General features: G+C 45.8%; 13 protein-coding genes across 22 annotated transcripts; 4 read left to right on the top strand and 9 right to left on the bottom strand.

The window, feature by feature from the left end:
* Positions 1 to 28,942: 28,942 nt before the first annotated feature.
* LOC128306888 (platelet-activating factor acetylhydrolase IB subunit beta homolog) lies at positions 28,943 to 31,914 on the bottom strand. The gene is made up of 3 exons (XM_053044526.1): positions 31,530 to 31,914; positions 31,005 to 31,334; positions 28,943 to 30,217 (listed from the first exon to the last, which is right to left on the bottom strand). The coding sequence occupies exons 1-3, from the start codon at positions 31,593 to 31,595 to the stop codon at positions 29,936 to 29,938; spliced, it is 678 nt and encodes a 225-aa protein (XP_052900486.1). The 5' UTR covers positions 31,596 to 31,914; the 3' UTR covers positions 28,943 to 29,935.
* A 634-nt stretch (positions 31,915 to 32,548) lies between these two features.
* LOC128306958 (tRNA methyltransferase 10 homolog A) lies at positions 32,549 to 34,253 on the top strand. 2 transcript variants are annotated; one of them, XM_053044638.1, is made up of 2 exons: positions 32,549 to 32,737; positions 32,798 to 34,253. In XM_053044638.1, the coding sequence occupies exon 2, from the start codon at positions 33,061 to 33,063 to the stop codon at positions 34,066 to 34,068; it is 1,008 nt and encodes a 335-aa protein (XP_052900598.1). In that variant the 5' UTR covers positions 32,549 to 32,737; positions 32,798 to 33,060; the 3' UTR covers positions 34,069 to 34,253. The 2 variants fall into 2 exon arrangements, with proteins under 2 accessions (XP_052900598.1, XP_052900599.1); XM_053044639.1 differs by having other exon boundaries at positions 32,556 to 32,683.
* A 936-nt stretch (positions 34,254 to 35,189) lies between these two features.
* LOC128306946 (uncharacterized) lies at positions 35,190 to 37,475 on the bottom strand. Its single transcript, XM_053044624.1, has 3 exons — positions 37,346 to 37,475; positions 35,596 to 37,262; positions 35,190 to 35,523 (listed from the first exon to the last, which is right to left on the bottom strand). The coding sequence occupies exons 2-3, from the start codon at positions 37,196 to 37,198 to the stop codon at positions 35,402 to 35,404; spliced, it is 1,725 nt and encodes a 574-aa protein (XP_052900584.1). The 5' UTR covers positions 37,199 to 37,262; positions 37,346 to 37,475; the 3' UTR covers positions 35,190 to 35,401.
* A 442-nt stretch (positions 37,476 to 37,917) lies between these two features.
* LOC128306662 (lysine--tRNA ligase) lies at positions 37,918 to 40,426 on the top strand. Of its 2 annotated transcripts, none has more exons than XM_053044240.1 (2): positions 37,918 to 38,214; positions 38,622 to 40,426. In XM_053044240.1, the coding sequence occupies exons 1-2, from the start codon at positions 38,174 to 38,176 to the stop codon at positions 40,342 to 40,344; spliced, it is 1,764 nt and encodes a 587-aa protein (XP_052900200.1). In that variant the 5' UTR covers positions 37,918 to 38,173; the 3' UTR covers positions 40,345 to 40,426. The 2 variants fall into 2 exon arrangements, with proteins under 2 accessions (XP_052900200.1, XP_052900199.1); XM_053044239.1 differs by lacking the exon at positions 37,918 to 38,214 and adding an exon at positions 38,348 to 38,506.
* A 387-nt stretch (positions 40,427 to 40,813) lies between these two features.
* Positions 40,814 to 42,148, top strand: LOC128307014 (NADH dehydrogenase (ubiquinone) complex I, assembly factor 6 homolog). The gene is made up of 2 exons (XM_053044718.1): positions 40,814 to 41,011; positions 41,078 to 42,148. The coding sequence occupies exons 1-2, from the start codon at positions 40,911 to 40,913 to the stop codon at positions 41,886 to 41,888; spliced, it is 912 nt and encodes a 303-aa protein (XP_052900678.1). The 5' UTR covers positions 40,814 to 40,910; the 3' UTR covers positions 41,889 to 42,148.
* Positions 42,149 to 42,741: 593 nt separating this feature from the next.
* Positions 42,742 to 46,308, bottom strand: LOC128307013 (tyrosine aminotransferase). The gene is made up of 3 exons (XM_053044717.1): positions 45,482 to 46,308; positions 43,361 to 44,160; positions 42,742 to 43,267 (listed from the first exon to the last, which is right to left on the bottom strand). Exons 1-3 carry the CDS (start codon positions 45,672 to 45,674, stop codon positions 42,917 to 42,919), a joined length of 1,344 nt encoding a protein of 447 aa, XP_052900677.1. The 5' UTR covers positions 45,675 to 46,308; the 3' UTR covers positions 42,742 to 42,916.
* Positions 46,309 to 49,107: 2,799 nt separating this feature from the next.
* On the bottom strand, positions 49,108 to 65,712 carry LOC128306301 (uncharacterized protein CG5902). 6 transcript variants are annotated; one of them, XM_053043747.1, is made up of 7 exons: positions 65,610 to 65,712; positions 64,716 to 65,521; positions 53,374 to 53,690; positions 51,945 to 52,568; positions 51,762 to 51,847; positions 51,453 to 51,683; positions 49,108 to 51,230 (listed from the first exon to the last, which is right to left on the bottom strand). In XM_053043747.1, exons 4-7 carry the CDS (start codon positions 52,337 to 52,339, stop codon positions 51,034 to 51,036), a joined length of 909 nt encoding a protein of 302 aa, XP_052899707.1. In that variant the 5' UTR covers positions 52,340 to 52,568; positions 53,374 to 53,690; positions 64,716 to 65,521; positions 65,610 to 65,712; the 3' UTR covers positions 49,108 to 51,033. The 6 variants fall into 6 exon arrangements, with proteins under 6 accessions (XP_052899707.1, XP_052899710.1, XP_052899706.1 ...); XM_053043750.1 differs by lacking the exon at positions 53,374 to 53,690; XM_053043746.1 differs by lacking the exons at positions 64,716 to 65,521; positions 65,610 to 65,712 and adding an exon at positions 55,013 to 55,102.
* Positions 59,015 to 64,722, top strand: LOC128306299 (acetylcholine receptor subunit alpha-like). Its single transcript, XM_053043743.1, has 10 exons — positions 59,015 to 59,304; positions 59,382 to 59,521; positions 59,614 to 59,949; positions 60,046 to 60,161; positions 60,247 to 60,415; positions 60,529 to 60,665; positions 61,052 to 61,201; positions 61,479 to 61,607; positions 62,843 to 63,557; positions 63,926 to 64,722. Exons 1-10 carry the CDS (start codon positions 59,256 to 59,258, stop codon positions 64,124 to 64,126), a joined length of 2,142 nt encoding a protein of 713 aa, XP_052899703.1. The 5' UTR covers positions 59,015 to 59,255; the 3' UTR covers positions 64,127 to 64,722.
* Positions 65,713 to 66,740: 1,028 nt separating the features above from the next.
* On the bottom strand, positions 66,741 to 68,980 carry LOC128306300 (uncharacterized). Its single transcript, XM_053043744.1, has 6 exons — positions 68,816 to 68,980; positions 68,550 to 68,718; positions 67,987 to 68,477; positions 67,631 to 67,915; positions 67,320 to 67,387; positions 66,741 to 67,249 (listed from the first exon to the last, which is right to left on the bottom strand). Exons 2-6 carry the CDS (start codon positions 68,685 to 68,687, stop codon positions 67,179 to 67,181), a joined length of 1,053 nt encoding a protein of 350 aa, XP_052899704.1. The 5' UTR covers positions 68,688 to 68,718; positions 68,816 to 68,980; the 3' UTR covers positions 66,741 to 67,178.
* An 860-nt stretch (positions 68,981 to 69,840) lies between these two features.
* Positions 69,841 to 93,440, bottom strand: LOC128306514 (low-density lipoprotein receptor-related protein 2). Its single transcript, XM_053044046.1, has 15 exons — positions 93,281 to 93,440; positions 86,663 to 86,806; positions 86,459 to 86,590; positions 85,635 to 85,907; positions 85,309 to 85,563; positions 82,947 to 85,238; positions 76,753 to 82,613; positions 76,150 to 76,556; positions 74,563 to 76,070; positions 73,998 to 74,310; positions 72,154 to 73,922; positions 71,917 to 72,078; positions 71,574 to 71,841; positions 71,094 to 71,368; positions 69,841 to 71,012 (listed from the first exon to the last, which is right to left on the bottom strand). The coding sequence occupies exons 1-15, from the start codon at positions 93,438 to 93,440 to the stop codon at positions 70,783 to 70,785; spliced, it is 14,049 nt and encodes a 4,682-aa protein (XP_052900006.1). The 3' UTR covers positions 69,841 to 70,782.
* A 21,258-nt stretch (positions 93,441 to 114,698) lies between these two features.
* LOC128307456 (protein virilizer) lies at positions 114,699 to 127,668 on the bottom strand. Its single transcript, XM_053045309.1, has 4 exons — positions 127,496 to 127,668; positions 121,412 to 126,414; positions 120,325 to 121,187; positions 114,699 to 120,226 (listed from the first exon to the last, which is right to left on the bottom strand). Exons 1-4 carry the CDS (start codon positions 127,553 to 127,555, stop codon positions 119,580 to 119,582), a joined length of 6,573 nt encoding a protein of 2,190 aa, XP_052901269.1. The 5' UTR covers positions 127,556 to 127,668; the 3' UTR covers positions 114,699 to 119,579.
* An 887-nt stretch (positions 127,669 to 128,555) lies between these two features.
* Positions 128,556 to 132,596, bottom strand: LOC128306897 (uncharacterized). Of its 3 annotated transcripts, XM_053044542.1 has the most exons (5): positions 132,014 to 132,154; positions 131,878 to 131,925; positions 130,978 to 131,100; positions 130,285 to 130,589; positions 128,556 to 130,187 (listed from the first exon to the last, which is right to left on the bottom strand). In XM_053044542.1, coding segments are annotated over exons 1-5 (1,233 nt in total). In that variant the 5' UTR covers positions 132,016 to 132,154; the 3' UTR covers positions 128,556 to 129,432. The 3 variants fall into 3 exon arrangements, with proteins under 3 accessions (XP_052900502.1, XP_052900503.1, XP_052900504.1); XM_053044543.1 differs by lacking the exons at positions 131,878 to 131,925; positions 132,014 to 132,154 and adding an exon at positions 132,359 to 132,596; XM_053044544.1 differs by lacking the exons at positions 131,878 to 131,925; positions 132,014 to 132,154 and adding an exon at positions 132,359 to 132,370 and having other exon boundaries at positions 130,285 to 130,856.
* Positions 132,597 to 135,417: 2,821 nt separating this feature from the next.
* Positions 135,418 to 137,634, bottom strand: LOC128307121 (TATA-box-binding protein-like). The gene is made up of 3 exons (XM_053044851.1): positions 136,606 to 137,634; positions 136,200 to 136,452; positions 135,418 to 135,959 (listed from the first exon to the last, which is right to left on the bottom strand). The coding sequence occupies exons 1-3, from the start codon at positions 137,632 to 137,634 to the stop codon at positions 135,616 to 135,618; spliced, it is 1,626 nt and encodes a 541-aa protein (XP_052900811.1). The 3' UTR covers positions 135,418 to 135,615.
* Positions 137,635 to 140,676: the final 3,042 nt, after the last annotated feature.

The raw sequence follows: 140,676 nt of genomic DNA, 5'->3' as shown, positions 1-140,676 counted from the left end.
CCCGCAAGCAAATTAACATACATAATTAAGCTGCATGACGATTCCTGTATGTTGTTAATATTTGTTTAATAAAAAAAAAACACAATTTTTAGCAAATAAATAATTAAACACAATTGCAATAACATTTGATTTTTCACATGTACCACTTATAATCTCGAATGCCCTTTGATTCAACTGTTTAATTTAGACTCTGCGGCAGGTTATGCTCGACTTCTCCAATTATCCGGAATGAGTTGTTTAACTAACCGTCACTGTTTCCATTGCAAACTCCCGAGGGAAATTCAAACCAAAAGGGTTTTTTTTTCATATGATCCGGTACAACGCAACGTTTCTGAAAGGGGCAAGCATGCTTCAAGTTTCTATTGTTGCAACTGGTAATTAAAATCACACGTAATCCAAAGTAACCAAACCTTTGGCAACGTAAAGAGCCGGTACATGTCGTCTCGATGAAATTAAATTCAAACCCCCCACACCTAAATCTTCTGCCCAGGAGCTGTTTACAGCCTAGACTTCTAGTGAACTCTTTTTCAAGATTTTTTCAGACAGGCCACAGGAAGTTGTTTTAAAAAAGAAAAACTATCCTATGTAGACCATACACCAATATTACGGAGTTTCTTATTAAAGGCACTTAAAGAATAGTAGTAATAAATGGTAATTACATCGCTATTGCAAGAGGGATGAGCTAGGTGCTTATACTCTGATGTCATTAGGGTTAGCTTTGTTGTCTCGGAAGTTACCGAAGCCTCCGTGACAATGGGGATGTCAACGTCGTCCCAAACATTTATACACATATCAACAAAACAGGCGCAGTCTCAATTTTCGATACAATAATTAAATTGTTCGTATTTGCACGGCATTTATCTGCGCTAAGTTCGGTTTCACTCCACTGAAATATTCGTCCAACAGTAACGGGTACTACCGTCCAAATGCGCTTTTAGATGTTCCAAAGATCATATTACAATTTCCCCCCCACTGGGAAAAACCAAGGCGCTTCTAATTTACCTCCCACCTAGCGTAAAGTACCACACAAAGAGCAATGCGCACATCTTTCCGCGGTTTACGGTTCGTTCTAGTTAGGTCCAAAAATCCTTTCGTAACCATACCGACATAGTAACTGCTCCGAAAGAATACGGCATTGCGTTAGCAGTTTCACTCGAACTTGGTTGATTCCGTTTTGCAAATCGAGTCAATAGCGTGCAATATGCCTTTCCCGGCGGAGCTGTTCTCTTCGCGTTGTACTTCCTTAACTGGTACAGGGTTTTCCAGCTCAACAAGTAAGACTGGAACATTGAACCATAACCAAAATTTAACATTCAAACAGTTTGCGTAGTGAATCGATAATAATAAATAGTTTTGTGTTTTGAAAATAACCCACTGATTCTAACATAAGGCACGTGTTATTTGCTGATCTGGTAAACCCTGTAAGTACACCATCGACTTTCCAGCAAAAAGCAAAAGCTTTCACAAAACCACAAAACGGATAGGGGTGAAATCGGTAAAAGGTATCTCTAATATCCAACTTTCGACATCTTCATGCTAGCGTCACAACCCCCGCCCCCACCACCCCCCCCACCCCTCCCCTCCAATACGGAACCGTGTGCGATGAAAATTTGTGGGAAGTCACTGGAGAACAAAACTGCTGCAAGTTGAAAAAAATTTGTTTACCGTGGAGTGCAATTTTCTGCAACCACTTTTCGGCTGTACAATGTTATCTTATTGTTTCACGTCTACTAAAAAGTTCCGTGCTGTTGTTGCTATTAGTATTTATTTGTTCCTTCGCCAGCCTTGCCTGCAGCGTGCGAAGGGCCGGAGAAAGGGTGAATGTCTTCTGGGGGTTTGGGAAAATAGTTACATCGACAAATTAACACACCGAGCCGAAGGTATCGAACAAAGGCACAGTGACGAGGGAGCAAGGATGATGGAAAACTAAAACAAAACGTGCAGGCAGCCATTTGTTCAGCCAGTTGGTTGATGCTTAGATGTGCTAGGCTAGCAGAGTGAAGAATATGGAAACAAAATGAAAAATAAATAGTTACAACAAACAATCCGAAACAGCCGAACGTTCTCGAGACCAGCACGTTGAACGTGGAAGAGACTGGAGTATAAACCAACAACGCTAAACTTACGATAGGAAAACTTATGCCAAACTGAACCAAACACAAGGGCCACCGACTATTCCGCTTGTCCATTGCGTGTAAAAAACACTGTATAAAAGAGAACTGGAACTCTATTCTTCGCTACAGGGCTACGCAAATAGTGATGGTTAGTGCAGAATGCGGGAAATTTGTTTTTAGTTTTTAGCAGTGTTTCCTTGGCATTTCGAAGTGTCTGCAGAAATTTAATCACCGAGAAAGGAAACGGAGCAAGCAAAGAAACAGATACAGATGGAAGTGGAGAAAACAACTCGACACAATAAACATAAAACTCGGTCCGCAAATTACCTGCTAAAGGTAAAGATGAGATGCGTCTAACGAAGTTTTTCACTTCATTTTTATCACCAGTACCTCTAAGCCTCGCTTTCCCCCCCCCCCCCCCACGACAGCCAACAATGTTGCTGTTGTTGTTCATTTGTTCGAGTTGGGTTTTATTTTTGTTTGCATTCTCCACTGCCAGATTTGAATTTTCGCTTCATCAGCATGCTGGCCGGAGTCGCTCCAACCCACGTTTGTGCTCTTCCTTCTCGCCTGTTTGTGCAACACCACACAAGAAACACAGAAGTGTGGTGGGAGTAAATGGTGCGGTTCCGGGAGATTGTTTCCATTTTGTCGGCAATTAGTGAAATTGCAGCAACTACTACAACACTTGCATCTAGCTTCATCTTATTTACGCCTTGGTTTTTTTTTCTGCGCCTTAAGATATTTGCAGCATCTCCTAACTTTATATTTGTTTGAGTTACAACTTCAAACTGTTACTTGTGTTACTCGCTCCATGGACTCATTACACTAAAATGCAAGGGTCTCCTCGATGATTATTGAAGAATCAAAGTATTCAATCACCCAACATGAACAGTACCAATATTCTAATGTATCAATATTCAATATCTACATTGGAATAAGATCGACCTCCACATACTGTTGCATGCAAGAGTAATTGTTAGTATTTATGTTAGGTAATACCGGTCCATAAGTCAACAGATGAACAGCTTCACAACATCCGGGTGACGTACAGCACAACAAAAGAATGAAGTTAATTCAATTATTCAAGCCCTGTTACAAAATTGACTCCCATTTTCCGTACATGAGCACACCGAAAATGTTGTTCGTCATTCTATCATACTTCCACACAATCTACGACAGGATAACGTATCCAGCACAAGCAGACATAATCGTTTATATAGAGTACATCATTGTCAACCATCAGCTCCCTAACTCAAACTGCAACAACGCTTCCACCGACCCGCTGCCGGCGTATGACTTGGCCGACGAAAGACACTGTAGTACGGCAAGGAAACTCAACCATCGAACAGACACATTAATGGAGCCTCGATAGCCGTAAGTGCTGGTGTAGCGAACTGGCGACAAATTTTACCAATCGGACTGTACTTTACAGAACCTGCTCCCGGTTGCATGTAGAGCAGTCGGAAATGGTACATCCAGAGCAAAACCCCCACACCACACCCTGCCCTCATATCTCTAATCAAAGGGTATCTCGTCCACGTTAATTTCCCCTAACCATTACTAACCCTTAGTTTATTACTAACCCTTCGGTCACCGGGATCCTTTCCCGCCGCGCCAAAAACGCTTCCTGCCTGCGAAACCTGGTGCGCTGGTCGGTTGGCTGCGGCCCCATGTGTCGAACCCGCTCGATCTATGGTTGAAAAGCGGCAGGATATGGGAAAACTTTTCGACAGCATGGACCTGGAAAACGGTACGTGCGTACGAGAGCATCATCGTCTATCGACGACGTCACAGCCAAAAGCCAGCGTGTGGCGTGCGGCACTGGGCGGGGGATTTTATTAAGTCACCCAGGCTAAAGTTTGACGTTGCCGCCCAATGAAGTCGTTTCCAGTAGACGTGACATCGTTTCATGTTTACGTTTGCCTCATCATCAAACTTTACTCGCAACGAGTTTAGCGTGCTGCCCGGCGGCGGTAGTTACGGCTAGAAGCACACGCAAGACGGTAAAGGGTTTCAAGGCAAACTGGTAAGAAACGTGAACTAAGAACCCTCGTGAAACACCCAAAATCCTGACTGACACAAACCCGAGCCAAAGAAGCGTAGCATACAGCCCGAAACGTTGCCACTGAGCGTTGACATTGGACATCGTTCCGTACCATTCGTCGTAGCACCATAGTTTCATTGTTATTCTGTGAGTCAGTTTTTCTGATTTCATGTCATCAATGTTTTAATCAATAAATTTTTCTCGTGCCATGAAGATCCGACGGAGCGAATGCAGCATTGGTGTACATATCTGCTACGTGGGGAATAAACTTTAATTGATCTTCTAACTCCCTGTCTTTGTTTTTAAAGTGAGTCATATGTTGTCTTGTGTTTATCAACGTCTAGAATAAAGTGACAAAGGTGGACCTTTGGACAGCCTTCATGTAGAAAGGCTAAAAGCGTTTGATGATGTTGTATTGGTCTGCTGCAAAAGTCAACAAAATGGTTAGCTCTGTTGTCAGCCAATCCATTACCCTGGACCCTGGAAGTCCCTGCTGTAATCGTCGTGATAGGTGTTTTGAGTAAAGAAGAAGGTAATAGAATTAGTTGGCCCACTAGCGCCCTAGTGCGTATCTCTACGTAAATGTTGATAATGGTGCTGAACTTTAACTTCTAGATGGCCCGAAAAAACTTTTAAACTCAATACACCTGTCGCGACAATCAGAGCTAGGACTTTATAAAAAAATCAGTTCTACTACTAACATATGTCTCAATGAAGACGACGTCCAAAACTGACGAAACTGTTCTTAGCCGCGTTTCGAGAAACATACAATTTTGGACGACTTTTGCGATCGAATATCTGTGGCTCACTTTGCGTAGGTCTACATTATATTTAAAATGACAGAGTAGCCACGAATAGAAATTTGCCTCATCAACTGCCCATGTGTCTTATTTTTAGCCAAGAAAACGAAGAAACGAATGCCTAATGCCTGGCACTTCTAGCCACTTCGTCGAACCGTCGAAAACTTTTCTTACAAAAACCGGTACCACAGTTTAGTAACGGTTGTCCACCCGCTTCAAACGGTAAGGTTGTTCAACCCTTATCCAATTACTCCTGGAACCTTCTGCTTCCTTCCAAAACCAACACCGTTCAAACGCATTTCAAGAATCAAATATGAATATTTGAGGAACGGTTATTGAATTTAAAAATTCTTATGCTAATTATTTACCCAAGAAGACGGCAAACGATGAGTTCGATCCATCTGTATCAGTCGTCTGCAATGTTCCCAGCGCTTGCAGCGTTCGATGGAGCAGCGAGGGAACGACCAGAAGGGATTTAGTTTGCTCCCTATTGCCCGGTAACCCCAATATGGTAAGGTGATGAATCGTACCGGGCAAGCAAAAGTTTTCTAAGTAATTAGATTTCAGTCCCGTCAAACCGGGACCCACAAAACTTCCGCTAATTGTAAAAACGAACCGGCAAACCTTTTGCGGAAAACATTGGCGAACGATCCGGTGCGGTCCGCTCGGTGCTTGATGAGCGGCTCCGTATGGGTATTGGGCCGTGTGGACAATTCTCAACTTTTCGGTCATCTTCACCGGCACACCGTTTTCGGATAGAACAGGTTTTGCGATTACTATCTTAGACGGGTTTTGCGATGTAATGATGCATTAGAAAATAGGGGAACGGCGGTAAAGGGTGGCTTAGTTTTGCCAACTTTCTGACACGGGATGACTAATTGATTGGGTTTTGTCAGTTTTGTGAGCGAATTTTCATCCCAAAAATCTCCACTCGATAATCTTCAACCCATTCAATCTATATTTACTATAGCCGGATGATGAACCTTCACACTCACGGATTGGTTGGGAAGGTCCTCGACTTGATCGGTTGCAGAAGACGAATAATTTTGTCCATCTTTCCTGGATTCGGATCAATTTGATTAGGCTATTAATGTTAAGCTTTTCGGTCGACGTACTACAGATAAGCGCAACGGGTGCTGTTCATCAGCATCTATCGATTCAAACATGTCAATTCATTTGCAACCCACACATTATCATTCTCGGAAGTAGCGTCAGCAAATTTTACAAAATTTACGGCCCCAAAATTTGCTACAACACAAGCGGAACCTAAATATTATCGGTCAAGAGTTGCGCTTTTATTGAACAACATGATTGTAGAGGGGAATTGTAAGGAATTGACATATACAAAGAGGCTAAATTATATTTCTTCATGAAGTTGTTTGGTTTACTAACAATTATCATTTGACGATGCTAGACTATTCTATCAGTCTCACGCAGATGCAAGCAAATGAAGACAAACAAATCAAAAATCACTCGTTTAAGCTTACTGTACACTGCCACTGATGTCGCAGGGCATTCATCCCCTCCCCGGACGGACAATCATACTGCAAATGAAGGCATCTTTGATAACCCGACCGCACGGCACGTAGCTTATCTCAAGTTTTTCATTAGGGAACACGAAGGTACGAAGGAGAACAAAAAACGGAAGCTGCTGACGAGCGCCGTGCCAACCCAGGCTATTGCTATTGCTATTCGTACATTTTTCTTCCCGCACCCGTAACGTACGAGGGGAGTTAAATCGAGTCCAGCATCATTTTCGCTTTCGAGTACTCTCGAGGTGGCATTCCGTTAATTAAGTAATTCATTCTAGGACCATTCCTGCACAAACCGCGTACACTTCTCCACTAGGTACGCCCTAGTGTGGGGGGGGGGGGGGGGGTGTTATAGAGGAAGAGGGGAGAGGGCGGAGGGCTAAGAAAAGCCTTCACTTTTTCCATGCATTTAGAGAAGACTGCATTTGCCACCGCAGAATAAACGGTATATACCACTTGGAGTCTTGTTTGCGAGGTGCAAATAAAATGCTGTTTAATGTTGACTTTCAGAATTGGTTTGCCATGGACGGTGTTGGACGCTTAAAACGGCACACCATCCGGTTTGTTTAGGGTGTACATGGCTGTGCGTGTGTTCCGGTGCGGTGGTTGGAGGCGGTGTGAGCGAAACCGTATGCAAGAAACGTGCCAAAGCGAGTAGTATCCCTAATGAACCTGGCACAGGCCTACCAAGACGCAGCCACCTAATATGGAGTAACACACCATCTGCTGGCCTTTTGAATGGCAGCAGCGCTTTGCCATCAGCCAGCTATTTTGATGCTCCAGGCGGCGGGAGTAAAAAAAGGAAAGCACAGCTTTCCAGAGTAATGAGCGTATTTATCCTGTAGAACAAACAACGAATATGTGATGCTTTCTTCCATCTCGAAGCGCAGCGAACCCACTTGCAACCGCCAAAAGCTGGTTGGAATTGAAATTGTAAACGAGCTTTTGAGTTGTCTATTTTTCGGACCCGAGTTTAATAATAGCAGATGTACTTTTTTAAAGTTTCCTGAGCAACATCAATAGTGATCGTCCATTAGAATCAGTCTTTAAATGTTAACAGTGATCAAACAGCACTTAAATTAACTTTTGTAAAATAATTGGCTCAACACACCAACCACGAATTGACGAACAAGATTTCCATCAATTAACTCCCTTTTTTTCCATTATTCTCTTGATTCCTCGGGTCACATTACTACAAAATTATGACTTTACCATAAATTATAGCAATATGTCATCCAAAAAGCCACTTATGGCGAAATGCCAATAACAGTAACGCTATAATGGGTACGTTACGATACGATTTATGTTTAAGATATTCAGCTGCTATGACCTACATAACATATGTTCCTAAACTATAAATATCAGGCTTCTAGAAAATATATCTCGCAATATTACCGTACCATCATCTACAGCAGTAAAATTTCTATATTAGATAGCCATAATTTTAATGTAATAATCGGTAGCATTTACTCGAATTAGCTCACCATTCACCTTTGGAGTTCTAAAAGCAAGCAACGCTAATCCCATTTTGTTTTTATTTAAAATGTAAAGAAAGATCAGAGATCTCGCCGATTTTACTATAATGGTATGTACATTTTATACACTGACAACATAAACCGACTATTGATACAACATGATCAAGTTCCTTGGAGGTCTTAAGCAAACTCTCAGGGCTTGTCTGTGATAGCAGATTCTTATGGTATAAGTAGTCCCCAAGGTCCCAAGGAGTTCTGAAGACTTCTCAGATGGCAGAAAAGTTCTGCCAATATTGTATAAACATTAATATCTTAAGATCAACAATTTCAATATAAAACTTCACTAAATTTTGTAAACGTTTGTAAACTTTATTGACTAAAGAGCACCTAATTCAGGGTGTCCTTGGACATTCTATTGTAAAACAGCCTCAGCCTACAACCTTCTCAGTAATGACCCTGCCTTGTTCCATCGCGTCCATTTTGGACCAGTTGGGGCTTATGTCCAACCCAGTAGAACCCTTAGAACCTAATTTTTAAAACACATCCCAACCAAAAGTTCACGATATTTAAATCACTCTTAACAAGACCACACAAATCAACAAAAGATGGTCCACGGTACATTTCCGTAACGTAGTTGAAAACTCGTTCCACCCGCAACGCAGCGGAGCGGCAGATGCAAGCTGACAGATTGAAGAACAACGGCAAATGTTTTATGGTTCGTTATCTGGACGTCCCGAATGCCCGGAGACTGCACCCGCAGCCGAAAACGGTGCGTTCGCATCTTGGCCGCTCGACTTGAGGATGGGCGAAACGTGGTGCAAAGCAGAAAGCAATGACCAAATAATAGAAACAGACAACCGGCAGCGCTCGCACTCGCTCCATAGTCACTGAGGTGTAATGGGCGAAAAGCTTGCGACAGTTGACGAATTCGAAGCGATACCGTCCACTTCCATTTCCCAAAGCGCAAGACAAAGCGGTCGCCTTCCGGTGATAAATTGGACAGAATAAATTTTTCCCAACAGTTAGGATTTTCTATTATTATTTCGCCAATCTCTTCAAACACAAAAGCAATGGCGGCATCCATTTCGTCCGGATCCTTTCTGCGCGGTGCGTAGGTTTATTAGTGTGACTTCTGCTTGGTGCTGAATGGGAATTTGGGATTTTGCCCTTAACAGTATTGCGTGACTGACACCGACCGTTGACATCTTTGACGAAGAAAAAGCTGGCAGCTGATGCATTTTTAAACTGCACATGAAAGGTGCGAATGTTTTCGCTGCATCAAAGTGTGTCTTCGGGAATGGTGGATTTTTTTGTTGTTGTTAAAGCGTATCACTCACAATAATATATTCCATTGTGTAAGAGCCGTGGTTAAAGAGCTCCACGCGATGTAATACACTTTCTCCTGTGTGCTATATGAGCAATTACATTACAAGTGTGTCTCTGGGTGTGGTTTGCACACACACAACAAAGCAACGAGCGAGATGGTTTCATTGTGACACTGTGAAAGCAAATAATCCTGGTTTTTATTTTTTTTTTGGCTCCCGTACATCTCAAATACTGACAACTGCTAGCTGAGCTGGTGCTTATGCTTCCTATCGAGCAGCTCCCGCTACCTGTCTCGATCAAGGACATAGCCGAAGGCATCGTCACGGCAACAGCCGAGCCGCCGAAATGGAGCGTTAGACCACAGGAGGACGGGGTGTTCTATCAGGCAAATTAAAAAGTCATAAACATTGCTCTGGGGACTACATCTTGCGGGTGCTAACGAAGCCCATTAGCTGACACCGGTCGCTACCGGTATGCTGGCGCACAGTGCAACGAAGCGAGCACATCGCGGGCAATTGGCTCGCTACAGCGTAATCAAACGCCGTACCCCGGACGCGTCCCGAAAGCAACGCCCGGAAGCACATTTTAAATTCAAATGGATCCCGATGGTTCGGTTCGGTTGATTCGCGCTCGCCAATCCACTTCACTTGCGACTGTGTGCACGCGGAAGCGATTTGTGCACATCCGAAACACACCATACAGCACAAGGGGATGAAAAAAGGGAAACCTAGGCTAGCCGGGCCAATTTTCAAAAACCGCACGAAGATGATACGGGGGTTAGCGCACTAAAACTACCTTTACGAAGCATGAAGACACCAGATCCTCTGCTGGTTATATTTATTTTTTTCATTTCCCGCTTATTCTCACCTCTCTGCAGCACCTTTTGCAGAGTCGGGCGTACCGCAACGAATCTTGCAGTTTGCAAAACAACACCCTAAATCACCCAACACGATCATCCCAGGGCTCCCCCGTTCCGTTGCAAGCATCAAAAATATCGATTGCGGGCACTGCCATGGAGACTCGATATGTGTGTGTGTGTTTTTGTGGGTGTTTGCACATCCCTGCAGGAGTAATCGTTACACCCTTGTGGTCAGTGCACGGGAATGCTTACACGTTGGGGGCGAACCGGTTGAAATTCCGGCGCCTGGCAGTGAGTCGAAGCTGGGATGCATGTAAGCAAACTCTCAAGGCAAGTTTCATCTTGGGCTGACTGTGTAACGCTTTACTACGTTCCAGCACTAGCTAGGCCCAGACGATGCCACAAACTTGTAGCGTGACGATCAGTAAGGGCTCCATTCGGTGGTTAGATAAAAGTCAATCCCGGTTGAGAAGTTGAGAACCACACAAGAAAGGTTTCCTTGCAGCTGAAATGCTATCTCTTGCAAGCCTCGCTATTCTGGACATCCAACGTAACTCAAATTTTTTAATCATATTCCTCTAACTATGGCGCATATTTATACGCAGATTGGAATAAAAATGGAAGCCAGATTATCAAAGATAATAAAATGAATAATTGTCATTGTTGCACCCACACCTACAGCGTTGATTATTATTGGCCTTATCCGGTACGATTCATCTCCGCTTATGTCACGCAGCGTCACAAAATACCCGCCGACAGATAATCGAAAACTGCCCCAACGCCCTATCAGCGTGGCGATGAAACCGGGCCGGTAACGGCTAAAGCACGGCCCCAATTGCCACGGAAATCTATCATCTCGAAACCTAAATTCGGGTTGCGGGTGCACCGTTGCCCGATCACGGAAAGGTCAATAAAAGCCACAAAACACATACCTTCGGTCGGTGTTGATATTTTTCGGCAGCGGGTTGACAGTTAATTGAATATTAATTAACTTCATATAATTTATGTACCCGTAGGTTGCGGATGGACAAGTTGATAAATGAAACACTTTGCCTGCTGCTACATCAGCAGTGGCTGGCGACGGTCCAGGCAGGCGTATGTTGGGGGTGTACACCTTTTTTTCAATTTTCTGCACCAAATCACTCCAGCTGATGGTAAATGTGACACAATATTTGCCACGGCAAAAGTCGATTCTTCGAATCAATAATGAAATCACGGTACTAAACGGGCAATCAATATGGTGTGCAGGTGTGTAAACTCTTTTGAAAGAATCTTTCGATAGTGAAGAGAGTGAGGAGAGAGAGTGGGATGTATTATTGTTGCATAAAAATTGAGCTCAAGGAATCTTTTGAGAAGAGTCATTCACATCAATCTACAGTGAGGACTAGTGAGAATTCAAATGTGGAGCCGACTCGCAAAAGATTCAAGAAATCTCGAAGTTTAATTTCATCCTCCAATCCTCAAGGATTTCGTCAAAGATTCACGAATCCTCAAAGCTTCGTGATTCTCTATTATATATATTATTTCGGCAGCTTAAAAGATAGAGAGAGATTCCCGATTTTTTTCTTCCTGAAGAGAGATTCAGATTAATTCTTTCAATTCAAAGATTCATTCGCCTTAATGAATCAGAATCAGATTCTGCCAATACTAGTGTTCAATGTTTCTTGACACTTTAAGAGCTTGTATTTCTAACTCCATTCGACAAAATACGGTTTAGGTAAATATACAATTGTAGTTTTAAAATAATATGTTTCTCCAGTGTCCAATGCCATGCCGGGATTCACGTGAACGCGTGAAAGATGTCCCCCAACTCGGTAGACAATAGATATCAAGTGAATAAATTCTCCACACAATGCAGCCACCATGACTCCTTGCTTCGCTACGGCGAAGGAGTGGAATACAGCTTTATTTATACCGTTCAAAAAAGATCTTTGTTGCATGTTTTCGTACCATCCACCTACACAACCCACTGAATGCATTAAAGCTGACCGAGGTGAAGCGCCCCGTAACCGGTTCGGGAAGCTGACTAAAGGCGCCAAAGCACCGTTATCTTGTATTTATAGGGATTAAATATTTTATTTCCCTCTTCATAACTCTCCGCCCAGCTGGGCGCACCACACCAATCCCTCCCTACCAGCGCTCTCCACAAACACGTGCAGTGCTGCAAAACTTCGTCCCATTTCAAAGGTCCTGATCCGGGTTTTTCGCTCTCAGCAAGGCGCTGTCGTGTATGCTTGTTCCCATGCATGTATGCGTATGCATGTGTTTGTATGTTCACCCGTGCATGGAACAATCACCCTATGCAAACTCACGTTTTTGGATGACAATCGCTCGACGATGCTACGGCGGTGCCGCTTCTTTATGTATGTTCACACCCGAATCGCACGCTCGGACTAGCTGCACCCATTGGCTCACATTTGCACATATTAATTTGCATAGCGTGCTTTTTCACTCAAAAACCATAAATCGGATTATCGGAGGAGCACCAGAAAACGGTCCGTGCCGGTGTTGTATCGCTTACCCTGCTGAGCTGGAATGGTGAGAAGAAATGGCGCGGACTGAGCGAATAACAACAGCAAAAAAGGATAGTCTTTAAAGAGCACTCGACCCGAAGGCAATGCATATGCTGTAATCCCTTGGTTTTATTTAAGTTCTTGTTTTTTTTATTTGTTTCCCTTGTTGTTTGTGGTGGCACACCGCCAACAGGACCAACCGGGCGCGATCATATGTGGTCTACATTATACCTAAGGCCCTGGGAGCAGCTTCGAAAACGATAGCATTCTACGGAACCGTAGCACTTATAACCGAAACGTTGAACTTGATTTGAAGGAAGCGAAAGGAGAAAGTTAGTAAAAGCTAGTTAGTTTGATATTTGTTAACCTCAATAAATTAAATCTCATTCTCTATGGCTCAAAGTTTGAAGAATTGTTCTTTAATGAGTAAGGATTTCACTTTAAACCACCAGCAAATTCGTGTTAGCTATTCCTTTTGCAATGACTCCCATCAAGAGCAGCCAGAGCACAGTGGAAAGTGCTTCCATATTGTGCTCAGTAATGGCGAAAAGATCAGGGCTACGGATACCGTTTTCTCGCCCTCACCTTAACCGTCTCGATTGTCCAGAGTGATGTGTATACAATATGGCTTCCAAAAATCTCCCCTACCTACCCTTACACGCTACAACCAGTGTTACGTATTTTTACACTTTTTTTACAACCTTCCTATCCGCCCCGCACACCGCTTTAAAACGTCCGTTACGATAAACGTCTTCACTTTATTGTATCCTTCCGCCATGGCCCCAGGCCTCTCGCACGTCTTCACGCGTGCAGCGCACCGAGCATAATCAATTTGCGTCAGACTTTTGGGCGATAGTTTATGATGCCTCCGGATGGCATCGATTGACTGTGGCGGCCTATCGGAAAATCTTCATTTTCACCCCTTCTTCCGAAGGGGCGCGCAAAGATGGGAAAGAAATTGGTATTGAAGATCTTTCCTTCCAACGTATGGCAAATCGAGAACGGTTTGAACGACAAGCAAACCGGTATTGAAGTGTATTGTTTGCCGCAACCTCTTTCTGAAGAAAATTTGGGAATTATTAAGACGGAAAAGATGGAACGCAGATCGGGCGATACATATATATGTGAGATAGATACCGACTGCTATCAACTCAACCAAACTTGGTAAGGGATACCCAGGCTGATAAATGGCGCTAAATTACAGTATGAGGATATCTCTTATCCCCATTTCACTGTTGATGGTTCCCTAACTGAGTAGTGAAGTACTTAGTAGCCTTTCGATTGATTAGCCAGGACTAGGGCTAGGACTGGGACTATTACTTTGACTAGGACTAGGATTAGAAATTGCCTAAGCTTCTTAATAAATCCCAAAGATTATTATTGCAATAAGAGAAGAAACGCATTTAAAGTCATTTTATTAATAAAAGATAACATTATGGAGTTGGTAAGAGAAAAGTAAGTTGAGAAGCTCGTCTCATTTTACATACAAAACGCTTTCGATAGAGTGAACCATAATTGGAAATTAAAAATCAACCCAAATAAGTCTGAAGCAATATTTTTCACTCGTTGTACTAGTAATCGTAAATTACCCAATAAAAATCTTCAATTAAATGGAATAAACATACCCTGGCGCACCGAAGTCAAGTACTTAGGTATGACCATAGACAAAAGACTCACCTTCAAGCCACATATTGAAAACCTTATGATACGATGCGAAAAACTATACCGAAGCCTCTACTGTTTTTTAAATAGAAATTCAAAATTAAACCTAAAAATAAACTTCTTTTATATACTTCCCTAATCCGACCCGTAATAACCTATGGATCACCAGTTTGGAGCTCGTGTGCTAAACCTCACAAAATAACAGTGCAAAGAATCCAAAATAAATTCTTAAAAGCTTTCTTAAACCACCCACCCTGGTGCAGAACTACTCAGATACATAAAATTTGTAATATTGAAGTCCTTGAACCATTTATATTGAAATTGAACTCCAAATACATTTCAAAAACTAATAACAACCCAAAAACCACATTTTTGACATCCTCAACCCATATGTTCTTCTGATATTACTAATTCTCCAACATTTTCCCACCCTACCCACAAACTTCTATCATATCCCAAAGCCCACCTTTATCACTGTATAGATTATTAAGATTAGGTCTAGGTTTCAATCTTTTTTATTTCTCTTCTTTCTTTGTAAGCTATTGTCTTTCTAAACATAATAATTTTTTTTTCTCTTGTCCTGAGGTGGGTTTTGCAATATTTTCCCACCCGAATTCCAGTCTCCTTTAAAGGAAAACATAAAATCTGATCAGCAAAGCTTAGTAGAATATAAAATTCCAATATAATGAGGAAAGCGCTGGCGAACCCATTGTAAACTTATCAACTAATTTCAATGTATACTGATATCTCTATTCAATAAAGAAAACTACTACTACTAAAAAAAAGTGAACCATAATTTCTTATGCAAAATAATGGAATCCATAGAAATGATAGACATCATAACTACAATTAATAGAAACTTGATAGGAATAAATTAAGAAGCATTGTTTTTTATAACAAAACCAAGTGCAACCATATTCTTAAAGCTGTAGAATTAATGTTATCTGGATATCGTCATGAGTCTTCGTTCGAGTTTAAGAAAAATTAAACAATAATTATTATTTTATATTTATCGACTTTCAACGCCATGTCAACGCATGTTTTTGGCTTGCCTAAAACCCAAACTGAAGCTAACCAAACTGATCATCGGTCAGGTTCGAATCTGTTCCGGAACAGATGTATCAAAGGTAAAAAGAGACTCCCAGCGTATAGAGAATGTGCATTTCCCCCCGAAACCAAGTAGACATCCATTAAGCTATCAAGACACCCGGATGCGGAACTGCAACACCAATCATAGTGCGATGGCACTGGCACAGAGATTACGACATCCGGCAGCGTAGCAAACGTCGGATAAGAAACCATCATCACCAATCGCCACGGAACCACTGCGCAACGGTAGAACAACGTTTCGTAAAATGTTACAGGAAATAATGCACCCTTCGCCCCAATGCCCGAATACCTCGTCCCGGTCGGTGTGCGAGTGTATTTTATTTCAGATGATAATAGTCACTCGGGGGGCTTGGTGCCGCCGATTTGCTCGTATCCTGCAGCAGTGCATTCGTGCTCGGCTATGTTTAGCTGTGTTTTTTTTTTCTTCTTTATTTCACTTTCTGCCAGCACTCTCTTCCATCTCGCCAAATGTAGCGCCCGCTGATCCGCCGGAAACGGATGTGAAAGGATGCAAGAACACGCCGGGATGCTAAGTGATGGACGTCCCACGTTTAACAGAGCAAAAAGTAAACGTGCAGTAGAGGCGGCATTTCTTTTTTTTTTTGGGTTTTGCCATCTTCATCGAGATCTTCTTTAGAACTTGTCAAAAGGGACTGTCCGCAACGGAGGGTGGGGGTCAAAAAGCGGCACTTGCTTTCACCAAATGCTGGAGGAAACGAAGATCATCTGCTACTGACAGGAAATGGTGACCGTTGCTGCATCACGCTTGCGTCCCTTCTTTTTTTTTTGGCGAGGGAAGAACGACAACAACCTAGACGAAACCAACCACTTTCGAGCAGCATGCTCGGCTTTGAAGGCTACTCGGCTCGGGATGTGTTGTCTTGCTATCACACCGTACTAATATTTGTTGACATCCAAGCAACTGACGTTAATGCAGGATGCTCCGGTATGTAGTTTCTCCGTTGCCATCCATAACGCTCGGAGATGCTTTATCCGTGTTTCAAACTGCATTCTAATACTCTGAAGATTCATGAGTTCTCGAGAGCAGATCAGTCCTCTTTCAAACCCAGCTGATTTATATGTATTTTTTGTCTGTTACTATTCTATATCAGCAAGTTGAATCATGCTAGACATACTAGACATTCGTATCGCATCAGAACTCTACAAACTGGTAAAATACACCGTAAAATCAGAGCTGATGTACGATAAAAGTAGCCTTTTCTATCAATTTTCCCCAAATGTCCACTAATCGGTTACCGTAAAAAAATGGGTTTAACCTTTTAATTTACCCTTTGGCAATATTTCCATTGTCGAGAAGAAATAATTAGCACTATAATATCCAGACCTAATCATTCCACGGGGGCAGCAGCCAAACGTGTCAATCCAAAACCACGCCAGGTGCACTAACATGGTCGCCTGGCATTTTCGCCTTTGAAAATACCCAATTTTGACCATGTCGCTGCTTTTCGCGTGTGTGACTTCCGCATCCTTCCACCCACGAACGTGTTTGCTGCGGCACGGGGATACGCATCCCGACATTTTTGCTCCGCGGCCGGAAGCGCAGTTTTGCGGTGAAGTTAAGAGACGGCCGATTATCTCCACAGTCAACGCGGTTGGAAACCAAAACAAACAAACAGTAAATTTCATGCGCCTTCTGCTGTAGATAACGTAGGTAGCCTGCCAACAACGACCGAGCTGGTTCGCTGCTGGGATGCGCTTAATAATCATCACTAATTCTGCAACCATGCATCAGCACGCACTCTAATTATACGAATGCTATCGCTCTGGCCGTGTGCACAATCGTTCACAGCCGATACCGGGGCTGGCTCAACCTGCCGACTTTGTAAAGCACTGGGAGGAGTAGGCCTAATTGTGTGTGTGATGCGTTAGAGAAAGAAAATTATACCAAATCCACACGAATTTTCCTGCGACGTACGCAGTTGTCTACCTTACGAATAATTCTCCATGCATCACCGAATCCTAACAGTGATTTGAAGAAAGATTTCAATCCAGAAACGGGCTTAAATTGGGCTATCCACTACCTTGAGATCCGCACCTGATAAAGCTTCCAATGCTTAACTTGGTACAACAGTTAAGAAATTTGCCATGGGATTTAAAACAATCGACTTGGGGAGTTCTTGTAAAAGATAGACTCACTCCTTTTGTTACATTGTTTCATTGTTCATTCTTGAATTGCTGGATTTTCGAAGATCAACAAAGTATCTGGTTTGTAACAATAACATCAATAGTTCTGTACCCATTTCACGAACTCAATTATTCCAACGATTCTTGCCAGTAAACTCTTTACGGAGTTACTATGATGGAACTGGAGTTACTTTGATTGTCTGAAATCATTGTAATAATTATTTATCTGCAATTGAAATGAGCATTATGCATCAACTCCTGAGTTCCTAGTTTAAAATTCACCTAATCTTTTCCAGCAAACTAAAAAAACATGCCGCTTTTCAAACTTCTCACACAAAAGGCCCGGTTAGGACCATCATTGGATGGTTGGGCCATCACTAGTGGTTGGGCCATCACTAGTGTTTTGGGCCATCACTAGTGGTTGGGCCATCACTAGTGGTTGGGTCATCACTAGTGTTGGGGGCCATCTTTGCAAGAAATTAGGGTATATAAGGATGGGGAAAGGATCAATCATTCTCTTTTTGTGACGAACCCAGGAGGTGACAATTTATGGAGAAATAAAAATACACAACGTAGGGAAACTCTAACCAACAGGCCCAATTATTAAGTAAACCGTATATCACATTACGCACCTGACGAGTTTTTAGTCATTAAATATTTGGTAAGGTAACGTCGATCCCTATAATCTTCTTCGTTTATTCGCGTTCAATAGTTAAGCAAACTTTAAAAATCACGCGAAAGACATTTGCGAAGCGCAAAACGCCTGAGAAATAAACTTGCGATGGACTAGAAGTCCTCCGAGTGCATCGTGGGATAAGTCTCCATTCCGAAGCAACAGAGGAATAGGATAATATCCTCCCAGACGAGTAAAATCAACCGCCTTAGGGTGCGGTACGCTTGCCGATGTGGCAGTAAAACGGAAAAGATTTGACCGGAAATTAATTTAAGAATTCTGCAATCTTCTAATTGAAAAAGTTGCTACGTACTCGTCAATAGCGAGTAATTGCACCGGTGCAAATTACCACCAGATTCTGTCCCTTTATCTACTCCCCTGGACATTCTGGCATGTTGCTTTCTGTTGCCGGCGGGTGTTAACTAACCAGACGTCACGGCTCGAGCTTCCATTGGATGCACTCGGCATGTTTTTTTTTTTGCCCTACGTGCAGTGAAGCAAAACGACTATAAAAGGTACCGCGAGCATGCCTTGGACCTGACCGTCAACTGCAACTATTTGAGTGCTGCGCTTTGACACCAAATCAAATTATAAGATTCATTATTCAGTTCGTTTGTCACTGCCACTGCAAACGGCGGGCGCTTCTACTACATTCATTTCTGCATCGGCGTTCCAAGCGGACATCTTTTCAACCTGTCAATTTCAAAGCATTTTGTCTTGAGCCACAGTCACTGTTGGGCAATAATAGCAGTTACTGTTTTATCTACAGTGCAATGGGATACAGGATACGGCGATTGTCCGTTACGGCAGTAATCTCTCGGGAGGCTTTTGATGTCTTTCAGACGTCACCACTATTTTGTGCCGCGATTTCACTTTGTAACTTTAATCAACGTTAAATATGTTTTTTTAAATGTAAAATGTGGCCCATCTAGCTATTATAATAAACAATACGAGTAAGAGTCGAGAGTGCCAGTCAGAACTTTAAATCAAATCTATGTTTAAGTCTACCATACATCAGTAGTAGATATTATGAATGCAGCCCTTGTCTTGGCGTTGATAAGTGGTCGTCTTTCAGATGGCATAACTCAACTATGGAATTTTATTACCAAACCAGGAGCATTTTTCCTACTGATATGAGCAGAAATCAACAAGAAAAGTTATATGTTCTACAAATGCATTATCTCAAAGTTATACATCGAACTCTGTAGTTTGCATATTTATATCAACAATCAACAAACTTTAGTTAGCCTCCAAGCACGACGGAGCGAGTGTCGAATTTCCGTCCAACATAAACCATACGCAGGATGAAGAGGGGGCAAGAACTGGCCTTTTCACGCTCCTCCACTTTTGCAGTGAGATCTATTGAAAGCGAAAGGTTCTAGCGCATTGCAAACGCAAACGACAGTTCGCGACAGTGGAGGGGGAGAGACTACACATTGGGCCCAGACAATGGACGGTGGTCCGTAGCAGCTGCTCTCGGACCTAAATGGCAGATACTGCAAACAGGCAAGATGGATGATAATACTGAAGTTAAATTAAATTTATGCAAAATAGCATACGAGTAGATGAAATTATTATGATTACTGTTAGAACTGCCGTTGGGTTGCATGAAACGAACTGCGCAATTGGAACCGGGGCTAGTTGGAAAGAGTTGGTAGTTTTGATGTTCCCTGTCCACTTTCTCACCATTCTTCTACAGCTGCACCTACATTGGACAGAAAGAGAAATGACTTAGATTCCAGTTCATTCGCATGGCTTCTTTATCCAAGAGAAATGGGGCCAACCATAAACATCCTCTCTTCGTCCCTTTGGCAAAGGATTCTATTGAATGGCGAAGAAGTTCCCCTGGTACATGAACTATTTCTTCGGTACATCTTACAAACTATACATAACCTGCGGTCACTACACCCGATAATCCTACGAGCAGCATCCCGGGAATAAACTAACCCCGAACCATCCGATGGTGCTCGCACGAGAAAGTTTTACTTTTCCCATTGTTAAGCTGAAATTAAATTCAATCAGGTTTGTTCAATTCGCTAAACAAACCATGGAAATCATTCTATACCGGGGTCGTCATTATGGTTATAGGAAATTTCGCACTTCTGATTAGAAAAAAAAACATCCCGGAAATTTCCATATCGCAAGATAAAACACTCGTTTTGAGAGTTGAGTTGAACACTGCAAATTTCGTTAAGAATGTGAAGGAAATGCGCTAATTATTGATGGTCGTAAGATCAATCTAGAACAAAAGTCGTGCTTCAAAAGTTTTGAAGGTTTTGATTAGGATAATATAAGTTTTTAGAACTCTAATCCATTTGCAGAAAGAGATGCACAAATTCCACCATCTTCTCCAGAGAGTGTGTAGGACAAACTTCTTAAACCAACAGCGTATTTTGTCTGGGGGGGTATCAAGCAAAGGGCGGTGTGAAAGAAGAAGATGTTCTAAATGTCTAATATGAACACGCACCGTGGAAGATGTCGCAAAGCCAGACAAAGCCGCTAGGCTGTAAACGTAAACTAAAACACAAGGGAACTCAAAAGAAAGGCACAGCATCTCCAAGTCCCATGTAAAAAAAATGGCTCTTTCTTGGACCTTGATAAGGTTTTGCTCTTCCCACGACAGGTGCGTTAATATTACAGTCAATAAAATACATTTTCAGAACCGAGCAAAGCAGAACAATTCAAGCCGCCTTTATCGTTTTGTTCTTCCCATACCGAGACGTTTTCAACTGGCGTGTAAATCCACCCGTGGCGTGAGAGTAAATTAAAAATTAATTATTTACTGCTGTTAGCTTGCAACCCACAAGACATGGATAGAATCGAGTAAAAACCAACCTGAAGGAAACATACAGGTGACATCTTCCACCACAATTGCGTTGGTAAGCTGAACTTTTATTCCGCTCCCTTTTCTACAGTAGCTACAACTGTAGATCTAATTACGAACTGGACTATGGCCGGCTTTGCAGATAGAGACAATATTATTGGTACAAATGAAAATTTATTTCACCTATCGTGGTGCAGTTGACATCTTAAGGATTAACTTAGCAAATTTCTGATTATAATGTTGATGCCGCAGGAAAGAAATCAAAAGTATAGAAAAAGACTGATGGAAAATTTGTATGATCGATCAAATCTCTAATCCACCGTCTTCCCGTGACAAAGAATGTCTATCTAGTTACGCGGAGAAGGGCTTTTGGGCTTCAAAGAATATTCTATTTAAATTCAGGTCATAATATAGCCTGCAAAGAGGCTTGTTGCGAACGCGAACAAAACTCATGAATGAGCATGCTAGAATCCGAAGGGGGTTAATCATAACAATTGAGAAAACCGCGAAATCAGTCGAAATGTTAAGAACGCGAACAGAACTCATGAATGAGCATGCTAGCACCCAAAGTGAGGGCGCAAATCATAACAGTTGACATAAACGCGAGCTCGTAAGTAAACAACGTCCGGAGACCCGTTCGAAAAGCGCATAAACAATAAGAGCCCTCACCGTTGATACTGTAAACAAATACAATCGACTATACGAAAATTATCGCAAATAAGCAGACGCAATGCGACCGTCAACGGGCGTGTACACCCGACACCAATAGATTTGCCAACATAAGAAGAATAATTCGATCCTCACAATGCAAGATATGCTAAAGTAAGAACAATGATTCGATCTTTCAACATAAGATTGCTAACGTAAGGAGAATGATTATATCGTTCATCTCGTTTTCACTTTCAAATCTCGAGACACATTGTTAGTATATAAGCAGGAGACATTGCCAATAAACTTCACTTGTACTTTAAACCCTAACACGGTATCTTCAAGTCGCTGGGTTGGCAATCGAATTGAACGGAGGTCCACACTAGATACTTACTCTGATTATTCAGAACAACAGGCTAGTGTCCGACCCGAACAATTCCGAGCGCCTTCACTTCTACGGCCCTTTTAGTGAAAGTAAAGATCCACGTTAGAAACTCGCCCTGGGAATCCAGCTACGAAGCCTAACGTCTGATCCGAGCTGATCTGAAAGGTGAACGAGACTTGCGCGAGAGTCTCAGGGTAGGCCAACCTTCGCGTGGTCAACCTACGGCGGCGGACCCAGCAGTCCGAACTTTGTTCCCGCAGCAACAAATGGTGGCTCCAGAGAGGAGATTACAGTAACTCGCGCGCGCATTGTAATCTCTTTAGAACGAACTTACGTTCATGGTGTGCTGTCGCCATAAGAACAGCAAAACAGTTCTGTGTATTAAATGATTCGTGAAGACGGTTAAAACATAACAAAAGTGATTAAGCGTCGTGAATATCGAATCAAGTGCAAGTGCAGAACTTTTCAAAAGGCTACGGACTAAAGTGATGTTCTAAAACTTCTACGGACGAGAAAGTGAACAATATTAACCACGAACAATAGTGATTCAAGTTGCGCACCTCTTCCACCGCAGTCGTCCTTAATCGTCACAATCGTGAAAGATCCAGCCAGTGCATCAAGGGAAGTTAACATAAATCCGAAAGGGGTAAGTGTAACGTTCTATTTAAGCACGGCAAGGAAATCTTTGATTCGTCCAAAATGCCTTATGAATTTACCGAGAATAATAAGGGTAGTTGTCGACTCTGTGCAGCGGAAGATACCGCTGAAGAGAGTATGATCGCATGTACAGAATGCGATCGATGGTTCCATTTGACATGTGCCAAATTAACTCGGAAGCCAAAGCCAGAGGAAGCCTGGCTATGCTACAAATGCCAACGAATTAAGTATGAACTTAATCGGCAAAAGGAAGAGCTCAAGGCTCTCGCGGAAAGAGACGCAAAAAATCGGGCAGAGCTCAAGACCTTGAAAGAAGGCAAGATGAACCTTGGAGAAGGAAGTTCCACTAGGGAACAAACTCTACAGGAAATGGTATCACAATTGTTAGTGAGCCAGCAAAGGCAAATGAAAGAATTCATTACGCTAATGACGAACAACCGTGGTGAATCCACCCAAATAGGGATCTTGGTCAAAAGACAAGCCCTAATGCAGTTGCCCAGATTCGATGGCAACACGAGTCAATGGACAAACTTTAAAAAGACGTTTGAAGACACTACCCGAGAAGGGGAGTTTTCTAATATAGAAAACTTAAATCGTCTAAAGCAAGTTTTACACGGAACAGCCTACAAGACTGTTCAACAATTGATGATGGAGGCGGAAAACGTCCCGGAGATAATAAAACGTTTAGACGAAACTTTCGGGAGACCTGATATGGTTTATTTGGAGTTGTTGAATGATCTCCAAAAGTTACGAAAGGAATCAAAAAACGTGATCTCGGATATGGCTAACGCACTCGAAAACATCGTGACGAACGTAAAACTTATGGGGAGACCGACGTATTTGAACGATCACAGGTTAGTGATGGATTTAACGGCTAAGTTACCGCATCACATTCAAGTGAAAAGAGCGGAACATATGGCGGCCGCATCATCATCATTAGATGTTCAAAATCTAGAGGAATTATGTCGATGGCTCAAACCCTATGCCAAAACGTCGGAAATGATGAACACGATCGCAGTTCATACACAGAAGGGAAACAGTCTTTTCCATGATCAAAAATCAACTGCTAAGGCTGAACTACAGCCTACAAAAAAGGAAACAAATTCCTACAAGTGGTCAAACGGGGTAATGAAATGCTTAATATGCAATAAACCTCATGCTACGATCACATGCTATGCATTGATCAGGGAAGTACCTTCTGAGCGAATAAAAATTGCTCGAAACAAACGTTTGTGTCAAGGTTGTTTAAAAACAAACAATCATTCGATAAACGATTGCAGGTCCGCACAAACTTGCGGAATAAATGGATGCGAAAGTAAGCACCATAAGATGCTTCATGTAAAGGTTACACCTCCCATAGTTGAAAAAGAAGGTGTAAATAGCCATTATGAACAAAATGCATCATCAACACATTACCAGGTATTACCGGTAACATTAATAAACGAAGATAAAAAGATAGATACATATGCTTTCCTAGATCCCGGATCGTCCTTAACACTTTTGGAAGCCAAAGTCGCAAAGAAACTTGAGCTTACAGGGAAAGAAATACCTCTTCAATTACTTTGGACACAAGGTAAAATGGCCGACCACGTCAAAAGTCAAAGCGTGGAAGTAAGAATCAAGGGTGCCACAAAAAAGGGATTTGTACTAAAAGACGTAAGGACAATTAACAATCTTAAGTTGCCAATTCAATCTTTGAATTACGACAAATTGTGCGATGAATATCCTTACCTGAAGGACTTACCCATAAATGCCTATAATAACGTTCAACCGACAATCATAATTGGCATTAAACACAATCACCTTTTAATGGGAATATCCCATAGATATGGAAAATTAGGTGATCCGATCGCAATGAAAACAAGATTGGGGTGGTTGATTTATGGCAAGGCAGCCCATGATCAAGGAATTAATCATTCCATGATAATAAAAGAAGACGAAGGAAGTCTCCGTCAAATAAGGCCAAATTATTTATCAAGAGAGAATTCTGGTGCAAAACCAGTCACTCAGCTTCCTGAATCAAAGGACAAGGCACGAAACAATGATGAATCAGTTGAAAACTTCCCGAAAACACGGAAGAATGCTATCAAAGGAAAGATTAATAAATGCTGCATAAGGAAAAACGTTGATGCACCGTCCAAGAAAAGGGCAAAACGGAAGAAGACAATACCTTGCACGCGGTATTCGAAACAGCTTCAGACAAACACGACAAATGTTGATGCAACAATACACAAAGATGAATACGTATCAGGGAAGCGTACGAACAAAGCAAGGTTCAAACCAAATATATGGAATGCGCTATTAATCATACTTCTTCTATTTGCAGCTCAAGCCTTTGGAAAAACGATTAATGGGTTAATCGCATACGATTGTGCGAATGATAACATCAACATAACGAGTTACTCATTGATGAAAGTAGCATCTTGCATACCTCAAACAGAAAACATAACTACAGTCGAAACCAAGATTCAGGTATTGCAACGTAGTCCGAAAACATTAACCCACGTTCGCCAATGTAAGGTAATAATTAAACGCTCGATCAAACACTGCGGGGCTTGGTCTCACATCTCTGAATATGAACATGGTTTCGCGTATATAGTAAAGGAATTTACTCCGGATGAATGTAGGCACGCTCAAGGGGTAGGCGAAATTTCACTCTCTGATAATTATAAGATTAGGGAATTACGTCGCAATCACACCACCAGAGGGCAGGCACTGATCATCGGCAGCGTCACGGGCTCATCGTGCGAGGGAGGTGTCTACTCAACACCATCTTATACGTGGACGAAGGCGCTGGTATACTACGAGTACGAGATCAGCATGTACGACTACGTGACGACAGCGAACATCGAGGAAGACCAAGTGACACTTCGAAGTGGTATCGTGTGCCCGTACAGTGTTGGTTGGTGTTTGGACACGGAATACGGCTATCTCACCTGGGATTTAGATCACCAAAAGCTCTGTGAAAGGACCGACTTCGAGATCATCTACGAAGGCACGGTCAATAAAACGTTTAACAGCAACAAGGGCGATCGCATAAACGCCGTGTACACCTTGATAACACACGAACAGATGTTTTCAATAAGAGCGCGTGATGTAAAACAGATCTGCGGTTTCGACAGTTTCGATACAGATCACCCGAGGATCTTTATCCTTGAGTCAAACGGTTATCAATCGCCGTTTAAGCGCAAGGCGGTAAATGGGAGAAACCTGGATCTCTTTACCTATTTCAACTCCAAGATAACGTTGGTTGAAAGTTACCTCGGGCAGAAACTAAATGATGTGTACACCGCGGTAATGACAGAAATATGCAAGGTCGATAAGGCACTGATGGAAACAAAACTAACGTTAGCCCGTATCAATCCAACCGAATTTGTCTCCAATTTGATACGACGACCGGGGCACACAGCAGTAGTCGCCGCAGAAGTGCTGTACATCCTTGAATGCAAGCCAGTTTTCGTCACCTATGAGAGGAAAGATGAATGCTATCAAGAGGTACCGGTACAGTATAACAATCGGTCGATGTTCATGGCACCGGTTACAAGAATGCTGCAACTACGTGGTACCCAAATTGACTGCACACCACTGCTGCCTGCTAAATTCAATATCGGTGGTAGATGGTATACGACGGATCAAAGACTACGGGAAACAACGCCACCGCAAGAGTTAACGACGGACGTCGTGACAAGCTGGTCATACACTCCCTTGCCAAGTCTAATGGAAAGTGGCGTGTATGATTACGAGAATCTGCAGCGAATGAAGGATATGGTGTACGAACAGAGTGACAAACGAATCGCTTCATCAGTCGTACACAAGATGATATCCGGCCAGCATCCCAATCTACAAGGCTTCTCTTTCGAGCCGCTCGTCTCCGAAAACATCATTCATAACGCCTTGCATAAGTATTGGTCAAAACTACTATCATGGTCAACCTGGTTGGGCAACATAACGTCTACAGCGATCGGTATCTACATGTTAACCCGAGCTCTTAAATTCATCGTCGACACCATAATACACGGCAGAATTCTGTACGATATTTACGGCATTGGATGGCAGCTTTTGGCTTCGTTTTGGGACTCGCTAACAAATTTGCTGTCGCATCGCAACCACATGAAGAGGGCTCAGCATACACACGTTCCACCGACAACAGCTCCCGAGCTTGATCATCAGGACGTCGAAGTACGTTCACATCGTCTTCCAAACACCAAAACCAAGCAGTATCCCGACTTACGCGAAGAAATGGTTAGTCTTCAGGTTCAGCGTAATGACTTCGGATCATAAGGTTCTACAAGCATCAGCCCATTCTTCAGATCAATAATGCCGGTGGTAAACTAGTAATTTAAGAAATCAAATGAAGAGAGAGTGAAATAATTGAATGGATTAATAGTTATCGCGTTAATTTGTAAAACCTTTAGTTTTACCAGGGGAAGAATGTTGCGAACGCGAACAAAACTCATGAATGAGCATGCTAGAATCCGAAGGGGGTTAATCATAACAATTGAGAAAACCGCGAAATCAGTCGAAATGTTAAGAACGCGAACAGAACTCATGAATGAGCATGCTAGCACCCAAAGTGAGGGCGCAAATCATAACAGTTGACATAAACGCGAGCTCGTAAGTAAACAACGTCCGGAGACCCGTTCGAAAAGCGCATAAACAATAAGAGCCCTCACCGTTGATACTGTAAACAAATACAATCGACTATACGAAAATTATCGCAAATAAGCAGACGCAATGCGACCGTCAACGGGCGTGTACACCCGACACCAATAGATTTGCCAACATAAGAAGAATAATTCGATCCTCACAATGCAAGATATGCTAAAGTAAGAACAATGATTCGATCTTTCAACATAAGATTGCTAACGTAAGGAGAATGATTATATCGTTCATCTCGTTTTCACTTTCAAATCTCGAGACACATTGTTAGTATATAAGCAGGAGACATTGCCAATAAACTTCACTTGTACTTTAAACCCTAACACGGTATCTTCAAGTCGCTGGGTTGGCAATCGAATTGAACGGAGGTCCACACTAGATACTTACTCTGATTATTCAGAACAACAGGCTAGTGTCCGACCCGAACAATTCCGAGCGCCTTCACTTCTACGGCCCTTTCAGTGAAAGTAAAGATCCACGTTAGAAACTCGCCCTGGGAATCCAGCTACGAAGCCTAACGTCTGATCCGAGCTGATCTGAAAGGTGAACGAGACTTGCGCGAGAGTCTCAGGGTAGGCCAACCTTCGCGTGGTCAACCTACGGCGGCGGACCCAGCAGTCCGAACTTTGTTCCCGCAGCAACAAGGCTATTATTATTCACCAGCACGTGCTTGGTCGATTATCGATTTCACCGGTAATATTCATGCAGAAGACACTTATGAATCCATTATATCCATATGCATTATGCTCATATGCATTATGTTCGCATATCCATTATGCCTTCTTATCAATTAACAACCTGAAGTCGACGCGTTTCGCCGAATAAACCGAGAAGTTAATCAATGTCTCGGAAATAATACTGATACTAATTGCCACAAAAGCTTCAGCTGGGATATACCAAATAACCACACCACATGCACGCATTGCGCACTGTGCATTGGTCAACTAACAACACCACGCATCTGCTTCGACGTACTCTTGTTCGAAGGCTAGTTTTGTTCTCTAATTCGGACAAGCCTTTTCAAGAAAGAGCTGTTGCTATTTCATGAAAATGAAATATTGCATTTATTTTTTTCGGATGAGATATACGTTTTACGAAGCTTCAAATTCAGTAAAGTTGCTTCTTTTTATTGAGTTTGTTTTTTATAGCTTTACAATACTGCCATACTTTCCAATGCTATCTCAGCTAGCCCTTTACGATGTTCGTTTTTTCTTCAATTTCATGTCATATATACCACTTGATATTACCTCTTTCAACGATTAAGAAAAATAAATCACAAATTGTATAGTTAACGCAGCTATGATCCTTTGGAATGTACGCATGTGAAACATTCATTGAAGGTTGCATCATTTTTGTTTGTTCACATATCAATTCTTAACACAATAAAGCGAATATAACATCATTGCAAACCATGCATGCAAGCGGACACTTAAAGGAAAGTTATCTTTAAATAAGTAGTATTGAATAAAGCATACGTAAAACTGTTCAAGATGAGATCATTACATTATTCGAATGCTTGAGCGCTTTCACGCGCGCATTTCATTTTTTTTTTTTGTTTCGATGTTCGAATTCGCCTTAGAAAGAGTGTAATAGTTTAAGTATACATTAAAAGCTCCATGATGCTAATTGCAAAAGAAAATAAACATAAATAAACCATATCTTTCCCACGCTAACTATAATTAGAAATTTGCACAAAGCAATTTAAGAGAATCGCGCGAAAATGTTGTTTTACTGAGTGTAGTTTCTTGTATATCGGCTTAAAAAAATTATTAATTTGGTTTCTTTTTTTAAAGCATCATGTTTTTTTTATGTGATGCATTAATCCCTATCGTTTTCTTGATTCGAATAAATCAGTTCATAGAGCTGCCAAAAATATTTCGACGTACGGGTAAGCATTTTATACAGTATGCAAAAGTCTTTTCATCCCATAACAACAAAACGAAGGAACCACAAAAGTAGCAATAATCATAAAAGCAATTGTTATAACATAAAATAGATAATATATAACTTACAGTAAGAAAAACTCTACTATATTTCCTGTTCTACAGTACGCATAGTTACGTTCAAGTAAGAAATAATATACCAGCAGTGTTTTCCTGCGCCAGCATAATGAAATCAACCGGGTTGTGTTTTGTCGTAGCGGAAAAATAACTTCTTGTTAACTACCGATTTGGTACTCCCTCATTGACACTTTGCTTAATCTTTTTCAATTATTTCATTTTTCTTATTATTCAGTAACATCGCATCGTTGTTCTGCGAAAAAGCAGTAAATCACTAAGAAAAAAATATTTAAAAAAATCAAAGCCAAATCTTTAGATAACTCCAAATTTTAATACAAAGGAAGAACTCATTAAACCCAACCAACTAGAACCAAAACAAATACCATCTTTTAAAAACCTAAATTCATACAACAAAGCTTTCATCATTGATGCGCTATGGTAGTGGAAAGTTTTAAGGCGGGTTTGTTATGGATGCTTCCTTTTAGCCCACTCCATGGTCCATGCAACTACTCCGATGGCGTGAGATCGCGCTCCCTTTCATTTTCCGTGAGAATTTGATGTAACAGATCGCAAACCGGTTCAAACACCTTTTTGCAGCCAACGTTAGTAAGGTTCAGATAATCAAACATGTCGTGATGACTGATGGTACCGTCGCTTTGTATTAAACCATTGTCAACGGTCACAATCTGCACCTTGTTCACTCCAATCGATCGTTCGCGCAGTAATTGATTCACCTGGTCATTCTTATCCCTTAGCTCGTTCGGTTGCTGACCACGGGGCAGTAATGTCTAAAATATTTCAATATGTTCATTCAGAACGATAAATTACGTATTCAATTCAAACGTAAAACGAATATTTTTACAACAAGTTAACTAATAAATACACAGAAAAACAAATTAATAAAAAAAGAATATTCTCTTTAAATAAAATAAGGCGAAGATTACAGCGATTTCACTAGCATTCGAGATATTTTTTCACCTAAACCATCAATCGCTCCTTTTAGGAGATTGCATGCTAGTCGAATACGACTGTTCTTGAAAAACACTTAATAAACATACTTCTGACATACGCTTCAGATTAAAATATTCTTAATTTTTCCCTCAATCATCATCTTTCGTTTCTGCTGTACTTTATAGTGTGTTTGGCACTATGACCTTTGTGGAGAGTGGCAATTGAATTATAGTGGATCATTTCTGGTGGATACGAAGTGCCTTGCCATGTAAACATTCTTCGCTCCAGTGTGACACACGCCATTTGAACACAAACTAGAAACCAGTAGCTTTACTATTTTCATTGGGACCATTATCTGATTTGGGACATCAACTAATATCGTTGTTCACATTAAGACTTCTACCAAACGCCAAACAGTGCTGACTTTTTTTTTAAGTGAGGATTCTTATGAAAAATTGCTGAAATTTGTACATCTTTTATGCAAAAGTCAAAGAAAACCAAAGATCTCTCTAGGAGTTAGTATGACGAAAGATGATTGAGAATATCATAATGACGAATAAGGATTGAATACTATTTATAAAATAAACCAACGATAAATGTACCAGACTTAAGTTATCTACTTACCGGAAGTATAATATACACATCAGGCAACTTCTGGCGAATCGTCCGCACCAGCTCGAGGATGCCTTCGGTTACTTCCTCGGCTGAATCTCCGATATTGTTCGTTCCGGCATGCAGTACGATCGCTTTCGGGCGCACATTGTCTAGCTCACCGTTCTGCAGCCGCCACAAAATATTCTGCGTGCGGTCGGAGCGTATGCTAAAGTTAAGGCAGTGCATCGGTACGAAATGCTGGTTCCAATAGTCGGTAAACTGCAGCGACTCCAGTATGCAATCACCAATAAACATCACGTCCGGGTCTTTCTCCTTGCATTCGGCGACGAAACGTTTGTGCTAAAATAATAGAAAATAGCATACGGTCTATGAGCGTGTTACCTAGTCGGTGGGATGTTATCAAAGCCAAACTCCCAGAAAGCACCTTTCCCAGTAACAGGGTAAGATGCAAACACTGATGATCGGTTGATAAACGTCGTTGATGGTAGAGGTCAGTGAAGTGACCGATTCCGTCCTGGTTAGTGTGCTACTTACGATGCTCAACCACCGGTCATCACCGTCCAGGTCTTTGCAAATTGCTGGCAGCGTTGTCGCACTCATGGTGATTATGTCCTATCGTTCACTTCACTTGCACGCTCCTTTTCGAAGGATGGAACACTTTAGGATTAGCTTGACAGGGTCGGACGCCGCCAATGAGCAAACGATTCCACGGATGCAGCACGCTGGCAGATAAACAAACCGAAATTCTTAACACAAACAACTATGGTCCTATGCCGCGTCTACGATACTATGACGGGCGACTCTAGATCAACTATCGTAACTATCCGAGCCAACTTCGTTACTAATCACAGATGTCCTGCATAAATTCAGGTGCGATAACAACCAATAAGAAACAAAAGTGCAAGTGTTGTCCGTTGGCAGTAAGTTGTACTTTCTTTTTTCCTAGCTTCGCTTTTGCCTTTGCTAATTGCAAGCTTCGTTTGTGACATTACAGACTCATTATGCCTACGCACACATTTGCTCTATTCTGTCATTTCACAGCTGTCATGGCTGCCACGGATAGGGCCCAACTGTCATTGAACTGACGGAAGGAAGACATTTAAAAAATATCAACTGGATCATAATTTACCGTTTATTTGAAAGACTTTATTCTATTCTATTCTATTGAAAGAGTATTCTATTGAATTTCAAAGAGGAAATGCGAAGTCGAACAATATTTTTCGGACGTACATGCTGCTGTATACGAAACGCCGCCTTGTTGAAACGTGAGGTCTTACGAATTATAGAATTACAGAATATCTATGAAAGAAACTAAGTACTTCATGCCTGGAGATACTGTGATGCATCTGTTTCTTTGTAAACTCTTTTACTAGCAAGAGAAACCTATATTTCGGTGTTTGTTATATGTAACCAGTCTGCTACATTTTAGGATTTGTAAACCTTGGTATACGCATGATTGCCAAATTTGATTCGTGGGGGGGGGGTCGTGTTTGGCACCTGTCAAACATTTCTAAATTCCATCATATGGTATTTGTTATTGCTTGAATCTACCGGAGAAATGGTGTTATCAAGTTAATCTATGCAGATTCTCCGTTAGATTTTATTTAAGCACGTAGCCAAATAGTTTGTCGTAGCATCGCAGGAACCGTGGAATTGCCAAGGAAACAATCGTCTAAGACGGCAGAGAGGTTTGGCAACTGGAAACATTGTATCTATAGAAGCTAAAACATTGTTACAATGAAGTAAAAACACAACGTTCTAACTCATTTGAAGAAAATACTAATATTAATACCTTTTACTAGTTTTACATTTACAGATAAGAAAAATCAACCATTTAATTACGAGGAAAATTCAAAAGGCACTACAGATAAATTCTGAATACCAACCGCATCGGTGAAACAACTACCAATAGCAACGTGGCTGCAAAGAGGATATAATAAGAGAAGCTTTCGAACATATGTACGAGTTGCATGAAATATTGTTTGATAACTCCATTGAATAGATCTCTACTCAGAGTTGGCTATATTTTTCACGGTTGCAAAACAACTCTACAAGAAAGTAAGTTATGGAAGATATTTCTCATCATGATATGGAGAAAGAAGTACCAACTGCCGGTCATGACACCATACCGAAGGAAGTGGAATCCACAAACTGTTCAATAACATCAGCTTCTGCGTCCGTGTTGGACGAAGACAAAGAACTCGAGTGCCCAAAATCCGACCCGGAAGAATGTGATACAGAGGAACAAGAGGAGAAACACAATCAACTAAACGCTTCGCAGCCGCCGGTGGAACTTTCCAAGCGACAGCGGAAAAAGCTGCTCAAGCTGGAAAATTGGGAAAAGAAAAAAAAGGAAAAACGTCTCAAGGAAAAAGAAAAAATGCGAGCGAAGCGTATCGAAGCCGTCCGGCAAGGTCTGCCGGTGCGGAATGGGCCAAGTCGCAAGGAATTGAAGCGACGTAAACTTAGCTACGCCGATGCAACTATTGAGATTGCCGTAGACCTTAGCTTCGACCAGATGATGATAGACAAGGATGTGGCTAAATGTGTGAAGCAGCTGTTACGCATCTACACGCTGAATCGCCGGTCGGAGCGTCCCATTCCACTGCACTTTGTCGGGATCGAGAAGGGCGGTGCGGTTGAGCGACATCTGGCACGCAACGATGGCTACCAGCACTGGGATGTGAGGTTCAGCAGTGAACATTTTATGCATCTGTTTAAACCATCCAACCTGGTCTATTTGACGAGCGAGTCGGACAATGTTCTGGACCGGCTCGAGACGGGATGCGTGTACGTGATCGGTGGGCTGGTCGATCATAACCAGCATAAGGGCCACTGTTACCAGTTGGCACAGAAGCACGGTATTCGGCACGCCCGTTTGCCCCTGGCCGAACATCTAGTTATCAAGACGCGCACCATCCTTACGATTAATCAGGTGTTCGAGATATTGCATAATGTGCACATGGGCAAAGAATGGCAACCGACGCTGTTGAAAGTGTTGCCGGCACGGAAAGGCGTCACACCGAAACCGTTAGAAGTCGCAAATGACGATCAGAGCATGCGGACGATATAAATTACAATATTCATGTGTCCTGTGCACACTAATAGGGTAAATCTTTTACCCTGCAAGTAAAATTGTAAATTGTACTTCACGCTTGGTACATTGAAAAATGTAAATAAACTTAAAACGTGGAAATTATCTGAACATCTAACTGAAATTGAAACCGCCCCCAATATCATCGAGTAATGTATGTTACAGCGGGTTATATCTGAAGAAAGTTGGACTGAACTTGAATATAGAACACCGCTAACTTATGTTACATAAATATGTTTAATATTTAACCATGAGAATGTATATAGATATAAATCGTCTTCCAACCGAAATTAAATCTGCTATAACACATTGTGGTTGGAAACGTGAGGTTTTGAGGTAGAAGAAGAAGTTAGTGTGAAGTTATTGTATTTTATTTTATTACTGTATCATCACACATGAGCACTGGTCGCGCGCTAGTCGCCCCCAAAAGACCGGAGATTATGATAAAGTGGTGTAAAATGTCTATTGCACAAGGACAGGACGAGGTTAATGTTGAAAATAATCACATCAGTATTTTCAGTAAGGAAATCGGTTGCTCCTTTGTTCCACTACGCTGTGTTTGCACGTGTGTAAAACGAATTAATTTTCATCCCTTCTGATGAAATGATACATTACGCTAGTGTTGTTCTCTCCTTATCTTTACCGTTTAGTATTAGTCTTAAATAATATAGCTAAGGATGTTTATGTTCCTTAAAAGCTAGACGTAAAAAACATAGGAAAACACTACCGCTAAGCTGGAGTTATTTTGCGCGAATGCGCTTACTCTTTGGCAATCAATTTCCTCCCGGTGCGTCTGTTCCGATTGGGATTTTAAGGACTAGATAATTGAAAGTATTATTATAGCTGTTCACATCATCAGCTCTGTAATAGTTATAGTGATAGAAGAGACTCGGTAGTGGTATTAGACGCTGCCGCTCTTTTTTTTTTGCGCGTCTCTGTAATGTGACCCTCGACATGCAGAATGCAAATATCTTGTGGTTGTGAAGATTTGTGCAAGTCACACTATCTGCAGATTGTTGCTCCCTTTCATCTTAGTATTTCATATGGGCATTTAGTAACTAAACTGATTAAGCATCACGTACACCCATTAGGCAGAGAGGTACCTTGAGCTGCTTGAAATGCAAATGCTTCCGTTTTTTTTTTGCTATGATCGTTAAATTTCTTAGGCCTGTCGCAACTTTACTTGCAAGTTTTGGAAAGGAAACGATTAAAAATGAGCTTATGTACTCCCAAAATGTCACCTCTTGCGCTACTAGTGTAGTTATGGCTTTAAAAACATTTATAGTAAAGGTTGCGTTGTTTGGTTTATAGCTTAGTTCAATGTCGTCTCGGTGCCTCCAGTTACCTCGCTACCCTTCCACGATGAGACCGGTATATGTGGAGCCGGAAGACAGTTGCGCAACATCTGCAGCAGCTGTATGGTGTCGAAGAGTGCTGTGAGATAGAGTGATAGAACAAAATGGAATAAGACAGTTACCAGTAAAACTTCACAGTGACGCTGCTTACTTTTCTGGAGACTCTCCGACTGTTTGCCGTACGGTTTGCACATGCTCGGTCGTATGAACGTCTTCATCTTGGCAATGTTACGCATCAGCTCGCTGAACGCGCGGATAATTTTGTCCTGACTGATAGCGACACCATCGCCCCGGTCCTGATTCCACGCACCGTTGTGCAGTGCCAGCAGCTCACTGCTGGCGGTGGACACACACTCGTGCGGATCGATAGCACCACGCATGTAGTCCGATAGCTTGTGCCCGGTGTCCATGTTGACCGTCTGCAGCGGCGGCTGACTAAGGTGGGCTTGCATTGCTAGCTGCTGCTGATGCTGCTGTTGCTGCTGTTGCTGTTGCGGCTGGTTCATCATTGGCGGTATAAGTGGTCCAACAACGGTGGGTGGTTGGGTGTGTTGTTGCTGCTGTTGGGATACTGGTGGGGGTTGTGATGGTGACTGCTGTTGCGGCTGTTGTTGCTGCTGCTGCTGTTGCTGCGTATGGTGAAGATGATGATGAGACGCATTGCTCGACTGCATGGCTTGGGTTTGATGTTGCTGAAGCAAGGTGGCGGCTTGCTGCTGTTGTTGTTGCTGCTTACTGATCACCCCTGCGCCCAATACACCCGTACCAACGACGTGCGATGGGGGTGCAATATGGGCCGCCTCGAAATGTTTCTGCTTGTCTTGGAGATGCTGTAACATGCGCTGCTTATCGAAAGCCGATAGATTGCTAAACCCATCGAACGGAGGCGCTTTTGGAGGAACGATAGCACGATTTTGCTGTTGCTGCTGCTGCTGTTGCTGGAACAGAGCCGCATTTATGTGGGGCTGCTGATGCTGTGGCGAAGCCGTCGTTTTGGAGTGTTTCACCTGACCCAATAATGCTTTGGAAGGATCGCGTTCGTTCGCACCCAGCTCAAAAAGGCCTGCATTTTGCTGACCTAGCTGCTGTTGCAGATGTGTTAGATATTCGGCCGAGTTGAGGTGTCCTCCTGATGGTGGTGGACCTCCTGCTCCAGCGCTACCACTACCGCTCGCACCGAAAGAAGGTTGATCAATGAACGAACCCACACCTAATTGTCCCTTGTAGTACCGACAGGCCGGACTCGGGCACGATTGTACCACCTCCACAATGAACTCCTTCTCCATGCCGAAACTATCCCGGCCGATTGTGTACGAATCCATTACGGCACGGACCGTCGCCTCGATGCTGAGATGCAACCCGTGCGGGCCGGACATGTGTTTTAACATGACCGCATTTGCAAAATGTTCGTACGGCAGCACAATTTTACCAGTCTCGCGCAACACCAACCGGCCTTGATTGTCCAACGCAACACGGCTCGCCAACGCTTGCAGGTAAGCCGCACTCGGCAGAATCGGTGTGTCCTTTAGCTCGGCAAAACATTGCAACAGCTCGACTGACGGGTTCCAGCCCTTGTTTTGCAGGTACAACTGCAACAACATGTACAACTTCTCCGTAACATAGCCAGCGCCCTGCTCTGTTCCACCGACTGTGTGACCGCTTCCGGCTCCTGCCGCACCATTCACAATACCACCACCAGCTAGTGGCGCGTGCGATTTGCTGATAGGAATTTTTAATGCTTCGGAAAAATCCATCGATCTGCCTCGGTGTTTGAGCTTTTTGTCCGATCAACGTAGATACCACACACAGCACAACAAACTAATTCCAAAATAATTAAAGAAGTGCACAGAGAATATTTTACAGCAAAAAAAAAACTACAGAATTTGTGTGTTCTTAATTACCTAAACCGCAATCATGCTTCAGTATATATGGTTTGATGGCTTTGGTAGTCCTTTGGTAGACAGATTTATATTCATCCAAACTTCAATGCGGCATCGTGCCTAGCGAATGATACTTTGCAGCAAAACACTTTGCCTTCCAAAGGATAATTCCAAAAATTCCAATGCACGCAAAAAGCCCATCCAGGACACCACCCGCACTCTCCTAAACAAACAGAAAATTCTTTTCCACACGAGGGGAAAAAAAAGAGCAAAACATTTTGACAGGACACCAAGCTGTTAAGCTTTATACAGCAGAGGTAGCCCATTTTTAATCGAAAATAATTGAGAAAACCGTGTTCAATTTACATGTTATAATAATACCAGCTTTATTTATGAAGATAAAGAAATAGTTTTTATACCCTGTAAATATTTTATTTCACTTTATTTTGAGTGAAAGGTTATTTCCTACCATTTCCGTAACTGCAGTTCACATGCGCGCTGTCACATTTGACACATTTGACAACAAAAACGCGCAAATTTGTCACTTTTCTAGAAAGGAAGTAAGCTTTCCCATTATTTCGTGTTCATTCTCTTTCACATCCACTTTGAGACAGTTTTGTGTATTGTAGAAACTCACCTGGAGTGCGTCAAAAATAAAAGCAACAGTCATACACACAGCGATCCCCATCAAGTTCGTCCGGTATTGTGTATGGTCGATCATTAATTTCTCGCACGGTGCGCTTGTTCATTCGGTTTTTCGTCGAAGGCAACGTTATTGCCGCATTTTTGCTCCCAAAAACTTTAACTCTAATCTACGGTAAATTGTGAATTCGCTGCCCATTGTGAATAATGGCTGACAGCAAGCAAAGCGACGAGAAATTGTCGAAGAAGTAAGTGTAAATGGTTTAATGTTAATCATTGCACAAATTTCGTTCTGCTCGTTCTTTTTTCCGCTATAGCTTAGGACACACGTGCACCTCGCGACGTGGAGGTCGATGCGGTAGTTCGTATTAGTGGTTTGGCGTGAAGGAAAAATACCGGAAAGATGCTGCTGGCGCTAGCACGGCGTACTGTGTCGGTATTCAATCCGCTCCACAGGACGGTCTCGGTGGTTCCGTCGTCGATGCAAACGCTCCTGGGCACAACGGCCATGGTGCGATGGAAATCGAAACGACAGAAAATGTACTCTACACGCCAAAACCAATCGATAATTTTACGATCCCGCGGTTAGGAAAACGCTGAAACACTGAGCCCACTAAATTGTGTATTCTCTTCTCTTCTTCTTGTATTAACCCAGTGAGCTGAAGCGCCGGCTTAAGGCGGAAGCGAAGGAAAAGGAAAAGCAGGAGAAAAACTTGCTGTCGAAGAGCGCACAAGCCGCGGAGCAGTCCGATGCATCCAACCAGAAGAAGGTACCGGTTAAGGAGAATTTGGAAGAGATTTCCCCGAACGAGTACTTTAAGCTACGAAGCGCAGCAGTGGCCGAACTGAAGAAGAATCCTGAGACGGACCCGTACCCGCACAAGTTCACCGTCACGATCTCGCTGAAGGATTTTATCGAACAGTACAGTTCCCTCCAAGACGGTGAAACGTTGGACAATGTAACTGTGAGCGTCGCCGGCCGTGTGCACGCGATTCGTGAGTCGGGCGTGAAGCTGATCTTTTACGACCTGCGCGGCGAAGGTTTGAAACTGCAGGTGATGGCGAACGCAAAGACGTACGAAAGCGAGGAACTGTTCTACGAGGAGACTGCACGATTGCGCCGCGGTGACATCATCGGTGTGACCGGTGTACCCGGCAAGACGAAGAAGGGTGAGCTGTCCGCGATGGCTAAAAGAATAAAGTTGCTCTCACCGTGTCTGCACATGCTGCCCCATCTGCATTATGGGCTGAAGGATAAGGAGACACGATACCGGCAGCGATATCTAGATCTGATAATGAACAACAACGTGCGGAGCATTTTCGTGACCCGTTCACTCATCATCAGCTACGTGCGGCGCTTCTTCGACCAACTCGGTTTCCTGGAAGTGGAAACACCGATGATGAATATGGTTGCGGGCGGTGCGACGGCTAAACCGTTTATAACGCATCACAACGACCTGAAATTGGACCTGTTTCTGCGCATCGCACCGGAGCTGTATCTGAAGATGTTGACCGTCGGTGGGATCGACAGGGTATACGAAATTGGACGTCAGTTCCGCAACGAGGGTATCGATCTGACGCACAATCCAGAGTTTACGACGTGCGAGTTTTATATGGCCTATGCGGATTACAACGACGTTATCGATATCACGCAGTCGCTGCTATCGGGGATGGTGAAGGCGATTCACGGATCGTACAAAATCAAGTACCATCCGGATGGGCCGGAGGGGCAGGAATACGAGATCGATTTTACGCCGCCGTTCAAACGCATCTCGATGATCAGCTCGCTGGAGGAGATACTGAAGGTGAAGTTCCCGCCAGCGAACGAGCTGCACACACCAGAGGCTGTCCGGTTTCTCGATGCGCTCTGTGTTAAGCACGAGGTTGAGTGTAAGCCACCGCGCACGGCCGCCCGTCTGCTGGACAAATTGGTGGGTGAGTTTTTGGAAGAGACTTGCATCAATCCGACGTTCATCTGTGACCATCCGCAAATTATGAGTCCGCTCGCCAAGTATCACCGTCAGATGACCGGGATAACCGAACGATTCGAGCTGTTTGTGATGCGTAAGGAGATCTGTAACGCGTACACCGAGTTGAACGATCCAGTCGTGCAGCGGGAACGGTTCGAACAGCAGGCGGCGGACAAAGCAGCTGGTGACGATGAGGCACAAATGGTGGATGAAAATTTCTGCACAGCGCTCGAGTACGGATTGCCTCCGACCGGTGGCTGGGGTATGGGCATCGATCGGTTGACGATGTTTCTGACCGATTCGAACAACATCAAGGAGGTGCTACTATTTCCGGCCATGAAGCCGGATGATCCAAACCGACGCAATCCTGCATCATCGGCAAATGGAGGGGAGTCGTCGGAAGTGTAGGGTTGCTCTAGACACGCACGGACATTAAGAATGTCGGCAACATGCTTATCGTGTATGCATTATGTATCGTTTGATCGAATAAAGACCTTTTGAAAATGTTAATTAAGGCACTCTTGATTAGTTTTAAACTATTGAGAAATTATCAAGAGTTTAATTCATGGCCAAGTCATTTGTGAGTGAATAGCCAAGTGGTTTAGTGGGTGAAATTTGTACATGCAATTGGGAAGATACTTGTTAGCAGATTTTCTCATAGCCTCCGCTTTGTTCTCTTTCTCTAACACTTAATCTAAAATTTCTATTTAAGTTTTACATAATAAAATGATGAAATTTACCGCCTGGCTTGCACAATTATTCACACATTCAAAACTAGTTTTACACACGCATCAGCAACGGTTACCAAATGTGGAGCTGTCAAAACGGATTGTTTTGTTGTTTGTTTTGTTTCGTCGTCGTGCAATAACAGTGCGTATTGTTGACCGCGTTGCGAGGAAAGTGCAGCCGGTTTTTGTTGTCCGCAGATTCAGTATGACAAATTAAAACCCGGGTTTACATAAAATTGCTGTAAGATGTGGTGCTTCCGGATATTCAGGAATACCTCCGCTGGAAGTCTCAAACGAATGGCATCTAGCGATGCGGCATCACAGAACGTTTGCCTCAACCTTGTTAGGTAAGTCACCGGACATACTGATTGCTTATAACTCATATCACCATCAAGAATTTCTCGCTCGTGCAGGAAACATGATAAGGAAAACTTTCTCTGTACACTGCTTCTCAAGAATCCACAGCGTCGCGGTGCGTTTGCTGTCCGGGCATTCAACGTGGAGGTAGCGAAGGTTAGCGAGAAGGTATCGGCCGGCAATGTCGGTGTGATGCCGCTCAAGTTTTGGGAAAACACAATCACCAGCTTATACCGGAGCGATGGGACATCCGTACCGGACCATCCTGTCATACACGAACTCCAGCGGGCAGTACGCGAGCACAAGCTTTCGAAAATGTACCTACAGCGATTGGTTAGTGCGCGGGCTAATGCAAACCTGCACTTTCTAACGGTGAAACAGCTGGAAGATTACGCCGAGCATGCGGTATCGAGCGTGCTCTATCTGTTGCTGGAAGTGCACGATACACGGAACGTGCACTGTGATCATGCCGCATCTCATCTCGGCAAGGCGCAAGGTATCGTGAATTTGTTGCGTTCGATCCCATACCAGACGCGCCGCAATGCGGTACCGATCCCGCAGGAGGTGCTTATCGCGCAAGGTGTGAATCAGGAGCGGATGGTGCGCAACCGACCGGACGATAAGGGTGTGGAGGAGGTGACGTTCAGTTTGGCCAGTGTTGCTTTTCGCCATCTGGAAAAGGCGAAGGGTTTGCTGGAATCGGTGCCGCGCACGGTCAAACCAATATTCCTACCGGCTGTCACTATCGAGCGCTATCTGCAGCGGTTGCGTCTTGCCAACTTTCACCTCACAGATCCAAACGTTATGCGCACGGATTCGTTACTGCCATTGGTGATGTACTGGCGGAAATTGCGCGGGAACTATTAAGCACACAATTGACTGACCAGCTGTAGAAGCGTAGTGATGTATAATAAATTAAATTGGCAAAAAAGGTGGAAAATGTGCCATCAATGTTTCTTTGAAATTGCCTGTGACACACATCAACAAGAATTCCCAGGAGATACTATGATTTCGTATGATTTCGAAGCCGTACTGTCTCAGGTCTACTAGGCATTACGTAAATGCTACAGTTGACAAAGTTGCGCGTGAAATATAGCCCCCTCACTGGAACCTTGTTGGCCGTGATCGAGAACGAATGGCTGATGAGGCTGTTGCTTTATGCACTGCGTGCTATTTTAAACTACACTTACTAGTTGAATTGGTACAGTGAGCAGTGAGATAAAAATAATCTTCAGCCGTTCACCAAACACATATCGAAAGGCACTCTCCATGCACAACCACCTGCCTGTTGGCAACAGGCATCCTTGTTTGCAACGATGGTTGTCTAAGCACTAGGAGTAGTTAGATCCCATAACAATATAGTTTCTTCGTGACTGTTGGAATCCTTTTTTTTTTGTTTGGCACAGAGGTGAAGATCTATTGGACAAATGCCGGACGGTGAAACCCGAGATAACTGAGATAAAGAGGGTTATCTCAATCAAAACCCAATATGTTCAGCGGCAGACACTCTACGTAATTAAGTTCCATATCACTGCATCGGGTAAAAAGTTTGAGGAAGACTAAATATTCTTGTCATCATTGGTCTGTTAAAACAATAACCAAAGATCTCCCTTTGGGGTAGTAATAGATATTTTGAATACCTTTTCCACATTTTTTAAATAAATCTGTGAACTTGCGAGATTATTACTGATGCAGTACAAAAAGATGGGAGTTAAAAAAATTATGTAAAAAAAGAAAAAAATATGCACCTTTATTTCCCAAGATAGAAAGATAGCTTACACACTGAATATGTAGTGAGGATAATATCTCTCTAAGTAAATCTCTTTCTACCACATGGTTCTGACCTATAATGGTTTTGTTGTATAACACAGACAATGTTTCCTACGATGAGGTCCTCACAGCTGTGTCATCTGATTGAGCAGTCCGTTCTGTTGCTGCAACAGGATGTCGTTGTCGAACTTGTAGTGCTGTTCGCAGAACTCCTCCAGTCGCTTCACAGCCTCGACAATCATCTCCTCCGGCACGGTCAACACCAGTCGGAAGTAGTTGGGATATTCGAAACACTGGCCGGGCAGACAAAACACACTCTGCTCGTGGACGAGCGCCTCGACGAAGCTCAGGTCTGTTTGGAACTCGGGAAAATGTTCGACATCAATGCCCACCATCATGTACATCGCGCCACCGGGCATGATCGGGTTGAGGCCGCGTATCTGCTTGATCCCCTTGTACGCCAGCTCAGCGTGACGCTGCAATGGAATTGAAGATATAAACGGGTGAAACCGTGCTGAAAACAGATTCGGTTGGGGTTTTTGGTGTTTGGTGACGAAAAAAAAACGTACGTGCAATGTGGCGACTAGATCATCGAAGAAATCGTGCGGTGTGTTGTCAAGAATGGCCGGCAGAGCGCGTTGTACCAGCGTGTTGCTACCCAGAATGCGTACGGAGAGGTTTGCTAGACCGCGGCGCACCTCACCGAACACACCGTCCCGGTCGTGGACAATGATCCAGCCCATTCGCCAACCGGGTACGAGGAAGCGCTTCGTCAGTCCACCGCAGGACAGCACCGGCACTCGGTTAGACAGCGAGCTGACGGAGTGGAATTCATGGTCGGGAAATACAAAATGTTCGTAGATCTCGTCCGCAATGATCGGCACAAAATGGCGCTCGGCAATGTCGACGATCGCCTCGAGATGGGCCCGTGGAAAGACGCTACCACACGGGTTGCCCGGATTGGTGACGACCAGCGCACACGTCTGCTCGTCGATCAGCTGCTCCAGCTGGACCAAATCCGCCTCCCAGTTGCGTTCCGGCAGCAGATCGTACGTGCGGCACTCGATACCGAACCCTTCCGCCAGGGTGCGATAGATCGAGAAGCCCGGTTTCGGGATCAGTATGTTTTTGCCCGGACCCCCGAGCACCGAGATGCAGAGGTCCAGGGAGCTGCTGCACCCGCTGCACAGGATCACATCGTTCGGCGTAACTGGGCCCTGGTGCTGTACGTACCGGGCGACCGCTTCCCTTGCCTCCAGGTGACCGTTCGCAGGCGCATACCCGTTACCGGTGCCGTCTTCGACCGCCTGACGGATCGCTTCGACTGTTTCCGGCGATGGTTTGAGGTTCCCGAACGTGGTCGGATCTCCTGAGAAATGTACAACAGTGCCGTGTCCGACGGCAAGAGGGTCAAATTTGGGCCAGAGAAGTTATCGAACCCCTCAAGAGTGGTGGCAGTGGGAGCAAAAGAGTGGAGTGGGAAAGACACAGAAAAGACGAAAACACACTCTTACACGAAGACCCCAAAAGACCCAAACAGATCCAAAAGTATGGACGATTCCAAAGGGAAGGGAAGTAAACAGGAGCAAACTGGATTGGACATCGCCATCAGAATTTGCCTAAAGTGAAAGCAACACACTATCACAACGAACGAAGATGTTCGGCACCTATGGGTAGTCTCCGTCCAAGGTCCCCCCGCTGAACGTGTTTTTTTTTTATTTTTCAAATGCAGTTGTGGATGGAGGCGGTAGAATCTCGGTGGTTCAGAGCCGTGAACCGATCGTGTTCGTCTAGATCAGAATGTGGTGCAAGGTGTGTTCTACGTTAGAAACGAATTATGATAAGATACCCACTTCACAAAGGAGGGATACCGACAACTGAGAAACGTCTTTGGGTGACGTTCGGCTCAGGAATTCAGGATTTTACTTCGTGAATACCTGCTCATCGAACTCGCATACGTCCATCACACTCTGTCGAGCACACCCCACATCCATCCCGCGGGTCCCGGCAATTCTTGAACGGTCCTGCCGTTTCGGTGGTACGAGATTCACACAAAAAACCCGAAACTTTAAAAAACCAGTTTGTTTGCCCACCGGATCCGATCCGGTTGCCGATTGGTTCGGGTACGTGCGGGTATATTGCGTACCCTTCGCGATATGGCGCGATTGGCGCAGTAGAGCCAATCGCAGTGTCGTCCCCGTCGATAAAAATGAAACGAACTCCTTCCCTACTTCTCAATAACACAGCACTGTATCCGTGCGCAGCATGACAAAGCAGTTTGGGCACTATGCAAATACGGCGGGTTGGGGGGATGCTAGAAAACGGCTAATCTCGGCAACGAAGTCAACTACACCCGAGGTATTTAGAAATATATCAATTCCATCGTGAATGTTTTCCTCGCGTGTGTTCGCATCGATAACGGAGTGGCGTGATCCACTACCACCACCAACACTAAGCGCCACCGGCATGTAGAATTGGTGGAGAAGAGGGGAGGGTAGGGGGTAGGGGGAGTGAGAGAAGTTTGGTAGCTGCAGAAGGGAATCACTGAAACCACTCCGCATAAGACGATTGCGCAAGTAATTCTGGGCCAAAGAAATTTGTGGGTCGAGAACTTTCATGGGATTCCTTGGAGATCTTCCACTTGGAGACATTTAGACGAATGTCCTCGCCCCAATGCGACGATAGCTTACCTATGGAGAGCGCGATCAGCGGTTTGTTCGGGTTCGGTTGGATATTAAGTCCCTCGACGATGGCACGGATCGGGTTATGCGTGAGCCGGGCGAAGTCCGAAATTGCCACGTTCCATCGGTTGCGCTTGCTTTTGATCGGGCGCTGTGCGTTGAGTTGGTGTAGCGTCGTTGGTAGATCGACCAGATCTTTCATAGTCACCAAAGCAGAAGTTGGCTGCCAACAGCTTGTCTGACCGTATTTTTATTTAATATAATTTTGTTTTTTTTTCTCCCGAATGTTTGGGAATTCCCGTCGATACTTCCTGTTCAAATGGTCACTAGGTGTGGATCTTGTGCGGTATCAAATGGCCCTCGCCCCCAGGACGCACGCTAGGATATCTCACTAGATCTTTCTGTCGACTAGTCTCTTATACGACCTGCAAACCACGTAACTCACGTCCTTACTCGAATAAGCGGTTGAAAGTTGTTCATTCGGCTGTTGGCTATTGGCGAGTTGGTATGGCACATAAGAAAAAACCACGTACTGAGCACGGGTCCCTCACGGCAGACAGGACATTCGGTATAGTTTTGTAAATGCTTACATCAAGGCACTGTTTTGCGCACTTCTTGGACGAAAACCCCAAAAATTCACCCAATTCTTCCCCAAACACACTACATTCACGAGGCGCGTCACGCACTGTACTGTAACACTAAACCAAAATCAAAATACACTGATGCAGCACTCGGGGGAGGTTTTTCATATACTTCCACAGTTGAAATATTGCTTTGCCGTCCTGTCAACGAGGGAAAAATCCAGTTTGATACGATTTCGGGATGTTCGCTTTGGATACCAGTTCACTACTAGCCGCCGTACCATGGTGTCGCGGGCGTTTATAAACCTTTACAGCATCCCGAACCAGTTGGATTCCACAGCACATAGCCGATGATGACGACGATGACGACGACGACGACGACAAACGACCACGACGACAACAGCAACGGGCAACGAAGTTTGTTTTTCAACTGCGGACACACCATCCACCATCTTGTCAATCCACCTGGCGGGTGCGGGTTTGATGCGGCTGTTGGCGAGCTGGGAACACCGCATGGATCGGTGGAATCGGGCAAAACGGAAGAGCCTTCTCACAGGAGGGTGCACCACCCCACAAGACAGGGTGCGAGGGTGAGACGCCATGTTTGGCGATTGCTAACTTGCATGCAAAAACCAAACAACACCAACAATCGAAAGAAAAAATCGAAAAGCTCATGCTAAGCCTATAACGGCTACAAACACACATGCACGGATCAACCGACATCAAGATCTACCCGGCCACTAGTGGAGGGATTCAACAAGAGGATCATCCGGCACAGGAGGGAGGAGGGATAAGGTGACAGACCAGAAGAACAAAAAGAAAGGCTAAGGTGGAATGTGCAGAGGGAGAAAGGGGGTGCGGCAGTGGAAGAAGTTTGTCGGTGCGGGAGGGTGTGGAAGCCAGCACAACAACAAAACACGGGCGGAACGAGTTTTACCAACTGCGAATAATAACCTGTACTCCGGGGCCCGTCCATGCGTCGTCAGACGACGATTTTTCTAACCTCAAACCATACACCAGTGGCGGATCCGCCATCGTATAATGCCTGCCATTGGACGCTCGTTGGAAGGATAACGTTAACGTTTCCCAGTGTAGTTCTGCTGTTGTTGTGCAACTGCAATTTGCAATTGCTATTGGTGCTTTCCTTTCCCCCATCCGGTTGCCTGGTTCGACTTTGGAATCAAAGGTTGGAGGATTTACGCCGCTCGGTCGAACTTGTGTTTTGTTTTTAGTTTTATTTTTCGTCAACGTGTGCCTTACCTTCTCCGCTGCGATGTAACTGGTTCCTGATGTTATTTTCATCTGTATGTTTTTTTCGTGTTATTGCCTTTGGCTCGGAAACAACGTTCCGACGTGGGACGCGGCTTTTTTTTTTAACGAGATAACGATGGAGGGCGGCCATTTCTATTCGCGAGATGTAAGGATCGGATCGCTACGCTACACATGATGTACAGAGCGATCTGGGTTGCATCAGTCATATCGGTCCACCAATCATTCGAAGTTCTCCACCGGCAACTTTCTAGACATTCCGCCACAAACCACAATGTTGGGAAAGGATCACATCATCTTCATAAAGATGAAGTAAAACTTACAACACTTGTTACAAATGTGCTTTGTTATTAAACATTGCTAGATGTTAAACACACGAAGGCTTCTGGTAAGCTCCAATTCCGTTCTCTGACTCATCATCATGTAGCTTATTGTAGTGACACTTGTTAGACGAGGAAATCTTGATCTCAGGAGTCCTAGCTCACAAGCTGTTGTTAAGCTACACAAATATTTGGATTCGTTCTATTCATATGTTGAAATAATCAATTTTTAAGAGTTATTCTTATCCTCTTTTGTCATTCGTTGATATCTCGGTTCTCTCCATCGGTTTGGGTCAAACCGTTTGTGTCTCCTCTCTTCTCATTCGTTGATGTCTCCGTCGGTTTAGGTTTAAGTTTTAAATACATCTCCGTTCATCATGTGCCATACCAGACTTAGATACATTATGTTTTTTTCCTGTTATGTCCGTGTGGTGTAATCTACCGATTCAAGAATGGCAAACTCTGCCTCATCTCTCAGAGATATCAACGAATGGAAAGTTATAGCTGCACCTTTTGCATCTCTATTACTATTACAGCGATCAATAAATTACGACACTTTGATTCAGTTAGAACCAGAACATGAAATTGCGAATTTCGTTAAAAAATTGTGGACAGAATCACTGTCAAAGATCTTAAAAGAAGTTCACATGAATCTTCAGTTCAAGAGTCATTATAAAGAGGTTCAGTGTCACACAAGTTCAGTTTCATGAATCTGAGGCAGAATTATCGAACACAAATCAAAACGTCAGTGTGTCCGACAGCTTACACATAACAGAAAGACGACTATTCTATTTATAAATGAGGAGCTCCTGTTCTGCTTCATGCCATGAGGCAGAAGAACATCTCTTAGTCCCGGACGAGAGGAAAATGCTTCTCGCGCTATCTACTCTTAGAGAAATACAAACAGTATAAACACGCCGGGGGTTTTGGGTTTTAGAATCTATTTTTATTAAAACAACACCGTTCTCCACTGTATTGGAATTAATCGAATTTGCGGGACGCTGTACGGGCATGTCTCATCCAAGAAACACGCGCACCGGATGCACTGTTCTAGGCGTGCGCAAACCAGAAGCATAGACATAACGTACCCAAGCGCGAAGGAATATAGATAAATATCTGTTTTCATCCGCGAAACTCGGCAGGATCGTCGTGCATCGGCAAACCATCCATCGCAGAGCGTCATCCGGTGCTCCGTCGTTCCTTGGGATGCGTTCGAATTGCCTCCCATCCTTAGTTTAAAGTAATGTGGCAGTGAAGTGCAATCACATTATCACCTGCTGGTTTTTTTTTGTTCTTCTTCTTTTTCTCTTACTCACACGCGCACTCTCGCTATCTAATTTTCTCACAACGTTTCTTCTGTTTAAGTTTATCGCATCCTATTAGAGGGAAAAAATATAAACGTATGTCTAATAGTATAACATCTTTTTTTTTGTATGTTTTTTGTTTCGTCCTTCGCACATTCAACATTTCTTTGCATTTGTGTGTTATTATTTTGTTAGTTTTACTTTTCCGGCCTGCTTGGGAATTCGCATTGTTTTTTTTTTTTTTTTTTTTTGTAGTTATATGCTTAATTTGCTTATCAATTATCAATGTTGGTTTGCTTTAGAGTGGGGTTGGGAATTTTGGATTTTTTTGTTTTGCTTTTGTTTATTCATTAGCACTTGCAGCTAGACGAAAACGTTTCGTGAAAATGCACCGATTTGCTGGTTGAACGGCATGGAGAGGTTCAGAACTCTCACGGCTATGTGACATTTTCGGTTCTGCTTTGCATGTGGTCTGCACTCAGGGCTTGCTGAATTGAAAAAGGGATACCTTAACCAGCGTAACAGTAGCAGTTATTTGTTGCCGCCCTCTAAACACGGTATACGGTACTAGCGTAATCAGTTAGCGTAAACGTTATGATCGATTATTCCTTAACCTATGCTCATACCTTAGAATAGACAAACAATAGTTATCAACCCCCACGTCTACTGCTACATTAACGAACCGTTGGTTCGCTTAGCAAATTAGCCTGGGTATTAAGAATTCTTTTGAGTTTTCACCTCTGAGTAGTGCAAATTAAGGGGATGAGGGATATTAGAAGTAAAATTTAAAAACAAATGAATCGCATACAAAATTTAGAGCTACGGCCGAGTACATCCGAGATAAGGTGTCCTTTTACGGTTTGGAGAAGGAAATGTCTTCAAACGAATGAGAATTGTACCATAGATTAAGTTACCAATAGTTACAATCAATACGGCGTGACCGTTGTTTTTGAATAAAAAATAGAGCTTAAAATTAGAACACACTAATGATGCAAACCCGGGTTGCTGCACAAGTCCCATCGTCGTAATGATAAGCGTAAGAATATTGGTTTGGTTTTGTACCGATGTTTGTAATTGAAAAATCACAAACAAATAGATAGTATCAGTTTAGTACCGTGTAGATGCACACGTTGTTGGGTCGTTCTATTAGTATAGTCGGTAATGCACGAGACTGGCAACAGTCAGCCCGGGGGTTTCCGGTGTTCAAAACATGACTGGATTGCGTGTTCTTCGTCTTTACGAAGGGCTGATTATTCAGCTATAGGATAATTCGAACAACACTGCACCGTCCTGCTTTGCAACGCATCACATCACTAAGATGGAGTGATGTTGGAACACCTGGTGCAAAATAGCTTTGTTGTCAGGCATGTGGAGTCATCCACGATATTAGACACAGAAACCAATGTGGTGATGCCGAACGGCGAGTGTTGTCGAACATCTTTTGATACCTGAATATCCGGAAGTTTTCAATCCTGTCGCGAGTTATGGTTTGAATTGAATTGGATTTGAAAATTTTGACAGTGTGTGTAGTTTTGTACATGGATATCAATTTTAAAAAAATAAAATTAATTTTTCAAAAGCGGGAATTAGAAATTCAAAAGCGAAGCAAAAAGTGAATCCAACTCTTGTACGCTCAAACTCATTAAAATAAAAAGCGGTAAAAGGGTCGTAACCAAAAACTGCAAGACAACAAAAGGTCAAGCATAATTTGATCATCCTAGAATGAAATAGTCCCGGGACGACCCGGTCTTCAAACGAACGGACTGGACAAATGGATAAAATCCCATCCGATCCAATCCCCCGTAGCAAGGATCCGGTTACGTGGTAAAATAAGCCCAGTAGGCCAGAAATGACCTAGTTGGTCGTTGCGCCGAGAAGAGAGACAGAGAGAGAATGAAATAATAGTAATTAGGTTGAGCAACATGAATAAAAATGAAATAGAACATGAATAGTTTTTTAAATAGACAATTTCAAGTTATATATCGTATGCCCAACTTAGACGGGAACGCGAACCCATTTTGGTAAGATAATAATGATGAAGAATGGCAACGCCGTGAGCTTGTTGTGCCGCGGTTCGGTTGATGATGTTAGCATTGCATCTTACAGAGCTGGCCGTGGTAGTGAGATTGTTTCTCGAGCAGATCGCGATACTCGTTGTACGACATTTGACACTCCTGTGAGGTGTAGCGGGTTAGCTTGATCGAGCGGCGCATCTCGGACGTGATCTGAGCCCGGTAGCCACCCTTCCGGAGCAGCGAATCGATCGTCTGCGTTTGGTCCCAGCCTTTTGTTCGGAAAAAGGAAGAAAATAGAGTTACTTGCAATATACGCATTCTTATTGAATAGCGTTCATGGGAAGATTTTTAGATTTCTTGGGAAGATAGCTAGAGTTCATGGGAAAATATCAAGAGTTCATGGGAAAATATCAAGAGTTCTGGGAAATATTTCCAAAAATTCAATATCTCGAGTTTGCTGCAAAAAAAACACAAAACAAAAAAAATCCTACCTTGCTCCGTAGCAACCTGTGGCAAATAGGTTGCGGTGCGTTTGGAACCACGCTCGTTGTAGAACTCAATCCGGATGCCATGAATGCCGAGCGTCCAGTCCAGGTAACCGCGTGCCTCCTCGAAGCCTTGAAGGATTGACACCGAGACGGTCAGTCTTTGGATCTCATCACGGGTGATTGGCGAGAAACGAGAGTCTCTTAAAGCACTTGTTATTGCATACTCGCGAAGACCTGTTAAATAAAAAAGAACCGTGAGAATTAACTAATGCTTAGAGATGTGACGATCATATCCTACTCTGCTACTCCCACCTGAATGTAAACGCATTGCGCTGAAGGTACCGATACAGCCGCGCAGCCGCTTATCCTTGCCAATTTTCCAAGTCACAAACAGTGGACTGTAACAGTAACAAAAAAAAAGAAACGTTCAGATTTTAACCTGCAATGTCCATCTATGATTAAGGAAGGATTGAAAAAACAAAAACGCTCGCTTACTATGGATCATTGGTAAAGCACGGTGTGCGTGGTTCCTCTAGGTTGTGCAGTTCGCGGTACAGCACCTCGAAGCAGAAGAAGCACATCTCCGGCATCGAACCGATCATCGAGGGTTGCTGCGGCAGATGGCTACCGTGACCGTTCATCAGATAGCCATTGTAGGCCGCCGTCGATGACGACGATGATGACGAAGATGACGATGAGGACGACTGCTGTTGCTGCTGGCTGCCGCTACTACCAGAGCCCCGGCCGTAATAGCTGTGATTGTTCTGGGTGCCTTCGACGACACCGTTGCTGGTCCGTCCCGTATTGCCCGTAGACGTACAGTAACCGTTGGCGGAGGAGTAGTTCCCGTTAAGCTTCTGTTTCTTTGTGCCGCAGCAGCTGGACGACATGTTTGAGCGGTAGAATTTTCGATTCAGCGCGAGCGCGTTTTGTTTGAGCCAAAAATGATTTCGTATTCGTTTGATGGTTGATTGCGGAGGGAGCGTTTTTGCTTTGTTTTTTTTTTCCTCTGGAAGCTGAATGCGCGTACAGCTATATTTAACGCCCTTCGGTACCCGCAAAAGCGCTAGCAGCTAGTGTTGCAGGGTTTGTCGATGTTGGTAAAATCACAACTTGAGTCTCAACATGCGAGAGGAAAGAAAAGATGAAAATAAAACAACACATAAATATCATATAATACATAACATAAGGATTCGGTCTAAGAGTAAGTGATGGGGTAAGTATCGAACAAATGTTTCGGAGCCCAAAACTTGTCTGGATGATTTACCTTATATTTTTTCATACAATTTTTGCTTCTAGAACAGAGTTAAACAGAGCTGATATAACCAAAATTTTTAAATCATTGAACCTGATGCGTTACTTTTATGTAATTGTTCAACAGGTCAAGCGTTACTTTTACAACACTTTTAAGAAAACCAAATGATATTAAAGAAGAAATTCATACGGTAACTCACTGATCAGTTCCCTTTCAATACACATATTGTGATGTGAGATTTGACCGAATATCTATCGAGACATTTAAAACCCGTAAATTGTACATTCTTATTAATACAACAAGTTGCATTACTATATTGGATATTGTACGCATTAATGAATTATACTATTTGAAAATGAAAACATTACTCATGTAATTCAGCTTCACGTGGTACACTACCTTGTTTCTATGGCCTCATTTGAGGATGCATCGTTAGAAACAGCGTTGGGAGCAAAAGATCTTCCCCGAAGGGTCCATGTGAGAGGTACGTTTACTGTTTTCAACGGAAAAGTACCCTTATGTTTCAAACGTAGCCAAGGCAAGAACACGTTTGCCGCACGTTGTTGCACATCTGGTTTGACCGGATAATCGCGGGGAGTGTCGTGGACAAATCTAGTTCGCGACTACGTCATGGTGTATAGAATATACAACTCTAAACGGGTAACCTACCTCCTAAACTGCGACGTATGCATTCGGTTGATGTCTGCCTGCAAGGTGTTCTCCGTGGGCCGGGCCTCGATATCTCAGTGGTTGGTAATAAGGTGATAAAATGAACAGAAAGTAACATAAAACGAGGTCTCTCGATCCGATCCACGAGTCGGGAAGACACACGGAACGCTAATACAGCTGGAGTGGGCAGGTGTTTCACTGTTCGTACATCTTATGCGTTTGTTAGGAGTTGTCGAGCCGCGCTGATGGACAACGATGGTTAGCCTTTAGTGTCCCGCGTTCAACAGCCCCTGCATGCGGACGGAAACGAACGTTTGCTGGTGGTTGGGGAACAGACACAGTCCCAAACGCATAAAAAAGGAATGATATCGTTAGAATGGAAATAGCAAACGAGATCTCCCGATGGTGCAACGATCGGTGCCCCTAGAAGGGAAACCACGGGTTATGTGCGCTGATTCACTCTCCACTGCACAAAGTCACGGAAAAAGGCAACACGAAGTTTATGGATGATAAGGCGACACAACGATGTCAGCCTTACCACGAGGAAAACGACCTTTAGCGAACGAAGTTTGCGTTGAAGCAGCGCATTAGCCACTGGATCATTGCAACCAGATGGAATATTGCGTACTATTCCCATATTACGTTATTGACATTTCCCATTCTCTCAGCTGTCTCGAGGAAGGGAGTCTTCCGCATTTTCTTCCAGCACAACATAATACACACACAAACGTACATACGCACGGTTATGTAGTGCGTTTGGTGCGGAGTTTGGTTGGAAAGGGGATATTTCAACACGATACGAACAAATCGCCGTTGCAGCCGTAGCAAAACTATTGCTCCATTGCAAACTGCACGCAACAAACAAACAACAAATGGAGGGTCCACTCGCCTACACCCTTCCTTCCTCTCTGGGGCCACCTCCTGCCCTTAGTTTCCTTTTAAGAGGGCAGAGGGAAGAGAAGTGTCATTGTGCATCCCACTCTCGCGCTTGTGTGGCTTGTAACGTCTTACCAAAACGGAAGTTGCTTGTACCCGTGTGACGTCACAGTTGGCTGTGGTTTTGCAATCTGCAGACGATTAGCATCTTTTTCCTGAGCACATAGGAGATAATCTTCATAGAGTCCCACTTCAATGGAGCTCACCAGCGACTGTAGCGATGAAAGAGGATTTGCTTTTAGTCGTTTTTGGCAATGGATTTGGTACGCGGAAGCGAAGGTTTATGTCACTGTACAATGTACATTTTTGGGGTATTTTGAATGAAATGCATAAATAAACAATCAAAATCCTGTGGTGCTGCTGCTGCAGAGAAGAATCATTCCTTATTCTAGCAGATTCGCGTGAAATTTAAGATGTGGCTTTCCTCCAAGGGTCATGAATGCACACATACACACACACACACACCCCGTGGTTCGACGAACGTTGAAAGGTAGCTGGCTGGTACAATGGAGTTTGGGAACTGCTCTTACCCAAAGGTAAGCTACGCACTCTGGCCTGTACACATTTTCTTTGTTTCCCTATTGTAGGGAATGCAATTTAAGAGCCGAGAAGGTGCGTCAAACTACTTCACACGATTTGCACACACACACACACCCTACGTAAAGGTACTCCGCACCGTTTGTTGAACCCCACCGATATTTACCTGCCCTTCCCTGGCCACTAGCTGCTGTTGCTACTGCGATGGTAACCTCACTGCGACCGATGCTGCATACGAATACTACGGTACTGAGAACTCTGCCTTACCGATGCATAAACACAGGCACGCTGTCTCGCTCAACCTTCGCAGCCGAGGTCACTCTCTCGCTCGCGCGTACCAGTTTAAATGACCACCGTCCAGTTGACAGCTGGTAACAGCTGAGCGGAAACCCAACCACGCAATGACAACATAGCGGGACCGAACTGTCAAACCATGTAACGTCAGCGTTGCATGATTGCGTTTTACCAAAACAACTAAATTCAGCATAAAAGGTTGTCCGTTTTATTTTAAAAAATATGTTAATAAAATGAGAGCAAGCATGGATTCTTTAATTCTACCCTTTAGTGTGGACAGAAAAATAATGTGCTTTCTTAAAAAAAACAATAATCAAGAAGATTGCTTATTATTATTCAAGATAGCTGCAATCATAATCAGCTAGAGCATATTGAGCATAATATTCAATGTTTTATTCATCACTTAAAATGATTAATTTTTCGCTCTATATTTATTTTATACATGCATAAACATCATTTGGTGGATGTCCGAGCAAACTTCATCAATGGATCTTGTTCGGGAACTGACCAGTATCCTTTACCGAGTATAAGCATAGTCCTTCGAGATTTTTGGTGGAAATATAAAAAAAATCTTTCAAAAACAACATAATGTATGGGAGATGAACAGGTAGGCTATAGTATAGGTTAATATCCCAAACTGATTGACTCCCAATTTACATCGTTGTAAGCCGAAATTTCGCTTACATTTATGGAAATGAACGACTGCTTCACAGGAGGAACAGTGATCAAAATTTCATAGCATCTCTTCGTGAAGACTACACGTGTTTAGCATATTTAGATGCTGCAGATCCTTCCTGTACTCCGCTAGTTCGCTTCCTCCCACTCCTACCTACCCATTCCGTTCATGCGTCCGTTGATCAGTGACACTTGCGGCTTTTATAGTCAAACAACAGGAAAACCAATTCGGCAAGCGCTTGATTGATCCTTACTGATTGATAGAAGCGAAACTATCGCGAGAGTAGCGTTAAAAAAGGTAGGGGGTTTTGTCGCATTGTTGCCCTCCTCTTTAGCTCCCCACCTTAAACGCTTATCAGTCGGCATCGGCGGAAAGTGGCACATTTTTGCTTTATTCATGACAGCTTCCGAAAACACCTCGTCCTCTTATCAGAGGTGTATTAGCACAGTTCGTTTCTTCTTTCGTTGCTTGTTTTTTTTTTTGTTGACCCACGACCGTTTTCCCGCTGTGTGACACAGTGTGCAAGGATGCGCGCTGGTGGTTGAATGGTGGGGACCATTGGGAGGCTTGGTATGGGACGCGACATGCGCATTCGCGACCCCCCAATACCTGCCCAGAACCGATATCAGAAAACGCAGAAATATATGTATACCGTGCCTCCTATCGTTATGCTGCCATTAGGAGCACACCAAGCTCTTCCAGTGTGAAGTCGTTTCTGTTACTGCTGCAGCGAAGTGCTTTCCACTTAACGTAACTATTGCGGTACCAATGTCCGCCATATCCACCGTGTGGACAAATGTGCTTTCATTTTAGTGAACAGAGGCTAGTTATGTGTTGGTTCGACGATGTGCTTTTCGATTTGGTTGGAATCCCTAACCAGGGCTTTGCAAAACTGGAGGCGCACACACAGCGCGAAGTTGTAGACATCAAGTTTTTGGAGGTCGTTACCTAGTACCGAACTAGTTTGTGCACGACTTCTCTTACCGAGAAGAAATAAAAATGCATAAATTGCTTTCCCAAAAACCTACAAGCGATCAGTGCAACAACTCACCTCGCAAAGGAAAAAAAGCAATGTGTTTATTTGCCACTCTTGTTGCGGTTTGTTGCTTCTAATCGTCCTTTGTGTCGATTCCGCTGACCTAGGCAAGCGCAAGTTGACGCGCAGTCCTGCCCCAACAATGTCCTGATAACAAAGTTTTATCCCACGGCAAGAATACCATTAGCTCGCAACGCACCTCTGGACTATTCGCAGGCATACAATTCATGGATCGCACCCAGGGTAGAGCTAAATTTGTTGGTGGTTTATAGCTGATAAAAGGTGGCAGGGCAGAGAAGATTCAAAGGGCCCAGAACTCCCCCTAGCCCCCCCCCCCCCCCCCCCCCTTCCTACCGTCCCACATCCTCCGGAGCATAGCACGGGAATTGAACCATAAAGCGAAAAGCGAAGAGAAGAGATTGGGCGCTGATTGGATATCCATAACCTGTGCCTCTGTGTCCCTAATCGAAGAAGGCTCGCTTCAGTGCCTCTGGTGTTAAGAACGGAATGCGAACGGTTGTGTGAGTGTGTATGAAAGTGTGTGAGAGAGTGATTTCCATGCCAGCTCTTTTTTTTTTATCCCACATTTTCCCGCTAGTGCGCTCAACCGCACCAACACGTTCTATGTAGATGCTGGCCTAGAATTTGTATATACGAGACCCAATATAGCTGGCCCTTCGTAAGGCGAGAGATACCATTCGGCATCCTTGTGTTGACATAAAAGGGTGCTTTTGTGGTGTCCCGTGTGTACAACAAAACGCGTTTTTGGCTCGTCGGCGTCCCCCGCTGCACGCTGGTCGGCAATGCAATAGGCGGAAAGGCGACTGTGGTGCTACCAGAAACTCGGTCAACAATCAAAAAAGAATTAATCATACAATCTACCCAACCGAAGACAAAGAAAACTTGGCGGTGTGATAGGTGGTATCTCACGAAGGTTCGTCCCCACCTCCGTCGGAAAAGCTTTTCGGTGGTTTCAGTGCTACCTCTCTGCATAAATTCGCTTCGCGTGGTATCTTTCTTGGCGTTGTTATTTGTGCCGCGTCGGACTCTGTACGGCAAATGTGTGCAAATTCGTGCCTGATGTTTATAGTGTACGTTAATCTAATAATGTTTACATTGGACGGTATGCCAACGAAAGGAGCCAACGTGAGCCGCATTTTGGATAATGCGAATAAGAGGATAGAGTCGTGGTCCGTCGTGTCGAACAGTAGTAGCACTTTTGGTATAAAATTCGCTTTACGGTTGGGACGAAGAGATGGCACAAGTGAAACCTATAGCAACAAGATGCCATTATTTGTACGGGGGTTTTGAGAGGTTCCCCCAGGTTCGCTAATTTCGCCTAAGTATGAGAAGTACCACTTTTCGCGCTTTGGTGTGGCTATAGTGTTCTTAACCTTCACCAGTCTTGCGGGGTGTTTGCCTTGAATGGACTAGCGCCCTCCATTTCAGCTTGCTCGCAGTCCAAGCAATTTGAGATGGTTGAAGTCCTCTGTAATGTGATACATTTCTTTATGGTGCGGTGCCTTTTCGATGTTTTGCCGATATTCTCAACCCACACACCGGGTGTGTGCGGGTGTTGTGTGCTATACTTCTGCCAACGTTTACATCTTCCTTTGCAGGTACAATGATCACTTCTTGACCAGAGGATATCGACGCGTTCAACCCCCTTCAACCCACGACATCATTGTCCAGCGTCCTTTTTGCCAGCTCTCGGTGTGTTTGCAAAATGTTTCTGCAAAAATTTCTCTTAGTTCAGCAATAGGGCCTAGCGAGTCCGGGCTTGGGGCCTAGCCGTATCATCTCGCACACGCACCAACGAATTCAATTTCGTCGTACCCGGTGGAAGCGATCAAAGCGGCGATAAACAAAACGAGTAAAATAGACGACGCACAAAAGTAGATTTGAGAATTCGATGTGGGGGAAGGATCTAGCATCAAACGCTCAAAACCCATTGCTCAAATTCAGCTCACACCCATTGCGAAAAGGGTAGGCAGGGCTTGGAACGACACGGGTCGTAGTTGTTCATTGACCGTGAGGCACACAATTTAGAAGCGTCGGGTGAAAGTTTCTTGATTTTTTTCTGCATCGACTGCAAGTCTCACGACCCGATAAAACGACAGACAATCGTTATCAACTGCTCATCTCGTAAGACACGCACTACCATCATCTCTTTCTCCCTGTTTCTAACGTCGGTATCTGTTGCCGACTTGCGAAACCATCATTTGAAGACTAGCCTATTCGCATTGACGAGATATCAGCCGTCATCCTGAAGTGCTCACTCTCCTGGTAAGATAAGTTCATAGATAGGAAAGGTGTATAGCACGTATTCCTTCAGGGTGCAGAACGGTAGCGAAAAGTACATAGAATAGGTGAGGATTGGTAGCACCAGCGAGGGGGAATGCGATGAGGCTACTACACGGTGTATATTTTACGATATTTGCCGTCGTTTCCGGTAAGTTAACAGGAACGCTCAAGTTTGCGCTGTGCTACATCGTTCGATGCTCTGCTCGATGGTATATACTTTTGCAGTGTGTGGTGGCAACCCGGATGCAAAACGATTGTACGACGATCTGCTCAGTAACTACAACAAGCTTGTCCGGCCGGTAGTAAATGTCACCGATGCGCTGACGGTCAAAATCAAGCTTAAGCTGTCCCAGCTGATCGATGTGGTAAGTGAAACCTTGCAGGTGGTCTGAATTCAACCAGAAGAAAAAAAAAACACATCTGAACAACTCCACCCATGTTTTTGAGCGACTTCCAGAACTTGAAGAACCAAATCATGACCACGAATCTGTGGGTGGAGCAGACGTGGTATGATTACAAACTGAAGTGGGAACCGAAGGAGTATGGTGGCGTCGAGATGCTGCATGTACCCTCCGATCACATCTGGCGACCGGACATCGTACTGTACAACAATGCGGACGGCAACTTTGAGGTGACGCTCGCCACGAAGGCAACGCTTAACTACACGGGCCGGGTGGAATGGCGTCCGCCGGCCATCTACAAAAGTTCGTGCGAAATCGACGTCGAGTACTTTCCGTTCGATGAGCAGACGTGCGTGATGAAGTTCGGCAGCTGGACGTACGATGGATTTCAGGTATATAGCGGATGATATATACGTCTGGTTGCGTCCTCTGTTAGATAGTCTGAACCGTGGATCAAAAAAATAACTCGGATCTCTCCATATTTGCAGGTGGATTTACGACACATTGACGAAATGAACGAAACGAACGTCGTCGAGGTGGGTGTTGATCTGTCCGAATTCTACACGTCCGTTGAATGGGACATTCTGGAGGTGCCAGCCGTAAGGTGAGCGACGGAGGAGTTTTATAGTGACCGCCCCTGTCTGGAGCGTACCTGCTAACTGCATTTGTTTTTTTCCCCCCAACCACAGAAATGAAAAGTTTTACACGTGTTGTGACGAACCGTACCTCGACATTACGTTCAACATTACAATGCGCCGCAAGACGCTGTTCTACACCGTCAACCTTATCATACCCTGCATGGGCATCAGCTTCCTCACCATACTGGTGTTCTATCTGCCATCGGACAGCGGTGAAAAGGTAGGCAAAAGTGGAGCCCTAAAAGGATGCACTTCCGCTCGTCGTCACTCGTCCGACTTACTTAAAAGCCTTCCCATTCTTCGTATCTCATCCGTTCACATCCCGCCGTACAGGTATCGTTAAGCATATCCATTCTGCTATCGTTGACTGTGTTTTTCCTGCTGCTGGCGGAAATCATTCCGCCCACATCGTTGGTGGTCCCGCTGCTCGGCAAGTTCGTCCTGTTCACGATGATACTGGACACGTTCAGGTAGGTGCAGACCCGACGCTTCACATCCGGTAATTTCCGGCGGGCGGCTTCTATCAAATCCACCCTGAATTGGCGTAGCGTGTGGTGCTGTGGTTGCGGTTGAGATAAAATCCATTTCCGGTTCCGGTTTGTTGAAGCGTCGAGAAGCGAGTTTTTTTTTTATATGTAAATGGTTTTTACGCTTAATCGCGTTAACCTTGTACGCCATGCCGTCCAGTTATTGAATATCCTAGATAGAATTCCTCGCTAATGCCCAGATATTTAAAAGAGCACACTTCCGTTACAGCATAGATATATCCTTTTCCCTATTATTCGTCTGGTTACACCGAGCACTGCTGCAACGGGTGTACTGCCACACTCAACACATTGCCATCTTATCGTTCCAGTATATGTGTGACTGTGATCGTGCTCAACATTCATTTCCGGTCGCCCCAAACCCATACGATGGCACCGTGGGTGAGGACTATCTTCATCAACCATTTGCCCAAACTGCTCGTCATGCGTCGCCCGATCTACCAACCGCTCCATCACTTCAGGTAAGTTCGCCTCACACAATCAATGGTACCACATGTTAGTTTGGGTGTGTGTGTGTGTGTGTGTATGGGGGGGGGAGGACGGGTCGATGTCCAAACCCACATCTCCCTCCATCTTGGAGCATCTTTCTCCATTGCCTCGTCTGCATTCCCGTGCGTCCCATCGAACGTCAACTCCCTGCCCGGACATCCGATGTCCAAGTTGCCCAAGTCGGTACGCTAGTGTATCTTGTACAATGTATCTTCTTTTTTCCGGTCACAACGAAACGTGCCGAAACAGTGCCGCCTCTCAGCGGTTCATGCTGCGTTCGTGCAACAGCCTCGGTGACCATATTCCACCACTTCCGCCCACGATCGCATTCGATCCGTCGGTACTGCTTGATCACCATTTGCTCGATTCCAGTGAAAGGTAAGGGTGGAGACGCCTGGTTACGCAATATGCGTGTGTGTGTGTAATTTCCCGAGCGAATGTGCGCGTTTGCTAACGTGTCTTTGTAATTTTTTTCTGTTTGTTGTTGAGAGTGTAGATATGTGCATTATTTTGATGTTTGTTGTGTTGTTCAACGTTTATGCGTGATAAGCTTCTAATGGAGATGTACTCGATCGATGAAAGGATATGTCCGTATGGCCAAAGCTCATATCGCATCGAATCATGCAGAAGCATCAGCTTCATCAAGATGTACATGCGCCTTTGATCTAGTTGATTGGTGTCAATGTATCGCGTTTGCGTTCAAGCAGTTTTTGGGTGCTCCAATATCACCAATATCCTCGCTTTATCCGTTGATGAAATGTGTTGTGTGTTTGTTTGATGTAGACATTCTTTACAGGGGCAACGATCGCCGAGAAATTGTTCCCTAGCTTATGCTTAGCAGCATTTGCTGTAGAGTCATCGAAACGCGTTCTAGCGGCGCACTTCACCGTGTCAAGACTCAATCCTACTTATTATTATTGTTATTACAACTCCATTTCTCCACCAATCATCTGTACAAAACATTCATTGTATCATCTCGCATGATGTTTGCCCACCATCGCCATTGTCTGCGCCTACTAGTTACTGATTACTTGTGTGTGTTATGTGTGTCTGTGTGTTTTGTTAATTACTTCCCTTCACAATTTTGAAATGCTGTTGTTAGTTTCGTTCATACCCCATATTGCCGTCCATTTACCTTCAACAACTCCTCCATTTGGTTGTACCTTCTGCTGGATTTTGTTTGCAGACATCTGCGGGGTATATAACGCCCAATATCTAAACCTCCAATGTATATATTCCTATACGCTTCCGAGTGGCCCATAACATCAGCGAGAATCCTTGTATTTGGATGTTTGTTTTTATTGTTGATTTTCTTACTGCTCGTCTTTTCCGTTCCGATTATCGCCGTTGATAAACGTTCTTCCGCATCACGCCAGCAATGGTGAATAATATCGGGAAGGACCTGTGTGGCAATGTTGCTTGTTTCCGTTGTAGTGTGGTGTGGAATGAGTCATTTATCCGATCCCTTGCTTTCATGGCTGTTTCCGTGACAGTAAGGCTTGCAGTGTTACCGTTTGCAAATACAACCTCGTTGAGGCTTTCGCCCTTAATTGTTAACACACTGTTAATCTTCCTGTGCCGCGCTAACTAAATCTTGTTCTGGATGAATGCAGCCTCAATACCTGCCGACTGCACGGTAGCCCGACGCATCTTCACAATCATCGGTCGGGCGGTGGTCGACACCATCACCATCATCACCATAACGCGCTCGTCCGTGGCATGGACCTGATGGATGACATGCCACTGCCATATCACGACCACAACCATCACAACTCGCCGATGTCACCGATCAACTTTAATCTGCTCAGTACGGCTAGTACGGCGGTACCGAACCCACAGCACGGTACCACCATTACCGGTGCTACTACCGGAACGGGGTTACTAGATCCGAACAGCACCTTTCACAAGAGCCTAGCAGCGGCCAACACAAACGACAGCAAGGCAAACGCCAACCTGATGTTGAAAGGTACCGCAACAACTGGTGGCGGTCACTTGAGCTGCTGCAACAGTCTGTTCCTGAACGATCTGCAACAGGCGGCTACGGCCGCTGTTACTACCGGTGCGACGGCAGCCGATTTATTGTTGGGCGATAATGGTGTCGCGGTACCGCTGAACAACAATCTGCCCACCAATGTGCTGCCGAGCGGGATGATTATCAACACAACCGATACGGGCACGACGGTACCGACGGGGGCGGCATCCGGTGGTAAAGGTGACAAGACAGGCCAGAACCGCAACCGGTGGCTAGAATGTCCCGAGCTGACCAAGGCGATGGATGGTGTGACGTACATTGCAGACCACACACGGAAAGAGGAAGAAAGCTCAAGGGTAGGTACTGGAAATAGCTAGAGTTACTGTCGATAATCCTTCAGAGATTTTTACCCTACTACATCTACCGATGTTTCACCCTTCTGCTTCTGCATGGGAGTGAGAAGAACAAAGTTATCGTAAAGATAGCTTAATAGCTTGGTTTAACTTGGTCTAATCCCTCTAGTGTTAATCAGTGCTCTAGCATTTATAAGAGCTAATAAGGCACGACGCCACTCTTCTTGGCGTTTCCGAATTTCAAAAAACTTCAAGATTGTCCAATGTAGACGGCCAACTCTCCTTAATAGTTTTAACCGTTATTGCACTTTAGATATTCTGACAATCTTAACTCTTAATATCTTTACTTAATACGGATCACCTATCCACAGGTCAAGGAGGACTGGAAGTATGTCGCTATGGTTCTCGATCGGCTGTTTCTGTGGATCTTCACGATAGCGGTCGTGTTCGGCACGGCAGGGATAATTCTGCAGGCACCAACACTCTACGATACGCGCGTACCGATCGACATTAAGATGTCGGAGATTGCCACAACGACGGCGAAGCCTTACATCGCCAAACCCATACTATAATGTGTGGTTGGACGTCGCAAGAGGATGGAGAACGGAACAGGTGTTTTCTTTTCAAGTGGATTTGGAACCCGAGATGTGTATCCTTCTAGAGTCCCCGTACACCTAACAGAACTAATATAAACCTACACCGACACCTATCCACATTCACGCCAGACACAACACACACACACGTGCATGCACACGTTGCCATGCCTGTTAAGTAAGTATGCAGCCCGGATTGGCTGTTAATTGGCTAGTAGTGTATTAATCTAAGTAGTAACTTTTTTAATGGAACTGGTCATCTTCACACACCTTGACACATCTTGACATCCTTCCACCTTCTCTCAAACCAGCGCACCTAACCTACACACGAAACCACATGCATACATAACGCGTGCTGCCTAATAAATGGGGGGTACGTTTTAGCTCAGCAGACCAATCTAACTTATTCAATTCCATCGCTTAAGAAGTTGTGCTGCCTGCGTTTGGCTCAGTCTCACAGCTGGGTGCATCAGGTAGCACTGATTTAAAAACAAACCGCATTACGGACGGTTACTACTAACGCTGCAAGTGTTCGCGAACATCTTATTCACTAACAAAACACACCTACCCCATAAGGCGGACTGTATTGTGAAGCGGCACAGAATCATTCCGTTCCGTCGGTAGTTGATTTTGTGTTTGTTAAAGTTTAATGGCTTGTCTTTTGCTACGGAGTGCAACGTCCGGAACGTTATCAGATCCGATATATTTAGACGTTCCACCAGAGATGTGTGCGCACATAGCAAATGCCTTCCAGCGGTTCTAGCAGCGGGAGTCACTGCTCCAGTGCAAATTCTGTTGTTTGTGCCACGTTGTGCGCTGCTTGGAGTCATTTGTTCTCGCCATGTGGAAACCACAGTCGTGTTCCTTTTTGCGTACTATCGTTACTTTTTTCACTCACGGTGCGTACAAACGCCTAGCATTCTCTTAGACGTGCCTCCCTGACCGAGCGGTTTTTAAAATGGACGGGAGTGAACAAACTGTTAATCGATAAGCGAATACTAAACACACAGACAAACATACTCACACATACATGCAACAGCCATAAAACTGCAGTAGAACAAAAAAACAACATGTAAGTGCAAAACCGTGTCTTCTACCGAAGGCTAACGTAGTGTTTTAAACCGCAAAAACCGACAAAACTATCGCGAACTGTCACGGAAGTGGTCGGGTTTTTAGACGTGCTAGTCTTTTTTTTGCCGGGGCTAAGTGGGCGGAGGGTTACTTCAATTGCATCGTCCCGAGCAAATACACGTGATCAACACTGAAGATGCAGTTTTATCGTTATTTTGTCAGACACATTCCATTCGGTGTTCAAAACAGTATTTGAAATTCCTACGGTATCCTATGGGAGAAGAGCTATTAGGGTGCAGCATCCTAAAACAAAAACAAAGCAGACGAACAAAAGGAAGATGTTAGTCTAGGGATTAAAGGAAATATTGTATATAAAGCAAGACCTCCTTACCATTCAACGCATCCAGCAACACCTCTTCTTCTATGGTCTTCATAACGTGTTGCAAGGCTTACTGGCTGGCTAGCTGTGATTTAGTTTACCCCAGAAACCAGGTGTTGTACTTGTGGGATTTAATGGAAATCTACTATTCCGATGTTAGACCGGACCCTTCAGCACTTAACGCCCCAGAGTTGAACGCTCCACAGTGTATAAGACTCGCAGTAAAACACACACACACACACACGTTTCACGGAACTCACACAAAAATAATCTCACAATCAGTAACTATTAGAAAAAAAACATACACGCTCGTTTTCCATATTCATAGATTTGAGGCTCGCCTTGAGCAATACAAGCAACAAACAACAAAAAAAAACCGAATTATTAACGTTCAACGAAAATATAGATTATATGAAACAGAAGTGCTAGGCCAGGATGAAATAAGGTGGAAGAGAGAGTATAAATTAGGGGTGAACAGAGGAACCTAAGAATAAAAAAACACACAAACACACACAGAATAGATTCTGATAGAAGATTGATTTTTATAATAATGAAAATTTGAAGTATTCAGCAGATAGAACAAAAAAAAAAACAAAAACTCATTCAAACAAACAATTATATTAGTAATCAAGTATAGTAGGCGCAACGAAGTAACGTAATACGCTCAGAAAAAAAAAACACAAACAAAATCCGCAACAACACGGTTTTCGTATCTCGGACGAAGTTGCGGGGGTTGCGAATTAAAACCGTTTCTCCGAAAACAAAAAAAGGAGATCCTTCCAACCTGTCTTCGCAGGAGGATTACCTCAAACGAGTCGGGATGTGACGGGTGGGAATGAACCACAGCCGAAAAACGCAGAATGGAAATTTGAGAGTCGAACAGGTAAACAACAAAACAGAACAAAAACTAAACAAACGAAAATATATGAAAGAAAGACACTGGAGGGGAACCATAGTTAACTTATGAACAAACAAACAAGCTAGCATAATATATTAAAAGCAGACAAAACAACAAAGAAAAAAGGATATCTGAAATAAAAAAGAAACAAATATCATACACGGAAAAAAACTTTTAACGAATCTTTCGATTTGCGTTAGTTTTGTCTGTGCGAAATATGAGAACAACACATCGACACATCCCTTGATGCAAAACCGTTTCTTATATTCATATCTGTATAAGTTAACTGCACCATCCATCGCTGTGGTGCAGAGTAGTACACAATTTTTGTACAGCCTAGTAATGCGTTCCCTAGTTCTCTTAGAAAAAGGTGATTGTTTCCTATTCTAACCTGGTGTTCTCACTTCCTTCCGCCAAATTTGCTAGTAAAACTATTGATTTACGATGCATCGCGTTTGTTGTCTACCTTCGTTATTCGCGTTATTCGATGATTGATTTTGCTTGTGCGCGCAAGCAGGAATGGATATTGTGAATTAATGGATGGAGGCGGGTAGAGACGGGAAGAAGGAAGGGAGAGACATATAGAGAAAGAAACAGAGAGATACAGAGTGAAAGCCGTAGTTTCATACAGTCGAGATCATTATGTTCATTTGATTGTTTAGATCCTGCGTTCAGTGAACCAGCTATTCATACTTATCCAGCTGCTCCTTGTTTTCACGCAATCGCCTCAGCTTTCGCTTTAAGGATACTACACCTACAAAAGGAAAAACGCAATTAGAAATATTTCTTTATTGCAATATGCAGGATTTAACTGCGTCACTTACATTTGATCGTCTGGAAGGCGGTCAATGTGGCTTTTTCATTAGCTGGTACGCTTCTTGTTGTTCTATTGCTGAAAGTTAAAAAAAGATATAAAGATTAGAAAACATTGTACAAATTTTTACAATTTTCCGCCGGAAATGATGAATGGAGTCAATCCCCAGATTGAGTACTGTACTGAGTAGTACTAAGTATATGTTAATAATTTCTTACATTTCCCTCCGGGGTGAAATTGGACTTCAAAGCAAACACGTTACTTAAAAGCAAACACGTTACTTAAAAGCAAACACGTTACTGAAAAGCAAACACGCATTACCTTTGGTGCAGCACCAGCATCAGGTGGGCATGTTTGAGGTTACGGAAATGACGAAAACTTTGCCAATCGTTCGACAGAATGCATCGTACGGCCGAAGCTCCTCCAGCACAGTCGTTTGCGTGTGTATGGTAAATTTTGTGGTACAGCAGCTTTAACAGCGGCGAGTTCCAGACGCACGAGCAGTACCACAGCCAAAAGCACAGCTTGAGAGGGAACAGCTCACGGCGCGCATACAGAGTCGGTATCAGGAACTCGAAGGGTAAAAGGTAAAAAAATAAATAAATCCTTCAGAGGAAGAAAAAAAAATTATAGAAGTTAGACATTGTACAAACGTAAGGTTTTTACCAAGGTCTTACCAAGTGCCACACATCAGCAATACAAGAACAGTCAGCTTATGTTTGTGTTTGTGTTTGCGGTCCGTTTGAGAGGCGCACAGTAGGAATGTTTCCTCGAGCGTGATGTAGATCGCCAGGTATAGGTTGAGCAGGATGCTGTAGTTCTCCAACCGTAGCGTGAGGCAACACATCAGCAATGATGAACAAAGGGCGCTCGAGAATGCAACCGAATAGTCGCCGCTGGACAACTTCGATACCGTACTAAGCACCCGGTATGATACGAGCACCACTGTGATAATCTCAAACTTGGCCGGATCGCAGGCACTGGCAAAGATGACGTTGTTGTACTGTGGGAAGTACTTGCCACTCTCACGGACCACCTCTGGTCGGATCAAGAGCATTTGGTAGAGCAGCAAGAAAATGGTGGCGCTGGTGTAGAAGGAAATGTTCCATAAGTGCTGCACGATCCGTCCATGCTTACTAGCTTTTACACGACCCAAACGCAACAGCCGCTGCAAAAGTGTCAAGGAAAAACGGCAGTTAAACATGGAAGATAATATGAAGCAATCGTACTAATCGCTTACCTCCACCAGTCGCCGGAACTGCAGGAAAATGATGCCCAAAACCCAGCTCAGCCAGAAGATGCTATTCAGTGTGTCGCGCAGGCTACGGTCGCTCGATACCAACCAAGAGCGAAGGGAGCGTAGCTGAAGCAGAACCATGGCAGCGGTACGCGTGTTCCTTTACTAGTCACTACCGGCAAGATTTGTACACTCATTTAATTTCAAAACTCGAATCGAAAGGCAAATTATGATCCAGAAAGATAAAAGGAACCGCTTCTTTCAGCTACCTAAATTCCCACTCACGACTGATCTCGTTCCGGCTTGCGATGGTTGTGGTTTTGACGTTTGCTACCTGTCATCCGGGAAGGAATTTTCATTGGGTGCTTTGATTTTTCACAAACTGTGTTGTGGTTGCTACGGGACACATTTAATCTAATTAATAGGTTGCTGTTTTCCCACCCGGCAGAACATAACCACTGACTGACACCATTTTAATGACAGCTGATCAGTTTCAAAACATAAACAAAACACCCACACCGTACGGTATAGTGGGGCCCAAAACGTCATTTGTATTTTTCGAAAAAATTAATAAAAAGCATTTCAAAAATACAATTCAACTACCACGGACAATTTTTTAACACATCTAATAAAAGGATTAAAAAATAATTCAAATTAGAGCATCTTTTTTTCGCTTCATAAAATCAAGAACTCGCGTTCAGGTGTATTAACCCTTCAATGCTCATAAAACCATGCAATAGCAATTACAACAGCCTGCAATATTTATTTTCGAAGTACAAAAACAAATGTTACATAACTTTGAAGACCCGCATATTATTCTTTTACGTTTATTTACTTTAATGCTTTCCCAAACTCTCCCCTTTCGCTTATTTTTGCCATACATTTTTTTCAAATTTTCCTTCTTTACCACCATCTTCCCATGCACTTAGAAATCCGTAAATTAAATTCGGAGAGTATATTTTTGGAAAGATTTTTTAATGTGTGTTTATTGTCAAACAACGATGAAATTGGTCGTTTTTCTTTTTTGTTTAGTACGATTCGGAGAAATTTAAAACCTTTTCATTACGATTTCATCTTACTGGTTTCATACATTCCGGTATATGACTCTAATAAGGCACCTCTTATTCGATGCCAATCCGTTTCCGTCCCACTGTTGCCAATCGCTCCCCCACCCTCCTCTCTTATACTCCCAACCCTGCTCCAAGGACACCTCAGGAAGGGGGGCTTTGCCATCAGTTAGGTCAGCACATCGATCAGTAAATATCATCGTAAGATTACATTAGAACAACAATACTCAAGATAAAATAACATCTTATTTGCTTCGCGCATCCCGACCCACTAATACATCATTACACCGTTCTGCTTTTTTGTCTTTCTTTTTTTTTTTAATACCGCATCCGCTCCGCAGGAACGCAAGACTTGTGCTGTGACTTTTGCACCGGTTTGGCGATGTGTGTTTATGTGTATATTTGCTGTGTAAGTGTGTATTTGTAGTTTGTATGTGCACGCTCTGCAACAAAATGGTTGCGCAAGCAGATCGGAGCAAACTGCACTGCATTCTACAGCGACTTCCATATGTAACACACAATCACTTGTTTAACTATATACAAAACTAGTAGTTGTAAACGTTGTCCTTCTTCTGTTTTCGTTTTGTTCAACTGTTGGACGTATCGTCTGTCTCTTGTTCCGTTTATCTTCTCACTTACTAACGGTTTGTATCCATTTGGATATATTCACCTCAAGTTACTTTAACTTGTTTTGCTCATTTTACAAATCTGCGCATGAGCTAAGTCCTTCCCGTTTCTTCTATCCAATTTTATTCTTCTCCCACTATCTCTCTCCCCTCTCTCTAGCCCACATCAATCTGAACCGTTTCTGTAGAAACCTTAACAAAAACTTAGGTTACGTTTATATAATGTATTGCTTATATCGTAGGCTTCTCATAAAAGAGGAACGTGTGTCGGGGCCATTTTTCCCCCAGCCCCCAGCCCACGCTGTTCCCCAAGGCTGCACGGCATGCACACCCGCATTGGCTGCACTGACCCTTTTACTTCACCGCATTTGATGTCCCTTCCCCCTTATATTGGTCTCCCAATCCTTGCTTGCGATTTGAGCTTGGCTCCTACAGCACATTTACAAACATTCATACACTCCCTTCCCTTTCAGCGAGAAGGAACGAGTTAGCCCCCACCCCTTACTCCCCTTTCGCGCATGCTTTTTATTAGCAGTCGCTGTCCTAGCATTCTGATTTATCTTCCTCGACCAGCAGCTGCGTATCCTTGCCCGTATCGTGCATCGAAGGGTTAAGCTCCTTGGGACGTAGATTCAGCTGGGGTGAGGTTTTGTGGGTGATGCTACTCGGGGCCAGTATGGCCGAGACGGGTTCAGTGAAGGGTCCGCTAGAGATGGATGAACCTTCCTTTCGGCCGTTCAGCTTGCCCACATCTGACGGCACTTCGTAGATGTCTGGTGAAGAGAGCAGCAAAAAAAGAATGATTAGGGCGTAAAGCTCTACCGACACTACAACGCAATGTCGAAATATCCTACCGGAGGGCATGTTGCTTGCTGGCATCGGATCGGATCCGGCCTGGACGGCGTCGTACATTGGATTGCTGAAGTCGGTGTTTTTGTTGTTGAGCGTATCGAGACTGTAGCCATCGAGCGGTGTGATGGCGGTGCCGGTTGCACTGGTCGCGGTACCACCGAGTCCACCCGATGCACCGGGCAGCCGTTGGGCGGATGGGAACTCGGACGAATTAAACTCAACGTTCGTGCCGGGACGGAACGAAACGCTTTGCGACGAGCTGAGGCTCGGTTTGCCACTGTGAATTGTAAGCGTGGGAGAGAGAGAACGTGAGAAATTAGTGTAAGTGATGGATTCTGGATAGAGTTGAGGTATATTTAATGTACTACATTAGCAGTAGAAAACTCTGCGCCTTTAGGAACTTTTGTAACTTTGAGGAACTTTCGGAAACTTGAGGAACCGTTCAGAACAATAAGAGTTTTGCAGAACTAGCGGAAACTTACAATGGTCGCTTCTTTACGATGACGAACAGCCCGATGGCAATGGCGATCAGCAGTACGATCAACAGCGGCACAAAGATGGCGGTCGTGCTGCTACCGGCGGCACCGAGAATCTTCTCACTGTACACCTCGCAGTGGATGCCAGAGAACTCTGGCAGACAGACGCACACCAGCTCACCGGTCGCCGAACCCTGTCCGGGGTCAGCCTCCTTACAGAGCCCTCCATTCTGGCACGGACAAACACGCGGTGCCGGTCGTGGTCGTTCAGCAGCTGCAGTACATGGAAAAGGATGTGAAGTTGCATAAGATTTGCATTGTACTTAAGTGTCTGGGCTGGTCTACTTACGTGCATCACAAATCACTTCAGCTGTACTGCGGTGTGATGTCGGGACGGTATTGTCCGGGCAGGAACAGCGACGTCCACCAGGGACCAGCAGACATAGGTGTGAGCAGGGGTTCCTGTAGCACGGATTGTTTAGCGTGGTGTTATAACGCAACTCATGATAGACTGTAAAACAATGGTAAAACAGACACACAATTGAGTAAGTTTGTCGTTCAACAACGATCAGGTAGAGTCACTCACCCTTGATGCTGGACGGATTGGCCAGGTTGCGCTGAACCGTCACTTGGACGCCTCGTCCAAACTTGTCCTGCCGCAGAAGCTCCCCAGTGTCGCGAGTCACCCAGTATAGGTTCGATTCGAAGACATCCAGCGAGACGGGATGCTTCAGCAAGTCACCCTTCAACACGGTACGGCGCATCGTACCGTCCTTCTTCATCACCTCGATCGTGTTCAGCTTGGTGTCGACCCAATAGACGGCATGATCTTGCGAGTAGTCGATGGTTAAACCAGCCGGATGTCGGATCGTTTCGGTAATGATGGGCCGGCGTTTCGAACCATCCATCCAGGACACCTCGATCTTCGGTGCGGTACCGGCATCCGCCCAATACATGCGTCCCAGCTGCGGATCGACGGCTATTGCCGTAGGTACCTCCAGCCCGGCTTGCACCAGCGCCCTCCTGTATCGACCATCCGTTTTCGCTACCATAATGCGACCGCGAGGCTTCGATCCGGTACGGTCCGTTTCCGCCCAGTACAGATTGTCCGCCACCCAGTCCACGGCCAGTGCGGTCGGTTTCGTGCCACCCTTCATGTTGAGATCCTGCGCGAAACCCACCTTCGCATCACCGTTCATGGCGTTCACCATGTACGAACGCTTAATCGTTTTGTCGTAGCTGTCCGTCCAGAAGATCATCTGCGATTCGGGATTGTAGTCGAGCGCCTCGATGCGCTTTTCGCCCGCAATCACATCAAACTGCCGGTTTTGGGCCGTATCGTACGCTCGGATTTCCGGTCCGCCTGACAGCACCAGCAACGGTTCGCCCTTTACCGCCTTGCACACGCCCGACACACGATCCGACAGTCGGAAACCTTCGCGGCAGGTACACTCGTACGTACCGTTTAAGTTCGTGCAGAGATGCGAACACCCGTGCGTACCCGTCTCACATTCGTCAATGTCCGTGCAACGCTTTTTATTCTCCGCATCGATAATGAAACCGGCGTAACACGCGCAAATGTATCCACCGTCCGTCAGATTCACGCAGTGATGCTCACATCCACCCTTCGTCAGTGCCGAACAGCTGGCCGTCCTGTGGCAGCCCAGCTCGTCCGAACCGTCACCACAATCGTCCGCGTAGTCGCATATCTGGGCGCGATCGATGCACTTCCTATTCGCGCACTGGTACTGCGTGTACAGATCGCACGGCTTCTGCCTTGCCGCACACAGCGTCATATTGTTCTCGTCCGAGCCGTCCCCACAGTTGTCGACACCGTCACAGATTTGATAACGGGCAACGCACCGATGGTTGGCACACTGGAATCGGCGCAACGTGTCACAGTTGAAGTTGGTGCAGACGGAGGCCGCCTCGTCCGAGTTGTCGCCACAATCGTCCGTACCGTCGCACAAGTCCGACGGCAACACGCACAGGTTGTTCGCACACTGGAAGCGTGACTCCGGACAGTAGCGACCACCGGGGAACCTTGGAGGACATCCGATCTCATCCGACATATCCCGACAATCTCGATCTCCGTCGCACCGGAAGTATGCCGCAATGCAGTGCCCCGACGTACACTGGAACGTGCCATTCTTGCATTGGAAGCCTTCGCACCCATACTCGTCCGAGTTATCGCCGCAGTCGTCTTCGTGGTCGCAACGCCACCGGCTCGAGATACACTTGCCATTGTCGCAACGGAACTCCGATTCGGAACATTCGCGGTATTTGCCCTTACATTGCGCTTCGCTTTCGTCACTACCATCGCCGCAATCATCCGCAAAGTCACACATCCATTGTCTAAAAAAAAAGGCAGACCAAACGGTAAGTACACGAGAGATAATGTACGATGTAGATGCCAACACACTAACATACCTCGGAATACAACGGTTATTGTTGCACTTGAAGTCGGTGTCCAGATTGCACTGTGGACAATTCTCCGGCAGCTCATCGCTCTTATCCCGACAGTCATCCTTACCATCGCAGAACAACCATTTCGGTATGCAACGGTAGTTGGACTGACCCGGACAGCGGGACCAGCCTGTGGTGCAGTTACGCTGCCGGCACATGTACGCTGGTTCGTCCGAATCGTCGCCACAGTCGTTGTCAAAGTCACACATCCACAGTTTCGGAATGCAGCGCCCATTCTTGCAGCTAAACTCGGTCTCGGGGTCACACACGCGCTTGTCTGTATGGGAATAAGAGAGTTAGCATTGATGCTTCAGATTCCAACAAAGTCCGACAACGAAGCGATAACAAAGTCCGTCATGTCCATATACTTCTTCACTGTTGAGTAATTTTTCACTACTGATTGATTAATGAAACCTCCAGGAAGAATGAATGTTTAGATAACTACCAGGTGATTAGGAAACTCTTATACAAATCTCCAAAGTCCAAAGTCATTTCTTTGCATTCATTAGTCCTTAATTATTCTACTTACGACATATCTCCGGATCCTCATCACTGCCGTCCTTACAGTCCGCATCACCATCACACTTCCAGCTGTCCAGTATACAACGTCCGCTGGACTTACACTTGAAGTCTGACACCGGACACGGTAGATCGCAGTTCTGCTCGTCCGTACCATCTCCACAGTCATCCGTACCGTCGCAGATCGTTGTTGAGGGCGTACAGTTCCCGTTGCCACACTGGAACGTCCCTGCACGGCAGTGACGGGCCGGGCAACTCTTCGGTTCATCCGACCGATCCTTACAGTCCGGTTCACCGTCACATTTCCAGAACCACGGTATGCACTTCTCATCGTCCCCACCGCAACGATGCTGCCCACTGGTACAGTTGGCAATGCAGGTCTTTTGGTCCCGCGCCAGATAGAACTGGTTCGGACATCCGCACCGATAGCTGGGGGCACCCTCCTCCAGGTAACCCTCCACGTTCAGGTAGCTCGATTCAAGCGGTGGCGCCAACAGGCAGAGATGCGAGCAGCCCCCATTGGTCGTGCCGCACGGGTTCGTGTAGTTAATCTGCCGCAGCGGGTGACTGATGTGGACATCGTATGGACGGTGCGTGGTATTCCGCACCACCGTATAGTTCGCACCGGTGAATTTGTTCGCCCGCAGGATCGCCTTCAGGTTCCAATCGGTCCAGTACAGATGATCGTCGAAGATGGAGAGTGCGAAGACGTGTGGTACGCGCGCACCCGACAGCACAACGTGCCGGTGACGACCCTCGAGATCAGCGAACGCAATATAGTCCAGATGTGCATCGGCCCAGTAGATGCGGTCCGTGAAGTAGTCGATTGTTAAAGCATTCGGCCAGGCAATGTCGTTTTCCCACGTTAGAATGCGTGTAAAGTTCGACCCATCCATGCCCATCTTCGCGATGTACGCCTGCAGATGCCAGGACGTGAAGTACAGATACCCAATACCCGGATGTACGACGATCGCTCGTGGATCCACCACGCCTGAACGCAGCGTCTTGCGACGCGTACCGTCCAGCTCTGCCACGTCCAGATTCTTCGAATGGCGATCCAACCAGTACAACTTCCGTCCGATCCAATCGATCGCGATGCCCTCCAGTCCGTGCGAGTCGTGCTTGATCACCGGTGTTTTTTCGATGCGCACGCCATCCTCCACCAGTGAGCCGAAGTTGGACTTGAAGATCGTCTTTGCCGTCACGTCGCAGAAGTACATCTCCTGCTCCTGCATGTCGAAATCAATCGCCACCACATTCATGAGGTCTTGATGGATCAGATTGTACTGCCGGCCATCGGTGGACATGTTGCGCACGTAGTACTTGTTGCTAAAGATCAACCACGGTTCCGTGTTGTCCTTACGCTTGCACGTATGCTCATCATTTTGCCGCTCGTAATAGCGCTCGTCACACTTGCAATAGTAACCACCGGGTGTGTTGGAACAGTCCTGCGAACAGACACCGGGTGTCTCAATACACTCGTCAATGTCTGCACACGCCTTACCGTCCTCCAGCAATCTGTTAAAGAAAAAATAAGAGTTGATCGGTCATTTAATGTTCTACCCGAAGCTTAAGGGTGTCCAAAATGGCCACTCACTTATAGCCCTGGTTGCAGTCGCAGTAATAACTGGTAAGCGTATCGACACACTTGTGACCGCACCGATGTATCTCCACCTTGGCACACTCGTCTACGTTGCAGTGCAGCGGCTCGTCCGATTCATCCGTACAGTCTGGCACCTTGTTGCACACCAGCTGGTAGTCGATGCACTGCCCATTGTTGCAGGTAAACTTGCCCTCAGCGCACGTACTGTTCTCCTTCTTGCAGCCGACCTCGTCCGAATGGTCGCCACAGTCATCCTCACCATCGCAGCGATATTGGTTCCTGATGCATTTGAAATTCTGGCAGGTGAATTCTTGCGGTGTGCACGTCTTGTACTGGCTGTTGCAATTCTTGCCCTCGTCCGAACCATCCCCACAATCGTTGTCGTGATCACAAACCCAGCCCTGGGAGTAAGAAGAAACAAAACACCTCATTTAAAATCACTAAACTATTCTTCACCGTAGTACGGAAAAAGCCTTCTTAAGAAATAGAGATCTTCAAAGAGATTCTCACGGAGGACCTAGATCTCAGATTCACTAGGAATTGCATAACTCCTTCAGAGTTTATTCATTTTAATGACTTGTTACTCCCATCACTCACCTGATTGATGCAGCGACCGTTGGCACAGGTAAACATATCGTCACCACACGGTTGCGGCGATGGACAGTGCTGTAGGGTTGTGTTCTCGTCCGCCCCATCCACACAGTCCGGATCACCGTCACAGATCCATTTCTTCGGTATGCACTGAGCTCGCGCCCAAGCCTTATTCTCGTGGCAGGTGAACTCCGTGTCTTCGTCACACTTCCGATCGTTACACTGATGCCGGTTGTCCTCGTCCGAGTTGTCCAGACAGTCGTTGTCGCCGTCGCAGATGTAGATGCGAGGTATGCAGTTGCCGTTATCGCACGTGAACAGATCTCCGAAACAGGTGCGACCCTCCGATTTGCAGTACTCCGGTGGTTCGTCCGCACCGTCTCCACAGTCGTCGTCACCGTCGCAGTACCAAGTGGCCGGTATGCAGCGATGGTTCGGGCACCGGAAGCTATTCTGCGGGCAGGTGCGTTGCGCACAGTACAGCGAATTTTCATCCGAGTTGTCACCGCAGTCATTGTCACCATCGCACAGCCAGTAAGGTTCCACGCAGATGTTCGTCTTTTCGCACTTCATATGGTTCAGCGCGCAGGTGGTGTTGGTTGGGCATCGTTCGTGCGTCTCGTCCGACGTTGCATTGTCCTTGCAGTCGTTCACACCATTGCAGACCTGAGCCTGCGGTATACACCGCCCATTCGCGCACGTAAACTCCCCGTCCACGCACGGCGGGTACGAACAACCTTCCTCATCCGACCCATCCTTACAGTCGTTCTCGTGGTCGCACTTCCACGACTTGAAAATGCAGCGGCCGTTCGCACACCGGAACTCATTCGGTGCGCACGAATGGAACGCACAGTAGTTGACGTCTTCGTCGGAGCTGTCCCCACAGTCATCATCGCCATCGCACGACCACATGCGCGAGATGCACTTACCGTTCTGGCAGTAGAACTTGCTCGCGTCGCACGTATGGTTCTTGGGCGCACACATACGTCCCTCGTTGACCGGTTTAGTCGCGTCGTCACACTTGCACTCCGGCTTACCGTTTGCTCCCGGGTGGCAACTCTGCGCACAGCCACCATTATTCTGTAGGCATGGATTTGCCTGACACTGTTGGCGAGTCGCACTGTAAATGTGGATGTCACGGGGCGAATCCTCCAGACGTTTCACCATCTCATGCACACCGGCACCGGTATGTTTCTCCGCACGGTACACGCCTCGCAGCTGCAGATCCGTCCAGTAGATGTAGTTCCGGAACACGGTGATTGCGAACGGGTAAATAGTGGCCGAGATGAGTACCTCTCGATTTCGTCCATCCAACTGCGAACGCTCAATCTTTTCCCGCACCGCATCCGTCCAGTAAAGCATCCTTTCCTCGTAATCAATTGCCAGCCCGGACGGTTGCGATAGGTCCCGATCGATTATGGCCCGTTTCAGTGATCCCGCCATTGTCGTGCGGAAGATCTTGCCGGACGTACCGAAGCGACCCCAATCGGTGAAATACAGCGTGCCGTTGCAGGGATCCAGCACGATAGCGCGAGGTCGTTCGACACGCGCAATCATCACCAGCTCCGTACCGTCTGTGTTCATCGCGTAGATCGAATTGTTCGAGCTGTCCGTCCAGTAAATCTTGCGCTGCGTCCAATCATACGCAATTCCCTCTGGGTTGATGCCTCGCGTGATAACAGGCGTTATGGCCGTCGCGTCCGGTTTATCCCCGCGCAGCCAAGCAATCTTCGACCATGGACGAATCTGAGTGAAGAACAGCTTGTTGTCCGCATAATCAAAGTCCAGTCCGACTACGTTCGTTAGGTTAACCACCGGTGCGAACGGTACGTTCGTCGATGCCGGATCTAGATCGATTGCTCGAATTTCCGTACGCGTCGCAAAGATGATGTACTCGTCGGTTAGCTCACAGTGTCGCCCATCTGCGGCCAATCGCCCAACAGCGCAATCACATCGGAAACTTGGCTTCTGGTTGTAGTCAGGTGGCAGTGCGAAACAGAGCTGGTCGCATCCGCCATTACCCAACCTCAGACACGGATTAGCGTCATCCATTGGCTGACTGTTGATGTCGTAGATCGTGATATCACGCAACTTGGGCAGATTGGTGCGGAGTCGCTCTGGCCGCGTATTGTTACCCGGGAACTTTGACGCACGGAACACGCTCGCCAGATTACGGTCCACCCAGTAAACGTCGGTAAGGAAGACGGCCAGTGCCATCGGGTTGGCAAGGTTCCGACGGATAACCTGACGGTGACCCCCACTGTACGACACCTTCTGTATCATGTCCAGCTTTGAATCCACCCAGTAGACATCGTGCGTGAGCATATCAACGGTAAGATCCCGTGGGTTCGAAATGCCCGACGTCACCACCGGTGTCCAGTTCGATCCGTCCAGGTAACACTTCCCGATTCTCGGATACTGCCCATAATCGATCCAGTAGAGCAGTCTCTTGATCGGATTGACTGCGAGTTCGCGCGGTGCGTCGTTCGTTGTCTTCACCAACACCTTCCGATGCGTTCCGTCCAACCAAGCCACTTCTACGTAATTCTCGTGCGGGAACACGTTCGTGAAGTACATATTGCCCGCTACCCAATCGATGGCGATTCCTCGAATTCCGTTACTACCAATACCTTCCCGTATAATGTGCTGCAGCTCGGTACCGTTCGGTCGCACCCGGAAGATACCATTCCAGTGACCTCGGTTGTACTCCACCCAGTAAATCCACGATTCCCGATACAGTACGTCCACGTGCAGGATGTGATGTCCCGGGCCGGAGATTGGTACCATTGCTTCGGTACTGTCCCGCAGACTGAAACCTCGCGTCACATCCAGCTGCGACACGACGGCGAACGTTTTGTACGGCGTGCAGGCAACCTCGTTCTCCTTCTTATATCCGACACCACAAGCACAAACTCGTGAAGAACCTGTGTGCGGGATGCACAGATGTTCACATCCACCATTATTCATCATGCAGGGATGTTGAAGGGACGAACGTTTCCTGTATATCACCATCTGCCGCAGGTCAGGTTCGTTGTCTAGGATCAGCTTTGCATTATCTCCATTCGGCAGATCAACGCGGGCAAGCTTTTCATATGTCGGATCGAGGAAGTACAGGCGCGACTCGAGCACTGCTAGTGCGCGGGGTTTGGAGATTGCGTTCTCCTCGCTCAGAATCGTCCGCTGCCCTGTACCGTCGTAGTCGATCGAGAGGACTGCCGGTGGCAGACGGGTGCTGTAGTACACGCGTCGCTTTTCCGCATCGACCGTAATCGATTCGGGGAACTGGACCGTGTCGTCGAGCACGCGCGGATCCGACCCATCCATTCCGGCGGATGCGACCTTCGTCAGAACGCCGAATCCACCCTCGTCTATCCAGAACAGCCGACCGTCGGCGGGATCTAGTGCGAGCTGCTTCGGTTTCGCCACCGACGTACGGTTACCGTCGTTTGCCAGCACGACCGTACGATACCGCACCTTCCCATCGACGCTGATTGCCTCAATGTTGGACGCTAGCCGGTTGCCCACGTACAGGTTGCGTCCGATCCAGTCGAAGGCGATGGTGTACGCTGCACCGACCAGCCCAGCGTCGGGACCGAGGAATTCCGTTCTATTTCCACCTCCATACGGTGTCTCGTAGATCGTGCAGTTCTCGTCGTCCGATTCGTCCCGTCCCTGCACCCAGTACACCATCTCGCCCTTGCGATCGTAGTCCAAGCTGATACCACCCTCGATACCAACCACCGGCATCAGGCCGCTCGATCGTGCATCGCCACCATTAAACGGTACATCCACAATCTGGTTGCCCTTCAGCAACATGATGAAGGCGTTCTCCTCCTCGGTACAGCGACCCTCGGAGAGTAGCTTATATCCCGGACGACACTTGCAGGTGTATCCGGCCGGATCGGATGGACTCAGCAGGCAAAGGTGCTGACAGGACGCCTTCTTACAAGGACTCTCGTACTGTGGCTGCAAAGATGGATGATTCACGTGCACCGAGAGTGGCTGAGAGATGAGATGACTGACGACTGTCTGGTTCGTTCCCAGGTACTTATGCGCTGACAGTACCCGATTCAGCTGCCTGTCCGTCCAGTACAGCGTGTCCTCAAACAGTGACAGTGAGTGTGCGTGCAGCAGATAGTGACTGGCTGCAAGTACCTGCTGTCGTCCGGTACCGTTGTAGTAGCAGAAGTCGATAAAATCGAGCTTGGAGTCGGCAAAGTACACGCGCTGGGTGGCGACATCTAGCGTTAATCCGTTCGGCCAATATATCTTCGTGCTGATGATCGTCTCACGCATCGTACCGTCCATGCCGATACGTTCGATGCGTGGGTTCTCGCCCCAATCCGTCCAGAACAGCCATTTCGCGCTCGGGCTCGGATCGAGACACATGCCACGTGGTTGGGTGATATTTTCTCGCACCAGCACTAACCGGTTCGAACCATTTTCATGGGCAACTTCGATCGTATTGAGCTTACTGTCGAGCCAGTAAAGGTTCTGTCCGATCCAATCGTACGCCAGCCCTTCCACCAGATCCAATCCGGTGGAGATGATCTCCTGCGGCTCGAGTCCCCGATCCAGACGTGAAATCTTCTTCAGCTTCATGTCACTCCAGAAGATGGTGCCAGTGTTCATGTTCGATGCGGTCGCCACCACGTTCTCCACGATGATCGGTACCCGTTCGAGACCCTGCTCCTTCAGGTCGGCGACCAGTATGGAGTGACGGTTCGAGATAATCAGGAATGCAGCGGAATGATTGACCGCCTTGCAGGTGTGCTTGTTCGGTTCCAGCACGTACCCATCGACGCACGAGCAGAAGTACGAACCCTTCGTGTTGGTGCAACGCTGCGAACATACTCCGGGCGGATCGCACTCGTTCAGGTCCTTGCAAGTGAAGTTGTTCGGTGCGAGCTCTTCGCCCGGCGGACAGATGCAGAGCGCACCGAGTGGCGTCTTCTGGCAACCGTTCGAGCAGAGTCCCGTCTGGTGCTGACACTGGGCCAGATCACACCCAAGCCCTTCGTCTGCACCGTTCGGACAGTCTGGCACATCGTCACACACGGACGTCATGTTGACGCAACGTCCCGTCACGCCCGGACAAGCCCACTGACCGTGCGGACAGCGCTGCGGCGGCGACACACAAGCATGCTCCACACTCTCGTCCGACCCATCGCCACAATCGTCCTTCCCGTCGCAGATGTACGCCTTGAACACGCACTTTGCATTCGCACACTTGTAGTACCAGTTCGGGCAGGTGATCTTGCTGCAATCCTCCTCATCCGAATGATCGTCACAATCGTTCGAACCGTCGCAGTGCCACGCGATCGGGATGCAAACGCCCGACGACCGGCAGCGGAAGTGCTTCTCCAGATTGCACTGGTTCGGTTCCATCGTCGGGCAGCCGAGCTCATCGCTGCCGTCATTGCAGTCCGGTATGCCGTCGCACTTGTACGGTTCCTCCACACACTGGCGCAGATCCGAACACTTGAACTGGTTCGCCAGGCACGTGATCGGTGGGCAGTCCTTCTCGTCCTGCTTGTCGAAGCAATCGTCATCGCCATCGCACACCCAGCTCTGCGGTATACAATGTCCCGTCCTTGGACACGTAAACTGGAAGTAGGCGCACGTTTTCTCCGCACAGAACGGACCCTCGTCCGAACCGTCTCCGCAGTCGTTCTCGCTGTCACACTTCCAGATGTTCGGGATGCAGCGACCATTTTCGCACGCAAACTGCGACGCGGCACACGTCACATTGCCACACTCGAATTCGTCCGAATGGTCCCCGCAGTCGTTCTCCTGGTCGCACCGGAAGTTGAGCGGGATGCACCGTCCAGATTTACACTGGAACTCGTTCGCACCGCATGTGGGTTCTGAGTAAAACAATAAAAGAAAATAGAAAAGTAAAAGTTTAATCGCACATAAACTCGAAAAATGGTTTGACTAGTGTCAGTGCTTAAGATGCACTATGCTAGTTTAGAACAATAGCTCCAAAGCTCCAATCCTTCAAGTTTTTCATTTTGCAATCTGATCAAAAATCTTACGTACGATGACAGGAAATTGTCAAGAATTAAGAGAGAAAATATCGATTTTTTTCTAGTTCCAACGGTGCGGTTTCCACGTGGTCCGAAGATCTGCCAGTTACATTAAACTATATCCTCAAAAATGATCTTTTTTGTTTGCAAAGTTAAAACAGTTGTACTTACTGGTGCAGTTCTGTTCCTCGTCCGAGTTGTCCAGGCAGTCGTCGTCACCGTCACAGATCCAAGATTTCGGTATGCAGCGCTGATTGTTACAGGTAAAGTCCCACGTGTTCGGGCACGCCTGTACCGGTGGTTCCGCATTCGGGTCGGACAGACAGCTACGCCCATCGTCCCCGAGCCGCTCGCCGTACGGACAGCCGCACTTCACCACCAGTCGGCTAGCGGCCGGCGATTCTTCCGTTTCGTTGCGTGGCAGCGCGAAGCACAGCTTCTCACAGCCGCCATTGTTGACGCCGCACGGTTGGGTCGGGTCGATACTTTGCACGCTGTGGCTGTACACCTTCACGCCGTACAGTCGGTTCGTTTGCGGTTCCCGCACCATAATCTCCTCCTGCTCACCGTTCAGCTTGTTCAACCGTACGATCGCATCGAGCCGCCAGTCGGTGATGTACATCCACTCCTCGTGTATGACGATCGAGAACGGGTGGCGGATCAGGCGGGAGTTTACCGTCCGCACATCCGTGCCGTCCAGGTTCGAGTGCTGCACGTGATCGAGCAACGCATCGCACCAGTAGACGCGATCCTCGCGGAAATCTATCGACAACCCGTTCGGCCAGCCAAGGGTGAGATTGCGGAACACGATCAGCCCACTGCCGTCCGCATTCGCGCGGCTAATGTTGGCCGGCCGGTCCCACTCGGAGAAGTAGATGTAGCCCCGGTTCGGATGGACGACGATTGCGCGCGGACGCTTCAGATTTTTGAGCAGCGTCCGCCGGTAGCTGGTGTTGCGGGTCGACAGCACGTTCAGCGTGCCCTTGCGGCTGTCGATGTAGTACAGGTTCTTCGACACCCAGTCCACCGCCAGCCCCTCGACGCCTTCGTTCTGGGACGCGAGCACAATCTCACGTCCGGTGCCGTTTCGGTGCACCCGGTAGATAACGTCCTGCAGCACGTCCGAGTAGTAGATGTGTTCGTCCACCGCATCGAAGTCGAGCCCGACGAAGCGCGCCCGGCGCGAAACCACCGGCAGAATCGCATCGCTGAAGCCCTCAATGACCGGATCGAGCACCTTGCCCTTGATGAAGCGTTGCTGCGAGTACATCAGAAACTGGCGCACCAGGTGACAGTTCATGAGGTCCTTGGACAGCTGCCAACCGGTGTGGCACGCGCACCGATACCCGAGCCCGGACGGTGCCCCCTGCACGGCCGTCACGACGCACATCTGGGAGCAGCCACCGTTGTTGCTGCCGCACGGGTTCGACACCTTCGGCTGCGTGAGCGGATGGACCGCAATGAGGGCGCGCGGTTCCCGGATGTCCTTCGCCTTGAAGATCGACTGTATGCTGGTGGTGCCCTCGAACCGGTCCACCGACATGATGCCCTGCTTGGTCGCGTCCGACCAGAACACCCGATTCTCGAACAGCGCCAACCGGGACGGGCTCGGTACCTGCTGGCCGCGCAGTATCATGACGCGCCGTTCGCCCTCGTAGCTGACCGATTCGATGTAGTCGAGCAGCGAGTCGCACCAGAACACGCGCCGGGCGATCACATCCACCGCCACACCGGACGCCTTATAGGCGGCCTCCGACACGATCGATTTCGCGTGCGTACCGTCCATGTGGGCGCGCAGCACATGGCTACCGTCCGCCACGAACATCAGGCCGGCCGTTGGGTCGAGGGCCAGATCGGCCGGGCTGGTCAGGTTCGAACCGAGCACGACCGCATGCCAGCGTCCGTCCAGCTCGAACACATCCACCTTCTGGCCAACCAGATCCGCCACGTACAGCTTGTCGCCTACCCAGTCGATAGCGATCGCGACCGGTGCCCACGTACCGGGGAGCGAAAAATCATGCCCACCGAATCCACCATCCACCAGCACCTGGGACTGCACCTTGCGCGTCTTGATGTCGGACCAGTACAGGAGATTCTTCGCGTAATGGTAGGACAGCCCGCTCGCGCCCGTTGCGTTCGCGATGATGCGCGGATCCTGCCCGTGCGCACTCATGCGCAATATCGCACGGTCGTAGGCGAAGAACAGCTCCAGGCTGGAAGCGGTCGGTGCCACACACCGGGTCTTCTCCATCAGCGTGTAACCTGCGGCGCACGCGCACGAGAACGATCCGTCCGTATTGGTGCAGAGCTGATCGCAGTGGCCCCACACCGTACACTCGTCCAGATCGGCGCATGTACGATTGTCCGGGGACAGTGTACGTCCCACCGGGCAGTAACAAATACCACCCGTCAACGATGGGCCACACTTGTGCTCGCAGCCCAATGCCGGACATGATGTTGTCGCTGTACGAATCAAAGCGGAAATTAATTATCCAACTTCAAAACCTAATATTTCTCAGGAAATAACACTTACAGCAAGCCGTCTCCTCATCTGTTCCATCCTCACAGTCCCGTTTACCATCGCACAGCTTCGACTTTAGGATGCACTTGGCCACCCCATTGTGGCCACCTCTCGGGCACAGGAACTTGTTTTCCGGGCAGGGGACCGCTGTACAGTTCGCCTCATCACTCTCGTCCGGACAGTCGTGGTAGCCGTCGCAGTGAAACGTCGCCGGTATGCAAAGCGCATTCGCGCACCGAAACTGACCACCGTGGCATGGCGGAAAATCTGCAACAGAGGCAAATTGGGGTTTCAGAGTATTCGAACCGTGAAGTTGGAGGATGGCGTGATAAACTTACTGCATCCCACTTCGTCCGAGTTATCACCACAATCATTCTTGTGGTTGCACTTGAGGGCCGTATCGATGCACCGCACACCATTCGCACAGCGGAACTGATCGAGTCGGCAGGCCGTCCCGGTACATCCTTCTTCGTCCTTGCCCGTCCGACAGTCCAGGTAGCCGTCGCAGCGCTTCTCCTTCGGCACACAGATCTCAGCAACGCGCCCATTCAACGACACGCCCAGTGAGGGTGCACCGCAACGGATATCGTCCGGTTGGCACTTACGATACGCTGGTGCGCAATAGAAGATTAGATAGATTAGCAATCAATATAAAAGTTCGTGATGTCCATTAGACATTAGACATTAGACGCTGAGGAATAAATAGGCAGGAGGAGTACTCTAGCATCAAGAAGATGTTGGGTGTGTGCAACAACATCACCTCTTCAAGAGAGATGAGATCCGTACGCGAATACCTTGTAGATATTCAAACCATACTTCAGATCTGTGCAATCTATCTAGCTCCTGAGTTCTAGGCACTCATGTTTTAACAGCTTTCACCCAAGGTACGAGGGGAGCAGTATACGTGATATATATAGCTAGCAAGCTGCTGCTGTTGCTCAACCACTGTTTGCCTACAATCGTGCAGCTCACATATCTTTCCCGTGTCGTCACAGAGATATATGGAGTCTGCTACGAATCGGTTGCATTGGCGTCATAGCTTGCTGGGACTGGTGGTCGCTACATCCCAGAGGAAATATCACGTATACAGCACACGCCGATCGTGCCTGAATGCTGACCTCATTCGTCTCCTGCGCTACACCGGCACCGAACAGATACTTACTGCAGTCAGACTCGTCCGTACCGTCGACACAGTCGATCGTCATGTCGCACTTGTAGTGCGGTGGAATGCAGTACGTCTTGTTAAACACGTACTGACCGCAGCTGATCTGTCCCGGCTCACATTCGGGCGGTGCTGGAAGTGTAAGTAACAGGGGTAAGTCGTGTAAGATCAAATCACAAATCGTTTCACATACGGCAAACTTACGACAATGATTCAGCTCGTCCTCGCCTTTATCGCAGTCCTTCTGATAGTTGCAGACCGACGTCTGCGGTATACACTTTCCCTCGGGGCACTTGAACGTTCCGAACGGACATGGCACGTCTGTTTCATTACTAAATATACTGCCACCTGCAAAAAAAAAACAAAACAGAGCGTATTGGATGAGTAGATTGGATTAATTATAGCATGACGGTTTCATTTTTATAACTTTGATATAATAGATCCACTACAGCGAAGTAGGTTATGGTATGGAAACAACAAAACGCAAATCATGCTGGAAGATATACAGAGAGTCTCCAAGATACACTGCTATATGCCGGGACAGTGGAGATTCGCTGTCTAATATGGGTGCTATATCGTTTCGACTTCTATGTTTTGCTTGTGTTTCGAGTAAACGTGAAAAGCGCTAGCAGAACACTCTCCGTATATACTGCCGTCGGTCGGTAAATAAGCATTGATTGATGGTAGAAACAGCTGCTCCGCATCTTCCACCATCTTGCAGCTATTGTAAAGCCCGAATCCCGGAATAATGACAACGACCGAACGGTCATCCTGATGATGATAATGATGATGATGCTAATCTGGGTAATGCTATTGTTACAGATCGGTTGGTCGATAAAGTCCATCTCCACAGCCGTGTGTGTTAAACGATTTGTTCGCTCCCCCATCGCACCCCATCCCTCTGTCTACATTACATCTCCGGCCATCGCTGTCACTTTGGATCGTTGCTATTGTGCTTATTAGAACCTGCCGCTGCTATCATTACGTTTGGCATTGTTGGGATGATGGTAATCACTCGCATGCAAGGCATTCCTCGCACCGGCACTGCCGAGAGGTGCTTCCGAACCCGAACGGAACGTTCCGGAATGGACGCACCGGCCAGCAACATGGTGCAATGTCGTCCATTTGCATTCTACGTGACTTCCCGGCGTAAAAGTGAGCAGTAACCCATGCTGAAACGGACGAACACAACGCACTCGCACGATGCCCGGAGAATTATGCCTGAGAACCGAAAATCTGCTTATCCACCGCTTTATCAGAATCGCATTCCAATCCGCTGAAAACGGTAGTCATTCAAATAGTCTGGGAAATTCACAGACGTTAGATGATGGAACAAAAGCTGCGCGAAACGCACACTGAGTATAAGCGGGGGGATTTTTGGTTTCTAATGCGAGTTCAGCGAGTTTATTACCCGGACGTGATGCAATTTGACCATTAGGTGCCTCGAGAGCTGTGTTGCCATTAAAAAATCCAAGCGGTAAGATCATTCACCTTCCAAAACTGATGGTTGTTTTATTTTCGTCTAAATGCAAGTAATCGCCACCCTGTACTAATATACGCGAAGCAATATACAAAGTGTGCTGGGCTGTTAATCATTAACAAGCAGGATTAACCGCAAAACCAAGTCCCCGAACGACCAGCAAGGTTAAATCGATCAACACTTGTAACCTTGCACAACTGCAGCAATACCCCGCCGTACTCTGGACATCAACGGAGTACGTGCTTCATTGGTCGTTTACGATTTTACGAGTTTTTATGTGATTTAGACCTCCAATAAAGCTGAAATACTGTTAAGAGTTTTAGCCTCGTGTGCATCGGGAAGATAATGAGATGTTTTATTCTAATGTGCGCAGAATTGCACGTCAGTAACAAGGTGTTCTGTTTTGTGTGTGAGTGATGTCATTGCAACTAAGATTCGGGTTTTCCAAAGGGTTTGTTGAGGGTTTAGACATAGGGGATGTCTAAATCTTCAAATTTCCCAAGATTCTGATATTGTTTTGCTAAAGCTGCAACGAACCATACAAACTTGTACTTAACAACTTTTGCAAATGGCCGACAGGATTTACAGTAGGTTGGCGTCGGTTTGAGAATATTTATTTTATTTATTTTTCCATTATGACGGCCGAGGGCCGTATGATCGACATATTTTGCCGAAATTGCATGACTTTGGGCATTTCCTTCCAGTTATGAGCCTTATCCCGGGCTTGCTCGGTTGGAGTCGGTTTGAGAATATGTTTGAAACTAAAAGAAGGTGCACCGATGTGGGGAATATCTTCCCATCTTTTGTTGTTACAATACCTCTTAAGGGGCCATTGGATCCAGCAAGTGCGTCGTTATTAGGAGATTGACGTGAAAGTGATTTACACGCACACACGCATACACCCACTGTGAGCACATGTGTACGCTCGTCTTCTTCCCAAGTTGCGGGTAAAGTAGTTTATTCAATTGAAGCCAAACCAAATTTCCGGTATCGCCGCCACTTGTGCTTCGTTGCTTCCGTCTCCTTCTCGTCGGTAAAATCTGCGTTTCGTCACGCAACGGCGCTTTCGTGATGCGAAGGAAAATTATGCTCTTATGCAAGGGGTGGGAATGTCGGGGTTTCCCCCGCCCGGGCACCAGCTGGGATAGAATGTCAATCCGTGGTCGGTCCATCAAGCGACCCTGGGACGATACCAGTTAGTACACCATCGCGGCGTGGAGTGGTTTATTTTACCTCCATGTTTCTTCGCCTGTATCCGTCAGCCGGTCGGGACCGGCCATCTTTGTCGGTCAAACACCACGTAACAATAGAAAGTATTCATGTACGATTCGAACGCACACACGCTAGAAATTCTCAGTGCTGTGACGCGCGGGCGAAAAGAAAGCGGCGGTGGAATACGGTTTTGATAAAAGTAGAAATGAGAACAAGATGCTGTTTGCTTCTATTTGCATTTCCCGTCCATATCCATATCCATATTTCTAGCGTGAATGTTTATCATACCACCAGGCGGAACATGGCAACGTAAACATGGCGCAGTTTCTTCCCTGACAATGACAGGCAATGAGAAAAATCGCAAAACCAGCAAACAAACCGCCACATAATGTTTCGTTTAATAACAAACAAAAAACAAAACAAAATGGCAAAACAAAACCTTGTGTCCCTCACGTTACGAGATATGTGCTAAATATCACCTTCCCAGAAGGCAACATACTTGCTTATACCATCGGTAACGGGTTCAGGCCAGCTTACAAGTACAGGGGCACGAAAGAGCGGCAGGTTTCAGTTCCGGTGGCGCTCGTCAGAAGACGTTTGCTACTTTCTGCCGTTCATCTGCACCAGTTGCAAAGCGAAGGGAAAGCCCTCGGGCGATAGCTGGCAAACGAACGAGGCAGTAGGAAAAACTAGCCCGCGTGAGTGGAAAGATGAACTCGAAATGGAAAATGGCCGTATCGTAATAATAATGCGCCTGGCAAGCTTTTCTTCTTGCTGCTCCTTTGTTCCGCCTAGCTTAACCGGGCCCAATCATCCTTTTCCGGATTCCGTCGGCACACTATACCACTGCTTCCCTTTACCGCCGGATTAATTAAATTTTTATTCGAAGAGACACCCGACCATAGGGCTGTCTGAATGGGTTTTGTCTGTTACTACAATGATGGATGGCTTTTTGTACATGGAAAATGTCCTCTTTATCTGAGGTTGCCCAGCTGTGATTTATGTGTATTCTGTACAAGCCACCCTGAGGGTCGGTCCAGTTAAACTACGGAGGAAAGTAAAACCCCAATATTCTCTCCAAACTTAAAAACAATTTGGGGAAAAAAGGTATTCTAATAGATTCAACCAATTATACACATTCTTTATTTTCATTTAGTAATCAACTACTACCACCTATACACCTACTAACTACATTAATAAAGGAAGAGTCCATAGTGTCTTACAACGGAGGGCTTGGATCGAATCTCGTCTAAAATCGACCGTTTGGTGCATGGATAGACACTCTGTCTAACTCCCTCTCCCTTCTTCTCTTTTTGCATCTTACTTCTGTAAGTTGGCTCAGATTACTACGTGTGGATATAACCGAAACTCCACGAAGTTAGAACCGAATCTTTGAAAATTCATAGTGGCTCATAATAGAGATTCAGCGTCATCTTTACAGTGTCCTAAATCTCCGCTAAAGTACAATCATTTTCCATTCAATTTTAAAGATGCATGTAACTAAATCAAATTTCACCCAATTGATTCAGATTCCTCAATACTTTCAACTTCATACAGCGGTGTAAGCATCTCCTTTCCAATTAAAACTCGCAATCGCAATCACCTGAAGTTTAAAACTCCCCTGATACTTTATTGCCCTCAGGCGTTACAATACAATACCCTGCTGTCTTCTTCTTCGCAATCCTTGAGAATTATTTCCCACACACACACACACACACATACGCGGAAAAGCGAAGCAAAATAAATATGAACCATCCGTCTTTGGCCGCGAACCGAAAACCAGATCACAGCTCCGGAAGGGCGACGGACGAACTTAACCGCACGCGGACACGACATCGCGGTGGCCCAAAAGGGAGGCGAAAGTGAAAGTTTCACCCCTCGCACCCCACCTCTCCCATCTACAAAAAAGCCTTCTCTCTGTCATACACCGCACCGTAGGCACTCTTCCCGCACACGCGAACAGCGAACAGTTCAACCTCCTCGACCATCGCGGCGAAAAGGAAAGCGAAGAAGAAACCCGAAGAGGAAAACGAACAACCAAAACTGGTGCGGTTGGGGTGGCGGGTGCTGGTGGGATTTACTGGGAAAGGGTGGGAAACGGGGAGCATATGGAGGGCATCCGATTCGATTGCGATTTTGCTCGCTTTTACGATGTGCCGCACTTCCCTTTTCCGGTTTTCTCGAACCAATAAGCGCCTCGCGAAAAGATGGTTGTAAAAAAAAAAGGAAAAACATAAAAAGAAACGCGACTGAGGAACGCAGGAAGGAGGGGCGGTGTATGCCGTGGATTGATTAACTTCCTTCTTTATCATGGCGCTCCAAACCATCCGTTAGAGGCGGAAGGGGCGGAGGGAGTTTCTTGCTGTTCGAGAGCGCAAGTCGAGAAGGTTTTTCGGGGAGGAAAAGTTCAATCGCGTTGCGGCTCTAAAAACCGGTACATTTGTGGCGAAGAGGGAAAGGGGTGCAAGGAATGAAGAGAAGGAGAGAAACGGGGTCGAGAAAAGAGTGTGTGTGTGTGTGTGTGTGTGTGTATGTGTGAAGGTGTCGTTGGTGGTACCAAACCTTCATGAAAAACTCGCTCGCTCTTGTAACCTTTCTTTTTGCTTCATTTTGTTTTCTCCCTAGCTCCATTCACCAGCTCCAATATCACGATGCTCACCAGCAACGACCCTTTCACTCGGAGCTTCATGCTGGAGGAATTGAAGATGTGTGTTTCCTCATGTTTTGCACGAACAACCCCCTCACACCCGAACAACATTTCGACACACATCTTTATTTAGCGCTGCGGTTTGCAAGTGTTCGTGTGATTGAGTGAGGAGGGATGAGGAGGAAAAGAGTAAGGGGGGCGGGGGATGGGGGGCAGTATTGTACGCGTTCCTCTCCAGCAGACACTTTTCCCTTTCTCCTTCATTGCTTATCATTATCAGCATCATCGTCCGATTGGATTGGAATTTTCGATTTTGCCATTTGCCTTTGCTCGATATGGTGTTGATGTTGTTTATTTTTTTTTGTTTGTTACTTCCTCTACATTTTGCACATTTCATTAGCAATGTTTCTACTGCGTGCAGTCGTTATTGCACTGGAAATTCCATTTTTAGTGCATTTTATGTTTTCTATTATTCATTTTTTGTGAATTCTCTAATATTTACACGCTGTGCACTTTATAGGGGTGAGTTTCATATCTGTTTCATGTTTCAATTTCTAGCTAATCTTTCCCGGGAATGAAACTATCGACAAGAAATGAAACGGTTTCGAAACATTTCATCGGGTTGTGAAATATCAACCGATCAGACGATTTATAGCAGATACGAACTTCAGCGTCGAATGCGTGTTTGTCAAACTTCTCCATCTTGTTCCCATCGTCATCATCATCATCAGCATCATATTGTGGTCGTGCCCTTTTCTATCTGGCTCCGAAATGTCGAACGTTCAGCCAAGAGAAAATGGGGCTAAGATCTCATCCGATCTCATGTTCCCCCCCAGCCACCCAACCGTCTCACCCTTACTTTCGGAAACGTTCTCCCTCCCCGGATGTTTCCCCCACACCGCCCAAAACCCACTGACTGGTGGTGAAGGTGAAGCAAACAAAAGAGAAAACGCGGGACTAAAACTATCTTTCGGGCACGCTTTATACCCTCATCTATGGTATAGAAAGATGCGATGGAGCTATAATGGAAGAATAGACAATAAAAAGAATCCTTCCAGATTTCGAATTTCCATTTCCTGACAGATACGGAGATAGTAGTCCCCAACTGAACGATGCATCTCATGATTTGATGTGGATAAAGAGGTTAGTATCGTTTAGAAATTGATGTTTCGCAATTTGCTGCAATTCGTCACAAAGTGAAGATGGCTGCCAAAACACTCCAATGAATTAGATTTCAGCAGTAGCAACACCAGAGACGTAAACAAGTCTTGTTAATTTCGAGTTTCTATACATAAATGGCAGATATCTACGATTCGAAACTTTGTTTCAATACTTCCTTGGTTCTAGAAATCCTTCTAGAACGGCATCTCACGTATTCTAAGGAATTTGAGAACCTACAAATAACAACGCCCGTGGATAAGAAGCTTAGCTAGATTTCGTGTTGAAGTTCGACGACTATCTCCCCATTCTTTCGGTCACTTACCTATTCCTAATAATGACTCGGCGTGGATTGTACTGGTCAAGTAGACGAGTGCCACCAGCGGCAATATCACCCAGCTCGGTGTCCTCGAGACCCCACGGACCATCCTCCTCCACCTCGGCCGCCACCCTCCGCTGCCATCGTCCGGCGTTGACAGCTCCATGCAGCTGGTATTGCTGTCGTTGCTATATTACTGCTGCTGCCTGTTGCTACCGGTTCCGGTATTACTGCCTGTGCCCCTCGAATAAGCACCACCACGTCCTCGCTACCCCCTTTCGCTCGTTGTGGGAAGGCGAGACGGGCTGCTGTAGTCCTCCCAAACAGGTGGGCCGATTCCTACCGCTGCCGACCTGTTCCGTTCCACTGGTGGCAGGCGAGTACTACTACTATACTGCTACTACTGCTGCAACTGCTACACCGCACCACCAATCATACCTTCTCTTTGCGAGCGTCTCCCAGAGGGCCGCCGTTATGGAGTGTATCACCTTAACCTCAAATTTGCTTAGTATTCACTCTACTGTATTAACGATCGTCACTGTGTCACTCGGAATTCTTGCCCAAACTATACAACACCACACAAACAAATGCGCGCGCGCGCACATACACGGTCAGGGAGACACACTAGCATGCAAGTATTGCACTTTTACACATACACACTCACATACACACGCAAACTGTGTCAACAATAAACAATCACACCCGACACAGAGCGCTCCAAGTTACTAGTTGGGGTTGAAGGAATGGAAAGAAGAAGAAAACTAGAATCAGCTCGAAGGGTAGCAAATTAGTTTAGTTTTCTGCCGCTTTCCCACAAGCAAAACAACACGAAAGAAAAGAATGGAAAATGCGACTAATATTGTACTCGCGCCGATGGTTGTTTGCTGGTTAGTTGATAGAAGTCTTGTGTTTGTTTTGATAGTAGCAACTTCAACCACTCTTTTGATTATGTACTTTGTTCACACACACACCTGCAAAAAAAAAACAAGAATAGAAAACGAAGCGTTAGATATAAGGACATATTTAGTAATACAACTATAAAGCAATATATATATAAATCGGAAAATCATCCAAACTGAATTATTAGAGTTCTTACGCCTCTTACAGCTTAACGACTTTCTTACGGCACGACCCTTAACCCAACCCCCGCGCTCACTTTACGCAACTCCCTCCGATCGTCAATGATTGCTATTCTTCGCTGTTCACTTTTGACAGCTGTTGTCAAACGGGAGATTGTTTTGAGTTCTCCACCTTCCCAAGAATCGTGACGTGCTTTCCCTTCCTTGTTGGGCTGATTTTCCTTCATTGTCAACACCTCATCTCCCGTTGAAGCCTTCCATCAGGCGCGCTAGAACTGTACATAGCTAGAACTGTTCTTGGGGTTATTTTCAATTCATCAGTTCCCTGCTTTCATCCGAGACCAATTCTTTAAGAAAAAGTATTGGAAAACAAGCGAATTGCGGGGGTGGAAGCAAGGAGCGGTGATATCATCATCGACCGACAACAGCTATCCCAAATCCGAAGCATCCGAAGAGAGCGTGCACACACGGTAATGATTTTTCTTATGTCAGTTTTTTGTTGTTGTTGCTTCTTTTCCAACACTGGACCAACAGCAAAGGCTCCAACTCGGCACGGTGACGCTGGCGTAAACGAACAGTGAACAAGGGGGTAACGTTTTGCAGTGGTAAGTCCAGGGAATGGGGGGGGGGAGGTAACGGTACATTCCGGCTTGACAAATGAAGTTTTATTTTTCCTTCCACGTACCGCGCCCAACAAGTACACACACACACACACACACGTAAGCGCGCGCCCGGGAACGGGAACGTGTGGAAATAAAACGGAGGGCTTTTTTTTTCTTCAAACGAATGAGCTGTTTGTGCAAAACAAGCGGGTGGCGGTAGGAGGACGAGGGGTAAAAAGTAAGCACTCTCGCTGTGCGTACCCATCCCCCTCCCCACCCTTCTCCATACCACCAACACCACCCCGATGCAAAACGATGGAGGTTCGTAGCCGGCAGTACCGTTGAAGTCGCCAGAACAACGCCAACACGGCCGTGTGCAAAAAGACTACAACGAGCGCACTATGCAGGAACAAGCGACGAACCCCACAGCACGGTCCCGTGTTAGCCACGTCAGATTCATGCGATTGGTTGGCGCTTTTTTCGGTTTGTTCTGAATGAAAGCGTGTGTCTGTGTGTGTGTGTGTGCGTGCTGGGCTATGTTGAGAAGAGACTAATCCATTCTAGGGTTTGGAACGAGGCACGCAAACCCATGTGAAAAAAAACGGAGTTTCATTCGTTACACGAATGCAAAGTGAGCTTACACGGCGGCAGCAGCAGCACCAGCAGAAACAAAACAACGAAGAAGAGATTTACAAGAACCACACACACACGCGCGCGTGCAACCAAAGATCTCTAACGAGCTCTAAAAGAATAATATTAACATTCACGAATGCAGCTGGCACGTAAGCCCTCTGAGGCGTTATTTGCAAAGTCTCAAAACGCCATTTGTTTTGTTTTATGATTTATGATCTTTTTTTTCTTTGTCATCGTTTTGTTTGCTTCTTCTACTGAATCACTCCATGTCGTTCTCAAGCGCTGGTGTGGAGGAAGTTTCGGGTCGCGGGTGGTTGCTGATGCGCAAAATGTAATGCGCGTATGTGCGCGAGCGCGATGAACAGGCACGCGTCGTGAAGCCAAACGTGTGTCTGTAGTATGGTTGTGAACGGCCTAAAAAGGGTTCCAACTGTATGGAAATTCGCTACGAATCAGCTCACCAGTAGGAAAGGCAATGGAAAAACCCCCGAATTCGAATTCGCAACCCCTCTCGATTTTTTGTTGTTAACACGATCCGTGATTCCACTCGATGAGTGCATTGACCAAATGGCGAAAGCATTGGCGTGCACAGCTCTAGAAGAGAAGTGTGCGAAAAATTAATATAATCACCTTCCCCCTTCTTCGGAAGTGATATAGACCGAAAGGTCTCGTTATTTTTTTTTTTTCGGTGGAGCCTTCACAACTCGAATCACAACGGCACGCAACTTTCTCCGGACGGCCGGCCATCGATTAGTCGTTGCCCGGGTGGGGTAAAGATTGGGAAATTATTTACGCATAATCATGAGCTCACCATAGTGCCAGCAACGGAAGCAATAAGATAGGCTATTCGCCAGTTTTGAAAAGGATAGTTTAAAAAAGCTTTTAATTTGCATAATGAAAATTTAGTCACTTCTTCTCAATTCCAAACACACACAAATACGTTAGCATGTATTGGACGAGAGATGATTTCAGTGAATTCTCACAGTCAACACCATTCGCTGACGTTACTATTCCTTAATAGTGAACGAAAGTAGTTAACAATACCAACAATACACATCATACAATAAATAATACACAGCAAGCGAAGTATCGAGAAAAAAAACTAGTTTGCTCACACAACTAAACAAATGAAGTGGAAGAAAACGCTTGAAAAAGAGCCCCCATGAATCCGCACCCATAAAAGATGCAGATGAAGCTGTGAATGTTTTGAGAATGTGGGGCAACCAAGAGAGACAACGTCTGTTCATCTGCACGGCCGGATCGCAGCTCTCCAGAAGCGGATCCACGCGGCACACGATCCACGAACAGGATCCACTCGGAAAGCTGGTGTTTCCAGGTGAGGGCATAGAAGGTGAACAGAAAAAAAACAGGTCACAAGAAAAGAAGACGGAAACATGTTTTCGTTTAACACCTTTACGGCTGTACAGGCGTACATGGGAGATCGCGACCTAGAAGATGTTGGTGGCAGTTAGAAACAAGATAGAAGGATTTTGTTGGTAATAAAGCCTGACGATGAATAAATTTAGTGACGATACTGTAGCTGGCAGTATCACTTACGCATACTAAGAAGAAAGATGTGTGCTGTTGTTTGTGCAAAAAAAATAATATACGGAAGAAAAAATCATCCTTTAATAATTCCATTTCCAACCCTTACAAAAAAAACCCTAAATTCAAAACCCTCCCCCCCCCCCAACAACCCACCAGTTCAGGTAAGATGATGAAGCAATTTTGTTAGTTCCTATTATTAGCCTTTTCTCCTATCTCAGCTTTACGGAATTTCTCGCACAGTCACAAACGCAACCAGAAACCGTGCAAACGTCAAACCGAATCAAAGAACTTCAACGCTGGTACAAAACGGAAAGCGACGAACCTTTCCGAAAAACACTGGGATGAACCGAGCAAAACAGAGCGAGAACGCTGCAACCACACACACAAACGTGCATCCACATTTAACAGCACCGAAACGCCGGAACGTATGTTTATGTGTGTGTGGGTGTGGGCACGTTTACACGCAAATTGTGTGCCCGTAAAAGTGATGAAAAATAAAAATACATTAAATGAATGCGCAACAATAACACTGCAAAGTGGTTAGAAATGTGACGTTTTTTGTTACTATGTGTGTTTATGTGTGTGTGGGAGGCGAGGGGAAAAGGGTTTCCCATTAATTTCCACAACACTGGTGACGGATACGTTCCAGAGTGAACTTTTCTTTACGATCGCTATCGCGGCGAACACTTGTTCGCATGAAATGACATGAATGAAAACAGGCAGCATAAGAGGTTGCGCAGTAGTTTGACAGAACTGACTTTCGGCAAACTCTCACACAAACACAACAATCACGAAGAACAATACGTGTAGAACCAAAAAAAACATCGCTTCATAGAGAAATCGACACAAGTGGCAACGATCTCACAACTGGGTGTAACATTCTAGGCAGGAAGCAGAAGAGAAGGATGAACACCGTACACCATCGCACACGCTTAAGCACACATACTTATTGGTTATGACTATATAGGTGTATGTGTCTGTTCATTGAAGCGAAAAAACAATAACAAAATCAACGGGATGAAAACAGCAGCAACAACAACAACAACAACCAACGCACACAGTAAAACAACAATGAGCCAGAACGGAACGGTAGCGGAAGTAGCCGAACGCACCTTTCTCCACTGCTATGTCGCTGCCCGAGGTCGACTTTTCCTAAACGCAGGGATGTGGGGGTTGGGGAAGGGCTTTAGTGGGGTTGATTCGGTGTGCTGGTGAGCGGTGTTGTGATTGGGTTTGCGATGGGATCTTTTCGGAAATGGATTTTTCCAAGTTTTTCCGCTTCCGCTTTTGGACCCTTTTTTTGTTGCCGCACACCCCACTTTACACCGCCCCGTACTTCTTCCCTCTTTCTCTCTATCGCTATGTCTCTTTCACACACCTTGCTCACACTCACAACTATCCACTCGTTGGCACTACCCCGTCGAAGCGTCCGTATGTATGTTTTCTGTTTTCGTTATTGCGTTACGGACAGAACGGAACGCGATCGGATCCGTCCGGTGGTGCGCTAAAGACTGATCGCACCAACCCGTCGCGTATGTCGCGGGGAGAATGCAAAGCTCGCGAGTGGCAGGCACGCACGCATTTTAGTGGTACCCACACGGTACTCACGGTGGATGAGTGCCGCAAACCGGCATCGGCCCCCGGCATACGGCACAAAACATTCACTCAAACGCGACGATTGAGTTTCGCTACTCGTAAAGCGTAAAACAAGAGAGAGAGAGAGAGCTGGAGAAAAAGAATGGGAAAAACATGCGTGAGAGTGAGTGGCGTTTATAATTAAAAAAAACACCGGCATGAAGATGGAAAGCCCATCCCCGAAGTCTTAGAAGCCGTAAATGTCAAAAGGTGTATGGTTTTCTTTTCTTTTTATTGGAAGAACTGTCAAAATTGGAGAGCTTTACATTCGCTCGCCTTAGCGAAAGTTCATAAGAAACGTATAGTGCAAGAGCGAGAGCGAGAGAGAAAGAAGAAAATAACGATCACCTTCCCAATTTCAACCCCCTCTGCTCCGTTTTTCACCCTTTACATCGCTTTACTAATCATCTACACCACCCACCACCCAGACAACGCTCTTCTGGGCTGGCTCTTCCCTCCCTCCCTTTTATATGTTGAGCGCAAATCCACTTACTATACTTTCCCATCGAACCGCGATCGCGAAGGGCGAAGGTGCATCAGCGTGACGATCATTCACGGTGCGCGCTCTGCAACACGCGTGGGAGGTGAGCAGCGGTGCCCCAGAGTCCCAAACCTTCCCCCACACTCCAAAGGTCTCCCTTCCGCACACACACACACACACACACACACCCTACTGAGTGCCTTTCTCTTTCACTTTGATGTTTCCCGTAGTTCGTAGAGATGAGACCAGTTAAGGGAATTTTATCTCCTTATTTTTGCGATTCGTGGGTTCGATTGTGCCGCAGGTTCACCTGTTCTTATCTGACTGAAAACTATTTTTATCAAGCTGTCTAATCGATATAGCAATGTTGTTTTCTTTCGAATAACTATAAAATATAGCTTTATAAAACTCATAGAATAAATTTGCTAAGAAAAAATAAAGCGATCTTTAATGCCACCTGATGAACCCAGTCAGATATTGACGTGCTGCTACCTGGGCTGGACCCATAGAGAAAGTAGTTAGTACACTACTTTGCCAACACACTGGTTGTGAGTTCGAATCCCCCAAAGCAAAATGGTGCACCGACGTACAGGGCACAAGTACCGCACGCGCGTGTCTCATCAATTACCATTTTTAAGTGAGTGAATGTTTGACTTCATCAAATTCGCTCTTTGGCGAATATCGAATTTTTTAGATACGGTTGTGCGGCGTGGACCGTGCCTATCCAGATATAAAGGTGCACACGGATCCCCAAGCACATTTAGTTGTGTATCATTTGTTGTGTCTGTATCAGCTTCAAAGCGGAAGAGAGAGCAAATTAAATTCTCGCTCTAGAGAAACCCACCCCCTCCGTCACACGCAAAGCCCACTCACCCCAATGCACACAAACACAGATATCACAGTGTGATCTAACTAATTCTGTTTCGCGTCATGCCTCTCTTGATCTTCTCGTGCCACCTTTCTACATCCCTTAGCGAGGGGGGGTGAGGAGGGAGCTTACAATACCGTTCCGCTACGATCGCGCACGGGGTTTTTTGAGTTCGTTCTTGGTGTGGTTACACAGCAACTGGTGGACAAAAAAAACTATACGTAATGCATTTATGATTTCGATAATTGTGTGGTAAGGGGAAATAGAAGCAACGATTTAATATAACTACATCTTGTTAAAGTGTTGGGTCGGTTATGAACTTTATCGCTGCACAGTATGATTTCAGTTTGACAGATCGAAAAGCTGTCAAATGAGAGTATCGTTTAGTATAGCAGAAAACGTCAGTTGGGGAGTGATGTTTGCTGTTGTTGTACTAAAGTAGTCTCATTAGAGGTTTGGAATATTTTCTATACGCTCATGTACCGCACAACCATTATTTCCCTTTCCCGCATCGTGTTGGAGGGGCACGAACGGGCGTAGAACGATGATGATGGGAAATTTACTCAAGTGTGTAATTGTGTGCAGTACCGCGCACCAAACAATCGTGCAATCCCGGGCCTTCTTCTTTTTGATTTCTTTTACTAGTTCTCTCTCTCTCTCTCTCTCTCGTAGGGGTAAACTAACTACAGCAGAATAACTACCCTTACACTAAGTTCATCCGTAGCAGTGTGGATAGGCCTTAATCGTCACCATCTCATCATGCTAACTTGCTTCTACTGCGCATCCGGGTTTTTGTTCTCTGCTCTATCTCCTTCACACACACTGTTGACTCTCCCACAAAAATTCCACCTACATTCCGATATGTAGAAAAATGTGGATGAAAATTGAGGCATAGGAGAGTCAATCCTACTAGCCGGAAAACCTCAGGAAAATTATGGAAAGGTGTACATTTCATTGGCAAGTTGCATGCATTCCAACACTTCCAACTACCGGGAATGTTTGGAACTCTATCACTGTGTTATTAATCAATTTAGCCTATCAGATATTGATGCAGGTACTCGTCTGTCATCTGACGGCACTGTACACGTGCATGTGGGGTACATGCAAAACACGCATGTGTATCAGCCGGCCCTAATCTACCATCTGGCAACCGGTTTCTGTACGGGAAGCAGATTCACCAAAAGCAAACCGGCTTCGAACCGGGAAATGAAAGCGGAACTAGGTCTACACACACACACACCCGAGTCCAGAACTGGCACTCAGCGGCAAGATGCAACCGTGGCATAGGTGGCAGAAGAGAAAGCGTAATTAAGCACACTTGACCCCTCTTCCCATGCCGACGAACCTTCGCTGCACGCGGAACCTGGCTCGCTTAATATCTAAATCGACACTGTCATAATGAATAGCCACCCGAAAGGGGGAAATGTGTGGGTTTTGCGACACAAACCACGCGTGCCGGTCGTACATTAACAGGGGCACGCTGGAACGGATGAGTACTGCTTTCCCATTCCCGAACCAGCCGCACACATGCAGACCCATGTCGCACGCATAGCATTAACTTAACACTTGCCTTTCATGTCTTGTGTCTGATGTCACCAGCCGAACGGGTTTTTTGTTTCAGATTCTGGAGCGTCTGGGCCAATGCGTGCGGTACGAAGCTAAATGGTTTGTTTTACAAATTGTGCACTATTTCACAATAACAGCAAAAGCCATTTGCGTTTTCTTCGCCGTCATTAGCGGCACGGTTCTTCGTGCAGTACGTACGTGATTAGTAAATTCTCAGCAATCCAAACCCTAACCCTGCAAAACAGCTACCAAGCCCTCCTGATGTTGATCATTAGTCAGCAACAGAAAAGTCAAACTCGTTAGTTTGACGCTACAGAAACCCTGTCGCCATAGACGACAAAGAATGCTGAAGAACGTTGGGACAAGCATAAAGACATGTCTGTCGCATCTGAATGTCGTTGGGACTGTTGGTGATCTTGGGTGAAATGTTAACCATGACCGGTCGGAGATCAATTTTGCACCATTCTTTCTGGAAGAATTCTGTAGCTCAGAACTGACAGCCTCGACGGAGGATTCAACCTAACAAAGCTCATCTTGTCCAGATACTTCTATTCTGTATCAACAGATGTTCAACGTTCGACGTCCAAGAAGGAGAAAGTAGCTTTGCGTTTGACCTTTATCTTTAAATTCTTTGGAATAGCATAAATTCTTTAATAATAAAAGCATCTTCGACAGGTCCACAAGAGTTCTAAACACTCTCCAATAAATCACATAGTATGTTTGACAACGCTGCTCTACAGTGTCGTGAAAAGTTCAACAAATTATGGAATAGGAGGAAGGAATTGGGCTTTTACGAGCAACAGCAACATCATCAGCTCCATCGGTAGAAAACAATGTGCAAACGATTTCTATAGGTCACCCAGTGTAAGGCTTAGACGACGCGTCAGAAAATGCCAACACGACTTGAAATATGGCAACAAGCGCCCGTGGAGATGTGCCGTAGGGTTCGTTGCCATGATTTGCACCAGTGTCAGTGCCGCCGAATTCCTGAGATCGCGCCACTCCTTGCTCACTGGATACACTCCTTTCACGAACCTGACTGCTAAGCAGCATGTAGCCAAAAATTGGTGGCTAAATCACTAACTCGCCGGGGTAATGCTGGAAACATCTAGCCTAACGAAATCTCCAACTCACCTTCAGGGCTTCAACATTCATCGGAAAAATTTCCCCCCACTGGTATAACAGTCTGGATATGCTGGTTCCCACTGTGTACCGCATTGCTATGAACAACACGGTGAGCAATATCGTTATTGTTATGCTTACATCGAAAACCAAAACCCACCCGGGCAAGCATCGGTCTGCTGCCAACCTTCCGGTGTTATGTAAACAATGTGCGAACTTCCCGCTTTCAATTTTCCGAATCCACATCGTCAAGAACTATTCGCTTGCCATGTTTTCCCTCGCTGTGTTGGACCTTCCAACTTTCGCCGCTAACCGGTACCGGCTTGTTCCGTCCGACGCAGCACTATTTTCGGGGCAAACCACTGTACACCTAGCTGTCCCACCTTGCCTACTACGATCGGGCCACTGCCGCAACAATCAGCAGAAAATCGCATGTTTGACCTTCAAACAACTACAACGGTACGGAGGTATGTTGACGGAAGCCGTATGGAAGATGTTTTGCTTTTTTGACCACCGCAAGGGTAGTGGTTTTCTACTGACAATGCAGTAGTTGGTTGGTTGTTTAGCGCAGCGAAGGCAACATCCGTTACTAGTACCATCCTCCCCCCCAGTTCCTTGTAGCTCACTGAAGGTGGTCAAACTGGACCATCTTCACCTTCCGAAGTAGCGACGGTGCAGTAAAAGCCTTTCTTCGCAAACCTGACTTCGGACCGCTCCGGAACCTCATTAATGTCCGTCAGAGGGCTCTTCAGCGGACAGGTAAAAAGGGAAATGCGCGGTATTGCAATGCGTGTCCAAACTAGGAAGTCTGGGTACGTATTGGGCGTTGTTTTCCCTTTCGCACAGTGCGCGATTTCCATTACATGTTTCGGAGGCATTCCCACGCTAACTTACAATACAGGAACAACAGGCGATGCACACTCACCCGCGGTATGCAGTTGCGCACGTGCGTCTGTCCGATAGAAGTCCCCCTTCTTCTCCTCCTCGCTTCCCTTTTAAAAGGGTAAGCAGGGACAGGGGCGTCGGAAAAAAAGTGTGCATTGCGATAATTACATGTGGCTGCGTGCGAACATGCCGCAGCGTATATACGGGCTTTTGGGTTTTGGGTTTTGGGACCTACCTAGGTGCGCAACACAATGGAAAGGTACACCGAAACATGGGTAACGCATTGCACATTGTTTTGCGAGTCTCAGCTGCGTCTAAACTGCGTTACCGCGGCACATTCCCGTTGCGATGGCGAGCTGTTATCGTGTGATCGCCGGATTCGTCCGGGAACTGTGCGCTGTGTAGAGAATAAGTTGTTTTTCTCAGACATGGTTGCGCAGGAACCTTATAGGCGTTACAATCGAATGATAGGAAGATGAGTGGCGTTACGAAACACGAAGATGCCAACATCTGACGCAATATCTAACAGTCGCTATCGGATGGGTTGATACAGCTCTGGAAGAGCTCTGGAAGCTGGTAGAATAGCATATATATTCCAGTATTTCCAGTATGAGGGGGTTTTAAAATTGCGTCCACGAGTCTTCTCAGAATCTGTATGCGCAAGATGTTTTGCTAGGAGGCGCTTTCGCCGATATTGCGGAACTCGACTATTTGCAACGTCCACGGACGACGGGCTTTCTCATGCAATTACATCCCACAAAGATTGACCAGCCTCGGTTGACCTCGTCCGAAATGAGCAGTTTCCGGATCAGGTTAGACGCACCTGATGTAAGCTGCCCCCTTAAACGTGGAGCGACCTTGACGAAACTAGGAATCACGATCCCTACCATATCGCGTACACAGGTACTGCTCGAGTCCTTCCTTTCTTTTTGCATCTCCACCACATATAGCCCCCACCACCTTCATAAAACACCGGTGCAGGTTCTGGCTAGTGTTCAGGTTGGAAGAAGATGATGCACCATTGGAAACCGGTTTCCGCAAACATCAGCAGTGCCTGCGAATGATGGTTGCGAGTCCAGCGCACACGGGACCGGACAGGGCGGCAGAGGACTTCTCGCACACGGTCACGATCAGACAGTCGTCCATCACCTTCCCAACCAGCAAAGCGAGTCGTGATAGTCTGAGAGCGAATAGCTGGACGTGTGTGTGTGTGTATCACACTAGCTGCGCATTTAAATGAGGTGCGGGGCAGAATAGCAACAGCAACAAAAACCTCAGAATTAATTGTATTGGTAATGGGCCGGTAACTACGGTCACTCCGGTCGCTGTCCGGACGGGGGAAAACCGGATGAAACGATTCCGTCCGTACCGTGCTGCCTGGATCGACCGTTAAGCGCGACTTGCGACTCTCCTGCTCTTCCCGCAGCGTTACCGACTCGCGCACACGCACACGTCCGCACAACCCGTGTACGGGACAGGTGAGTTTAGCGGACACTGTCGGGCAGCTACCGTTCGCCATCTTGTCCCACACCGCCGCCGGAGCACAGTTTGGCCGCACGCCATTAATCTCGGCGCGCTGTTATGAGTAATTTAGGTGCAATCGTACAGACTGATGGTGAAATATCGAGAAGCTCCCGGGTACGACCTTCAACGGTTCTCATCTATCGTGTGACAAATGCCGAAGGTGAACTTATCCCGCCACCACGCCGGACATTCATCGCATACTGTAAAAGCCATACGATAGATCAGGTGAGAACTCCCGGCTTGTGGGCCCTTGTTTTAGACTCCCCCATGAAGATTGAACTGGTAGTGAGACGAGTCTAGTCGCAATAATAAATTATTAGTTTCTCACACATTAATACAGATAGTTCCTCTCAACAGCGTTGGCACATTAGCCAAGTATCTATTCGAAATTCTAACTCCCCCAAAAGGTATTTTGGACTCCAATAAAAACTGCAATTCAATCCACATCTTCGTCTAAATTGCTCGCTGGAGTTACGGAAAGGATCCAATACGCCTGTTTTGTCACGCCGTATCTGACAGCTGAGGTTCAACGTTTTTCAAGGTGGTTGCGTGTGTGTATGAAGGGGTGGCGGGGGAGGCAACACGGAAAAAAAGAGAAAAGCACAACGACTAGCATGTTTACACGCGTATTCCACGAACAGTAGTACACACACACACGCCCGCGCCATATCGATGGTGGCGAGGAACCTCGAACCTGAACTCCATTGCCAGAAAGATTGGAACGATAGAGAAACGACAAGAAACTAACCCCCACTCACTGCTTCGACTAGGTATAATAGGCACGCTGTGTCTAATGCGTTTCGCCCTAGGGCCTCCGGCTTCCCTGAGGGTTTCGGGTCCGCAAAGTTTAGTGTTCCAAGCTGGAAGCCGTCGCCACAGACCCGTAGAAAAGAAATGGAAAGGCAAGAGAGACCGACAAATGAGAAAGAGGAAAGCAAAAGCCCATGGCACTATGGCCATCTATGGTCGTTGATCTTTGTATGTCCTGTTTTGATCTCCTATTCTGCCATCGGCCGGATCAACCTCCACTGGTTCCACAGCCAGTTGTATACGTGTGTGCGTGGTTTGCTTCGGCACGCTCGGAATTACACCACATCCATCCAACCCCCTTTTTTGCCATCACCGCTAGTATTTTTCATTTCTCCAGCATCAGTATAGTCAACATCATTTCTGGGATGTGCTGCGACTGGGCTGGTGTTCACGACTCGATTCCGTCGACCAGATCCCCCATCAAGACAGGCTTCCAAAAATTGTTGCACCATCTTCAGTCCGCTTCCCGAGCGGTTAGATTTCGCCAACCGTTGCAATAGATGCTCTGTAAGCTCTGAGACATCGCTGGCTGACATAGAGGGCGCGAATGTTTTGAGGACGTGTTGCCCAAGATGTGAAGGCTTTCTCTCTTCGATTTTTCCGATTTCGTTCCATCTTTCTCGGGCAGGCCCGGACACCGTCACCGATGTGTTGATCGTGTTCGCCGGTCTGATGTTTATCGATCCAGGTTTCCGGCCTCGGAGCGTTTGTCTAGGGTTCGAGATCTTTCTCCAACTATTATTTCAGATCAACCGTGGCCCGTAGCCCGACTCCATTCTTGTTTACCGCCGCATTTGCCATTCTGCCCACACGGTACGGTTGGGTGAGATTTCTTGGGGTTTTCTCCCCCTTTATTCTTGTGTCTATAGGGGTAGATCTCTTGGGTGTACGTGGACCTAGTTTTACTGATCAGTTATCCCGGTTATTGCGGTAAGCGGAGTTCCTCAAGCTCCAACCAAAGTTCTCCACCAATCGCATAACCTTATCTACGGCCTTTTTTCGCTCTCTTTCTGCACATCCATACGGACATCATTCAACCAGTCGGGGTGGAGTTCTTGGATGAATGGAATTACCGTTTGGGACGGTGAGCGCGATGCACACGGATGCAACTGGTGCAGCAAACTTCTGCTGGTACTGACATTACCCTGTGCGAGGTCTCGTACAGCACGACATTCTTCGACTCGCCGCCTTCCGCCCGGCCGGCCCACTGGCGGGTTGCGGACGGGCAAGGACCGAAGCATTAAGTACGCAACCCATTATTATGTTGCTAACACTCGCAACGCAGCTCATTGAGCTCTTTCCCTCGGTCGCTTTCTGTTCCGCTGTTCGTCTGCCTTCATTGCACCGCGAGGCCTTGGGTCGTGTTGTCACCAGCACGGGTTGCTTTCCTTTCCCTTTTCCACCGCAACCCCTTCCCTTTTCGTTCTCTGCCCCGTTGACGCACCCTTACACTTCCGCCTTACTGCGACGGCCAAAGGGGTGAAGGGGGAGGGGGCGAAAATCTGTTAATTGGAGTTTCTGCCCCACCGCGCCCCGGTTCGACCACAAAACAAAACAACACAAAAAAAACCCCTTGCAAACGATGACGACGGTCCGGTCGCGTCCGACCATCAATTGACGGGATTGACTTTCCGGAATGACCTCTCCAACCCTGTCCGGCCCGCGCGCTCCCCCCACACACACACCGGCACACCAGCGTGCAGGATTTACACCGCTCGCGGTATTTGTAGGGCCGAGTGGACAAAGCAGAGCGAAATGTGCGACGCGAAGAAGAAGTGGGATGCTGTGAAACTCAGCCGGCTCGTCAACATCTACGTAGCGATCATCATCGTCATCGCCACCGCTCGGCTTGACCGCAGAAGAGGGAGTTTGGAAGTTCGCCCGTCAACTTCCACACATCGATCCATCCGGCTTCATCTCAGCCGTCCGCAGGTAACGGATGGCGTCTTACATTCGCGATGATAAAAAGGAAAACACACACGCACAGTCGCAAGATCGGTGGAAAAAATAAGGTGAAAACAGGCAACGCACGCATATTCACCCGTGTGCGCATATGTGTGACTGCTGTATTCTCCGCCCCATCCATTTGTTTGCCTCCGCGGAGTTACATTAAGATGAGTTTATGTTTGTTTCACATTTTTTTGTTTTAAATAATCTTGTTTTCTTTTCGTCGGCCTGTGTCGCGTAGACTTTAGGTGCTGTTACCGCTAGCCAGTGTTCTTCTTGCTGGATGACTATTCTCCTGCGGTGCGGCCACCAACCATCTTGGTTGCGCTACCGTCGTTCTGGTGGTTTTGCTTTTGATGTGAGTGTTTTAATCAAAATCCACCGCACACACAAACGGTTGCAAGAGACGACGCTTTTGGTCGCATAGTATGGCATCTCGCGTACAACGGGGTAGAGAGAGAGAGAGAGAGAGAGGGAGAGAGAGAAGCACTCCGTTTTATAGCTTCACGTTTGCACAGCTTAAACCATCCCCTAACTACACCCTTATTCGCCCACCCTTCGCGCGCAAGTCGCAAGCCACAATCTGACATTATATTATTGTTTGCATTTATCATGGATTTGTCTCCACAATCCGCGTCTATATTGCATATCCACCGGCAAACGAAAGAAGAATAAAAAAAAAATTCCACTCGACTAACAAAGGTACCATTATTATTTGTTTGTGTCGTATTGTTGTTAGTACTCACAGTGGCTTATGCCGTCCAGTGTATTCATCTCCTGGAGGAACGTTCCACTTGATTCCACATTCGCTCCGTCATTGCTGCATGGAGACGGAGGTAAAAACCAAAATGGCAAACAGAAACTACACGTAACTGTGAACAGCTATCTCACCGGGCAGGTTCATCACAGCATTATGCTAAACTTACTGGTATCGGTCAGATTGGGTTATTCCCCTTGAGGTCAGTAATTATGCAAGTCCTCAGTTATCGGGCGACAAACTTCCCCTACGGAAGTGGATGCGAAGTCATACAAGCTGATATCGAGTTCTCTCGGAAGACCTCCATATATTTGACATATCTGGCTAAAGAGACATATCTACATACCATGGCTTAAGAGGGTAACCACTCTTACACTCTTCAAGACATAGACACACATTGCTGACGTAAATGTCCTAACGGGCCACCCTCTTGAGAAGTTGTTAGTCTGTAGGCGCTTCGGCGAATCGGGCAGTGCCCTAACTATGATGGTTCCTGCTGGAGCAGGCTTCTCTGGCAAGGAAGTGGGTCTCTTCTCTGACAATCCAAAAAGAAAAGACATAGACACTCTTACACTCTTGAAGATTCAACACTTTGGGATAAGTTTTTACATAAAAAAAGTTCTTTATAGTGTCTTCCTTTTCCAGAAGATATTCCAAAGCTAACGCCACCCGCATAACTTCAACCACGAATATCTCGAAACGATACTTTCATAGTTTGACGGACATCTTAACTCAAAAACGGTTCGTTCAAAGTGGAAGAATTTGAATTCTACACACGTGTTCCTGTCATCGTACGTAGCCGTTTTGATCTTAAAACAATGATTTTGTTCCAACTCTAAACGTTCGAACTCCATGCGATCCACCAGGGCGAACAACTCCCAGAAAGAAAGACTTCCAAGTTACTGAGCAGTGTAGTGGCGGTATTAAAGTGTGCAACTCGGATAGCAGTCCACAGCTTGTTCCGTGTTTATTCACATGCTCCGTTTGATGTCGTTTCGATTGATGCTTCCGGAACGATCGGGTACGGATACCGGTCAGTAAATGTTTTGCTCGCCAGCTAAAACGCTAGCGGTTTCTACTGCTCAAACGAAACGATCGGCAACAGGTAGAAACATCCATGACCATATGCTTATTACCCATTTGCCACCGGTATGCTAATGAAGTGAAAACTTGCGAATGCTTTACGCCACACCCTCTCGGATAGTCTCGCCCAACCGCCCGAAATGCGTACGGAAGATCCGCCAAAATCGAACCCAAATCGCGACCCGCAACGAACACAATTGTTTCCGCCGCCTGCAATGCTTGACGATCCACACCAAAAACCCCGGATGACTTCGCGCACGAACGGTTCCCGGACCGGGAGAACCAGCGCTAGATATGCTGGAAAGCCGCCGACAACAGGCAACTACTTCACCAAGACGACAACAATGATGATGACGTTCGATTGTGTGCGGGGAGCAGGAGTAAACAAAAAAAACACACACAAGCAACAGCATCAAAAATCGGACACGAAAACGTTTGGGTAGATATTTGCCTACCGAGCGTGACGCGATGCGCGAAGGAACTTTCTTATTTTCCATGTCACGTTGGCCTTTTGGCCGGGCCGGGAGAAGCTTGGTTACATTTGGGTTGTTGTTGCAAACGTTGCAACAACGATGGGAAGAAGGTGAGAAGAGGGAGGGAAGAAGGGGAGGGGAGAGCAGGGGGTGCTAGGTTTTTGAACTCTGGTGGTACGTGTGCGAGGTTTGCTTTCCAACACCGTCGCCAAGCGGTAATTGCGGATGTCAAGAGTGTAACGCCCGCGTAACGCTTCGGTAACGCACGAGCGCACTCACCAAGGAGGAGTAGGGGAAGGGTGCTTGGAATAGCGCAAGGAACCCTTGGATACCTGCAAACGCATCGTACAAATATTCTGAAGTGGAAAAAACCTTGGTCAACCTTGGCAGAATATTCTAAGGGTGATCTAAAGATCCAAGAAGTTATATGTTATTCTATGTAATAACATAGAAAAGAAAAAAGAAGCTTTTCCGGGATGATTTTGACAACCAATGACCATTTGTCGATAGGAGTTCCGCAAATTGATGAGTTGGTTTTAGGCATTGAAAGAAAACAAAAATGGACAAAATTCATTCTTCGCATTGTCACGATCGATGGCGACCGGTACAGCCAAAGGCGTAGTTAAAGTAATAAATGGAGTGAGGGACATGGGAAGGAGGAGGGCAGAAGGGGAACATTAAACGCACCTCAGAGCCGTGCTTTGACAAGAAGAAACACGAACGCAAAAGCTCCCCAACGCTGATGATGGAACGTTTGGAAAGAAAAGGCTCAAGATGAAACTCCAAAACCCGTTGCCCAGTGGAGAAGAAGTTGCGAGAAGGAGAAATACAGAGTAGACAGCCACTGGAGGGTGAGAAGACACATCCATGAGAGACACCAGGGCCCGCGGAATGTCCGATGTGGATAAAGGCAACCGTACGGCAGAAAGTAGAACGGAACAGCGTACAGAGCCGCGCGCTGTTGGCGAGTGTGCACACTTCCCTAGATCTGACGATCACGTGGGACACTCGTAGCCGCTGGGAGAACGTAAAACGGGAGGAGAACAAATGTGTAAAGAAAGCGCAACAGTGTGTGTATGGGGTCACGCAAAGGAGGACACGCAACGAAACGGACACAGATAAAAGATAAACGCAGGTAAGTACGCGTGAGTGGACACCAGAACGTGACGAGCAATGAGACTGGTGGGTGGTGCGAAATGGAGGACTCTCTGGGATGTTTAGAAAAGCAACGACATAAAAACCAGCCTTCACATACTGCAACTAATCAAGTCCCAAGAACTAACAGTATTGAACAGTGGATTAGCCGAACCTGTTCGATTCTACACCGGTCAGAGCGATTGGGTCGGCTACCCATATGGAGCTCACGTGCTATTTTTAGTAGAATAGTAACTGCTACTTACCCCCAAACCGTGGGCACTTCTAGTAAGATTAGAATCCGATCGGCACTGTTCGTATATCGGATGTAGTGGGTGGTTGAAGAAATGGACATGGAACACAATACTGGAACAACTCCAAAACGGGCAGGTAGATTAGTTGATGGTCGAGTTCTGTGCGTGAATACGGCTGGTAACAGATCACGCAATGGAATTGACAGACAACAACCAAAAACCCTTGATCCGTGCTAAAGCGTTGGGAAAACTGGAAGATATTGCCAAGAGCAATCAGGGATAGGAGAAGAAGGTGCTAGAAAGTTGTGGATGTGGAGTATGATCGGGGAATAGATTTTTGTATTGGGAATGATGTGTTTGTATCGTTGAAGCTTTGAATTTCTTTCGCTACTGTCAAACACCTCTCTTCATTCGTTTCGTCCACCAGAGCACCGTTCGGGTTCTGGAGATACACACAGTAAGCTACATTCAGGTAACAGGTCAGCTTGGGACCTGCACCCAATGCAGTTTTGTTTGCAATGGTTGGGCCTGTGGTCTATTCTCGCAAGAACAACTGCACAAACGGAAACGGAACACTGTCAGGTATGTGTGCCACCCTCACACAACCACAAATTTAACACACGTACACCCACACACACATACACAGAGATAAACACCTACAAAATGTACACTCCTCGTTCGCTTCACAACCACACAAGTGAGTTGGGGGCCGTACCGTTCAATTCCGGCGGAACGGCGCAACCGTTTGCGCAAACGTCTCAGAAGCAACTGGTAGAAGAGTACCAGGCGCTCGGTTGAATCGTTGCGTTGAATCCGCAATAGACGCTCCCCGCTTACCGGAGTGCTCCCCCGTTGTTTGGAAGGGGGTGAGAAAATCGTACAGCCCCGGGGGTGGACGCACTCGCACAGCATCATTACAATTCTCTCGCTCTATTCCAGGGAACTCAGGCGCCGGACGGAGGTACTCACGAGAATCGAATTGCTGGAGATGCTCAGCAGATGCGGATGCTGAATAGGTGATACACAACCGAGCCGTTACACGTACGCGTTATCCAACCACAAAGAGAGCTACATAGAGAGAGAGAGAGAGAGAGAGAGAGAGAGAGAGAGAGAGAGAGAGAAAGAGCATGAAGGAAGGCATAAACAACCCTTCGGGAGGAGTTCTCGATCGGGAATCGAGATCAAATGCGACTGTTTGAATTTTTTTGTGAATGTCAAGGAAAGGTATTTGGTGGCGGTAGTCATGCTAGTCTCTCTCTCTTCTTGGCTTAACGACCTTCTAGGTCAGATTACCTGCCATTTCTGGCTTACTAGACTTAATTTTACCATGTAGTCGGGATAGTCAGTGCTTGCTACGGGGGATTGATCCGGATGGGATTTTGGACCGGTTCTGTCGTGTGAAGATCGGCGGCGCTACCAATACACCACCGGGCGCCCTAAAGTTATGGCTGCTGTTAGTGCACCCTGTATTACTTGCCTCTTTTATGAACGTTCGTTGCGGATCGATTTTTATGGTAGTATATATTTTCCAAGCACATAATGGCGGAAAGCTCCTGAAACATATGACGCTGGAAGCGACATTGATGCAAAGGGAAAGCGGTACACTGTCGGCATAGGTTCTCGCTCCATTGACTGCTAGAACGTGTGGCTACATCTTCACCAATCATGTGAATCCTCGCGTAATTCCAACCGGATACGCGACGTGCGTTTCTTCGTCCATAACTTCACGGCCGCTGACGTACGCTGAGTGGTCAGCAGATAGCCCGGCAGGTTGTTTTACTACACACAATAGATAGCCTGGATCGACATGCAAAAGGCGTGAGAACGAGAAAACAGAAATGTAACGAGCAATCATTAATTTGTACGCATGTAAAACTTTAATCAAAATCAAACTTACGTGTTATCTTACTACAAACTTAAATTTGTTATCCTTTTTTTTGTTTTGGAACCGGCATTATGGGGGGATTCTTCCGAGCATCAGGACACTTTTCCGCGCCAATTTTCAACAGTTAGCCATCACACGAAATCACTGCACAAAACTGTCAAACAAACGCGCAATAAATCTCGCATGATTAATTTCATGCAATCCGGGGTTTCGCTCGCAGTTGCAGCTTTCCCCACGCACCTCGAGATCCAGTTGAAAATCATCTTCTATTACTACTGAACGCTTCATGCCGCCGATTCTTCCCCTCGCAATAATGCTCTGCACCATCCGCTTGCCGCTTTTTTGTATATACCGCGGCATTTCCTCTCTCTCGCGGGTGTTTGCTGCGTACACGTTCTAGAAGAAATTCACCATCACCGATTGGGTGATGATGCTGTGCCCGTGTGTTGTGTGCACGCAACCTACTGCGAGCGTTTGCGCACCGAGTGTCAGGCTGCACTGAAGTGATCTGTTTGCCGCGTAATTGAATCAGAAACAGTTTTAGAGGAAGGCACATTATTCAATCAGCGGCAAACGCTACGGTACGCTACGATGACAAAGTGACCAAGACGGCGGGTTTTCTGGTGGATACATACACTACACTACGCACCTTTCTTTCACCGCATAACCATAGAGACACTGGCCGACTCGTTCTGCTTTCATTGCACACTATTACCGCACATCGTTGACCATGGTACGTAATAAGTGTGTGAATAAGAGGCACACATGTCAGCTTGGGTAGTGCGTGCAAGGAGAGGGGGTACTTACAGGAATAAGGTTGGACGATCTGTGGCGGTGGACGATCGATACCACCGGCGCACATCCGATGCACGGTGACTAGTGCTTATCATTTTCATTAATGTTCAATCAACCGAATGTTACTCATTAAATGCCAAAATAGATTTTATTATTACGAATTCTCAAGTACAACGCACAGAGGTTATAAAAATACTACTGCTTTAAAGGGTTTGGTAATTTTGAATGACGGAGGTCGAATAATCTTCCGAATAGGTATTACAGAACATGCGAATTTCTCATAAATAAAGTATTCCGTCATATCAGATAAATGGTGGTCTTATATATAAATATACTTGTGTACTTGTGTACTTGCAAACTTCTGAATTTCTTTTACGCAGTTTAATGATTTTTTTTTTTCAATGTTACTTTACTGTTGTGCATAATTTTCATAGAAGTTCTGTTATTGTTTAAAAAGTTCTGTTGTTTTTCATAGAAGTTCTGTTACGTTTTAGTTAATTCTTCCTTTCGACTGCAAAACATTTAATCTGTATCATATTTCATATTCTCTTCATATTCACTTACATAAATTTGAAGTGTTTTGACCTCATCGTAGTTTGTTTTTTATTCCTGGAAAAACTATTATTCGAGAAACGATGCATTGAACAAGACAAACAGAATTCATTGCCAATAAATACCATAATGATTGCAAAGCACAATGTTAGATAAATTTTGACATACTACGTGAGACAACTTCATTCTTACATTTAACAACCAGTCACTGCTGGTATTCATAAGATTATCTTTACGCGACATTTTGATGTTTGATCTGTGAAACATGCAGTAAATACTATATAATGCATTAACGTGACGATACTACTACAGGACAAACATAAGGTTTGACCAACACAAACATAAAAATATGGTGACAGTTTTCCTTTTCTTAATGATAAAACCGCAACAATCTACTACCGAGCTTTATGTTCGAACATTTTGTCCGTAACAATAACGATCCGACCTTTTTGCCAACGTCTTCGATGTGACTGTTGACTGTTATGGTTATTGAATGGTATGCGCTGCTTCTATCTTTGATTCATTTGTTTGAATATTGCTTCGCTATTACTCACTGTGCTTGTTTTAAGCAGGTCTTCCATGTTGTCCAGTTTTAGCTACTTTTGCCATTTCAAATGAGATTATATAGACTGTGGATGAATTTAATCAAATAGATCAATTCAAGACCATGGGAACTGGGCTTGGATCGCTAATACATGGAGTATTTAACGCTCAAATGGGAAGGATTTCGATCCTATTCAACTTAAATTAATGTTTAGTCAAAAGCGCCTTATCTAAAACCGTATGTTGATACCAGAACACAGCCAAGCAAGGAAAAGTTAAATAGTGTAGCAAGAGAAAATAGTGTGTTCTTTAAATCTGGTAGTCGAAAGCCTAATTCCATCCTTCTCGCTGTATTCTAGAGACGCCATGCTTCAAGTGCATGGCGCTGAAAAGGAGCCGCAATGGATCGGACCCTATCCATCCTTGTTCTAAAACTAAAGAAGACTTATCTAAGATCGTGTAAACGATCCTCCTTACCTCCTATTGCCATCTGTCTACCCGGCTCGCCACTGTACAATACGGCCGGAACATTAGCAAAAAACAAAAATCATTCAAAAAAATCGGATCGATAGGGTTAATTTTGTAAAGAAGACAAGAGGTCGGGAGTGCGAAGTCTACAAAGGATTTTCGCAGTTCACAAATGCTCAGTATTTGCAGAAGAAGGTCGCAAATTCTTCTAAAATTTTAAACTTATTCCTAACAGGAAAAAACTTCGAGCGAATGCGAATTCTTCGAAGGATCCCCACTATACTCCAAAATCTTATATTTGAAGAAGCTGATCTATGTTGGCTCTATCATTTTGAACTGATTCCTAGTGTTGATAAGACAATTGTTTGAAAAGAGATCATGTGAATTCATCCGAAGTTCATGGAGTTCATAATAATTTATAATTCAATACTTATAGCATTCTTGGATTAGAGCATTCCCACTCCCTGAGATATGAAACGAAAAGTATAAACAATGTAAGAAGTCCTAAGAAGAATTAGGAGTCTCGGAAGAGGCTGCATTAGGATCAACTAGCTAGCATGGCATTAACGAAGAAGTAAACTGTACAATCGTTTCTGCTATCTAAAAGGACTTATCTAGCGTTGCGTTATTTGAATCATTTCTTGTTGCTAATACATATTTACATGGTACAACATTGTACATCTGAGCCTACACTATATTAAATTGAAAATATACTGTGGTCGCGAATTTGTTTACAAGTACAACCAAAACTTAAAAAACGAAAACAGTAATTAAGAACAAAAGAGGACATGCACCAAGGGAAAAATTACAAGGAAATACAATATAGCTAGAACAGGAAAGTGCTTTTAAGGTATAGATAAGTAAAGGAAAGTAGTGTCTTCTTTAAATCTGGTGACCGAAAACCTAAATCCATCCTTCTCGCTGTATTCTAGAGACGCCTTGCTTCAAGTGCATGGCGCAGAAAGGGAGCCACAACGGATCGGACCCTATTCATCTTTCTAAAACTAAAGAAGACTTATCTAAGATCGTGTAAACGATCCTCCTTACCTCCTATTGCCATCTGTCTACCCGGCTCGCCACTGTACAATACGGCCGGAACATTAGCAAAAAAGATGGTGATTGTAATGATTATGACTGCAGATGAATAGGGTAATTTTGAATAGAAGACGGGAAAATAAAAAAAAAAAGTTAACGTCGAAATTTAACCGACTGAGAGTTACATAGCCTTATCTTCTATTGCTATATGTGTCTATCTGATCTGGCACTGTACATCTAAACCGACTTAAAAGCAATTAAGCTAGTTGAAGTTATTTTTGGTTTAAAGACAACATAATACAGAACATAAGAGCTAACGCTTTTAATTACAAAAGAAATGACATAAGTATGTACACAAATAACATAGAATTTTAAAGGATGAAGATTACATTGCAATTGCAGTCAGGCCACTAGGCAATTAGTCTATTTACGACTAATTTCCAAAAGCTGATTTTAAAAAAATGTTCATTCCAATACATAGGCCTATGTAGCTAAAAGAAATAAGTGTCTTCTTTAAATCTGTTGGTCGAAAACCTAAATCCATCCTTCTCGCTGTATTCTAGAAACGCCAAGTGCATGGCGCCGAAAAGGAGCCGAAATGGATCGGACCCTATCCATCCTTGTTCTAAAACTAAAGAAGACTTATCTAAGATCGTGTAAACGATCCTCCTTACCTCCTATTGCTCAATGCCTACCCGGCTCGCCACTGTACAATACGGCCGGAACATCAGCATTTGTTACGTGTTTTGAATATTCGCATTGCATAATCGGGTGGATAGGGTAATTTTGTGAAGAAGAACTAAAAAATTGTTAATACATAACATGAACCCATACATAACATGGGTGCAGTCAATTAGACGCGTTACGCGTCTACGTTCAAGTAGGCCATGTTTTAAAATACGTGAAAAAAATATTTTCAATTTGTCCTCATAGTCCAAAAATAAGTGAATGTCCAAAACAATTGCCAACAACTTTATCGTAATTAGATCCAAAATTAAGTTCCATTGTGAAACCAGGCCTGACTGTTCTCGATGAAATTAAAATTTGATTGAAGGTAGTCCAAATCGTATAGAAGAGATATGTTAAACGCTAATAAAATTAACAAAACATGCGTTACAGACGAGTAACGTATAAAATCACCTGTAAAACTAAACAGAATGTTATGTAAGCTTTATGGTACAGCATATGTTCTATTGCGATCTGTTTACGCTGTTCGAGACTGTACAATTGAACCGAAACAATAGCAAATATACCTTTCTGTTTACGCATGGTTGGTTTCCAACTTATATTAAAGAATAAAATAGAAGACACAGACCCAAAGCCGGACCCAAAGCATTAATTTTCTGTGTTAGTTACTTCCAGTTAGTAAAGCGTCTTTACGATTAATTTCGGACAAAAATTTCGGAAAGCAGTATTAAAACAGAATGCATTATTAGAGCGTACACGTAAATCTAAACTTCTAATTAATTATGTTATAGAAATTCAATGATTAATGTTATTCTGATCGCATCTCGCATCTCGCATCTTCAGCGCATAGTTCACACCCTTCCCTACTTCTGATTATCGAAAACCCGAAATCCATGCCTCTCGCTGTATTATAGACGCCGCCACGTTTTTAATGCATTGGAGTAGCAAAGGGACTGCACATGGATTGTACCCTATCCATCTTTGTTTTAAAACTAAGCAAGACTTATCTAAGATCGTATAGGCGATCTTCCTTACCATCTATTGCTATATGTTTACTTGGCTCGCTGCTATACAGTACGGCCGGATCATTAGCAAAAACTGACGTTCAATGAGCTGTTATACGATGGATGGATAGGGTACTTTTCTAAAGCAGAAGGGAAAAATAAAAGAACATGCCTTCAGAAGCGATCCCGGCTGACCACCTCAAATAGACAACAAATCGAATGAAAGTGTTGCCACTCTTTAATATAAACTAATATAAAGTACTAGTACTAGTACTAGTGTAAAGTACTAATATAAAGCATGCGTGCAATCAATTGGACGATCCATTTTCACAAATGATTCTCCTGATTAAAATGCAATTCCATAAGAATCCAATAGAAGTCGAGAGCCCCAAGTTTTTGAAGGAATTTACAGAACTTACAGATGCTCAATTCAAATGGAGCCCAACAAGAAGAAGCGTCAGTCAATGTTGAAATCACAACAAAGGCCTTACAGCGTTCTCCTATAATTGATTATTTATCATAGTTGCATACAAGGAGGTCCCATGGTCTCGAATTCTGAGTCTATCCGAACGGCAACATGTCAAATGTTATGAAGCACAACACTAATCCAAATCAACCACCAATAGAAAAAGTAGGTAATTTAATTGAAAATTTTAACCCAGATTGAACGAGATGTTCCGTCGGAAGGATCGAAAAGAATTTTCCAATAATGCAGCGTTGAAGCTGGCAAATGTTAGTTATCTGGAGTTCTATCTCACAACCATGCGTCATGCAATACAGCTTAAACAAAGCAGCAAGGAAATAGCAACCTTGCATATCCTTATATCCCTAATCCTAACCTTGGTGTTAACCTTGATAGCAATGTATCGTCTTTACCTTTGCGCAACCATATCAATAAATCATTCAGCTCAACAGCTCACCAGTGTCGTTGCAATTTAGATCTGTCGTGCATACGCCCGCACGTTGTACCGGTTAAAGCCACGACCGGAACGGGATCGTTGCGAGCCACCAAAATGGCTTGGCGGGTCTCGGTAGTGACCGCTGCTGCTGCCGCCACCACCACTACTGCCACCGCTGCCGCCGGGACCAACTCCACCTCCTCCACCAGACAGCCCATGGCCAAAGTGTTTGCCACTGCCTGGACCGTTACCACCACCGCCACCACCATCGTGCATCTGCGATGAACCGGACGATGACCAACAGCTGGATCCGCCTCCAACACCTCCACCATTACCGCCACTATTACCACTGGACACACTTTGCCAGTGGCCACCGTTGCCACCGGATCCACCACTGCCGTTCGAGTTTCCTCCTCCAGCTCCGCCACCACCACCGCCCGAGCGCGCACCCCGGTCGGGAAAGTTGCGTCCACGGCTTCGGTTCGTTCCGCGGATTGTGATGATGTCGCGCGATAGCTTATTGTACCCGGTTGGTCCGGTAGGTTGTGCACCGCACGTTTCGAGTGCAAGGAAATCATCCACATGCAGCGAGGGTGGCCTGGAAGTATTGGGTGGACGCGAGCGAAATAGATCGCCACGGGTGGTGGGAGTGCGCGAAAAGCCTCGTCCACGCAACGGTGTTGCTAAAATGTGAAGGAAAAGGTTAAAACGGAATATATTATCAATTGACAAAAATATAAAATAAATAAAAAAAAACATAAAGATCAAAATACTGTACTACCGAAAATTTTCTTTTCTGGCCGTCCAGTGCTGGGTTCGACTTCGACGCGACGTGTCCGGAAGCATGGTGCGGTCGTCAATCGGTCACGGTTTGAGTGTGGTGACGCGGACAGATGCAGCAAACGTTTGCAATCCGCTGTAAGGTTTGTGTCACCCGACAGGCAAACCTTCGCTAGATCTTGCAGATCGCAAGGGATCTGCTCCCGTTCCAAATCGTCGTCGCATGGTGTGAACCCAAACCAATCTGTTGCCTTCAGCTGATCGTCGCAATGTTCACTCAGTAGGTAAACGCTGCGCGAACCATACTGCGTTACGATACCTTCGGCTTGCGGCAATGGATCGACGCTAACCGCACTCCAGTCGACTGGCGTTGTAACTACCTTGCCCTGGGCCAACTTAGCGTTGGATATTTCCACCTTCACTTGCGTGTGCAGGAAGGTAAGGTTATCGCACAAACTGTCCGTTGTTTTTGTTTGTGCCGGTACAGTAGTATCCATCGCAGCCGAGGAATCATTTAACTCGGTCGGTGATTCCTTGCTATCGGTGATTTCTTCGCTCTTAAACAGTCCCATCAACTCTTCAAGAAAAGAAAGCATTACTTGTAATGCATCCTCATCACCTTCCTCGTACAGCAACATCAATTGGCCGAGCTGTTCCAGCGGGAGCTTCACGGTACGCTTCGGCAAGTTCACGCAACCGTCGTTCTCTAACGTGACAAGCGAGCGCCAGAAGTCACTCAACAGGGCAAACAGTGCCCTGTACGTGTCCGTGCTTTCCTTTGCTTTGCGTACAAATTTTTGCAACACCGCACACCATCCTTCCCGTTTGCGCATCATATTTGACATCAGTATGACGTATGTGGTGCTTGAATTAAATGGAAAAGAAGAATATAATCAGTACTGCATATTCAAGTTGTGAAAAAACCATCAAAGGAAGCAAAGAGAATGATAAAATAATTTACGCTCTAAAGCAGTGAGGTAGCAACAAGAGTATTATCAATTATGGAAAATGTCTATGAAATAATCCCAGTAAAGGTGATTTTTGTTTGAGGGTTGGAAGGAATAGTAATACAACACGCTAATACTTACTCGTGCTCGGTTAACAACAACATTGTGCGCAGTCCTGCTATTAGCACACCCAGTCCGATGTCTACGCAGGATACGTTAACAGTACACGCAGCACAGAACGATTCGATGATGTCTTTCGGCGGCAGCGAACAGGCTAATTGCAACGCCGGATCGATCGTGTCACCGAACATGAGCGCAATCTCTGCGTCGAACAGGCTTTGGAACATGAGGTAGATGTGCTGTTGCGTTTGCTGATGGGCCGGCGTTTGGCCCGGATTAAGCAACACACCCATCAGTATGTCCATGATGCGTCCCGGCAGTATGGACAGTACGGATATCTTTACCGACGCATGGCACACCAGCGTAGCTAGGAAGCTTACCAACCGTGCGTGGCTCGTGCTGGCCAACCCACACGGCAACAGCTGCTCTTGCACGATCAGGTCGGCTAGTGACTTCGAGATGAGCAGCGTCATGTTTGGGGCCAGGTCGGACAGCTGCAGACACACGCGGCTGAGCACGGCCAGCATGGGCGTGTAGCTCGAGGTACAGAGCGATTGGATCAGTTCGCCAATGGCCGGGCTCTGGGGGTGTAGGTGGGCTGACCAGAGCTGTCGCTCCTGGATGAGCCGGCTGAGCTCGGTTGACAGCAATGGTTGGCGGCAGTGGATGGGCAGCGGCAGTGGTAGCAACTCCGACAGCACCAGCAACCCGGGCAGGAAATAATTCGGCCCGGCGAGCGTAAACCGTACCAGCTCTCCCACCATCTGCGTCCACAGGCTGCGGTGTACGTTGTTCGTGTCGAGCCCTTCGGGTGGTGTGGGTTGCGTGTAGGCAAGCAGTATCCGTACCACCTCCTTCTGTACCTGTCGTGCGTCCGGTCCGGCCGCGGAGTGTATCGGTACGCACTGCATAAGCGTGTATGTGCGTAGCAGCGGTTCAATTAGCGTCAGGTCGCGGAACTCCGTGTTGCGACACTCGATCAGGTATGTCACGAGCTTGCGCAGGATGTAAACGAGCGGACAGAGTAGTTGCGTAAGCAGGACGCCCTGTTGACTCGCCAAACTGGACGTGTGTATCGCGGGTTGATCGAAGTGATGCGTCAGCTTGTCCAGAATGGCCAGCAGCAGGGCCTGCCCGTCGGCCGAGTAGAATTGTAGCAGCGTGTATTTGTACTTGAACTCGGCGTGACCACCCGGTTGCTCGTAGTCGTCGTACGGTGGTATGCCAAGCAGCCGAACCAATCGGAGCGCCGTAATAAGATCGCCGGGAAATGCCGTTACGTACTCCAAGCTACGACGCATCAGTTCCACCAGCGGACCGATATCGATGTACGCGAACAGATCGTGCAGTTCGAGCGGTTTCAGATACACGGCCAGTTCCTGCAGTGTCGCACTCAAACCCGGCTCAAACTGTTCCGGTTGTTTCACCAACGACAGAAGCGCCGGTCCATGCTGGGCAAGATAGCCAACCGCTTCACCGTGCCGTACGGTACAATCCACCAAATCCACGCAGTAACCGACGATCGGGGATTTGTGCTTGGTAGCAGCAGCAGTAAAGATACTGCCGGAACTGTCTTCCTTCGATACGACACGCTGCTCTTTTTCGACCAGCTCGAGTAGCACGGCCAAATTATCGTCCATCGACAGTACCTCCACGACGAAGCGTCTCCCGGGACCACACGACAGCTCGTACAGGTCGTGCAGATTTTCCACCAAACGGTCGCGCTCCTGCTCGATTTCATCAGCGTTCCGGGAAGTGGATGGAACATCTCCACCACGCACCACGCTCGTACTGGCGATTGCGTCCAGGTGATAGATGGTCTGCAGCTTATAGACCAACTCCACGCCCAGCAGTTGTGGTCGGGACAGTTCACCAATAGACATTTCCTCCGACAACACCAGCAGCTGCGTGGTACTTTCGTCATATCCTCCATTCAGGGCCGGGGGCAACCGATGGAAAAGCCACCTTAGCAGCAGATTCGTGTACGGTAAGCAATCCACCAGGTAGTGCAGCTTCGGCATGCTCTTCAGCATACAAGCGAGCAGGTTGTAAACCAGCTCGCACAGTGCCGGCGGTGTGATGCGCATATCGAGCAGCAGCACCATCGACTCCACCAGCCGATGTATCTTGAAGAACTGGACCACCGTTCGACTGACGTTCAGCGAAGACGCAATGTCCTTGTGTATCTCAAACTTTGCCGACACCGGCAGAAAGCGTTTCGGTTGGGCAAGCGACACCTCGTGCAATGAGATCGCACTCGTCAGCTCGGTCAAAGCGCTGCGCAACAGTTCCAGCAGCTCCTCGTCCGTCCGAATTTGACGTTCCTTTGTCTGTATTTCGCGCTGACCCTCCCCGCCCCGTACGTACAGCTCCTCAACCGTACTGTGGATCAGCTCGAGGTTTTCGTACAGCGAAATCTTGCGCAACAGCGACTTGAGCGCAAAGCTAATACGCGTCGATGGATTCTCCTGCAGCAGATCGAGTAATATCTGATAACCGTTGTACGAAGGCGAGAGAAAGTAATGCACAGCGCTGCGTGTATCCAAACACGCGTAGATGGTGCGGATTATCATCAGCTTGATCGAGAGCGCCATGTGTGGCTGCGAGTAGAGACCAAGCAGCCGATCGAACAGATTGAAATGGTCGTGCGTGTGCAGCAGCAGCCCGATAAATAGTTCGTGTGGGCCGAGAAATTCTGCCAACCGGATGCCACTCTTCATGTGGCGCAGCTTAAAAGCCGGTTGCGGTTGGACCATTGCTCGCTCGAAATCCAAACCAACGCAGACGCAATTCACGAGCCCATCCGTAACGCCTGCCCATTCGGCCTTTATCCAGCGTTCGAGCTGCTGCTGAAACGCGTCCCGCACGTCATCCTTCGCCAACAGTTGTCCTAGCACGTGCACCAACTGTTCCGCATAGTCCACGAAACGTTCCTTCCATTCGGCACTTTCCTGCTCGAACGAAACGGTCGCATCACGAGCATATCGGCCCTGTCCGAGCAATTGCTCGAGTTGACGCAACAGCTTCTGTTCGCCGTGGCCCAACTGACGGACCAGATCGGGTTCGTCACCGGTCGAACCGGGGTGAACGTAACGTTCCAGTGTAATCGAGAACGGATCAAACTGTTTGTGGACAGCTTCATCGACCTGCTCGTAACCTCCTCCGCTGGGAGGCCCTCCTGTCGCTGTTGCCCCACTGTCCTGCTCGTAATCGAAGTCTTCCGGTATTTCTTCATCACTCAGAATCGGCTCGAACTGTTCCGTCACGGAGATCGCGTCCTCGTCCGGCAGGTTGGCTGCTGCCGGTGCTATCAGCATCGTTGTTGGGGATGCGACCGGTGTTAAGGCAACAGATACCGTGTCACACGCGGACGGAACATGCACCTGTGGTGGTGGTGGTGACATAACACGGTCTTGTTGGGGTTGTTGTTGTTGTTGCGCATGGTGATGATGGTGGGACGGTAACTGATGTACGCTCGAATGGTGTTGATGCGTATGCCCATGATGATAATGATGTTGCGAGTGCTGATGATGATGCTGATGTTGCGACGAACTGCGGCTGGAAGATGCATGCTGCTTCGTGGATTGTGGTTGTTGTTGCCGAACCGTGTCAATCGCTGGTTCCATCATAGGCATACTGCGCTTCCCACCATATTTCCCGTTCGTGCGATGGAAGCTACCGTCCATCTCGATATCGTCGTCGAGATCATCATCCACGTCCTCCACGTCGTCTACTACTTCCTCCTCCTCGTCCGGTGACGATTCGTTCCGATCGGGTGACCGTGGCCTCCTCGGTGAATCGATCGGTGATCGGGGCCGGGGTCGTCGGTCTTCCTTCTCCATCCGCTCGAATGATGATTCGCGACGGGGTCGTTCGAACGAACCGCTTCGCAATCGCCGCGATGATCGATGCGCAACGGAGGACGATGAGGAGGAGGATGCCGGTGGTGGGAGTGGTGGATGGGACGGTGGAGGTGCTGCTGCCTGCTGTTCGGCATAGTCCGGGCTGCGCGACCACTGTTCGCGCTGTTTGCTTCCTCCACCGGTACCACCAGCACCCACACTACCGCCGCCGCTCGCTGACATAGGACCATAGTCCTTGCACAGGCTCGGCGAGCGGGAAGAAAACTCCTCCCGGCTACTGTGGCGTCGTGTACGGGGTGACCGTTCGTAAGGATACGGTGGAACCGCAGGCTCAACCGGCCGGCTCGATGGTATACACGCCTTGGAGCGCTTATCCGGCAACGGTGGTTCACATTCACCCGGCAGAATCTTGCCCGCTTCCAGCGGTTCGTAGATCGGTTCCGGTGGACTCGCAGCACTCGACGGCAGTGGATGGGTAATTACAGCGGCTGCTGCAGCCGCCGCCCGTCTCGCATACGGACGCGGATCCTTCGGTGCGTCCTCACTGTCATCCTCTGGATATTCTTTCTGCACAAACACCGTCTCCGACGGGTGTGTCGTCACCAGACCGGGTAGCGGCGGTTCCTGTATCCAATCGCCACCCCCACACGACGGTTCCGCAATGCCACCGCCACCTCCACCATGATGGTGCAGATGGTGATGATGATGCAATAAATGCTGATGATGGTGATGGTCCGGCACAACGAGCAGCTGCTCGTTTGGCTGGGGCGTTGTTTCGCGCGGTGACACAATCGGTTCAGCGATGCTGGTCGTTAGGATGCCGTATACAGCAAGCGTCATCGTCGTATACCAGCCCTTCAGCACCAACCCATCCGTTGGGATGCGTCGCACAAACTCCTCGTTCGTTCCCGTAGCCCCGCCGCTACATTGCAGATGGATGCAGTTGTTCTGATTGTATTCCAGCTCACCAAGGCTCTCGAAAATCGGAGCACCCGGTTTCCCCAGATCGTTCACATACAGCTGAATGTGGAAGTTGGATGGATTTGTAGCGCCCAGTCGAACACCGCCCGGAAAGTCGGCATGAACTCGTGCCCCAAGCGGTATGATGCGCACCTCCGTAATATAGACCGGTTTTGGAAACTGCACCAGATCCAAATTTTGCTACAAGTACGCCGAGGCAAACCGGAGAAGAAGAAACATTGAAAGCAAAATTAGAAAAACATGTACAGCTTACCCGCAATAAAAACAAACCGGTCACTCGGCACAACGATCGGTCCCTGGATGGAGCTCTCAACCCCACAAAGCATCCATTTTGTGAAAGACGCCAAGCCAAGAGCAAATTTTATGACTTTTTTACCACTTGCGTTTCAGCGAACTTTGCCACCCTGTCGACCCTACTCCCTTGCTTAGCCAAACCCCTACGGGAAGCATGGTGTATTGTTGCAACAGTTTCATGTTTCTCTTTTCTTCCTCACATGACGCTATCGCTTGCTGGCATGTGCCTTTGTTAGCATCGGTACTGGAGAAGGGTTGATGGATGATGCATCTTGTTAAAATAAAACGAGCCGGACACGGCAACATTCCAGAAAAGTAATAAAACCGCCATCACGCATCACGAACACATTCGCTTCGCATTAACTCTACATGACTGTTTTCTCATTATAAGCATTTTTGTTGGGCTTCAACCAATTCAATACTTTTTCACCACACCGGCACAACTGTACACAAAACCTTTTCTGTAAACTATACTTTTTTATGCACTCCTAGCTCCAAGCTTTGCCATAGTGTTTATTGAAGGGGAAGATTGTTTGTTTGCATTTTCTACGCGCAACGCCATCTTAGCTACGTGTGTGTGTGTTGATTGTTGCCGCAACTGGAATGGTTGATCGATGATGATTCACACGATGCCGAAAGACCTTGCATTCCATTGCAAGCGCAAATGCAACGGAAATAACATTATGCGCCATAGAAAATAATTGCCTCTTTACTGCATGAATCACATGCTTTTTATAATAGAAAAGTGGCCTGAATTTTTGTCCATTACATCTACGAACCGGTCAAATTTCGTAACGCAACTATTATGTGTTCGACTTTCGAGCCATCGCTGCATGTGTGTTTTGGGGGCAAAACTATAACAATGCATCTGCAGGTGGTTTCTTTGTAGATTTGAAACCGGGATAAAGGTCAATTCCTTGCCGAAACGGAACCTTCACGAGTTAACTAAAAAGATTCGTCTACATACCTCGTATGTGTCGTGGGAAAACGTGTCGAAAAACAGAAGCTCTGGTAGTTCGGCCTCCATCTTCTGTCCAATGTAGCAACGCACTGACAATCATACACCACAAGAATCTTCAACACTGCATTTACACTACATCACTGCTATTGCGGAACTGTGATTCAACCGTGATATAACAATATCACACCACTATTCTTCGACGAACGCCACTGGTTGAATGAGGCGAATATTTCCGGTATGAACAGTTTTTAAACTCTTTTACTGCAGGAAACAGACAATGGCTTGGGACGCCCGCTTGGTCAGGAAGTTGAGCGAATGACAGATAGCGTTTCCTTACGTCAACGCGCAAACGCGGTTGGTATATACGAGGTGTATCCCAGCTCCGAATTGCAAATTTCCCAAGTTCGAAAACTAATCAGTTGTGCGGCTGCCTGTTGGATCATCATTTTTATTTAGCTATTTTCGTTTCATGTTTGCCAGTGCCAAATAAAAATTTGGAAGTCCAAAAAATTAATTGGTTTTGGAAATGCATCCGGTATATTTCTTTACGGCAAGCAAATTTTAACTCAGTGTTTCCCACGTTTAATTGAACGTTGTTATTTAAAATTTGTATGTGATCATACATTTAGTTTGAGGCACCAAAGGATGCCGAAGAAAGCTGAATCATCACACTAGAGACCAAACTCCCCAGAGACAAGCATTGATCTAGTTGGCAATGAAGCCTACTATGAAAAATTAGATCTATCTCCGTTGATTGCAGTTTTAAAACTTTCTGATGGTTGAGGACGGGCTACCTAAGTGGTATGAGTTGGTCTATCTAACACGGTTTGGCCTATGGCCACGAAGATTGGATATCTTGACAACCGCACCGCAACCTCAGTAACCAACAACGATCTAGTTGATAATTAACACATTCAACGCCGTGTCAAAAACGTTCAAGGCGATTTCCATAGAGCATCACCCAAATCTGGGTGATGCGGCGCAGAACGTGTTAAGCCTGTACAGGAAATGAGTAAAGGAAATTGATTACAACTACGGTAGAAAAATAGTCTCACAGGTTTGGGAAATCTTAGCAGGTTTCATTCTTTAACATTTATTAGCACTTCGTTGGAGAAGCCTTACTTCGCTGATGTACTTATATCACATTTCATACATGTATGTTTCTGTCAAATAATGTTTTACTAGTTCTACTGCTGTTTTGAGTAAATTCATACGATACATTTCTTGGTTTGCACTCATATCATAAAGTTAGACTAGAACTGGAAAACCGTTCATAACTCCCCCCGGGGGTAACGATCACACAGAGTCGAGTCGGGCGAGCGGCCTTTTTAACGACAAAACAAATAGAATCTGTGCATGTAACGATTTTTGTTAAATAAAAAATTTGGGCATCGGGCTGCTGGCTGAGTTGAATATAAATGGTTAATTTTTGTAACATAATCCGATTAAGATCCTTGAAACAAACACAATCTGCTGTGTTTTCGTATTATGGTTGTTTTAAAAACGATGTCTGCTACATTCGATGTAGTGGTTGCAAAACTGGTCAAATTAATATAAGCTGGTGTTACTATGCATCGTTTTAACGCAATTACTTTCCGCACGGGTACCGCCGTGTTAGCCGTGAAGGATAAACATAACTGTTGGAACAAGTGAGAGTAGTGGTTTGCGAAAAAAGATAGTGTGGGGTGGATCATCTCCGGAAAATGATGTCTAACAACTAGGTTGATTAAATTAACAATATAACACATAATTCAAATAATTACAGAAAACAAAGGGCAATTCGGTAAGCCCTTTTTCTCGGGATGGCAACAGGGTTTCAAACCAGTAACAACGTAAGCGATCAAACAAAACGCCGGAAATTGGCATTGCAAAAATCGAATTTCCAACGCCCTTTATACCTTTCACACCGGAAGTACCCTGGAACAAAAACCAGAACCTCATGTTCATAAATTATTCAGTTCCTCTGAGTTGAGCATTTCGAAATCGCTATCCTCATCCGCATCGGTCGATTCGTCGTTTTCCTCTTCCGGCACCTGTACCGTTTGCCCCCGTAACGCCTGTAACGTGGTGCCGATCGAGGCTACCAGCGGATTCCGTGGATCGAACCCAACCGACTGCAGGACGCTGTGTGGTGGTTGCTGCTGAAGCGCACCAGCGTCCAGCAAGCGTTTGCACATCGTGTCCATCAGGACATTGGTTGCGAGGCTGCCGGCACTCATCAACATCATCATGTCCGGTTGCTGTCTTTTGTCGCCGGTGCGTCTACTCACTGCATCACTCTCATCGTTGAAGCACAAACCCCGTGACATGTTGTCATCCGAGTCGGAGGAACTGTTTGCGTTAAAGTGACTGCTCTTAAACTCGATCGGTTTTTCGGCGTGATGTTTGGCGTGTAACCGGCCGGATGCGGTCTTTCGCACTACCGGGCCCTCGGGACAGTACAGCTCGTCGCTGCTGGAACCGCTCAGTTCGGCCGATTCGAAATCATTGCTGCTCGCTTCCGGTATGAGCGTTTTGAGGTAAAGTTCTTCGTCTTCTTCGGCTTTGTTTTTGCTGGCCTCGCCGGGTGTAAAAGCTTCCACCAAGGGGTTCGTGTCTGCACCCTGCTCACCGACCTCCTGCAGCAGGACACGATTCACTTCCGTCAGTTCCGGCACGAATTCGTCAATCTCCTGCTCAGTAAGTGTGTCACGCAAACCTACAAATGTGTATATACAAACGATTGGGTATGAAACGAAATAGTGACCTTCGGCGGTTTAAAACAAACATAAACAGTAAAAAGAAAATATACTCACTTGATGGATTGCTGAACGTACCTGCTACGCCAAACTGCCATCGATCCCAGTACACGAGCAAACCCGTCATTGTCAGGGATAACCACAGCGGGAATACGTTGCAAACTAGATAGATAAGCGACAGCATGCCCGCCACACTGCCAACCACCATACTGATAGGTCTAGTCGTCCGAAGCGTCCAAATCTTGGCACAGATCTCACCTAACGGGGAAGTTCTTATCGATGGATACGGCTCCATTGGCGAGCGGTCCCAGAGAAATCCAATCGCAACCACAAACAGGATACTGAATGGGCGAAATTCCGGCCTACAGTTCGAAGAGAAAGTAAAGATTCGTACGGTGCACAAGAATCATGTTAGTTGAAAAACCAATCTCTAAACTCTTACGCCACCGTTTAATTTAATTTTAAATTTAAGTTTTCGGCTTCGCTCCCGTATACAGAGGCTTACTTCCTCTGTTATCTGCCACTGAAGCTGATATTAACACGTTTAGCGCCACATCTTTGGGAGATACCTTATGGAAATCGCCTTGGACGATTTTAGCACGGCGATGAATGTGTTAAATGAATCAAATCTGGTATGATATAAAGAGCATTTTGAGATTTAAAGTTTGATAGTAATGGAAAATTAGCCTTCCAGTTAAAGTTCTTTTCACGAGTTCAACTACGGAATAATGATATGGCCATGACACTTACCAGAGCATGTGCAGTACGTAGATGAGAACCATTGGGCTGATGATGCCTCCAGCTTTAAACCACGCTATGCCTTGCTGTACACCGCCGGCCAGTTTAGCAATCTTCTCCCTTAACATCTGCATGCTACAAATGGTAAAGCGAACGGTAAGTGAAACTTCTGCACTAATTTGTCAATCGGTCACAGTTCCTGCGATAAATGGAACGATATGAGTATCTCAAAAACGGCAAGACGTCAAGACAAAGGGCATTTAAAAAGGAGGGGGTAGGGAGGGGGGGGGGGGGGGTACGTAAACGAGTTGACGCATTTCGCGCAAGACTTGTTTGCTGGTCGACCAGACTACGACGCACATGATGCGACGTTCATTTCGGTTTTCCCTTCATGTGGACACGCGTTTTACTTGGTTTCGTACGGAGACACGGTTTCCGTCTTAGTCACAACGCGACGAGGATGAGGATGTTTGCAACAGCGAAACGCGCAAAAATCTCGTTTTAAAAATAACTAGCAGCGTTGCTTTCCACCAGGTTTTGACCCATTTCCCAATGCTGCGTTGCTTCGTTCGACTTTGCTGGCGAAACAACAAAGAACACATTAATGTTTTTTTTTTATCTGTGCAGTTTTTGATGGGCAAATCCTTGTCGGTGGGTGATTTTGTCCGTGTTCGTAGCATGGAATTTGTGCCAGAGCTTGTAATGAGTCTGTCGCGTCGCTTGTTTGCAATTGAAGGCAAAGGTTTGATTGTTACGATCCATAAATTGTACGTCTGATATGTGCGTGGGGCACATTTGCTTGCAAATTCGGGCCACTCTTCGCTCTTCGACCAAAAACCACGTATCTCGGATATCTCGGTAACTTGTTTTGGGCGGTTATTAAATTTTGTGTTTGCTTCTATTTTGTCCCACCTAAAACGGATGGCTCTTCTACCACATCCAAACTGGCTGCTCCTTTCCCTGTAGCAAAAAGCGTGTTGATTAGTCGTATTCCATCAAATCGGGCCTTTCTAATTTGCAACGCATTTAATCTGCGGACACTGCGTACATGTTAGGCCAGCAAACGCTCAAAAACACACCCACAACGCACCCGTCAACAGTGTAGAACCCGATGGCATTGGCCTTGATTCCGTTGCGAAACGTAATTTCTTGTTTACTAACTTCGCGTTATCAGCTCACGCGCTGGAATCGTACGGTGGGAGGGATTGTGATTGAGTAACTCACCGCGTCAAACCACCCCCTCACGGTTGAACGAAAGGGAAATGAAAGACGCAAGGTGAGTAGGAAATTGCTAAGCGGGAACCACGAAAATGTCACCGTACCATTTTCATAACAAAGAACAGAACGGTGAGGCGGCAGGGGCAGAAAAATATATTGCTCGCAACTTATTTACCTTTACAGTCGACAGCACGACGATGGCAAATATTTGACACGATTTCCGGAGGGCACAAATGTTTTACTTTCTGGTCTGGTTGATCGTGTAGTTTGGCAGCAAAAAGGGATAAACGCCTTGTTCAGCGTTGTTGCGTATAGCGTATGGGCAAATCCTCCCGGAAAAAGGGTGTCTTCTGTTTTGATTTTTCACCTACTGCGAAGCGGAGTACTTCAAAGTCAACTGAGCGAGAGCTCCTTTGCCGTGAGTAGGTTTTGTCCGTTCGGCAGCATTTCGGTTTTAGGGGATGAACGATGCTGACAGCTGACGGTATGCGGCTTTGACAGATGCGGCACGTGCGACCAAGGTGCAGAGACAGTGACATGTGACCAAGTGTACGAATGAAATTTGGCATCACACAAGAATCTGTATCCCATCGCAAGTCGGATTAGCGTTTGGTGAATCTGATTCAGATTCATAAATCTCCATGTATCTCTGAACTGGATGAATGACCCATGCCCGTGCTTTATATTTCATATTTATGTTTATTTCAGCAGGATCTCATCGGAATAGGACTTCGTTGCTTTATTACTATAGGATTTGCGATTGCACAAAGCATTCCAAGTCTTTTTTCTCAACTACATTCAGTTGCAACATGGAGATAGAGATATACAAGCACAACAGTACATAACAGTTACACTTCCTTTTCTCATTAGAAATATTGCGTCTCAAAAGCTAACGCAAGCACATTTTATTTTCCTATGAGCGTTTCTCTCTTCGACTTCGTTTCTCCTTTATTTGATGTGTGCATAATACAAATGTAAGTCTTTGGTTTCATCACGCCTACTGTACTACGATTGTGATCTGTGTCTCAATTTGAGGATAGCTCAGCCTGAATTTGCCACTGTCTGATATTACAATGATACAATGTTGTTTGTTACTGCTCTAGATATTGGTACTATATCATCTTTAACTTCAGTTCAGTGATTACAGCACGTACACACAGTTTTACGAGTTTTGTTTCTTGTGTGTTTCACCATATCGGTACCGTGGAACCGTCATTAGGGAACATTTCGAGATTATGAGTCTTATATTTAAACGCTTCCGTTTGCAAGCACTTGGTTTGTTTGGTTACTATGTGTTTTTCTTCACTCCATTTCACATATTGATCCTGTTTTCTTTTACATTCGCTTCGGTACGTCAATTTAAGCGATATGCTTTACACGATTAGTGTTCCATATTGTGCTACAAAACAAAACGCTCTACTAAAACAATAAAGATAAATACTCAACAATGCCCGCTAATTATAACCTACTTGCACAAGCAAACTGGTTTGAAAAAAAAAGATGTAAAATATTTAAATGAAACCGATTTGCGAAGGATTGGAATAGAATTTACAAACAGTGTCAACACGCTTTGGAATTTACGCAGTACACTATACATTGCGAATGATTCAGCTAGAAGTAAAACGAATTAGCTAGAACATGTGCAATAGTTCGAGTTCCCAACACCTCAACGTTGAGTGATTGCTTTAAACCACATGGAAGATCTTTTCACCTTAAGACGTTTGAGAGTTACACGGTTTTCGTCACGTTTTTATCCCCCAAAATCTTGTATTATTACGCGTCATACATGATAACACGGTCCAACTGGAACTAATATCTGTTTGTCCTTTACGGCTATTGCTTTTTGCATTGCGGATATCCGAACACCGCAACCGGAATGGATGCGGATTTGTACAGGGGTTCTTTTTGTACGACCTTACACTACGGGGCACTTTTGTAACGCTAAAGCCTATTTATCATTAAAAGCTCTATTTATAACTAAATTATTCCCTTTCGTCTAACTTACTAGTCAAACCTCATTCTCAGGCAGTTTGTGATGCGCTACTCGCGTTCTATTTCTGCGCGCTTAAATGTAAGGCTTGGTACGGATGATAGGCTAGTCCGCGGGTTTCTTCATTAATTCCATTCCATATTTTGAATGTCTTTTAATGCTAAAATAATTCTACACTTCTAGTAGGCCTGCAAAACGAGTTGCTAATGCTATACCCATTCAAACAAACAAACAAAAAACTTGAAAATTTGTACAACAGAAAATATAATTTTGTTGTCCATTATCGACAGAGCTTGAATAAAAACTTCTATATTTTAGTAAATAAAGAAAAAGGCCAAATTAATGCTATCATTGAAAACCATATGTTAGTTACTGAATCGAGTGGAAAGGTGAAAATTAATTTCTTATTTAACAATTGTAACGTTATCCACGGTGTACCAGTAACAACTGAAAAAAAGCGTGGAAAAGTCCATCGTCTATACAAAGGTTAACGTAAATATTTGTTAATATCGCACCTATGAGTATATAAAGCGGGATAGTAAAATTAGTACTGACTCACGCCAGCTGTTCACCGGCAAAAGGCAAATGGCAGTGTAGTCCTTTTCTTAAGAAACACTGTCTCTTATTAATTGTTTTACTTAAACAAACGATTCCGGCAGAAACAATCCGGAAACTAAACTCTATTTGCAGCTGTTGTACTGCATTAATTCACGATATTTTGTTCTATGTTTTGATAAATACAAAAAATGGAAAGGTATTACTGTCGAAGCAGCACGCAGAGGCTTAATGATAAATGTTCCAAACATTCAATATTACATTAACCAATATATCGGCGAATAAAATCTATTTTTTTTTTGTTTTCGTTAGAACGGCCTTCACACGAACGGACCGGACCAATCCTCCGTAGCAAGGACTGACTATCCGGCTACGTGGTAAAATAAGTCGATACTGCCAGGCCGTTCTAACGAAACAAAAAAAAATATGGAAATAGGAAAATTAATTTATGCATCCACAGGCCCTTTACAGAACATAATTTTGACCAAATATAACTGGGTCTGAGTCGTAGGAGAAACAGGCATTTAAAAGTAAACTGAAGCTTTGCAGTACTCTTTACATTACAAATTAAAAACGAAAGAACTACATTGCTCCGACCTAACCTGTCCAGGCCTGAAGCGTAGCCCTCTATCATGAGTATGTAATAAGGGTAAATGTAAGAGATAGAGAGAATAAGAGAGAAAGAGAGATAAAAAGTTTAGGGTTTAGTTTTGTTTTACCGAAGGGTGGGTGTGTGTAATGGAAGATCCGAGATAAAGATTATTACTATTTTGAAGAATTTCGTGTCTAGGTGTGTAGGAGGGTAAACCCGAGACATTGAGCATCTCGTTTTGTGATTCGACTACAAAATTTATGATGGGAGCAGACGAAATGGTTCTTGCACAGCTTTAGTGCCCAAAACGTTGCCCCTCTTTTACAGCACATTCTGCCCTAATACTATTGCTTTTGTCTATTGCTTTGGTGTTACCATTTCTGCTGCCAACAGCATCTTCCTGCCGCATTTCGTAATCTTCCGACGCAAACTGATCCTGCTCGTCGTCCAGCGGTCCTTCGGATGTTGCACCGGCCGGATCGAGATCACAGTTTTCCGGTATATCAAAGTCCTTCGGATCGAAGGCGGGCGGCTGTTTAAGCAGTTCGAGCCGTTCGTGTGGGGTACGCTTTTTGCGGAATTCATACACCAGCGGGAAAATGTGTTCTATTGCTGATTGCACGTACGCCACACTGGCAGCTGTGGAAAATTATTAAAGTGATTATTATCAGGTAGCGTGCAGCTAAGCTAGTTAGAGTCTGTTAACATCGTACTTCTGCGCAGCATCTTCGTGTAAGAGCCTATTCCAAGCTGTTTTACAATTACAGTAATCTTACAAATGTTTTAACTAATGTTAAAATGATAACAATTATTTAAGTTCATTGCGACCATCATTAATTGTTTCTAATTCGAGCATACTTCAATGTTAGGCACACTTACCGGTAACGGTGATACTTCCAGTGGAAAATATCTTCAGCGTGGCACGTGGCGAATGCAGCTTGTACGTGACACCGGGATGTAGCTCCGGCTCGTAGCTAGCGTCTTTTTTGTACTTCTCTGAGAAGTTGACAATTTTGATACCCCAAGGCATGGCACAAGTGCCGAGTACGTTGACGATGCGAAAATTCCGCAGCCGCACGTTAAAACCAAGCTTTTGCAGGCAGCGCGAATAACGACGGGCTGCAACTTTGGCCTGAAACACACAAAAATACTCATGAGCAATAGTGGCAGATTAAACATTTCGGATGCCCTTGGCACAATAGGGAAGCTTAACCGGACAGACTAAGGGGGGAAAGGTGGAGGCTGGGGAATTTGCATGTCGTGGAAGATTTTCCGGTTGACATACCTGATCTTCGGAAGTTGCGCCCGTGCAGGTGATTTTCCCCGAGGACCAGATCGAGGCGGTCGTGTATGGGCGTCGCAACTTCATTGTCACCATACCGTTCTCGCGCCGAAACTCAACATTATCACCATTGAGTGCGATATCGTGCAGGTTTAGATGGCAACGGACACTAAACGAGCAAACTACATTGTTGATAACAATATCTATTTCTGGTTCCGGTTCGGGATCCTGTTCTTCGCCGGCTTCCACCACGGCTGGCATTAGTTCGGTCTTTGCTTCGGAACGTTCCGTCTGCTCCGAGGGCAAAGTTGGACAGGTTGCAGTTCCGTCAGGATGTCCTGAAATCCCGATCAATTCCCTTTCGTCGACGTTATGCAAATTGCCGTGCAAACTGTCTATCTCGTGGTGCGAGTTGATTGAGGCATGATTGGTTGGTGCGGTGGTTTGTTGCTGTCCAACGGTCGCTGGAGGTTCAATTGCGTCCCATACACAATCGTTTTCAATTCCCAAAGGCTGTGCGGTCGATTCCACCGCACGAGGTAAAGGACTGAAGATCTCATCCAGCGCACTGGCGGGTGGATCTTCACAACCGCTCGGTGATAGAATGTTAAATGTACTTACACTAGTCGTACCACGATTTGTTCGATATTGCTCAGTTCTGTGATGATTGTTGCTTATGTTATCGAGCGTTGGTGAAGCCACAACGACGAATGCACCGGTGGCATTGTTGCCGCGATGCACCAGCGTACCGCTGGTATTGTGATGGTCTGTTTGCAATGTATGATTAGGCAACAGGTGATGAATGAGCGTCTTCGAAACAGGCAGAAACGTTTTCACTATACCGACACCACCACCTGCCGACGGTGTGCCTACTATAGCCGTGGAGGTGACGGTGCTAGCCACTGCCGGATTGCTGACGCTTCCATCCGTATTGCCAGAACTGCTGGACGAACCGCCAGCGAGACCGTTCATGAAGGTTTTCTGCTGTAGTAGAGTAGCAGCCATACTACCTCCTTGTGAGGTGCTATGCATCAAGTGGCAACAGTCGTTTTTGAGTGACTGGACAGTAAGGTGCGTAGGAGTTCTAGATCGCTTGGCTAGATCGTCAATTTACACTTATCCCAATATACGCTCTGCGCAGGTCTGATTGTCCCTTAATATTGCTCTCGGTTTTGTTGTTTGCTAATTTTCACTATGAAGAAATAAAAGGCCACTCTAGGCCTTGATAGATGGTCGCTCTGAAATAAAGTAGAAATTAGGCTATAATTTTGACGGATTTCAATATTAACAAATAAATTGCCTACAGCAATAAACAATCTTTTCACTTCTATACTTGATAATCGTACATTCATCAGAGCGTAGATTAAGATCAGTCCTTATGTACATTGGCGTACAAAAAATCAAATATTGCAAGTTATTTAATGGCATACACTGTCTCTTTTAGGCATGTAGATTTTTTTGAGTGATAATTAATAGATGTGCTGGATCTATAACTTGTTTCACAACACGATAAAGATACTATTAAAAATTTAAGATTTCAAAGGCCGTCATACTTTAAATTAAATAAAAATAAAATTTAAGATTACACCAAACTTCCAATCGTCTCTCTATTAAAATGCCATCAGCGATCTATAGGTCAAACAAATTAATCAATGATCGCTTCGTGAGTTCATCATCTTGTAACGCTGCATGACTCATACAATTTAAACATAAATGCTCGCAGGGTCAGAAGTGTCGGAAATAGTTGGAAGCAGATTGTATTGTACCATAAATCATTGTACGATATCCGTGAGACACGGTATTAGTCACAATATCCTTTGGCTAACAAATGTAGATCCTTGCCAATTTTGGGAAGACAGATTGTGTGTCATATAACAAAAAAGGATAACGAATGAATCACTACGGACCCGTACCGTGCACGCCGAAAATGCTTCATTATTTTAGGGGATACACATTCCTAGCCGGGAGTCACTCAATTGTAAGTGCAGGAAGTGATTTCAATGAATAACAGAATCCTCTAACAGCACATAGATAAAGAAATAAAAAACAATTGAAAATTATGTGAAACCCTCCGCTGGTTTGTACTTACTAGGCGCGATTGGGGTTTGGTGGTGCATTCCGTTGGTGTGTGCGAAGTTCGCTTAACAAGTAGATGATACTTAACAGGTTAACAGGCACTATACACCTTCCCGTCTATTGCAAACCTTCCCCTTTTGCAGCCAACGATCGAATCTTGTGACTCGGAACCTGCACGGCATGTGCGTATCCTTTCACTGTTTCTGCACCGGAATCTAGGCTTTGCTGCCATTCACCACAGCCACGGCCTTTTCTGCTTTAAGCTGCTATGCAGTATTTTCGATTGGCACGATTTTCTCTTCCCCGTTCGAGATTCCGTGGTACGTTCGTCTGCCCTTTTGTTCCCTTTAAACTACATTCGGCAAGAACACTTTTGTCAGCGATGGGCTGTCCGGGTGGTGGGAAAACCTGCGTCCAGTGCGTTACGGGGATACGAAACGTTCAAGAAAACGCTCGGCGTGTAAAAGGAACCATTGGAATCGACCGGAAATATTGCTTAAAGAGCAACGCTCACAACTCAGCCATTTTCGTGCTGGGATATAAGACTGCGCCGTCAGGACCGTCAATCTGCCTCTGTTCGACCTGTCTGTTGCGCGTTTATTTCGCTGACTCGAAGAGTTTAAATGCTGTACACAGTGCACCAGTAAACCTTTGTTTTCCGTTGTTGGCATATTATCAAATACCCACGCAAAGTTAGCGATAAAAACGAGGATATGCATTGAAATTTGCCTCGGGCAAAGGCATTAGCAAGCAGCACAAAATAGTATCTGTTATAGCGGAGCTGGGATATTGACTGCGCCTCCGAATCCACGTGTAGGATGTACCGCGTATCTTGCGCTGTATTCGTTTTGTACGGCAAAGCCTGTTACCGTTTGAAAAAGAGCTGACAATTTTGTAAGTTCTGCCAAATCGTAATTTATGTTTGAACATGTTTTCCACGCTCATGTTGTATTCGACAGTGGATCATTCAACAGTGGATCATGAAAGTCCAACCGAGGAAGATCAATTCCGATATGTTCAGAATCTGGCAGAAACATCTCAACCGTCTAAAAAATCTAATCCGTTTTCGGTTTGCATTGAACTTCTTCTATGTATTGTAGTTGTAAGTTATCGATTTTTTTATAAATCAGTTAAAAATAAGCTCAAACTACAAAATTGGAAAATGCTTTCATTTTTTGAATGATTTGTACTGTTCGTATTATTTGGAGCTGTAAATACCCAGCATGCAAAAGACAGCCGGACGGGCTAACATTGTCGATTTACGCTACGGAGTCTAAGAGTGCACGTGTTTTTAAGGCATTTTACTGCATTATGGTCAGCAATTTTATCTGATATGACTTTAAGAAGAATTTACCTAATTTTCCAATACGTTTTATTAACATTCAGACGATTTTTCAACATTTTGCAAGTTTTAGCCCACCTTCGGGGGCATTGCTATTGTTGATGTTGGTACCTTGGGCAGCATATTGGGTGTCACACCGTCATCAAGAAGAAGAAGAAGAAGAAGCACACATAAACAACACGAGTGAAGCCGCTGCAGAAACGAACGAGTTTTATCTGCAATTATATAAAATGCAGTTGTTTACATGCAGAAAATAACAATGAGGAGTCTTCTGCATCTGCTACCATAGCGAAAAAAGCGTTATTCGCACATTTATCACCGTCATGTTCGTGCAACCGGTACCACCGTCATGATCATGCTGCCGGCAGAACCAAAGGAATGAAAGAAATGAACGTGCTTTTTTACCATGATTCAGGTCCATCTTGTACTAGAAGAGGGTCCTTAACCTTTAGATGATCCTTTTACATCGCACAACAGCTCCAGTGCCATCTCACAGTGGTTAAAATGGGTTACAATTTTCATCACCGCATCCGACCTATGAATGTGCATGTGATATTTTTTGTCATGAAAGGTAAATTATTATCGCACGTTTGGTTGCAAGCAGAACTCTTGTTATATTATATTTGCCCCTCTGATGTATTCACAATAGTTTACGC

This window comes from Anopheles moucheti, chromosome X (assembly GCF_943734755.1).
Source record: "Anopheles moucheti chromosome X, idAnoMoucSN_F20_07, whole genome shotgun sequence".
NCBI lineage: Eukaryota > Metazoa > Arthropoda > Insecta > Diptera > Culicidae > Anopheles > Anopheles moucheti.
Note: the sequence above shows the minus strand (reverse complement) of the source record. Positions and strands in the feature narration are given on the sequence as shown.

Coding starts and splice junctions, on each gene's coding strand:
- LOC128306888 (XM_053044526.1), bottom strand. CDS start 31,595: ATGAGTGCGACAACGCTGCCAGCAATTTGCAAAGACCTGGACGGTGAT. Junction 31,335..31,529: donor ATGACCGGTGGTTGAGCATC/GTAAGTAGCACA, acceptor CTATTATTTTAG/CACAAACGTTTCGTCGCCGA. Junction 30,218..31,004: donor ATGTGTATATTATACTTCCG/GTAAGTAGATAA, acceptor GAAATATTTTAG/ACATTACTGCCCCGTGGTCA.
- LOC128306958 (XM_053044638.1), top strand. CDS start 33,061: ATGGAAGATATTTCTCATCATGATATGGAGAAAGAAGTACCAACTGCC.
- LOC128306946 (XM_053044624.1), bottom strand. CDS start 37,198: ATGGATTTTTCCGAAGCATTAAAAATTCCTATCAGCAAATCGCACGCG. Junction 35,524..35,595: donor GTCGGAGAGTCTCCAGAAAA/GTAAGCAGCGTC, acceptor TCTATCTCACAG/CACTCTTCGACACCATACAG.
- LOC128306662 (XM_053044239.1), top strand. CDS start 38,370: ATGCTGCTGGCGCTAGCACGGCGTACTGTGTCGGTATTCAATCCGCTC. Junction 38,507..38,621: donor AAATCGAAACGACAGAAAAT/GTACTCTACACG, acceptor GTATTAACCCAG/TGAGCTGAAGCGCCGGCTTA.
- LOC128307014 (XM_053044718.1), top strand. CDS start 40,911: ATGTGGTGCTTCCGGATATTCAGGAATACCTCCGCTGGAAGTCTCAAA. Junction 41,012..41,077: donor GTTTGCCTCAACCTTGTTAG/GTAAGTCACCGG, acceptor TCGCTCGTGCAG/GAAACATGATAAGGAAAACT.
- LOC128307013 (XM_053044717.1), bottom strand. CDS start 45,674: ATGAAAGATCTGGTCGATCTACCAACGACGCTACACCAACTCAACGCA. Junction 44,161..45,481: donor GCTGATCGCGCTCTCCATAG/GTAAGCTATCGT, acceptor TACATTTCTCAG/GAGATCCGACCACGTTCGGG. Junction 43,268..43,360: donor ATCTAGTCGCCACATTGCAC/GTACGTTTTTTT, acceptor ATTCCATTGCAG/CGTCACGCTGAGCTGGCGTA.
- LOC128306301 (XM_053043747.1), bottom strand. CDS start 52,339: ATGTCGTCCAGCTGCTGCGGCACAAAGAAACAGAAGCTTAACGGGAAC. Junction 51,848..51,944: donor TGCTTTACCAATGATCCATA/GTAAGCGAGCGT, acceptor TTACTGTTACAG/TCCACTGTTTGTGACTTGGA. Junction 51,231..51,452: donor ACAGGTTGCTACGGAGCAAG/GTAGGATTTTTT, acceptor TCCGAACAAAAG/GCTGGGACCAAACGCAGACG.
- LOC128306299 (XM_053043743.1), top strand. CDS start 59,256: ATGAGGCTACTACACGGTGTATATTTTACGATATTTGCCGTCGTTTCC. Junction 60,416..60,528: donor CATCGGACAGCGGTGAAAAG/GTAGGCAAAAGT, acceptor CCCGCCGTACAG/GTATCGTTAAGCATATCCAT. Junction 61,202..61,478: donor CAACCGCTCCATCACTTCAG/GTAAGTTCGCCT, acceptor GTGCCGAAACAG/TGCCGCCTCTCAGCGGTTCA.
- LOC128306300 (XM_053043744.1), bottom strand. CDS start 68,687: ATGGTTCTGCTTCAGCTACGCTCCCTTCGCTCTTGGTTGGTATCGAGC. Junction 68,478..68,549: donor AGTTCCGGCGACTGGTGGAG/GTAAGCGATTAG, acceptor ACACTTTTGCAG/CGGCTGTTGCGTTTGGGTCG. Junction 67,388..67,630: donor ATGCTGGTGCTGCACCAAAG/GTAATGCGTGTT, acceptor TTTAACTTTCAG/CAATAGAACAACAAGAAGCG.
- LOC128306514 (XM_053044046.1), bottom strand. CDS start 93,440: ATGGAGCTGTCAACGCCGGACGATGGCAGCGGAGGGTGGCGGCCGAGG. Junction 85,908..86,458: donor TACGGACGAGTCTGACTGCA/GTAAGTATCTGT, acceptor ATTGCGCACCAG/CGTATCGTAAGTGCCAACCG. Junction 82,614..82,946: donor CGAGGAACAGAACTGCACCA/GTAAGTACAACT, acceptor TGTTTTACTCAG/AACCCACATGCGGTGCGAAC.
- LOC128307456 (XM_053045309.1), bottom strand. CDS start 127,555: ATGGAGGCCGAACTACCAGAGCTTCTGTTTTTCGACACGTTTTCCCAC. Junction 126,415..127,495: donor TTTCCCACGACACATACGAG/GTATGTAGACGA, acceptor GCGTACTTGTAG/CAAAATTTGGATCTGGTGCA. Junction 120,227..120,324: donor GCCAGAAAAGAAAATTTTCG/GTAGTACAGTAT, acceptor TTCACATTTTAG/CAACACCGTTGCGTGGACGA.
- LOC128306897 (XM_053044542.1), bottom strand. Junction 131,101..131,877: donor AGAAGAGCCATCCGTTTTAG/GTGGGACAAAAT, acceptor TACCATTTGTAG/CATGCAGATGTTAAGGGAGA. Junction 130,590..130,977: donor TACGTACTGCACATGCTCTG/GTAAGTGTCATG, acceptor TTCGAACTGTAG/GCCGGAATTTCGCCCATTCA.
- LOC128307121 (XM_053044851.1), bottom strand. CDS start 137,634: ATGCATAGCACCTCACAAGGAGGTAGTATGGCTGCTACTCTACTACAG. Junction 136,453..136,605: donor GCGCAACTTCCGAAGATCAG/GTATGTCAACCG, acceptor TGTGTGTTTCAG/GCCAAAGTTGCAGCCCGTCG. Junction 135,960..136,199: donor TGGAAGTATCACCGTTACCG/GTAAGTGTGCCT, acceptor AATTTTCCACAG/CTGCCAGTGTGGCGTACGTG.